The sequence below is a fragment of the Schistocerca cancellata genome, chromosome 5, assembly GCF_023864275.1.
Source record: "Schistocerca cancellata isolate TAMUIC-IGC-003103 chromosome 5, iqSchCanc2.1, whole genome shotgun sequence".
NCBI lineage: Eukaryota > Metazoa > Arthropoda > Insecta > Orthoptera > Acrididae > Schistocerca > Schistocerca cancellata.
The window spans coordinates 270,575,162-270,719,340 of record NC_064630.1 but is presented as its reverse complement, the minus strand read 5'-3'; the positions used below and the strand labels follow the sequence as shown (position 1 = coordinate 270,719,340).

The following is a 144,179-nucleotide window of genomic DNA, read 5'->3' as shown; positions in this document are numbered from 1 at the left end:
GAATGTGTTAGCCCAAGAATTACATTAAACAATTGTCTCCTAATACTTGCAGACACGAGAGGGTGCGGTCAGCTATGAGATATGTCATACCATATGAGAAAGTTGCCAAACGGTAACTGTTTTAACTTTGTCCCCATCGTTTGTCTCGTCCAGATCATCAGTAGTTCCCCATCTGCTTCCTGTGCCACAGCCAGCTGTGCTGGGCCCACATTTGCTGAGAGTGCATTGATTCTCTGGAGAAATAGTCCATGACTATGCTGTCCACTCCTCTCGTGATGAATATCGATTGTGAATTGTTCCAAAGCTCTAGATGGTGATACTGTTGAACAGAGTGCATGGTTTATTAAACGCCAGGGTAACAGGTTTATGATCTGTGAAAACAGATGCTTGACTACTTCATAGAATGCCAGAGGTTCCCGACTGCAGGCACTGCATTCCATCTGTGCCTCAGACAACTCTCGAGAGACAAAATCGATTGGCTACCATGATCTGTTTATCTTCCGCTGTATCACTGCCCCTATAGCAGCCCGATTGGCGTTGACAATCGTAGCTACTAGCGTCGAAGGTATGGGATGACCTAGCAGTACCGCTTCTCACAAGGATGACTTAACTTTGTGAAATGCAGCTAACATCTCTAGAGTTCACACAATAGCTCGCTGTCCCAGTGATTGCTGTCCAAAAACACTGCTGTGAGCGGTGTCTGTACCTCAGCGGCCTATGGTAGATGACGTCCATAAAAATTGACCGATCCCAACAACCGGCTCAACTATTTATGTGTTTCTGGATGTGATACTGCCTGCAATGAGCCTCCTTTAGATTTCTTTTTGTCATCAGTCTTCTGACTCGTTTGATGCGGCCCACCACGAATTCCTCTCCTGTGCTAACTTCTTAATCTCAGAGTAGCACTTGCAACCTACGTCCTCAATTATTTGCTGTATTTATTCCAATCTCTGCCTTCCTCTAAAGTTTTTGCCCTCTACAACTCCGTCGAGTACCATGGAAGTCATTCCCTCATGTCTTAACAGATGTCCTATCATCCTATCCCTTCTCCTTATCAGTGTTTTCCACATGCTCTTTTCCTCTCCGATTCTGCACAGAACCTCCTCATTCCTTACCTTACCAGTCCACCAAATTTTCGACATTCGTTTGTAGCACCACATTTCAAATGCTTCGATTCTCTTCTGTTCCGATTTTCATACAGTGCTTGTTTCGTAACCGCGCAATGCCGTACTCCGGACGTACGTTCTCAGAAATTTCTTCCTCAAATTAAGGCCAATATATTTATATTAGTAGACTTCTCTTGGCCAAGAACGCCCTTTTTCTACATTGCTAGTCTCTTTTTGATGTCCTTGCTCCGTCCGTCATTGGTTATTTGACTGCCTAGGTAGCAGTCTACTTCGTGACCATCAATCCTGATGTTAAGTTTCTCGCTGTTCTCATTTCTACTACATCTCATTACGTCGTCTTTCTTCAATTTACTCTCAATCCATACTCTGTACTCATTAGACTGTTCATTCCGTTCAGCAGATTATGTAATTCTTCTTCACTTTCACTCAAGATAGCAATGTCATCAGCGAATCGTATCATTGATATACTTCCACCTTCAATTTTAATTCCTCTCCTGAACCTTTCTTTTATTTCCATCATTGCTTCCTCAATGTACAGATTGAACAGTAGGGGCGAAAGGCCTTGTCTTGCACCCTTTTTAATTTGAGCACTTCGTTCTTGGTCGTCCACTCTTATTATCCTCACTTGGCTGTTGTACATATTGTATATGACCCATCTCTCCATGTAGCTTACCCCTATTTTTTCAGAATTTCGAACATCTTGCACCATTTTACATTGTCGAATGCTTTTTCCAGGTCCTCAAATCCTGTGAATGTGTCTTGATTTTTCCTTAGTCTTGCTTCCATTATTAACTGCAACGAAAGAATTGCATCTCTCGTGCCTTTACCTTTCGTAAAGCCAAACTGATCGCCATCTAGCGCATCCTCAGTTTTCTTTTCCATTCTTCTGTACGTTATTCTAGCAAGCAACTTGGATGCATGAGGTGTTAAGCTCATTGTGCGATAATTATCGCACTTGTCAGCTCTTGCTGTCTTCTGAATTGTGTGGATGATGCTTTTCTGAAAGTCAGATGGAATGTCGCCAGACTCATACATTCTACACACCAACGTGAATAGTCGTTTTGTTGCCACTTTCCCCAATGATTTTAGATTACAAGGGCTTAATTATTTCTAGTGTTATCCAATATCGTAAAAAATTCACTGTTTCAAATTGCAGGAAACATTTGTCTTTGTTTATCTGCAATCCACATTCAGTAAATCTTCCAAAAATCGTCAGTAAGTGGTTTTCGTTCTCAGAAGCAGAAGTAGAAAAAATCAACAGATCGTCCAGACATGCAAAACAGTAGTTCAGGGCATGTAGAGCCTCGTCAACAAACTGCTGCCATGTCTGTGCAGCATTCTTAAGACCAAACGGCATTTGCAGTTACTCAAATATCACAAAAGGTGTGATAACTGCAGTCTCTTTCACATCTTCTGGTGCTACCGGAAACTGATGTTATGCCTTCTGAAAACTGATAACGCTGAACACCTTGGAACCTGCTACTGTGGTCTTAAAATCGTGGAAGTGTAGAATTGGATAACGATTTGGTATTATACAGGCATCCAGGGCACAACAATCTCCATTTGGGCGCCATGACCCTTTTTCTTCCCTACCATATGGAGGGCTGATGCCCAAGGTCTGGCAGAACGTCTGATAACCCCCATGAACTCCTGAAATTCCTTCTTTGTGGCTGCATATTTATCAGTGGCTAACTGATGTGCTCTGTAAGCCACCAGCGGCCCTGACGTTGTAGGTATATGGTAGTAGTGGGGCTACAGGGGTGTCACCCCAAGTACTGTTATCCAAGATGGTGGCGATGATGTCATCCAAGATGGCGGCCATGACATCATCCAAGATGACGTATTTTGGCGGGAAGTTTGAATTTTGGGGGGAAGATAGGTCAATTGGGCTACCTCCACTAACCTAACACTAACCCTCCCTCCCCTACCCCAGAAAAATGGCAGGAAGCTCAGATTCCAACAGGATAATGCATCACACCTCTACTAAACTAAGAAAATCGCGTGAAGATAGGTCACTTGGGCTACCTCCACTAACCTAAATCACCCTACCACCACCTCCCCCAGAAAAATGGCGGGAAACTCAAATTCCAACAGGATAATGCATCACACCACCACTACCTCTACTAACCTACGAAAGTGGTGGGAAGATAGGTCACTTGGGATACCCCCACTAACCTAAGTCACCCAACCGCCACCTCCTGCTAGGGATTCGCAGGAAAAGTACTCTGTGCAGGGCTACTAGAGAGAGGAAGGAGTGTACTTCATTTATTTTGGAACAATTTATTTAGGGATGGAGTATATTTATTACACTGATACAAAACACACACTCTAACATGCTTGGGGTTTCGCCACACAGACTACAGAGATGCAGACCACTAAAACACTCTGCAAACATGCTCGCTAATCTTCAACTCTCCAAATCATGCACCAGTCTTTATTTAAACAATTTGAGCCACTACCGCCATCCAGTGTGTGTGCTCCCCATGAGGTCCGAACTTCAACTGACTTTGTAATGTCCCCTTAGAAAAATTATGAATGACTGTGCTGGTAAACTTCTACATTATTTGATTTTCAAACAGCTGAGCAAAACTCAGCGTACTCAAGCAGTTTTCTCTTCACTTATTCTGATCATCACTAGCTGACACACAATATTTTTAGCGCAACGCAATCTGACAAAAGAATGGCCCTGACTAACAATAACCTATACCTTTCATGAATCACTTACCTCACGAAAATCTTCATTACTCGAACTACTGCAATACAGCGAGCACCAATATTGCCAGCTAAATAAAAGATTCTAATTACTGAAGGCACTAACTACAGATAGCCATAGTTACCAAATGAAAGATTTTGATAGAGAACAAACAATGTCTTTACCTTAATAGTGTTCAAAAATCATCATTTATACATCTATCAATTCATGATATCCATCTTTAGAAATTTCCTTTTTCTGGCGCACACAAGTCCAGATCGTTCACTTATAACAACCTCTGAAAACTCTGGCATCTCTCTCTCCACATCCACCACTGCTGGCAGCTCACCTCCAACTGCCCAACACTACACACTGTTCACATCGAACTGCCCAACACTACACAAGTGAATATTCCAACAATGAGTCCAACCAGCCACAGAATGCACACAGCACAGTCAGTGATTTTCATACAGAGCGCTACGTGGTGTTACCAACATAAAAACCTAAACATCCTACTTACATAGCCCCCATGTTCCCCACAAAAAATTTTACAAACTGTTTTGGGCAGTGATCAATACGCATTTGCTAAAATTTTTTATATTAACTATAACAAATATATCAAATGCACACAATTATTGATACACTGTCGGCCAAAAGCAAAAATTGTCCTCAGAGTCCATAAAAACAGTCCTGATCATTCACCATAGCAGTAAAAAGTATGAGCAGTAAAAGAAAATGCACACGGAAATAGTGGATTTCCCTGTAGTCTTGAAGAAGTAGTGTTGTCCTTCTTACAGAAAGATAGTGCTAACTCTTGACATGCAGACAGGTAACGGGCCACAACAGAACAAACGCACAGCAGAGTCAGTCGAAATTTTGAAGGATATTGGTAGGCAGGTCATCACAGAGCAGACCCACAGTATTTCTTGTAGAGATAATGGTATTAGTGGGCCACCACAGGGGTAGACCCACTGTAGTCCTGGTAGAGATTATGGTATTTGTGGGCCACCAAAGGTGTGACCCACTGCAGTCCTTGTAGAGATAATGGTATTGGTGGGCCATCAAAGGTGCAGACTCATTGTAGTCCTTGTAGAGATGGCCAGCAGCCATCTTTTGCAATTGTGTGGGTGCACAGTCACCATCGAAGAGTCTTGTGGATAATATAGCAAGTCCATAAACCACCAATTGTGCACTCACAAACTTTTTGGAATGTCCTTAGAACCAGCAGTGCTGTTAACCAGTCCCTTGATGAATTATCAACACACGTGCGAGCACTAATAGTCCCCCTTCTTTTTAACTTCTCACATATACTATGACAAACAGAAACGTTTGCAGTAACCCTGCTGTTTACTTAATTTGAAGAACTGGTGTCTATACAAATTTATGACATGAGAATACAGGTATAAAGGTACAGAAAACATAATTAAAGAACATAATAATACAGATAACATTTGTAGCAATACAGGCTTTACAAAAAAATAGAAATAAGCATATACATCGGTGTTACAGGAATTATGACATAAGTAAATAAATGAGAATATTCAAACATTAATTTGACATATGATCATTACAGGAAAACATAACAGAGTAAATAATATCGAAACATTTTGCCAAAGTATTTGAGGATAACAGTATTCCTCATCACATTAAACGTTAGCTTCATATTAGAAAAATTCTACGACATAACTCTTATCAGATTAACACATCAAGACAGGAAGAACACAAATACACTAGGGTACACAAACACATAGCGGAATAACGCGAAAGGACAGGGTTTGTTTTAGGTGTAACATTTGGTACTGCAGTCCAACTCAAAACTTCATTCCATAGATCTTTCCTCTTATTTCAACATTTGTTCCTACAAAAAAATATCCTATCCAAGCATGCTTTCTGTATTTATATGTTCACATATTTCCTACCTCATTATTTATTTTCCATTATCTTACCTCATCATTGGTTTCCAAGAAAATTCTACCTAAACCTGTTGTCCCTAAACCCTACTTTTTTATTCATATCCTCTTTCAAAATAATTATTCTTCATTATACACCACTTTTATGGCCAACCATTTTTCTTATAGCTTCTCAATGCATTTCTTCCAGTTCATCACAACTCATTGCCTAATATAGCCTACCCCCTCTTATGCTAACTTAAATCTACTGAGCTCAGATGCATAAACTAAGGGATGAGGCAATGCAGCAGCACGAAACACTTAACACAAACAGCAGTAACAAAAAAATGCAAACTGGCAGAGCAAGCAGCAGTATATCTAAATCAACAAGGCGAATGCAACATTACAACTAATATGAGCCAATGTGTACCAGCAAGAAAAATAAATCAATAGTAAAACTGGCTTAACACAACATAATACAAAGTAAAATTCAGTAGAACTATGCATGGCAAACAGCAACAGCAAATGCAATAACTTATACCTAAACATGACACAGCTCAAACAGAAAAAATGTTACAGTAAAGACAGTAAATGTCTAATTCCTATGTCACATATTAACACTAGAGTGATGCATCTCAATAACTTACTCTACCAAACAAGTTACCACATCGTTGAAAAAATCATGAATGAATTTCCTGTGAAGAGAAATGTCTATTTGGGCTCCCCCCCTTTTTTTAAGGAAAGTAGATCATAAAATTATTATTTACTGCATCTGTAGACAGAAACTATATTTATATTAATACATCTATTAAATTTTATTTTAACCAATGCTGCAGTGCAGCTAGAAACTAGATATTAAACAAAATAGACAAATACACTCCTGGAAATTGAAATAAGAACACCGTGAATTAATTGTCCCAGGAAGGGGAAACTTTATTGACACATTCCTGGGGTCAGATACATCACATGATCACACTGACAGAACCACAGGCACATAGACACAGGCAACAGAGCATGCACAATGTCGGCACTAGTACAGTGTATATCCACCTTTCGCAGCAATGCAGGCTGCTATTCTCCCATGGAGACGATCGTAGAGATGCTGGATGTAGTCCTGTGGAACGGCTTGCCATGCCATTTCCACCTGGCGCCTCAGTTGGACCAGCGTTCGTGCTGGACGTGCAGACCGCGTGAGATGACGCTTCATCCAGTCCCAAACATGCTCAATGGGGGACAGATCCGGAGATCTTGCTGGCCAGGGTAGTTGACTTACACCTTCTAGAGCACGTTGGGTGGCACGGGATACATGCGGACGTGCATTGTCCTGTTGGAACAGCAAGTTCCCTTGCCGGTCTAAGAATGGTAGAACGATGGGTTCGATGACGGTTTGGATGTACCATGCACTATTCAGTGTCCCCTCGACGATCACCAGTGGTGTACGGCCAGTGTAGGAGATCGCTCCCCACACCATGATGCCGGGTGTTGGCCCTGTGTGCCTCAGTCGTATGCAGTCCTGATTGTGGCGCTCACCTGCACGGCGCCAAACACGCATACGACCATCATTGGCACCAAGACAGAAGCGACTCTCATCGCTGAAGACGACACGTCTCCATTCGTCCATCCAATCACGCCTGTCGCGACACCACTGGAGGCGGGCTGCACGATGTTGGGGCGTGAGCGGAAGACGGCCTAACGGTGTGCGGGACCGTAGCCCAGCTTCATGGAGACGGTTGCGAATGGTCCTCGCCGATACCCCAGGAGCAACAGTGTCCCTAATTTGCTGGGAAGTGGCGGTGCGGTCCCCTACGGCACTGCGTAGGATCCTACGGTCTTGGCGTGCATCCGTGCGTCGCTGCGGTCCGGTCCCAGGTCGACGGGCACGTGCACCTTCCGCCGACCACTGGCGACAACATCGATGTACTGTGGAGACCTCACGCCCCACGTGTTGAGCAATTCGGCGGTACGTCCACCCGGCCTCCCGCATGTCCACTATACGCCCTCGCTCAAAGTCCGTCAACTGCACATACGGTTCACGTCCACGCTGTCGCGGCATGCTACCAGTGTTAAAGACTGCGATGGAGCTCCATATGCCACGGCAAACTGGCTGACACTGACGGCGGCGGTGCACAAATGCTGCGCAGCTAGCGCCATTCGACGGCCAACACCGCGGTTCCTGGTGTGTCCGCTGTGCCATGCGTGTGATCATTGCTTGTACAGCCCTCTCGCAGTGTCCGGAGCAAGTATGGTGGGTCTGACACACCGGTGTCAATGTGTTCTTTTTTCCATTTCCAGGAGTGTATATACATAAAGCAAGGCATGAAACGTCATTCACTAGCCATATGGCACCTCCTAAGGCAGTAAAAAATCTCTCAACTAGAAAGACAACAGACGTAAAATATTTCTTGTCATTTCATTAGGCATTTCAGTACATATCAGAAATTATGAGCTCCAAAGTGTAATCATATCTCTTCAAGTATGAGTATGTCGTATTTGCGATGCTTTCTACAAAGTAATGTCAATAGCGAGGTTAATGGTCTCCTTTTCTTCCTTTGTGCCTCTGAAAGGCCTTCACTAATGGCTTTTTTTTTCAGGCGACTGCCATGCAGCTGTGTGCCCACAATGCACTATGTCAAGGTCACCTACCTTCCTTACTGACATATTTATGACAGCAGTTTCCGCTATAGTGACAGTCTCAAATATATCTAAAATTTCACAGGTTGAGAATGTACATTACAAATGTGTAGAAACAAAACCCCATAAACATAACAGTGTCAAAAAATTTCTGCCAGCATTGTGATACATTCATGCATGTACACACATTTCATAACTTTTAAAGTACGATTCCTGGTTGACAACATCTTTTTCACAAACCAGTGTCCCTAGCCTCTTTTCATTATTCATACACATATAAACACATAATCCCATTCCTCGTATAGCATCATCTTATTAATCATAAACATATCTCAACAGCATGATACACATCATCGTCACAATAATAACATCATAACACCGCAGTCAAATCTCAAAAACGTCGTAGCTTTCTTCAAAATAATAATTTCTAAACCTAAAAAAAATTCTCTGCTCATTTCAATAGTGTCATCTACCTCAATCATACTTCAAAAATCGTGATCCCATACCAAATACCTCATCAAAACTGTCACAGTATCACAATGGTTCCAAAAAAATATGAACAGTTCACAAAGTACAGAAAAAATACAATTTCGTAGGTGTGAATTCACTGATGTAGTAAAAAAAATGTTTGTCTCTCTTAAATAATCAGATAGCTGTGTAATTCTGTGTTAGAGAAATATGGTCCCTATGTGTAAAGTTATATAAGCAAATACCATATTAGCTAGGGCTCCTAGTGCTTGCTACATGCTTAGTACACAAAGTAGGCATGTACCCCCTGAGGATTAATGTCGGTATACCCTCTGGTGTTACAGATTACAGCAACAGAATGAAACGTCTCACCGAAAACCTTCTTTGTATCTTTGTAATTCAAAAATCTTTCTAAAAATGTTCCAAGTAAAAAAATTTAATCACTCAAATGCGTTTCCTGTAGCACTAAACTGTGTGTCTTGTCTTGCTGTAAGATAATTTCTGTCATTACTTGACGGTAAAAATGTGCCAAGTGTCGTAGTTATCGTCCTCCGTAAGCAAAGTTTTGTAGAAGTCAATGGACTTACCTTGTCATAAACAAAAGTGAATTGCTATGCGCATAGATATTGCAGTTATAATGCTTATTGCCATGATCAAGAAAGTATTATACTGTAACGTATTGTTGTGTAACGAAAAATGCCTATCTCATTGTAGCTATACCACAAAAGTTATTACTAAAACATGTTTTACTTTCAAGAATAATACAGAAAAACTGTGCAGATATAAAACAGATACAGCGCAAAAGCAACAATGTAAACTGTGTCACTCATTAGTAGCGTCGTGATATAATCGTGTAGCTGTCAAATAAACTAACCACTGTGTCATCTGTTATCTCTCAGACAGTGTAGTGTAACAACGTAAGACTTGTATAAATGATTTTCTTTTTACATATGACCATGTGCAGACTTCGTTACCTAAGTCAGTTACAAAACACTTCAAAATTATTTAAATTCTTTTTAAAGTTGTCTCTGAATGGTTCTTGAACGAAACTGTAATTAAAACATCATCATTTGAGTCGTATGCGCAGAATTACGTCACTCAGTACAGTTGGTTTGTGCAATTATTTTTTTTCATTTTAGATGTCGTTTGTTTCTTCTCAGAAATTATATTAATGCAAGTTATCTGCTTTAATAAATATTAAAACCACATTGAATAAACTTTTAAGACTCAAACTCGCGATGAACATTGTCAAAAATTAATAATCTTGTCAAATAAATCAGTAATACTTCTTCCTTAATATAATTCTTCATAAATAAATTCTCGGAACACGTATTTAAACCTTTGTAGTATACACTAGTTTATTATCTTCATATATACTACATATAGACGTGAACATGAGCCTTGACAATATAGGACTGAACATTTACAACATGATTAAACTTTCTATGACGTCATTGTTGTAGAAACATTACAAATTCTTATTTTTTCAGCTTTTAGAAGCATGATGCAACAACTCGGTTTCAGGGTCTTCTGTTGCTCTTTGGCTGTCGACCCGCGACATATAGTGGCCAGCAATTTTCTCTCTGGTCCCGGCAGTGAAGATGCGGTCTCCATTCGTTGCGCCGCCCTCTCTGTACATGAAACATAAAAATAAATACAAAATCTTAGATAATTCACAAATCTTAGAAATATTACAAAATATATAAACAAAACACTAAATTAAACTCATATTCACCTGCAAACTGGGCTGACACTGGTGGATGGGTGACGTTTCAATTTTGCGTCCCACTACATACCCCACCCACAAGCTCAGTTTGTTAGGTTTTAACCGGAAATAAAACTTCTTCTATATACAATATTTAACTGTTAGTATTATACATTTTTCTCGCATTTTCTGTAACCTAAAGTCCTTGCTCTTAGATAGATTCAATCCTTTTATAACGATATCGTTGTGACTATTTGTCATTTACTTTTAATTATGCTATTACAGTAATTCATAACTGAATATATGGAGATTACTCCTTTTCTTTTAATAGTTGCTAGTAAATAATAATTTAGTATGTTATTTAACATCGTTGCATTAGGACAATGCGTTCAGATTGTGATAGGTTAGTTTCAGTTTTATTCATTTACGAGAGTTATTCTTTGCAAAATATATATTACTAATAAGTTTCTCACAATAACTAATAGTACTATTTACTTTACATTGTTCTTTTCCATAATGCTTTATATATGCCTGAGGTCAAGACGAAATCAACCAAAACTTACTTTAGAACCTTGGCACGGCTTTCTTTACCTTCGGACACTTTGTTGGGTAATGGCAATTTATTTAGGAGAAACAAGCGAGAGACCCCCGTTTGGTGTAATCTATATTAACACTATTGCAAATCTCTATTAAAGGCACTCTACTATGTTCTCGTGAGCCATATAGCTCTGGACGCCCAAGGTCCCTAAAATTATTAACCATCCCCTTTGGTTCCTACTATCCAAGTAAATATAAAATATACAAAATTCCTTCTGACCTAATAACAAAAATTCCTTCCATAGAAATCCCTTTTTAGTTATCTTTCCCTTTTTGAAGTACTGGTAGACTATTGTAGAACATTTGTTTAAACTTCCTGTCATTTCTTTAAAATAACACATAACTATCACGAAAAACTTCACATTAATAAACTATGAACGCTCGTCCGTATGTAACATATACTAAATATTAACTTATTTAGGAATGAAGGGTTTAATTTGATCGACACTATATAATCCTTTAATTACACCTGGTGAAGGTTCCATAAGAAGTAACGCTTTGGGATGTACAATCTGATGAACAACATATGGACCTTCAAAGATTAAGAAGAATTTTCTACATTCCTTATTGATCTTCGAACTTTTAGGATAAGATCGTACTAATACAAGATCTCCTACCTGAAATGAGGGTTCTATAGCATGTTGATTATAACTTTTAATTCTCCGTTCAGCATTTTTAACAATCTGTTCGCAAATTTTGTCACTTGGAATGCATTGTTGGATCTCGTTTATTGGTGGCCAAGGTAGAGCAGCTAGTAAAGGCTCACCTATAATTCGTATGCCTAAAATTTCTATAGGTGATAATCCCGTTGTTAGATGAGGCAATTCATTTAATATCTTTTCGAATTCAGGCATTAGTTTGACCCACCGAGTATGTTAATATGCACAATAAGTTCTTCATAATGTCCCAATTCTTTCATGACCCTTTCTACTAAATTACTTTGAGGGTGATATTTCGAAATTATCGTTGTTGTGTAATTTCCGCATTTTAGAGTTATTACCCCAATTTTGTTGGCTCTCTTTATCTGTAGATTGACGTTTTATATAACAAAACTGGCTATGATTGTTGTTGTTAAATTTTCCTGGTTCTGAATTATTATTATTTGGAGAATTGTCATTGCTACCAAATCTAAATTTCTCGTCTTCCCGTTCTCTATCGAGTATATCTAACTGTTCTAAATATCCTAATAATTTGCAAGGTTGTGACCATTCCCTTTCTATCATTCTTTCCTTTACATAATATGGTAACCTACTAATTAGGACTCATATTAGATGACTTTCAATAATTGGTTCTTCAATTAATCTAGCACAGTTTAAATGCCATTCGAAATATTTCCTATAACCTCCCCACCGTTTAGAATAAGGAGAAGGGTCTAACAACTTTAAAATTGAGTGTTGTTGTTTTCCTCTTGACCAATAATTTTGTTTAAACTGCTTAACAAAATCATCCCAGTCCCTAAATTCAGTTCTATGCAGTACTGCCCATTCCGCAGCTTCTGCTTCTAAATGTCCTATTACAAATTGAATCCGTTTTTCATTACTCGATTTAGGAGATAATGAAGTTTCAAAAGCTTTTATAAAGATTATAGGGTAAAGTTCGTCTCCTGGTTTAAATACAGGAAATCGACTTGCTACATTTGAATTTGTCGTTATATCATCCCAACATTCTGCGAGAGACATAGTTGGATTTTGTTTAGATTGCAGAGACGGAGTTGCGTCGGATTTGCTTGCTGTGATTTCTTTATTTGTATTGTTGTCGCCCGAGCTAGCAAACACGATGCGACTGTTGTCTCTGATTACGTTATTACTTCTACTACTTGAAATGTTTTCATTATTATCTAATTCCGATAACCGTTTAGTAATTTCCTGTATTCACATTTTTGTACTGGATACACGGTTAGCTAATATCGATTCTTCACTGTGTTCACGATGTGAACGCTCTGTACCTTCGTCAATATTATTATCTTTGGAAGTCTCGAGGTTACTACATATTTCAGTAATTAAAAGTTTCATGTTTTCTATTTCAGTATGATCTTTTTCTACTCGATGAGTTAATGTCTCTAATTCTAAATTATCTATTGAAGAAATCTCTACAGGTTTGGTAGAAACCTCTTTAATAGATTCTAATAATTCTCTACAAACAGTTTCTGTTTGTATAGAAAATTCATCTCGTAACTTATCGTTATCTTTCTCTATTTCATTTACAACTAAGACATTGACATTATCTAGTCTCTTGGTTAAGTCAGTAATATCATTTCGCATGCGAGCTTTTTCCTCACACGATTCCCGGATATGTTCTTCTAACCTTTTACAATTATCAGCAATCTTATTACAAAGTCCTACTAGTTTTTCCTGCATTTCAACTTTAGAAGCCTCTATTTTATCACTTAATTCTCGACTGGTTTCATTAAGATGTTCGTGTAACCTGTCTGTAGCTTTTGTTAGCTCACTTAATTCTCGACTGTCTGTAGATTTTGATAGCTCCCCTTTAAGTTCCTCTTTTAATCTAGCTATAGATTCTTCATTAGATTGTTTTAATTCCTGTTTTAGTGCCTCCTTTAATGTAGCAGTAGATTCTTCGTTAGATTGTCTTAATTCAGCTAAAATATCCCCGTTAGATTGTTTTAATTTAGCGATCGCCTTAAAAAGGGATCTCATGCTCCTATCGGACACAGATTGCTCTTCGTCTGACATTTCACTTCCCGACATTATTGTAAGATATTAACTTGTTACACACGCAGACTTGTAATCAACAATCCTATTAAAAGCACACTCCCTAAGTACAACACTCCACTTCCAACTTAAAACAGACTCACTGGACACTAATATTGTAGTTTGTAGTTCTCGGTGATCAGTGAGCTGCTATGGGTTGCAGAAATAACAACCGTCGATGCAGCCGCTGAGATGCTGCGACCGCGCTTCCGCAACCGGCAGGACGCTGAGTCGAACACTGGAGACGTCACTGGCTGCAACCACGCCTGGTCGCAGCATAGACAGGCGAAGCCCTCAGCAACACCTCTAATACCAGCCGGAGGATCGCCCCCCCAGCTGACGTACGGGGGCCTGTTAGTTCAGGGAGAAAAAGGTTGTCGGAGTTTGCTGCGTTCAGCTGCTGCCCAACAGATGCGCCTTCTCGTGGAATAACTGCATGACCGTACTGCTTGGCTGCGCTCCGTCAGATGCCCACACCCGCGAAGTCGCTGCTGGCTGGTGAAGGCTCCATGAAGACTCGCGTTGACTTCCGAAGGACTCTTGATGTTTTAATTGTTTCGTACCTGTGTGCCTTAGTTGCACACAAGTCCTGTTTATAAGGTCGCCACGGTGTAGTGTAACGACGTAAGTTTTGTATAAATGATTTTCTTTTGACATATGACCATGTGCAGACTTCGTCACCTACGTCAGTTACAAAACACTTCAAAATTATTTAAATTCTTTTTAAAGTTGTCTCTGAATGGTTCTTGAACGAAACTGTAATTAAAACATCATCATTTGAGTCGTATGCGCAGAATTACGTCACCCAGTACAGTTGGTTTGCGCAATTTTTTTTTTTTTCATTTTAGATGTCGTTTGTTTCTTCTCAGAAATTATATTAATGCAAGTTATCTGCTTTAATAAATATTAAAGCCACATTGAATAAACTTTTAAGACTCAAACTCGCGATGAACGTTGTCAAAAATTAATAATCTTGTCAAATAAATCAGTAATACTTCTTCCTTAATATAATTCTTCATAAATAAATTCTCGGAACACGTATTTAAACCTTTGTAGTATACACTAGTTTATTATCTTCATATATACTACATATAGACGTGAACATGAGCCTTGACAATATAGGACTGAACATTTACAACATGATTAAACTTTCTATGACGTCATTGTTGTAGAAACATTACAAATTCTTATTATTTCAGTTTTTAGAAGCACGATGCAACAACTCGGTTTCAGGGTCTTCTGTTGCTCTTTGGCTGTCGACCCGCGACATATAGTGGCCAGCAATTTTCTCTCTGGTCCCGGCAGTGAAGATGCGGTCTCCATTCGTTGCGCCGCCCTCTCTGTACATGAAACATAAAAATAAATACAAAACCTTAGATAATTCACAAATCTTAGAAATATTACAAAATATATAAACAAAACACTAAATTAAACTTATATTCACATGCAAACTGGGCTGACACTGGTGGATGGGTGACACTTCAATTTCGCGTCCCACTACAACAGTACTTTAAATCCAGAATGTCTATTCAAGTAAACCGAAATGTTGCATTAAAATGTCATTAGCGGTATATGTTCTAAGTATGTAAGCCTTATAGTCGTTATGTAATCGTGAAACAAACAAGCAAGAATGTACACACAATAACACTGTGCCTTCTGTTCATTGTAACAATGCATTTGTAATTACTGTCTAAGTAAGTTCCCTAGGGTCTGGACTGGATAGTTAACTTCAAAACATTGTTGCGTGTTAACACTTCCTAGGTGTGACAAAAGCATACTAGTAACGTGAGGTGAAAAATTGTTTGTCAAAGACTAAGTTAAAAAGCAGATTATCTCTCAATAAACGGTTTTACATGTAAAATGTGGAGTAAACCTTTACTCTTCCTAGTACGCTGAGTGTCAACTTCAATCCAATTATCATGTGGTATACGTCGGATTCTGTAAGGTCCATCGTAAATCAGAAGAATTTGTGGCTCAAGTTTTTCTTCTTATGTGACAATGAATGAGCTTTAATGAGAACTTTCTGACCAATATATAGTTTCTTTGCATTTGCTTTACCATGCAGTTTTCTCCTTTTGTCTGCAGTAGAATTTTTGTTTTTAATAGCCAAATCAATTATTTCTTTGAGTCGAAGTTTACATGTATTCGGAAAAGATACAAGCTCTCTGATTCTGTTTGGTGGTTCTTCATTCTTCATTACAAGAATAGGTGGTAAAGCAGTGGAGGCATGAGGCATTTCATTCAGCAAACTTTGAAATAAATGTAAATATCTGTCCCAATACTGATGCTTTCTGTGACAATAAAGTCTGCAAAGCTTATTGATTTCTTTCATAGTCCGTTCAGATGGGTTACAATGTGGCGAGTACAATGAAATAAAAACAGGTTTGATTTTATGATTCCAAAGCATGCGTGACCAAACAGCAGATCTGAATTGCGGTCCGTTATCTGAAATGACTTTAGCAACGTATCCAACTTCAAGTAAGAAATTTTTAACAAAGGCGTTGGATACAGACCTTCCAGTGGCTTTACGTAACGGAGTGAAACAAACAAATTTTGCAGTAAGTTCAACAGCTACTAGAACGTACGAAAATCCATTCGATGTTCTGACACGGGGTCCCAAGAGATCAACACCAGCAAATTCATTTAATTTAGAAGGAATGAAAGGAAACAACGGAGCAGGATGTGAGATGGTAGATGGTTCAGATTTCTGACAAAGACTCTCCGAATTCTCTTTTCCATATTGTTAAAGTAACAAGTCGTCCAAAGAAAAGATAACATTTTCATGGACCAAAATGTGCGTATCTGAAATGAATGTACCAGATGAGCTTATTAACAAAATCGTCAGGAATGCAAAGTACCCATAGATTGTCAACAGTGCAACGTTTGAAGAGTATGTTGTTTCTAAACAGATAATAATGCCGAATCTCTTTGTGTGTGTCTTTTCATGCCATTTACTTTTGATGTCTTTGCAAATCGGATCTTTATCTTGTTCATGAGCAGTGTTCTTTAACGATGTGGTGATGAAGTTTTCAAAGGCGACTTTCTGAATGTAAAGAATACTGAATTTTTTTTCGAGGTTGCCTTCTGTGTTGCTTCTCACAAGCCCAGCCGGCAGTGCATCCGCAACAATGTTCTCCTCGACGGGAATGCAGACTGTTGTGAAGTGGAATCTTGCAGAAACAATGCCCAACGTTTTAACCTGTCATGATTTAATTTAGACATAAGAAATTGTAATGCACGATGATCACTGTATACTTTTAAGTGTTTACCAGAAAGAAAGAAACGGAATTTGTTAAATGCCCAAACGATAGCTAAAGCTTCTAATTCAGTACGGAATAATTTTTTTCAGATTTTGTTAGCAAGCGGCTAGCAAAAGCAATGTTTTTCTGAACAGTAGTGTCATTTTCTATGGCTTCTTGAAATAAATGGGCACCAAGACCGACTTTGAAGAATCTGTGCTAAGGCATAAATCTTGCGACAAATCTGGATGAGCTAGTATTGGGGCGTTAAGTAGCGCTTCTTTCAAAGAATTGAATTCCAACTGTGCCTGTTCGTCTCAGTTCCAAATAGTGTTTTTTTTCCAGTGAGAGAACAAAGTTTTGGTGCAACTAGAATTTACATATTCAGAAAACGACGGTAAAAATTTACGAGACCTAGAAAACTGCGGACTTGTTTTCTTGTGGATGGAACTGGAATGGCTCTGATTGCTTCTAACTTTTCAGGATCCGGCTGAATGCCTTCAGAAGAAATAATGCGTCCCAAAAACTTCACCTTTGTCCTACTGAATTCAGACTTCTCCAAGTTAACTAGAGTTGGGCAAACTGAAACACGTAACTGTTTCGAAACAAATGAAACTGTACAATGTAATGTTTCGATACGCTGTTTCGAAACAGTGAAACAGTTTGTGTTTTGTAATCTAATAAACCTACACATTTTATCATCTTGAATGTCTACTCTATAAGTATGTTCATATAAACACAAATGAGGTGCGAGAGCGCTAATCATATCGCAGAAAGCATGAAACTATCACTTAGGCGCTTGGCAGTTTCGTATTTCCTGCAGCAAATGCGCTGCTTTCGTGTCGTGTGACTTTCATACTTTTCAATTGGCTGAGGACGGCTATAGCTGAAGACAGAAGAACCACCACGAACGGAACTGGAGGTGGGAGCAAACTGCAGAAACAACGGATATGCTACTGGGATTCCCATATTCTGTTAGTATGGGTAATATACCCATCCTGCTAATTTCCATTCACACAAATGGAATCATTGTGGATAATAGGCACAGTGACTATAGACTCACAAATAACGCCAAATAATTCGAATAAATAACAAAATATGACAGAAAAAGTTTTGTCTTTCAAGGTGTTTCGAACCGTTACTATAAATTCACCATGCTTCCCAGCCCTTCCCGTTCACCATTACACTATCAGTGATACGTCAAACAGATTGCTTTCAATTATACCTACATCAAATTTATGTATATGTCTAATAACTGTCACTCTACGCCTTTTTTTATTCAAAATGTTGTAGGCTTACTTGCGTTTCTTAATATGATTACTGTACATGAACAGAGAAGCGTATGTTATAAAAAAGTGTAATTTAACTGAATGATTTTCACATATTTATTATTTTGAATGTGAATAGTATGCGTTGTTTTATTGTTTGGTTAGTGTTTATAAGGCAGATGTTACGCCATTTCGCAATAGGACAGTCAGCTAGAAACGAAGCTTTATTTTCGGATATCTTAAGCTTCATGCTATTGCTTGTCAAAAAGATTTCGACACTCTTGAAAGTGTTTCATGAAGTGTTATGTTGTGTTTCAGTACCTGTGCCGAGCCCGAATCTCGCCCAACACAAAGCGGAATGAAACATCACTGTTTCGATACAATTAGTCCGTTCCAAGCACAGGTGGACTGAAACAGCCTTATTTTGAAACAACGATACAGTTTCTGTGTCTGGTTCGAGATCGAATCTGGCCCGGTTGTCCGAGACAGGGGCGGAATGAAACACCACTGTTTCGAAACAGTGAACCACAGCCGTTCCGAAACACTGAAACAGTTCCACGTATCGATACACTGTATCGAAACATAGAAACAGTGGCCAAGTCTAAAGTTAACTGTAATTCCAGATTCTGCAAAAATACTTAACACATTGTTGAGGATGCGATTATGTTGTTCCCATGAGGCTTCTGCTATTAGAATATCGTCCACATAATAAGGTGATATGACGTTTTAAGAACACAGGTAATATGAAATTTAGCCCACAAATGAAAGCTGCCGAAGAAACATTCAAACCAAAAGGAAGTTTCCGAAACTGATAGCAAACGCTGAAACAAAGAAAATCTGTGTATTTTCTACATAATGGATGAAGTTCGATCTGACAAAAGCTGGATCTGAGATTAATAGAAGACAACACTTTTATACCATTAAAATTTTGAAGAAGTTCTTCCAACGTTTGCAATCTGTCTGTTTCAGGAATGATGATAGTATTGATTTGTCTCGAATCTAAGACAAGCCTGATCGATCCATTTTTCTTATCAACAACATGTAATGGATTGTTGTACGAGCTTACTACAGGCTCAATAACACCCTAGTCAAGCATAGATTGTATTTCTGTTCTAACACGGTCCCTATAATGTGCCAGAATTCCGTTTGGTCTAACACAAAATGTAGTGTGCTCTCGAACACGAAACTGGTATTGAAATCCCTTGATTGTTCCTGTTTTGTGAGTAAAAACTGTGGAATGTGCTTGTAAAATCTGAAAAAGGTCCTGCCTATCAGTGTCATTACAATTCTCAACTGTTTTAATTTTATTCTGAAATAAGTCATTAGTATCAAATACGTTGTCGATGTCATCCCTGTCAATACTTGCAGAGTGACTGTTAGTGTCAAGTTCCGTCGAAAATTCCGAACTGTTGTCTAATAAGAGGTAAGCCAATTAATTCCGTCGTCATGGTTTGAGAGCCAATCTACAAATTTCGAAGCTATTGACTTACCTTCTTTCTCTAAACTTATTTCAGAATCGTGAAAGTTCAAGATTGCTTTGTATTCCTTCAAAAAGTCTACTCCTAATATAATTTCTGTCGACAATAATGGAACAAGGGGAAAGTTAATAGTGAATTTGTGGTTTTGACAAAAGAATTCTAAGTTGGTTTGTTGCCATACATCTACACTTTTTCCAAAGATTGCACCTCGTAATTTAATCTTACATAATGGAAGTGCGGAGCCATCGTTCGATTTGTCGCAGTTGCTAAAAGCTGTTTCACTAATTACTGAAATGGGACTGCCAGAGTCTAGTACTGCCATAAATTTTACGTCATTTACTGTAATATCAGTTACAGAATATGCAATGTTGTTCTGTTTTAAAGTCTTGTTCCTGGAGAAAGATGTCCCTAATGTCTTCCATTTTTACGTAATTAATAGCCACAGCAGCTGTGTCGTCAGCTTCATAAGTACGTTTTGTGGCTGCCAATGGTGAGTCATTGTCTACTGTCTCTTTGTTGTCGCACGTCGTTATTGGGATTAGGAGACCTAACTTCTACAATTTCGACATGTCGAGAGGGCACTGCCCTGTTTGAATTCCGCCGGTTCTGATTAAATTCTGGTCTGTTTAGATTATATCGCCTGTCGTCATGTCGGTAGTTTCTGTAATTTCTTTCTTGTCGGTTACGTGGTGGAGAATTTCTCCCTGAGTCGTAAATGTGTGGTTGGCTGTTGCATATGAAATTGTTCTGTCTCCCTTGATAATAATAGTTCTGGTTCCCATATCGTCTATTTCTATGATTGTCTCTGTCATGGTCATTACTGTGGAGAGGTGATCTTTCCCTGTAATCATTACTACTCTGCCAATGGTTGTCATATGGGTGGTGTGTGTTTTGGTCACGATTTGCGTTGTAAGAATAGCCTTGTCCTGTGCAGTTATTACAGGGCTATTACAAATGATTGAAGCGATTTCATAAATTCACTGTAGCTCCATTCATTGAGATATGGTCACGACACACTACAGATACGTAGAAAAACTCATAAAGTTTTGTTCGGCTGAAGCCGCACTTCAGGTTTCTGCCACCAGAGCGCTCGAGAACACAGTGAGACAAAATGGCGACCGGAGCCGAGAAAGCGTATGTCGTGCTTGAAATGCACTCACATCAGTCAGTCATAACAGTGCAATGACACTTCAGGATGAAGTTCAACAAAGATCCACCAACTGCTAACTCCATTCGGCGATGGTATGCGAAGTTTAAAGCTTCTGGATGCCTCTGTAAGGGGCAATCAACAGGTCGGCCTGCAGTGAGCGAAGAAACGGTTGAACGCGTGCGGGCAAGTTTCACGCGTAGCCCGCGGAAGTCGACGAATAAAGCAAGTAGGGAGCTAAACGTACCACAGCCGACGGTTTGGAAAATCTTACGGAAAAGGCTAAAGCAGAAGCCTTACCGTTTACAATTGCTACAAGCCCTGACACCCGATGACAAAGTCAAACGCTTTGAATTTTTGGCGTGGTTGCAACAGCTCATGGAAGAGGATGCGTTCAGTGCGAATCTTGTTTTCAATGATGAAGCAACATTTTTTCTTAATGGTGAAGTGAATAGACACAGTGTGCGAATCTGGGCGGTAGAGAATACTCACGCATTCGTGCAGCAAATTCGCATTTCACCAAAAGTTAACGTATTTTGTGCAATCTCACGGTTTAAAGTTTATGGCCCCTTTTTCTTCTGCAAAAAAAACGTTACAGGACACGTGTATCTGGACATGCTGGAAAATTGGCTCATGCCACAACTGGAGACCGACAGCGCCGACTTCTCGTTCAACAGGATGGTGCTCCACCGCACTTCCATCATGATGTTCGGCATTTCTTAAACAGGAGATTGGAAAACCGATGGATCGGTCGTGGTGGAGATCATGATCAGCAATTCATGTCATGGCCTCCACGCTCTCCCGACTTAACCCCATGCGATTTCTTTCTGTGGGGTTATGTGAAAGATTCAGTGTTTAAACCTCCTCTGCCAAGAAACGTGCCAGAACTGCGAGCTCGCATCAACGATGCTTTCGAACTCATTGATGGGGACATGCTGCGCCGAGTGTGGGAGGAACTTGATTATCGGCGTGATGTCTGCCGAATCACTAAAGGGGCACATATCGAGCGTTTGTGAACGCCTAAAAAAACTTTTTGAGTTTTTGTATGTGTGTGCAAAGCATTGTGAAAATATCTCAAATAATAAAGTTATTGTAGAGCTGCGAAGTCGCTTCAATCATTTGTAATAACCCTGTATTTCTGTCATCGCGGAATTTTGATGGATGTGACCTGAAATTTTTGTGTTCCTGTTTTCGCGTCCGCGATTGTCAATGTCAATTTCCAATTCTTGTAACAGTCCCTGAATAGCTTCGATGTCGTCTTTGCAACGTTCTGCTAAAATAATATGTCGTAAATGTTCAGATAATTTGATTAAGCAAATGCGAATAAGTTCTGAGGGACTGTATGGGCTTGACAATTACTGATTCTTATGCAACATGTCTTCAAAATATTTAACAAGACTGGAAAATTCAGATTCTTCGAAATGTTTCATCATTATGATGCTATGTTTTAGCGATTTTGTGTAGCTTGAGACCAATATGCTGAGAGGAAGGCATGATAAAATTCTCCTTCACTGTGACAATCGAGAATGACCGATCGCATTCTTACAGCTGGTTCATTCTCAAGTAGCCACACATAAATTCTAATCTGTGCTCTATGACCAGTTGGGAGGAAAACAATGATTGAATTGATGAAGCCGTGTTTGTGGATGAATGTCGTTGCCGGGATTGTTAAATGTTTTGAATTTACGTGTAGTAATGAACAGCTTATAGCCAAAGTCATCATGACGGCGAGTCGCATACCTGTCATCGTTACGTCGTGTCGGCGGTTCCATCTCAAAATTCGGCGCACCTTGCCAATTTCTTTCATAATTTCCGAAATGCCCTGTGTTATTATTTTGTGGTTTTTCCGTATTTCTATGTCCCTCTTCCCGTACTGGAGCACGAGTGTCCTCTGAAATATGTAATTCTTGTATTACTTGGGCCAATTGGTCTTGTACTTCCCAGATTTCTCTTTTGTGTTGCGTATTAATTTGATTCTAATTTTGTGTGAATTTCCTAATTTGTTCGCACTCTTCTGTGTCAGTAAAGACTACCAGTCTTGTGTCATTCAGATTATCATCTACCTTCGTAGATAAATTATTTAGCTGATCCGAAAGTGCGACTACTTTCTCTGATAGTGAACTGATATCCTCCGTGTGTTTTTCTGAACCAAGTTTCAGAATATCTAGTGTGTCCTTTAAGTTTTCTTTTGTTTTTTCAAGTCGAATAACGGTAGATGCAACTGAGTCAATTGTAGCTTGCAAGGTGTCGTGATTTTCATGAACAGTTCTTTTATGGCTGCTTCGTGATTCTGTAATGCATTTTCATGCCGCGAAAAAATAGGTTGAAAATGCTCACAAATTTGTGTTTATACGTCATTACAGACTTTTTGACATTTCTATTTGATTTTAAGTAACTCAGCAGTTAAACCTTCACGTGTTTGTTGAAGTGTTTCTTTAATTTGTTTCTGATTTTGTTCCATTTGTTGCTGTGATTGTTTTTGATTTTGTTCCATTTGTTGGAATAATTGCAATAATAATGTATTAGTGTCTGGAACATGTTCCTTTGTGCCTATCGGGAGTGCATTTGCACCGGCAGCATTTGTAATTTGAAAAGCAGAAAATGTGTCTTGACTTAATTGAGAAAAAGGTGAGGACGCAAAACCTGAATCTACAGTATTCGCAAAATTTTGTCCTGTCATTTCGGATTCCTGAGGCGAATTGTTGCCGACCGATTAATCGACAATGCTTGCCTGTTCACTAATTATTCACTGTCTACACAATTATTTGCCGTCTGGTCCATTTCCCTATGCATAATTACCAAATTACTATTCTGAATATCTGTTAATTCATTAACCGGTGGCGCTAACACACTAGGTGTCTCACATGAAACTGCCCAACACTAAGCACTGTTCACATCAAACTGCCCAACACTACACAAGCGAATATTCCAACAATGAGTCCAACCAGCCACAGACTGCTCAAAGCACAGTCAGTGATTTTCATACAGGGCGCTACATGGCGTTACCAACATAAAAACCTAAACAGCCTACTTACAACTTAGTACACACTATCACCAGCAGAGGGCGCTGCTGTGACAGTAGTGGGGCAACAAGGACACGGCCCCAGTTCCAAGATGGCGGTTGTGACGTCACAGACACCCCCCTGTGACATCATCCAAGATGGCGGTCGTGACGTCATATACACAACGCAGTGACTTCAATGAAGATGGCGGATTTTGGTGGGAAGCTTGAATTTTGGTGAGAAAGTGTCACACCCCCTGCCCCAGAAAAAAGGCGCGAAGTTCAAATTCCAGCAGGATAATGCACCACACTACTCTTATCTCTACTATGCAAAGAAAATGGCGAGAAATAAGGATTTAACTTTATTATTTAACCAAATTCAAGCAGGTGTGTTCTCCACTGAGACTGAACTCCAACTGACTTAGTACACAGCGCCACCACCAGAGGGTGCTTTCATCTGTGACATAATCCAAGATGGCGAATTTTGGTGGGAAGATACGACACTTGGCCTACCTCCACTAACCTAACCCGTCCCCAAAAAAATTGCGCCAAGTTCAAATTCCGACAGGATAATTCGTCACGTCCCTGTCATCTCTACTAAGCATGGAAAATGGTGGGAAAAAGGTATTTGTCTTTATTATTTAACCAATTTCAAGCAGGTAAGAAAAGGGGTTCACTACACATTCAACTACCTAGTTTCAACTGCTTTTCAAGGTCCAGACCGCCACCTCTTCCTAGGAACCGGCGCCGAGTTTGAATTCTGGCTGTAAAGAAAGGTCACTTCTACTTTTGCTGCCAACCTAAGAATATTTTTGCAAACGAAGCTCACCACCACTAACCTAAGCCTCCAAGGCACAACCTCTTCCTAGGGCTTGCTGGTAAAAGGACTCAGCCTGCACTAGAGAGAGGAAGGAGTGTACTTTGTTTATTTGGTGGGGCAATTTATTTAGGGATGGAGTATATAATCACAGAACACACGCTTTGACATGATCCACAACATACAGACCTGCAAACTACTCGTACATAACTCATGTATAAGGCTCTACACACACACTTCCTAATTGTAAACCGTAAAAAATAGCGCACTGCACAGCCTATAGACATGTGAAGCATTCGTAAATAATGCAATGCATTCACGTCCAGATAGCCAAACAACTCGTAAATTATCAAAATAATAATCCATCTAAAACACCCTGCTTGCTGATAGTCAACTGTCGAAATCATACACCAGCCTTTATTCAAAGATTTAGAGGCAGCACGACCACCCAGTGTATTCACCACTGAGTCCAGAACCCAACTGTCTTAGTTCATATCGATGCCACTAGAGGACGCTGTAGTGATGTCAGGTGATGACGCAAGTACCGTAATCTAAGATGGCTGCAAACAGTGTGTTCTCCACAAGGTCTAGTACTCAGTACCACCAGCAGAGGACGCTGTCGTCCTTTTCGTTACGTAAACCAAGGTGGTGAGGGAAAACGGTGTGAAAACGATTCAGCCTGCTCTGGGCTGCTGGGGAGAGTAAGGATGGAGTGAACTCTATTTATTTTCAAACAACTTATTTAAGGATAGAGTATATCTATCACACTCACACAAAACATTCACCCTGATGTGCCTGGAGTCATGTTGCACAGCTCACAGACACGCAACCAACTCGTAATTTCAGTACACAATAGCAAACTGCTCCTAAATAATTCTTCACACTGATGTGTAGACACAGTAAGTACTCCAAAACTGTCCAAATAGCGCACAGCAGGGCCTACAGAGCCACTCACGAAATAAAGCGATCAACGCGAGCAAGCACAGCCCACCGCCCCCTGTCCAGTAGAATACACAGCCGGTAGCGATAAGTGACGCATCCGTCAGATGTCAAGCTGCGCATGGCCCCTGCTCAGCTTCCGCAAGCATGAGGTGGCGGCACCCCCATCTGTACATAACACAAGAGAAATTCCTATCCACTAGACACCGATGTTGACACGACCGCACATACAGTCAACGCAGCCATCAGCTGTCAAACCATGCACAGAGCCCACGCCAGGGTCCCGTGAAGCATGAAGTGGCGGCACCCCCATTCATAAATAACACCTGAGAAATTCCTATTCAAATATGTGTTCACCTACACACACGTGCTGACATGATCAGGCGGGTGCGCAACAGCGAGCTGCAGCCAAACGCAAGCCAAAATTGTATGTAGGCGCTCTTAATGATCAGGGGCTTATTTACAGAGCGCACACTCCAAGCAGAGCCACGGGCATTCGGCATTCCTCGCTACCCTCACTTTAACTGCGGTCCAGCGAAGATGCTGCAGAATTCCGTTCCACAATAGCAGAACCTGCTTTCTTCTTAGCAGTTCGAACAGACCATATGTCACCTTTGACTCACGCTTCACTGCTCGTATCTGCATACCATCGCAAACACATCTAGCAACGTTATCAATCTTACACTCAAGTCACATTGCTATCTAAAATAATAACCAAGTCTAACTCTACTAAATTCCATAGCCCCCCAGACTCGCTTTCTTGTTGTCCCAGCTTGTATGCGCCAAAATTCCTGCCGTAACAGAACCTGTTTAACAAAATATCGTCGAATCCAGTCTTCAAATGGCTCTGAACACTATGGGACTCAACATCTTAGGTCATAAGTCCCCTAGAACTTAGAACTACTTAAACCTAACTAACCTACGGACATCACACACGCCCATGCCCGAGGCAGGATTCGAACCTGCGACCGTAGCAGTCCCGCGGTTCCAGACTGCAGCGCCAGAACCGCACGGCCACCGCGGCCGGCGAATCCAGTCTTCCTCCCGGACATAACGCGATAGCCTTCCTGCTCACAACATACGCGAATGTTCTCACCGCTCTTATATCCCACCACAATCGAGCATTTTATTTCTGGGGCTTTCTGTCGTTATTTTGCGAAGATTGCTAAATTGCACTGACAGTTCCCTCAACCAATACACCCCCAACCTGTTCGTTCTTTCTACAGACGCTACACTCAGTGGTAATAAACTATTTTACACTGATCACCATTTTGCACCGACAACTAAACATCGCATAGTTGTCTACAGGTCATCAAATACATACGATACTCACAAGAATATTGGAGCGTCAAACCTATCTCCAACTAGGGAATATATCACCGAGTACTGTCTCGATCTAGTAAACATGCAATTCTTATCCCCAATCATACCAAATCATTCCCTTTACATCAATGAACCGAAGTCACTGTCTCAGAACAGATGTGAAAGACAGGCTCGTTTCCCCCCGGCACAAATGCCTTACTGTTTCCGGTTTCTTGCCCACATTTCTACAGACATCTCTAGACCCGTCGATTAAAAGAACAACCACATTTTCGCCATAATATTATACAATTTTCGCCGTACTTCTCGATATCAAGCACACAGCAGTAGCTTCCCGATCGCTAACGCAACGTAATACACAAGATATAGAGTGTAAATTACACTCCTGGAAATTGAAATAAGAACACCGTGAATTCATTGTCCCAGGAAGGGGAAACTTTATTGACACATTCCTGGGGTCAGATACATCACATGATCACACTGACAGAACCACAGGCACATAGACACAGGCAACAGAGCATGCACAATGTTGGCACTAGTACAGTGTATATCCACCTTTCGCAGCAATGCAGGCTGCTATTCTCCCATGGAGACGATCGTAGAGATGCTGGATGTAGTCCTGTGGAACGGCTTGCCATGCCATTTCCACCTGGCGCCTCAGTTGGACCAGCGTTCGTGCTGGACGTGCAGACCGCGTGAGACGACGCTTCATCCAGTCCCAAACATGCTCAATGGGGGACAGATCCGGAGATCTTGCTGGCCAGGGTAGTTGACTTACACCTTCTAGAGCACGTTGGGTGGCACGGGATACATGCGGACGTGCGTTGTCCTGTTGGAACAGCAGGTTCCCTTGCCGGTCTAGGAATGGTAGAACGATGGGTTCGATGACGGTTTGGATGTACCGTGCACTATTCAGTGTCCCCTCGACGATCACCAGTGGTGTACGGCCAGTGTAGGAGATCGCTCCCCACACCATGATGCCGGGTGTTGGCCCTGTGGGCCTCGGTCGTATGCAGTCCTGATTGTGGCGCTCACCTGCACGGCGCCAAACATGCATACGACCATCATTGGCACCAAGGCAGAAGCGACTCTCATCGCTGAAGACGACACGTCTCCATTCGTCCCTCCATTCACGCCTGTCGCGACACCACTGGAGGCGGACTGCACGATGTTGGGGCGTGAGCGGAAGACGGCCTAACGGTGTGCGGGACCGTAGCCCAGCTTCATGGAGACGGTTGCGAATGGTCCTCGCCGATACCCCAGGAGCAACAGTGTCCCTAATTTGCTGGGAAGTGGCGGTGCGGTCCCCTACGGCACTGCGTAGGATCCTACGGTCTTGGCGTGCATCCGTGCGTCGCTGCGGTCCGGTCCCATGTCGACGGGCACGTGCACCTTCCGCCGACCACTGGCGACAACATCGATGTACTGTGGAGACCTCACGCCCCACGTGTTGAGCAATTCGGCGGTACGTCCACCCGGCCTCCCGCATGCCCACTATACGCCCTCGCTCAAAGTCCGTCAACTGCATATACGGTTCACGTCCACGCTGTCGCGGCATGCTACCAGTGTTAAAGACTGCGATGGAGCTCCGTATGCCACGGCAAACTGGCTGACACTGACGGCGGCGGTGCACAAATGCTGCGCAGCTAGCGCCATTCGACGGCCAACACCGCGGTTCCTGGTGTGTCCGCTATGCCGTGCGTGTGATCATTGCTTGTACAGCACTCTCGCAGTGTCTGGAGCAAGTATGGTGGGTCTGACACACCGGTGTCAATGTGTTCTTTTTTCCATTTCCAGGAGTGTATTTCTCCACAAACACCAAACTTTAGCGAGGCGCAGCGTGCTCTAAACCATTGGCTAACTATTGAATCAAATAGAGTAAAATGATATTTGCACTCTCGAATAACGAAGTCGGTGATATAACAGGTTCCAGATGATCAATATTGTTTACAAACCAACTAGGGTCTTTCCCACGTCTAGAGAACAGGCAAACGTGTGCACAACACACCACAATCGATATTCCCTCAACTAAATAAAGCAGTCGACCGAACAATTTACGTGGGAGGGAATAACGCTCCACCGCAAACGACCATCATCTCAAAGTTGCACTTGACCACGAAAGCCTCCCAGCACATACTTTGTTTGCTATTGGGTCGTCTAGAAGATGGTAAAGTTAACTATGATACATTTCTACACTCCAACATGCCTCTGCATTCGGAAGACTGCTGCCATTAACATGGGAAACTGAATCAATACCACCACAGACTTTGCATACACGAACACATTCTAGAAAACCCCTCACATATTTCTTCTATCATTATACTTACAATTAAATCTTACGATCGAGGTCTCAACTGAATGGTATTCGGCAATGAGTGAAGTATCGGAAATACATTCGTTGACTGCTGTGGCTCTGCAAATACTTGCACCTTTCTTACCACTAGACATACTCTTCCCTTCGCTATCACAGTACTCCAAGTCAAATCCGTACCCTCCCCACAACAGCACATAGGCATTTCCTTTACACAAACACATATACTTTATAAACCTGATGCTCAAATGCGAACATATCACACACCCAGCACTAATACTATGAATAATATTACCTCCTCAATAACTTGATGCATTCGGCACCAAATAATACTGACCGAAACTGACAATGGGTGTACATGTCTCTTACGTTCTTCCTGCGAGTCATACCACCATGTCATAGATGTAATCGAGCACATGTTAAAGAAAAAATCCCGATCCCAACAACTACTGCATGTTACTCTCACAAGCGCTCTTCGTTCTACAGGTGCACCCAAGTATCCATGTTAAAACCTATAACCGCTTTACGAATCGAGGTATGACATTACCTCTGAATGAGGTGGTGTTTACTGGACAAATACAGTGACGGTGATCGTAGAAATGTGTGCATTAAGAACCAATGATACAACCTGGCGATAAACTGAATGAACTTTGAAAGTCACTGGGCTAAGGAACGTGATATGCAAGCGCTATTTGCGACTCCATCACACCGCACACAATTACATCATTCATTATTTTTTGCATCTCCTTCTGTCTCGAGACCATATCAAACATTCCGTGATATATCTGCTGAGTTATAGGCGATGACAGACAATAGTAGCAGATGATGTGCTGACTGAGGTCCTAAGAAGAAAAATATACACTAACTTCTAAGATCTCTAGCCTTACGCTATATATTAGTCAGTCAGTTGGAGTCCAGTCCCAGTGGAGAACACACCTGCTTGAAATTGGTTAAATAATAAAGACAAGTCCTTATTTCCGGCCATTTTCTTTGCTTAGTAGGGTGTTGTGGTGCATTATCCTGCTGGAATTCGGGGGGAGGGGGGCGTGGCACTTCCTGTCAAAATTCAAACTTCCCCCAAAATCCGCCATCTTGATTGACATTACAGAGTCCGTGACGTCACGACGGTCATCTTGGATGACGTCTCAGGGGGTGTCTGTGAATTTACGGCCGCCATCTTGGATGACGTCACAGGGTGTGTGTCTGTATTGTCACGACAACCATCCTGGATGACGTCACAGGCGGTGTGTCTGTGATATCACAGACTTGGACTTGGGTCCATGTCCTTGTTGCCCCACTACTTGTTACAACATCTGATGACGCGAGTACCATTATCCAAGATGGCGGCATACATTGTGTTCACCATGTAGTCTAGTACCCAGAGGGCGCTATCGTCGAAGATGGCGGCAAACAGTATGTTCACCATGTGGTTTGGTACACAGTACTGGCACCAGAGGATGCTGTCGTCTGTGACATCACCCAAGATGTTGGCAAGCATTGTGTTCACCACGTGGTCTAGGACATAGCCAGAGCACGCTCCCATAACATAATCCAAGATCGTCGCTCGCAGTACGTGAAAGACGCGTCACACTTCGCCCCACCTGTAGTCAAGCGCTAAGAGACAGATGTCTCAATGCCTCCTCTTTCCACACCATCCTAACATACCATGCCTGACGTGTATAGCCCTCCCGTGCATGTACTGACATTACAGCGTCTAGCGCGCACGCGCATACTGACGTCACAGAACGTGCTCTACAAGAAACTAATGGAACACGTCTAACGCGTAAAGCTCGCACGCGCATGTTGATGTCACAGACCATGCTCTAGAAATCTGCTCGTGATTCAACAGGGTACGCGTGACTCATCGCGTGTTCGTAGCTACGTACCGCCACAAGCGTATCTAACAACGTTCTCAAGTCACATCACTACGTAAAAAATAAGAACGAAGTCGAACTCTCTGAAATTCTACAGTGTCCCACAAATACTTTACGTTCGCTTTCTTGATGTCTCCATAGAAAATTTCGTGCCCTAACATAAACTGTTTATCAAAATAGCCCAGAATTTTATCTTTTCTGCTGTACACTATTCCTAAATAGTAAATAAAACATTAGCATTTCATCATCTCAAGACTTTCTAAATGAATTGCTTCAGTGTTTATAAAGTTGAAGTAAATCTAACAAACACTTGTCTTAATACCAGCAGGTTAGAATTACACGTATATGGCATTCACGTTAGAAAAAATCACTGAGCTCAGAGACTTTGAGCGAGATGCAATAAATCCCAGATCAAGAATATATCTAATTGCATCCTCCTCAGACGAGTTCGTAATATACTCGCATAATGACTTCAGATTCAAAGGCTAAATTCATACAGTGTGTATTTCAAACAGCATCTTCACTCGTAGTATGAATTATTTCGCTGTAAATTCATAAATTATCATAGGCTCAGCTCTTCTCGAGGTACTGGAAGCATCTGACTACTTCGGCTTTCAGTCACTAGGTTTACTAGTGAGTCCATCCCGGCCCCCCACATAATGATCAACACCCATTGGTTCACGCTGCGATCCTCGGGCATGGATGTGTGTGATGTCCTTAGGTTAGTTAGGTTTAAATAGTTCTAAGTTCTAGGGGACTGATGACCTCAGAAGTTAAGTCCCATAGTGCTCCTAGCCATGTGAACCATTTTCACGCTGAGATCACGTGATACTATGTCATCATATCTATAAAAGGAATCACTCTCCAGCACTCTTTCTCACTCGTCCTTTGTTCGTTTCTGCGTTCGTTCGTTAGTGTGTGTCTTTGTGTGGTCGCTATTTCGTTTACCAGTTCAAAGATGAAGAGAATTAACACCAACACCTCAGAGTCTACTGGCAAAAGACTCAGAGTTTAGGATATAGGATTGCCAAGTGAATAGATAATTTCTATTTTGAGTGTGAATTTTCGTGTTTATGTTAAATTCGCCTTATTAAATATATCTCCTTGTTATAGTGCAACTCGCGGGTTTTATCCTCAAGTGTGACGAGCGGGCTGTAGATAGCCGAGAACATCACTCACGCAAGTGTACAGAAAAAATATCCATGTATGTGATCTTTCAGTGTAACTAAGCATTCAAAATAAATAAAACTATATCTCATCCTGTTACAGGAACAGCTCTAGACGATCTCGATTTAATACACAGGCAGCTGGAGGCTGTTCATCTGTGGATGCAGGAGCAGTCTCCAGCAAATAATAATGAGATGGCCAGACAGCATACTTGTAAGTTAAAAAAAAAAGATTAACTTTCTCTATTAGTAGTGCTAGTAGTAGTAGCAGTATAGGAAGTTTTTCCTCTAACAAATCTATTTATGTATATCGTTTGTTCTAGACAATGGTCAACAAGATAAATCACTTCTATACGACAATGGCGATGATTTTTTTGAGGGGGCGGTGGAGTCACCTGACGAATTGTTTATGACCTGGAGCCAGAGCGAAAAAGGTAATTACTCACCCTCCTCATAACCATGTCTGATCATTACAATTCATTTTCTCCACCGCACCAGCAGCGGTAGACAATGTACACTACTGGCCATTAAAATTGCTACACCACGAAGATGACGTGCTACGGACGTGAAATTTAACCGGCACGAAGAAGATGCTGTGATATGCAAAGGATTAGCTTTTCAGAGCATTCACACAAGGTTGGCGCCGGTGGCGACACCTACAATATGCTGACATGAGGAAAGTTTCCAACCGATTTCTCATACACATCCAGCAGTTGACCGGCGTTGCCTGGTGAAACGTTGCTGTGATGCCTCATGTAAGGAGAAGAAATGCGTACCATCACGTTTCCGACTTTCATAAAGGTCGGATTGTAGCCTATCGCGATTGCGGTTTATCGTATCGCGACATTGCTGCTCGCGTTGGTCGAGATCCAATGACTGTTAGCAGAATATGAAATCGGTGGGTTCAGGAGGGTAAAACGGAACGCCGTGCTGGATCCCAACGGCCTCGTACCACTAGCAGTCGAGATGACAGGCATCTTATCTGCATGGCTGTAACAGATTGTGCAGCCACGTCTCGATCCCTGAGTCAACAGATGGGGACGTTTGCAAGACAACAACCATCTGCACGAACAGTTCGATGACGTTTGCAGCAGCATGGACTATCAGCTCGGAGACCATGGCTGCGGTTACCCTTGACGCTGCATCACAGACAGGAGCGCCTGCAATGGTGTACTCAACGACGAACCTGGGTGCATGAATGTCAAAACGTCATTTTTTCGGATGAATCCAGGTTGTGTTTACAGCATCATGATGGTCGCATCCGTGTTTGGCGACATCACGGTGAACACACATTGGAAGTGAGTATTCGTCATTGCCATACTCGCGTATCACCCGGCGTGATGGTATGGGGTGCCATTGGTTACACATCTCGGTCACCTCTTGTTCGCATTGATGGCACTTTGAACAATTAACGTTACATTTTAGATGTGTTACGACCCGTGGCTCTACCCTTCATTCGATTCCTGCAAAACCCTACATTTCAGCAGGATAATCCATGACTGCATGTAGCAGGTCCTGTACGGGCCTTTCTGGATTCAAAAAATGTTCGACTGCCGCCCTGACCAGCACATTCTCCAGATCTCTCACCAATTGAAAACGTCTGGTCAATGGTGGCCGAGCAACTGGCTCGACACAATACGCCAGTCACTACTCTTGATGAACTGTAGTACCTTGTTGAAGCTGCATGGGCAGCTGTACACGCCATCCAAGCTCTGTTTGACTCAATGCCCAGGCGTGTCAGGGCCGTTATTACGGCCAGAGGCGGTTGTTCTGGGTACTGATTTCTCAGGATCTATGCATCCAAATTGCATGAAAATGTAATCTCATGTGAGTCCTAGTATAATATTTTTGTCCACTGAATACCCGTTTATCATCTGCATTTCTTCTTGGTGCAGCAATTTTAATGGCCAGTAGTGTAGTTTACGACACCATTGTATGCAGAGTCTATGCTAGGCAACCAATGGTTCAGTCTGTCCAGTGCAAGATGTATGGCAGTGTCCAGCTCGTATAACTTCATAACTGAGGCATGTCTTAAATAAACACAGTTGTCAACCGATTTCACACATGAAACTTCCTGGCAGATTAAAACTGTGTGCCCGACCGAGATTCGAACTCGGGACCTTTGCCTTTCGCGGGCAAGTGCCCTACCAACTGAGCTACCGAAGCACGACTCACGCCTGGTCTCACAGCTTTACTTCTGCCAGTATCTCGTCTCCTACCTTCCAAACTTTACAGAAGCTCTCCTGCGAACCGAGTAGCTCAGTTGGTAGAGCACTTGCCCACGAAAGGCAAAGGTTCCGAGTTCGAGTCTCGGTCGGGCACACAGTTTTAATCTGCCAGGAAGTTTCATATCAGCGCACACTCCGCTGCAGAGTGAATATCTCATTCTGGATTTCACACATAATTCACAGTCATCATACACTGTTGTGATAGAAAGTATCACACCTGTAAGGCGAATGTCTGGTGGGGAACGAGTTGGATAATACTCTGTACTCATCTTCTGATTAATGTAGCGCATTCCAGTCGAACTCGGTAATTGGCACTTTAACACATCTGGATACATTTTCAATCTCCATTCTCACATGCAACCCCCAGACATGATGCGCTTCTATGACAATGCTCACACGTTTCGATCCACTGGGAGTTAAATTGTATGTGGTGGTGAAAAGCATAGCTGCACCCGACGCCTTAATATCCACAGTATCTGCACTCTGTGGTTGCACTATCACAGGGGTGTTCTGCTGGGATGGGTCATATTTTGGCGACCAGTACTGACCTCCATCTTGTTGTTTAACACCGCCAGCAACAGCATTCGATGTGTCGGGGACAGATCACGTGTCCTCAACACACAAATCGATGAGTGGGACGGACAACGGCAACTTCTTGTCCTGCTCTATCAAGTGGGCTATGTATGCTCCCGGATCCCACATGGCCGCTACTGGTTTAGATGCGCTGGATGCTGTTGTTGCAGGTCTCGACAAGATGGCAGTGGAGGTTACTACAGGTCCGGACATGGCAGCAGAGCTTGGCACGTTGGCGTTCAACCCTGTTGAACAATGACAAGGAAGCATTAGACATGGACCAAGATGTGAAAACATTGAATAATAATAATAATAATAATGCTAACAACAGAGATAGATGTGATATGGGATGCTTACTTTTCCGTTTAATTCTGTTCTGTTGATTGTGCTGGTGTGTGACTGCTGTTGACGCTTCATTGTTCTTCTGCTGCTGCTGCTGACTGACTGGACAAGACTGAGGTTCCAGAGCTGCTGAGCCTCGCCTATATCTCCTACAATGACGTCACCAGATACTACCATCCTACTGCCTGAAATCTAACATGTGACTACATTAAGGGCTCCTATTGGTTCTCGCCATTCCCTCCACCCCAGAACGTCATATTGGATTACGTCACAGAATGGACGACAGTGCTCTCTGGTGGTAGTATTGTGTTGTAGACCACTTGGGCCTCGCGGTGAACACACTGTTTCCCGCCATCTTGGGTAATGGTACTCGTGTCATCAGCTGACCTCATGTCCGTCATGTTGGATGATAGTGCCCTCTGCTGGTGGCAGTGTGTACAAGGTCAGTTGGAGTCCGGACCTCATGATGAAAACACTGGATGGCTGTACTGCATGAAATTGTCCAAATAAAGACTGGCGCATGCAAAATAATAACGTCTTATGACTAGCTCTGGTCGGGTCCTTTTCCCACGAATCCCTCTGAGGAGGTGACGGTCGGTGACTTAGGTTAGTAGAGGTAACCTTTCTTTCGCGCCTTTTTCTTAACTTAGTAGAGATACGCAAATTGACCTTTCTTTACCAGCAAAATTCAAACTTAGCGCCAGCTGCTAGGAAGAGGTGGCGGTCGGATGACTTCGGTTAGTGGAAGTAGCCCAAGTGACCTATCTTGTCACGATTTTCTAAGGTTAGTAGAGGTGTGATGCATTATTCTATTGGAATTTGAACTTTCCGCCATTTTTCGGGAGGCGCCAAATGCCGCCATCTTGGGTGATATCATGGCTGCCATCTTGGATGACGTCATCGCCACCATTATGGATGACGTCATCGTCGCCATCTTGGATAACGGAACTTGGGTGACAACCCTGTAGCCCCACTACATATGGTGAACAGTAGTATGCCATACCTGAACTTGCGTTGCGGTAGTCGGCGACACTGCAGAATTTCACGGTGTCCTCGAATGTTTATGCACCACTTTATTGTCCATCTGCAATGTAGCATCTCATATAGATACGGTGATATGATAATAGTGAAGGAAATCAGCTCTGCGAATTATTTCAGCAACATCAGCAAGCACAAAAGTCCAATTTAATTTTCATAAAAAACCCAGACTCACAGTTGCCCTTCGTAGCTGTATATAGGAATCTTGAATTCATTTGCTGCCAATAGCCATGATTGTATGGAAAAACGATTAATTGTTGCAGGCGGAAGGATGCCTACATCCCAATTTGTGTCAACTAAATAGATGAGTTCGTTGTACATGTCTGCAACGTTAATTCAGTGTGACATAAAGATACTGTAAAGTCGAAAATGCTTGCTAGTCCACCACAAGATAGATACACCGCCAATGCTAAGTTCCACGTGGTTATGGCTTAATGAAAAGCTATTATATCTTTCGACTGTGCACTAGAGCGACCAGCTGTGCCTCAGTCGGGTTGCTATATGCGTTTGGGTTAGCACATGGCTAACTACATTGGCATGCCAGTTGCCCAAAACGTGCATGGTGACAGAGCAGTTTCCTCTTTTGGCTACCATCAAATCTCGTTTGCTTCGTCTTACATGTTGTGTGCCTGTGGAAGTGTTTGGAATCGCACGGGTTTGCCATTGGAGCGCATCGTCGTATTGCAATTACCTGTTCCTCTAGCGGGCGTTATTGATCTTTATCCTCAACGTCTGCGTCTATACTCCCTACACCGTGTTGTCCAGTTTGTGAAACTCCTCTTGTGTCTCAGAGTGCCAGAGCGTGACAGAGTTGGTCTGTGATTAGTAGCTGTAAGTCGAATGAATAGGAACCGCCAGACCGCAAAATGTAACTGGCCCATCCAAACTTGCCTAAGTGTAACGTCAGAAACCTCAGTTGCAGAAAACTGCGATTGCAGGTGTTGCCAAAAGACCGGAACAGTCTTGTCTCCCATTGTCTCTCTTTGCGGCATTTGCTGAATGAGAATATTCGCCAGCTGGCGCATTCACTGGAGTACATAGGTGCGATGTGTGTATATTTCCTTTCTGGAAGTGTACTGACACTAAGTCTACTAGTAACAACGATGTTTTTCAGTAAAATGCCTCCACAGTGATGACGAATTGCATGGTGTGGTCCATGATTCCCTAGGCTTCTAAAGAAAACTCAAGAAATCGGAACCTGGCTGCTCAAGCGTGTACAACAGCGCAACGAATTTACTATGCGACTCAGAAGACACGCTGCAGCGCATTGGCGAGATGTCTGTGATTAGCTCGGACGTTAACCTTCTGCACCCGCTCCTAATATGCGTTCCACAAGCATAGAGCCCGCCTCATCAGGTGAACTGAAAGGATTCTTAACTGATTTATCTTCTGCCATAGCCAGAGTTATAACTTGTGCGTACTACACTCCACAATAGATTAAAAGCTTCTGTAACATAATATTCTTCATTTAACCCTCGAGCGGGCACGCTGCTTTTCATACCACTAGCGGGCGTGCGGCGCACTTTATATACATATAAAGAAAAGCTCTCTTTACGTTACAAAGGTAAACATGTACGAACAAAACTACAATTATATGTTATTTTAATTAAGTAACTGTAGAATCAGATTAGGAAATGAGACACTTAAAACAGTAAAGGAGTTTTGCTATTTGGGGAGCAAAATAACTGATGATGAGGATATAAAATGTAGACTGGCAATGACAAGGAAAGCGTTTCTGAAGAAGAGAAATTTGTTAACGTCGAGTATAGATTTAAGTGTCAGGAAGTCATTTCTGAAAGTATTTGTATGGAGTGTAGCCATGTATGGAAGTGAAACATGGACGGTAAATAGTTTAGACAAGAAGAGAATAGAAGCTTTCGAAATGTGGTGCTACAGAAGAATGGTGAAGATTAAATGGGTAGATCACATAACTATTGAGGAGGTATTGAATAGAATTGGGGAGAAGAGGAACTTGTGGCACAACTTGACTAGAAAAACGGATCGGTTGGTAGGACATGTTCTGAGACTTCGGGGGATCACCAATTTAGTATTGGAGGGCAGTGTGGAGGGTAAAAATCGTAGAGGGAGACCAAGAGATGAATCCACTAAGCAGATTCAGAAGGATGTAGGCTGCAGTAGGTACTGGGAGATGAAGAAGCTTGCACAGGATAGAGTAGCATGGAGAGCTGCATCAAACCAGTCTCAGGACTGAAGACCACAACAACAACAACAACAACAACAACTATAGAATAAATAATGTTATAAGAGCTAAATTACTATTTAGTTAATTAGTAACAAAATAAGACTTTCACTGTATCTCTCATTTTCAGCACGTGAATCTTATCCCACAGAAATTACCCACTAGAAGCATTAAACAGCGCAGTTGCATCAGATCCCTGCCAAATGCTTATTTGGTCATTAATCGTCAAATAGACAGCTGCTTCATTGTTGGATTGTCCTGCTAGCTCCAAATCTGAGTCGTTTTCTTGCACTGATAGTAAATTTTTTCTCACCTAGCTTGCTGCTTATTTTATATTACTACTGCTTACTTGCACATATGACAACGCTTACTTGCACATATGACAACACAACTTATTACTTTGTTAGCTGAAGCAATAATGAATGAACAGGTAGGGTCTCACAATTGTAAGACATTACTGGAACAGTATAAAAATTTTTATATGTTGTTGCTGCACTTTATACACGGGCACTCTCTCTCTCTCAAGGATTAATCAGTTCTGCAATTTTTATTTCTTAAAGAAATATTGAACTTCAAGGTCATTACATAAAATTACTAAGTTAAAAAACAACAGCATAAATCCTGTTTCTCGTCCATCACCTAGGTCCAGAGGTATTCTACTACACTCCTCACTTTCCTGTTGACGTCGCCACAATATCATTTCATGATACAGCAGGGGAATTTCACACCCATTACAAGGAATTCGAGGAAGAGGAATCTGCATTTTATAAATATATTAGAATACTGAAGCACCAATTTTTTTATTTGTTATGTCAAATTGTACCCAGAATTACTAAAAGAACCACAGTGTTATAAGCTACTCTCACATTCTGTGAAAAAAAGTTGCCTGTCCATTGCAGATTTTTGTGAATTAGGCATATGTCCCTTAACACCTTTCCCTTCAACATATATAGGTTTTCTTTACATTTTGTGTTTGACCTTCTTTGTACTGGCTTTAGGCAGTGAAACGACATAAATATTGACCACCAATGCGTGGAAAACTGTTTCACAAACAAACCACATAACTGCTTAACAGTATATAAGCCTGCCTCAACTACATACTTAAACAAGCAACTCTAATGTGTTCCTTGATGCATACTACGTAAAGAAAATCATTTTGCCACTGCTGTAGCATCTGAAGGTTTCAGTACATTTCTTTGTCAAACATTATGAATGCATGATAACATACAAATAAATTCCTCTTACTAATCAGCCTGATTCTACTCACAGTAGATCTTTCACTTCGACTTTGTAGCCATACTGCAATCCATTTCAGTGCAAAATATTAAATACCAGTATGTACAAAAATCCGCTTTATAAATGTAGTAGAGGGCATGTAATTTAGAGGTGCTATTATAAATCCATTTCTGGAGCAATGTAATTACAAAATACATGTGAGAAGGTTTAAGATGTTTAGGAATCATGCATTAGAAATTCTTCATTTGTTCCACAATGTTTCTTTCCTAAAAGAGTTTGACTACCTCCTACCAGCCATGTTGTACAGTTCAGACTGCTGCCTCACTGCTTCATTTAATCTTTCGTCATACATAATAAAATTATAAATTTTAGCAAAAGAAATAACAGAATGAAACAATTTACAACAAATAACAGACTTAAATTAACATCTGACATCAGTAAGAAAAAGCATGGCAAAACGAAGTTTGGAGGATGAGTGCACAGCTGTGTATCAGAGGAAATGAGCATGGAGGTCACATGAACAACAATGGATGATGACATCAGCCACTGGATGAACCTCGATGGTAGGTCAGGATATGACGTCATGTGTATGGTACATACATGTCCTAGAAATGTTCTTATATATAATAAAGGGTAAAATATGTAAAGAGCACTAATTTCTGTCTGTTACAAGCACAAAGGTACATTGTATGTTGTAGATTTAGAGTCATCATATTCTAAAATGTTTACTGTAATAGGATGTTAAAGTAGTTTACTATTTGATATTATGTAATAGGTAATTGTGAACTGTATAGATTGTTTTTTTTTTTTTGTTAGACCACTTTCAAGTGGTATTAATTTCAGTCTGTCACAAGCACAAGGGTGCATTATATATTCTAGTTTTAGAATCAACAGTTTCTAATATGTTCACTGTGATAGGATGTTTTTCTTATTCCATTTTTTTAACACTTTCATGTTTTGTATGATGTACGACAGGTACAATCAATAGCACAAGTGTGGGCTGTATATAGAAAAGGGATAAATGTTGATGTTGTATGTGTAGAAAACTGGGGTGTATGATTTTATGTTTTTTAGAACAAAGATTCTTTTATTACCAATGTATCTAATAGAACATACATGTAATCAATAAGTATTTAAATACTGTAAGAATATCCTTTTGTCTGTAATGTTGCGAGATGCTTGGAAGGGTCTGACTGATTGGGTGTCATAACGCTGAGGTGGCCACGCAGAACGCGCCTGTACCTACATAAAAATGCGGGATGCCAAGCTGACATCACCATGGGAGAGGCGACAGAGCCGCGGCGCTTCCCACTCCACTGTCGGTCGAGGTACACTCCACGCGCCCACTACAACAGGTCAACGGCCTGGGGCGACACGCACCTACCACTGGCTATTCATAAGTTGCGCCACCCTTACGACTGGAGACAGTATCTCGCGGAGGCAACAGTGGGTGGTTTTTCTGCTCAATGGATCCCGCAGTGGCGGCGCGACGGCAGAATGAACGACGCGCAGCAGAGTCCAGCTGGGATTTTTTAACAGCAGCTATTAACTAGTACTGGACCATGGAGCCGTAAAACAAGATGACTGCTCGTATGTCTCAATAAGTTGGAAAGTGACGGACTGGTGTTTCCACGTTGTGAGTGGTGGAAAAGATTTTGTCTTTAGCAGACAGGACGATTGTTTTGTTTTGTCTTGACCACTGAACGGTGGGATCCATAAACCTTTGGGAGTGACTTGTTAAGTGTGCTTTGTAAAATGCATGTGGGACGCTTGGTATACTTAAAGAGGACAGTTGTCATTTGGTGACTAATTATTGTCTGAACGCAAGAAACTGAAGTGGGACATTGACATTTGCATTTGTAGTAGGAGACATTTCTTTAATTGGTGCAGGATAAGTGCTGTTTGTTGGAACTTAAGACTTTTAATTACACTATGAACAGAAAGGACAGGACCGTGGGTAACAGTAGTTGTAGGGCCATTTCTGGATGGCCAGATTTGTGTGGATTGTAATCTGAGAGTGACTATGACATTTGTGTTTAATGTAAGGTACAGTTTACTGTTCAGTGCGTTTTCAAAATGCCGATTTGAGTGACCTAAAGACTTTCGTCCGAGTAACCATGGGAGAGCTTTGACACCGAGACAGTGTTTCTAGGAAAACTGTCACCAACTTTTTGACCCCAAGAAAATCAAAGAATGAAATGATTCCATGTGACTCGCAAATAGGGAATAATGTATCTGTATTTGTAATTGTGCAAATTTTTTTATATGTTTTATTCCTGAAGGGACAGCAAGTGTAATTGTATTTCATTACCGTATGTGTTTAGAATAGTTAGTGTGTTTTTTTCTGGGTTATCAAGTTCATGTAGCATGTTTATTAGAATATTTGGTACAAGGATGCTTTAATTATTAGCCAGTGGCGTAATACTAACGTAGCGGCTCTTGTTGCATTGGTCAGTAAGTTTGTCACAGGGGACAAGAGTTTGCATTGCACAACAAATATCAGAATTAACTGATGTATTTTGATGTCGTGGACAGTAATAATCTTGTTGGTGTTTGACTGAAGCCACTTATTTGCATTATCACAGTGGTGATATTTCACATTGAAGTGTAACAAAGGCTAGTCGAAATGCAAGTTCTTGTCGTCTAAATATGTAACAACAGAGAAATGAGCAGCACTATTTACTGCGTGTATTGATCAAAGTTGCTGGACTGACTAGCTCAGCAGCAGGTATCTGTACTGGTGGACAAAGATAAAGGTAAACTCACAGTCGAGTAATGGTGGCAATTGCTTAAGTGATGATAGTTAATGAGGTATGACATGATGTCTTAGATGAACTACATTACGTAACTAGTATGTAACTTATGGTATATTTCATTGTTCTTTTTTTATCAGTTTTATTTCTCTGTAGGTTTGACGTACATTTTAGAGTAATGGTATGGAGCCTGACATTCCACAGGTAACTAGTGTATGCAATTTTTTTCTTTTGTTGATTTTGTTTTGTATTTAGACATTGCTGTGTAAAGATTATTACATCGCAATTTATGCATGTCAGATTACTTGCTCTGTGTTTGGATGGTGAGCTATTTAAAATTTCATGGGAACAATTTGTATTTCTTTTTTTATTTGTTATAGAATTAGTGAAGATTGGATTACTCCTAAAAATAATGGAGATTCCGGTAAATAAGCAAATTTTTATCTCACCATTATTTTTTATTTGTATGATGTTATGTTTTATTTGTCATTTGGATTGTTGTAAATTTGTATGTGTATGTTACTCTGGATTGTGGAGAGTACAATAATTTAGTAAAGTAACAGCATTTGGTCGTCTATTTGAGGTCACCAGCGGCTAAGATCTCCACCTGGTTAATATGATGACTTGCTACGTTTGTTCGAATACAGCTTTCTTAAAAAAATGTTTGGAACTACCCTTGCATTGCAAGGATAGTACCGTGCCATTTTTTTCTGCATGGGTAGCTGGTGGTGAAAGGGTACAGTACCGCCCGACATTGAAAATAGGTACAACATTCTCCGTTATTCTTGTCAGAACAACATATTTTTTGTAATAATAACTCAATTTCACTTAATACACTGAAGCCAGATACAAGTGTAGGAAAGAATGACAATTTATTTAATTTAATTGATCACATGAGCACTCCCACAAAATAAATCCCTACACCCAATTTGGTGAGATCTGTGAAATGAATGAATGTATGGTCGTCTGCTAACCGCAGATAGTGAATGTGCAATATATGATCATCTTTGAGATGGTCCTTTGGTCACCTTTGGTGGAACCAAAGAGATGAAATTTACCTGAGCGTTGAGAGCCTGAAATGTGGCTGACCAATACGGTAGCAAGGTGCTCCCCCACTTCGGCAGAGGTGCGAGATGACCTGAAGAACGGCCATGTTTCAGAACTCTGGCGCTGGATCTTGTGTTGGTAAGACCTGTGTTAGGTGTGCTCCGTAAAGACAAAAGAGTGGAGAAAATGGTATGCATGTGAAATACTTAAGAGTAGTTTGGAATAACTATTTCTCTATTTCAGGAACTTTTGGGGGCAGAATTAAACGACAGGCAGGTAATATTAAGGGGGTCATAGTAATCTTCGGAAGTGACCAATGGTCACAGTGAAACCACAAGTATCAATAAGCTGAAATACTTGCTAGTGCTAGTACTAAGTTGAAATACTTCCGAGTGCTAAAGTTAAGCTGAATTACTGGCGTGTGTACTATAAGTTGGAAATATTTAAGAAATGGCGTGCAGGACTTGAAATTAGAGACAAGTACTTCCACGTGGTGAGTACTGTGTGAGACTCAATCTGTGTATGAGACAAAAGGATAAAGAGAAGTACTCGTCCATAGTATCAGTTAGGGACTGACGTGTGTGACGAATATGGTCTTAATACTGTATTACTTTGTGTGTTATGTTTCCATGTGACGCTGGATTCAAACTCTAATACTCTGAGAGAGAAGAAAGGTGAGTCAGCCGTCTATCCAGCAACGCCACTTGGCTTGCATTGCACAGGAAGACGTGCACATATCCTCCAGAGTTCGTAGTAGGAAAGAAAAGTTACGAAGTGGGGTAGTGTTGTGTGAAACTGGGATGAATACTAATTGAAGTGGGAAAGCTGAAAGTGAAGTGATTCTAACGTCGTGACTGTTCTTTGTGATGTATGTTGCCAGTGTGATGTATTTCATGTAATTTAAGTATGTGTGGTATGCATGGGAAAGTAGCAAGATAGGTTCAGAGGCAGTGGGTCATGCATGTTCCTTTTTGTTTCGCTCGGTCTGGAGGAAGTTTTCGTGATGATGGGTGTGAGAGTCGAAGTGTGAGATATAGCAAAAGATCCAGAAAGTGCTCTGTAGTGTTAAATAATTACGAGACCATAAGATAGAGAATCACCAATGTAAAGCCATGCGCACTGGGCGGAGTTTCTCATGTGTAATTGTTGTATAAAATGTAATGGTGTGTTTAATCTTTGCATCATAATGTAATTTATCGGAATAAAAAGGTTAGTGAAAAGAATAAGATTGGTGGCCTTGTTCTTCGAGTAGTGTGTAGTCATGATACCCAGAATTTATAATGTGTGCGCCATTCATTTTCAGTGTGATGGCCACGTGTTGGTCAAAGCTGTTTCGTAAGAAAGAAAATTTGGTATTGCCAGAGCGTAGTGAACAATCAGAGTCATGTAAATTACTAATAGTCAGATGTGCGTTATCTGTTTCCGTAGCGTAATATTCAAACAGGAGAATAATTTGTAGCTTAATTGTGGGTACAAGAGCTCATAATCAGTCATTGAGAAATATGAATAAATCCACTCGCTTGGCAGACCACTCATCTTGCAGGCCTGACTGATGCCACAGTACGAGCAAGGCATGTGGGTGCCTCTCAATCTACACTCCTGGAAACTGAAATAAGAACACCGTGAATTCATTGTCCCAGGAAGGGGAAACTTTATTGACACATTCCTGGGGTCAGATACATCACATGATCACACTGACAGAACCACAGGCACATAGACACAGGCTACAGAGCATGCACAATGTCGGCACTAGTACAGTGTATATCCACCTTTCGCAGCAATGCAGGCTGCTATTCTCCCATGGAGACGATCGTAGAGATGCTGGATGTAGTCCTGTGGAACGGCTTGCCATGCCATTTCCACCTGGCGCCTCAGTTGGACCAGCGTTCGTGCTGGACGTGCAGACCGCGTGAGACAACGCTTCATCCAGTCCCAAACATGCTCAATGGGGGACAGATCCGGAGATCTTGCTGGCCAGGGTAGTTGACTTACACCTTCTAGAGCACGTTGGGTGGCACGGGATACATGCGGACGTGCATTGTCCTGTTGGAACAGCAAGTTCCCTTGCCGGTCTAGGAATGGTAGAGCGATGGGTTCGATGACGGTTTGGATGTACCGTGCACTATTCAGTGTCCCCTCGATGATCACCAGTGGTGTACGGCCAGTGTAGGAGATCGCTCCCCACACCATGATGCCGGGTGTTGGCCCTGTGTGCCTCGGTCGTATGCAGTCCTGATTGTGGCGCTCACCTGCACGGCGCCAAACACGCATACGACCATCATTGGCACCAAGGCAGAAGCGACTCTCATCGCTGAAGACGACACGTCTCCATTCGTCCCTCCATTCACGCCTGTCGCGACACCACTGGAGGCGGGCTGCACGATGTTGGGGCGTGAGCGGAAGACGGCCTAACGGTGTGCGGGACCGTAGCCCAGCTTCATGGAGACGGTTGCGAATGGTCCTCGCCGATACCCCAGGAGCAACAGTGTCCCTAATTTGCTGGGAAGTGGCGGCGCGGTCCCCTACGGCACTGCGTAGGATCCTACAGTCTTGGCGTGCATCCGTGCGTCACTGCGGCCCGGTCCGGTCCCAGGTCGACGGACACGTGCATCTTCCGCCGACCACTGGCGACAGCATCGATGTACTGTGGAGACCTCACGCCCCACGTGTTGAGCAATTCGGCGGTACGTCCACCCGGCCTCCCGCATGCCCACTATACGCCCTCGCTCAAAGTCCGTCAACTGCACATACGGTTCACGTCCACGCTGTCGCGGCATGCTACCAGTGTTAAAGACTGCGATGGAGCTCCGTATGCCACGGCAAACTGGCTGACACTGACGGCGGCGGTGCACAAATGCTGCGCAGCTAGCGCCATTCGATGGCCAACACCGCGGTTCCTGGTGTGTCCGCTGTGCCGTGCGTGTGATCATTGCTTGTACAGCCCTCTCGCAGTGTCCGGAGCAAGTATGGTGGGTCTGACACACCGGTGTCAATGTGTTCTTTTTTCCATTTCCAGGAGTGTATATCTGTTTTACGATGCCAATGATTTGGGAACTTTCATATTGGCTACTTGATGAAGAGATTACAACCTGGATCTCTGCTTTGTGTTCCAGGAATGCAGAGGGTACCCAGTGCCTATATCCAGAGAGGTCACACCTAGCTTCCCAGACAGCCAGCACAGGCCAGTAATCCTTGATATTAGGCTCTCCATCCCAATAGCGAGATCTGTACCATGACCCAGTTGAAATTTCCGCAGGGATGATTGGCGGAGTTTTGTTGACCACCTAGATAAATATATCTGTTTTTTTATTTTTTTTTATTTTTATTTTTTTTTGCCAGAACCATAAATTGTCCTCGTTTCTTTGGGGCTGCTGCTAAGAAGTTTAGCGATCGTGGGTGCAGAAAGGAATATACACCACACTGGAATGAACATTGTGAACAATTTTATGAACAGCGATATTGAAGACGTCCTCCTCCATAGTCTTGACTCTGCTAGATGAGTGCAATGGTGTGAGATGGTAGAAAATGCAAACTTCAGACACTCAAGTAGAAAGAAATGGAGCCTTCTGCGTAAGCTTAGCGGAGCCTCCAATAAACCTGTGCAGAAACCTGGTATTTCAGGTAACCAAATCGCTAACCATATAGTTGAAACGTCTAGATCATCCCGTGACAAACAACATACCTCTAAAATAAAACAAGAACTCATCTCTCTAATAGCTCAGTGCCCAAACGAATCCAATTTCTCCCCACCATTTCCACTGACTGATTGGCTGAGGCCTTGAAAAAAACTAAACATGAGAAAGCACATGGATAATATAAATCCTGAATTTCTTATAAACATGGGTAATGGTGGGAAAAAATAGCTGATCCGCCTCTTCTCCAACATCCTAGACAGTGGATCATTGCCTAACGAGCTAAAGAGTACAAAAATACTAGCAATTTTGAAACCAGGTAAACCAACTGACCACCCTCAAAGTTACAGACCAATTTCCCTTTTGAGCTGCTCATCTATAACAGAATTAGCGGCTTCATTCTGGAATATGTCCCAGCTGAGCAAGTGGGTTTCTGGCCACATAGAAGTTGCTGCGACCAGGTACTGGTCCTAACTACTTTCATAGAGGCTGGTTTCGAAGAAAACGTAAAGACATCTGTCGCATTTGTGGAACTACTGTGGCATATGACACAGTGTGGAGAGTAGGGATGACATACAAATTACTAAAAGCAATCTGATGAAGAAAAACTGTAACTCTCGTCAAAACCATGGTAAAAAATAGATGTTTCAGTGTTTACTTGTGAAAATGTGAGCAAGGAGAAGAAATTAAGTAATGGTTACCATAGGGCTCTGTCTTAGCCTCCCTATTATTCGACCTACCTATCTCCAATCTCCCCAATACCAGGTCAACAAAATTCTGCTACGCAGACGATATTGCTCTTGCTTGTAGAACAAAGAATCTTGGACAAGCGGAGACAATTTTCACAGAAGATTTAGCCGTTAATGAGCGCCTGTTTTAGAAGGTGCAACTGAAAGCTAGTAGAAGTAAAACTGAAGTATGTACATTCCATTGGAGAAACAAACAATCTAATGCGGAGCTCAGAGCGAAACTTAACAGAAACACTCTTTGCGATAACAAGTATCCTAAGCACCTTGGTGTCATCGTTGACTGCACCCTTTCATATAGAAAACATCTTGAAAATACAGCTGCCAAGATAAAAACTCGTAACAATATTATTCCAAAATTGTGGAGTAAGGATTCGGATCCACAGAATAGATTTTGTCTTGTCAAAATAATCACCCTGGTCATGTGAACTCAGGATGCTGTAGATTTGTCATTGCCACCCTGGTCATATGATTTTGGGACGCCATGGGTTTGTCTGGAAACCGCCATGTACATTTAGAATGACTCTACATCGCCAGTACAAACATATTCTCTTTCTAGGTGCCATGGATTTGGTATAGACACATCGTAAACATCATAACTATTTTCATTTAGTACCTATAATAAACTGGCCCTTTATCTTTGAAGAGAAAAATGAAGAGGTAGTTTTGCTTCTTTGTGTCCAGGGTCACAGCCTACATGCACTCATTATTCGATATCTGGGACAGCCACAACTATCTTTGAGTCTTATACAGAACTGTATCGTATTGCTGGGCCTGTTGTGGAAAATTTTTACTGAGATAGCAATGCAAAACGGCTTAATGGCAACTCAGTGCCTTTGAAAGTGCCCCCAAAATACTGAATTTACCCCAAATTAGCTATTACATCACCCACTTTTTCATTATTTTTGTCCAGTTTTTGTATATTTATATATACTAGACTGGAGCACAATTTTGCTTACTAGTAACACTCTAACGCATTTATTTAGTGCATTTAATGTACATACTTGCACTACATTACAAACTAAAAATTCTGATCACTGGTTAAATGTGCTAGAAAGCCAAATGTATCCCAAATATTAAAAATCTAGATGGCACATTTCACTCTCTTCTCACTCCCTCCTCAACACACTGAAGATCGCATGAACTTACAATACTGCTGCCTCCATAACACTTACTTATGCTTCACAGTGCCATCCGTTGAGGTGTATATCATGATTTTGATAACATCTTATCTACTATTGTTTCATGCCTGTTAATCGGATGGTAAAGACAACAACTTGAAGATAATTCCAAAAAGGCAGCTGAATTTTTTTACTTTGATTACAACGTGTGTGTGTGTGTTTGCGTATGTGTGATTTTTGATCAAAGTTATTATGGTTCACATTCAGACAGTTGATTTCTTATTGACTTCCTTGCAAAACAGGACTTGGTGTGAGGATGGCAGTGTTGCGATAATAAATAAACGAAGTATTCTGTATTAGACTTGTACCGAAAATGTATTTCAGATAAATGCTGAAATTTTACTCAGTACAGCACATATTTTCCAGCGTAACATATTTCACAAACCCTGATTTCACATATATGTAACTTCCTGTTTACTTTCAGTTTCTCCCTCTCTCTCTCTCTCTCTCACACACACATACACACCTTTATTCTACAAAACATGTTATCCAACCAAGAGTGGAATATTTCACGAACATTTTGATTTTGTATAAAACACCAGTCTGTTTCAGTGTATTACATAGTACCCTATGGGAAGTAAATTTGTTTAAACTAACTAGCCTTAAATTAAGCGGGTGAGAGCTGTCAGAAATATATAAAAAGAAAAAAGTCTGTCTTCTACCAGCATTTTTTTTTTTTTTTTTTTTTTTTTTAGATTCACCACTGTCAAAGGAAAAGGCCATTTTTTGAGCTGTGGGTTTCTTGCCTCTTATGCACACAGATACCAAGAAATGTCTGAAGCAGGAGACCAAAAACTTTTCTCAACAATCCTACAAATTTTGCAGACATAATAATAGATTATAATATTTATTCAAAGTGCAACCAAAACAGCACAGTACGCTATCGGTACATAACGTATGCATACAACACCAACTTTTCTCCGTCCATGTATTTCTCTTTCCACCTGTAGCAAATACAATAATTGTCTATTGCTGTTCCGAACAAACGAATGGTGAAAACGCAACAAATACCTGTAATATTAGATGTTTCGACCTAAGTCGCAAGCACAAAAAAACCGCGTCTTCCTGAGATCACGTGACACTCGCAGAGTTAATGTTGTCCAGATGCGCAGATCTCAATGCTCACTCCAGAGATATTATTAATCTATGTCTGGACCCAAGGAGATTTCAATAATGAATATTCTAACCTCCTTGTCAAGACCGGCTTCAGTTTGAACTTTCATTTGTTCAGTGTTTATAAACAGCTGTGTCTGAAGTTTGTCAAGTTTTCGGTGTAACTTTCGCGCACCATTTTGCTACAACGCGTTGAAATAACGCTTGAAGTCATACTGCTGAATGAATCTGGCACAAAGGCTCATATACCTTCAGACGGACAGTAGACGTTCGATTGCATAAACTGTTTTATGCTATCATTTACAGACGACGGACATATTTGTGCCTCTTAAAACTGAGAAAGAATAAACAGTAAAGCAAACGAAGATTTTAGGAAATCATAGTGGATAAATATGAACAAGAAAGTTGCAGGTGTTTAAATGTACGTGTTAGTAGCAGTTACCGTATTATAGTCAGTATTTACGAAGTGCAAATGCAAAAGTAAAATTAATACTAACGCGAAAAATAATTTTAATAAGCTAGGCCTCGCGAATGCTTGATTTATTTGCAGCGTATATGCCGTAACGTTCAATTTTCTGCTATTTCAAGTCGCCTGGAGGTAATCCCCTAGGGGTTGCGGTTCTCCCTTACATTGCAGAACTCAGTCACTCTTTTGATTTAGCCCACTGGATACTTCAGCCCATTGTGTATCATTAGAAGCATTGTGTTGCACGTTTTAATATCACTTGTTATTAAATGTTCTTTAGTTACGCATTTTCAAATGTTTATTTCAGGTTCTTTTTATTATTTGTTGTTGGTGTGTTGGGCTGTTTATTAATAGACAACCATCAATAACCTGTTACATCATAAATAGGGTACTCTTTTTTTTTTTTTTTTCCTTAGCTAGCATGGGTGCATGCTGATGATGAAATTACTGTATCAACACAGTTGTTAAAATTTCTTTTTTAATATTTGTGACCTTGCAGTTATTAACTGTATGTGTAGTCTGTGCTGTCATAGGTTAAGCATGTGTAGAATCAGACAGAAATATGCCTTTCATATCATATTAATAGATTGTAGTACTCGGTGCTCCAAACAGCTTTCATAAAATTCTTAATTTAACTGTCAGGTGTCAGTTGCTTTTAATGTAAACATGGAGTCCACAGCCATCATGCCATTGCACTTTTAATTGTTGTTATAATTTGTTTTCTTAATTTCCAATTCCTTAGTTCATTTGTAAATGTTACAGAAATTTTAAACGACAGTAGAAACTGACCTGCATATATATCACTGGAAGTGTCATTGTAAAGTCTGTGTTCTATGCAAATAATATTTGTGTAATAAAAGTTTTTCGTCCTGTTGAGTAAAGTTCCTGGTCAACAAAACAAAGATCTAATAGTTGTATGTGCTGGAGCAAGTGTATTTTTGTAGGACATACATTAAGATAATCTTCTCAGTCTCCCTAATGCTACGCTCAGAAAAAGCGATTTTTCAATAAAGGAATCTTGTCTTTTTGTGTTGTACATACCATAAAGTGGTCTGCATTTGGGAACTGGAAATAATTTTGCTTCTAGCTGTAATCTTGACAAGCCATAATTACTGAGAGAACTATGTAAGGCATCCGGTGTTATTTTAGAATCCAGAACATCAAAGAATCATGTAAGGCATCAGGTGTACTTTTATAATTCAGAGCATCAAAGGATGTTTTTCCTCTTGTAACAAGTACTCTCTTAAGGAGTTTGTTATTTTCATTTGTTTGCCATTTACCTGAGTTAGTATGTCATTCTCAAAGCAGCTTTTTGAAAATTAGTTTTGGCAAATATTAATAATTACCAGTCTTCCAATCATTTAGACCTTGTAAATTACACAACACTCAAGACAGCAGTAGAATTTACAAATATTGACAACTTTAAATGTTAAAATATATTTAACACATTGACTGCTCAAAAATGGCTCTGAGCACTATGCGACTTAACTTCTGAGGCCATCAGTCACCTAGAACTTAGAACTAATTGAACCTAACTAACCTAAGGACGTCACACACATCCATGCCTGAGGCAGGATTCGAACCTGCGACCGTAGCGGTCGCTCGGTTCCAGACTGTAGCGCCTAGAACCGCACGGCCATTGACTGCCACAACGCCATTGGCAGGATAGCAGAGCCACCTGCTGTGGCTGCTGTTAGCCACACTACAGGCACCGTGTTAATTTAAAAGGATGTCTCTTCTATATGTTTGTATTTTATGAGTTCTGCTGTATGTACGAACTTAGTGGTTTGTAAAATTTTTTAAAGTGATAATCCATCCTTAATATACAGTTTATATTGTTTGATGTCTGTTAAGAAAACTCTGGAATTATTCGTATTCATAAAGGTCGTGAGTTGAGAAAAATGCTGTCTGTGATATTGGACAACTTATTTCATGAATTTGTTGTAATAGTAATGTTCTGCAAAACATATTCTAGAAAAGTGTTATTTCTTAAAAGTGGTAACAGCAGTGTACGTTTCATAGCCTGTGAAGAAGCAAACCTACATAACTAAATGAATCTTTGTGCTGTACTGGCACTTGAACAAAATATGTTTGTCTTATTTGGGCAGAGTCCTGTCCTACCTGTAGTGCACTTATGGTATACCATGGCTCTTCTGTTGCATGCTGCTGTTGGCAATTCATCATTGGTTGTAGCCAATTAGTTGATATTATATGGTATCCAATGAAAGTTTCTAGATCTTATAATCAGGGTTGTAACAAATATTATGCTGTGTTTTCCCGGATATGTCATGATTTCGGAAGTGGTTGTTAGGTGTAACCTAATGGCACAGCTTAAATTGCTGTGAGTGAAATCAGCAGCAATGACATTTATAGTCTTTGTTGCTACAAATATTTTTCTCATTTTTCTGAATGTGTCATAATTTACAAGGCTATGGCTAGGGTTGGACCTAACAGCTGAGCTTAAATTGCTTTGAGTGAAACAGAATACCAGCTGACTTCCTAACGAATCATAGGAAATTACAAGTGTGCATGGTTATTCAAATCTGACTCTTGATTTGTTGTGTTCACTCATCACATGAACCTTTATCTTCAGCAGCACCCTACAGAAATGCTGTGGTACATGGTAAGTGCATGTTTTCTGAGTCCTGCCATCGAAGCTATGCAAGTACACATCAGAGGTGAATGACAACTGTGCTTGCCATCACTACTCCCTATGGTTCCTAACTCATAGTCAGTCTTGTGTAATGAGGCCATCTTGCTTAAATACTTCATATTTTGGCAGTGTGTGGAAGAGTTAAGAGATGTGGTATCAAGTTGTACTCATGTATTTAATCAGTTATTTATGCACACAACACCAACTGTACCGAGCGAGGTGGCGCAGTGGTAAGACACTGGACTCGCAGTCGGAAGGACGACGGTTCAATCCCGCGTCCGGCCATCCTGATTTAGGTTTTCTGTGATTTCCCTAAAATCACTCCAGGCAAATGCCGGGATGGTTCCTAGGAAAGGGCACGGCCGACTTCCTTCCCCATCCTTCCCTAATCCGATGAGACCGATGACCACGCTGTCTGGTCTCCTTCCCCAAACCAACCAACCACCCAACTGTTCAAAGTAAATGACACCATCCACAACATCATCTGTTTTGATGGCACTGTAACCCAAGAATAAAAGAACAACATTTCTCCATGAAAGTAGAACTCATGTCTTTGTGATTCACCCTTTGTATGGGGAATTTTCAGTTGCAGAGCAGTAAGTGAAATGCTTGCCCGAGGGCACTTCCCACTGTATCAATTATTAGTGCTCCTTTTCATTCCATTCACTTACTAAGCATGAGGGAAACACTAATGTAAATGCTGTAATTAATCTAACATTATCCACATGCTTCCTATGGGAATGACATGTATAGAAGTTTGAAGTATAGGCCTAGATTCATCATTTAAGGTCATTCCTTGAACTTTGTTAGCAGGCTTTCTCAGGATAGTATACATCTATTTGGAAGTTTCTGACAGTTCACTTCTTTCAGCACCTTTGTGATGCTTTTCCATGCAGCAAACAAATCTGTGACAATTTTTGCTGCCCTTCTGTTTATACATTCAATATCTTGTGTTAGTCTTATTCTGTAAGGGTCCCACACGCTTGAAAAAATATTCTGAGATGGGTCCCACAATGTCTTGTGAGCATTTCTGTTTGTAGGCTGATTGCATTTCCCTAACGGTCTAACAGTGAACTAAATTCTGTCAGCTGCTTTACTTACAACTTAGTATATGTGTCCATTCTATTTCGTATACCTATAAATTGTTGTATCCAAACATTTGTGCGAGTTGACTAATTCCAGTAGTGAGTCATTAATACTGTAATCATAGGTACTACATTTATTTTTTTCTTTGTTTGTAGTGCACAAGTTTACATTTCTGAGTATGTAAAGCAAGTTGCCAGTGTTTCCACCTCTTTGAAACCTTACTAAGATCTGAATGGGTAATTGTGCAGCATTTTGAGACAATACTTCATTATGCATAGCTGTATCTTCTTTTTTAAAAAAAAAAAAAAAAAAAAAAAAAAAAAGACTGAGGTGGCTAGTAATATTGTCTGCAGGGTAATTAATGTAGAATATGAATAGCAAGGGTCCCAACACACTTCCCTGAGGCCCATCCAAAGTTATTTCTTTATCTGCCGATGACACACTTCCAAGATATCCTGCTGTGTTCTCCCTACCAAGAAATTTTCAGTCCAGTCACAAATACTTTTGGTAATAAGTGTAGGTGTTGTACCGATTCAAATGCTTCTCAGAAATCAAGAAATATTACATCTACGTGTCATCGTCACTCCCAATTTTCAAAATGTCATATGAGAAAAGTGAAAGTGAAGTTTCACATGGTCGATGTTTTCGGAAACCATGCTGGTTGGCATGGAGGTTGTCATTCTGTTTGAGGAACTTCATTGTGTTTGAGTTCAGAATATATTTTAAGATTCTACAACAAATATATGTGAAGGATACTCGTGACCTGTGCATTTTTCCAACTTGTGGGCAGTTTTTTTTTTTTTTTTTGTATGAGGCATCTACAATGATTAAATGAGGAAACAGAACATATCACATAAAACTCTTTCATACATGGAGACAGGTGAATAGGAAGAGGTGGACCAGTTTCCTGGCCTCTGTATTTTTTGGACCTACGTCCCATTAGATTTGTCCACACATGGACATTTGAAAGTTCTTGTATATCAAACCCTTGTAGAAGATTCAAAGAATCTTCATCTTGTGGAATGCCGCAGAACTGTGTGTCTATGCTCCAGGGTTGCGTCTGTATCTCCGGGATTCAATACAATGCTAGAATGATACACGTAACAGTGCTAAAGGAGGAAATAGTTCCAACATGGAAATAAAATGCATAAGAATGCATGTATGTACCACAGCCTTTTTTTGTCCGTGAGTTATGTCTCTTAGAAGTGTGGCTTTACCTTTGTATTATACCCTGCGTTAAACTACAGGTTTGTGAAATCTGTACAAAAGCACTATATACACTTCCCTTGATCTATATAGGTCAACAGCAGCTCGTGACACCAAAACACACATAGCTACAACAGTGCAATGGAATCGGTCACTTCCCTTCACCTATGCAGTTCACGATACCAACACACACACAGCTACGAGAACATATTGAAATCAGACACTTCCCATTACCTATAAAGCTCAAAAACAACTAATGATACCAATAAAATTTAAATCAAGTACTTCCCCAAAGATATGTAAATCAACCCTAACTGCCAATACCAAAACATCAACCACCAACACATGCAGTAAATACCACCAACCAAAGAACACAGAAATACCCCACCAACCATCATAACACAAGAAAAATACAACAAAAAAAAACGACTTCTTACCACAAAAGAGTTCTGGCTCTACTCATGAGGTCATACACCACAATCACACACAGCCACAACCTTAAAAAAAAAAAACTCCCAACCCACTCACAATCTACCAACCTCCCCCACTCCCAACCCAACCTCCACCCTCCCCCCAAAATCAAAGATCCATCAACAAAGAAAAACCAAAAAAATAAACAGATCTCAGTCACACACTACAACTCAAAATCAACTGCAACAAAACAGAACCTCCACAACATAATCATAAAACAACCACCATCCCCCACCCACCTACCTCCACAAACATTAACAACAACCCCCGCCTGAGCCACAGCACGCCCCCCCCCCCCCCCCCCCCCCCCGTCACAACACATCCTTAACCAACCACCTTCGGCCTATACATTTTACTAATAGTCCTTAAAAAAAAGTGAAAAATGCAATAGTCTCCAGGGGCGCTCTTCCGCCAACAATACTCATCTAAATCAGACTGAAGGTTAGAAGAACGCCTCTTCCCCCTCCCAATAAATGACTTAACCGCCCCCCCCCCAACCCCCTCTATTGTATTTGTACATGCCCCAGTCTCATATATCTTGAATTCTAAACTATGGTTAACAACTAAATGATCATACCCCCTCGGCCCAACCACCTATAAGATGAAAAAGCATTGGAAACTATTGTGCTACCCTCCTCTATAAATTCCTCAATAAATCCCACCAATTCCCTTTTCATGCGCCCCTCCAAAACCCTAAAAACACACTCTGAAAAACCACCCCCAGATACAACAGCCCCTCACACCCGTAAACCAACCAGAGACTTACCCCTCAACTTTCTCTTCCCAAACTGCGACTCGTCAACCTGCACAACCACCCCAGGCACACCCAACTTACCCCTGTACTTAATATATTCAGAAAAAACTTCCCTACAAAATTAAAACCAGTCATAAACTGTCCTCTCACTAACACCAGTCTCATGTGTACAAAAACTATGGGAGGATCCATAACAAAAATAATACGTCATCAACACTATCTCTCGCGTGCCCAACCTAGACCTGTCGAACCAGGTACTACGCCTTATGGAGGGCCATAAGTTGTCCTTACAGCACTGCCACATGTAGCAGTCTGTGATCCGAGTTGCCAGAACTCTGGTCAACCACATGTTCTGCCGGCACATGCTGCACTTCAGCCAACAGCCCTAATAATTGTAAGAATTTTATCAGGGACATATCATCCCCCATTTCTGCCCGCAAACGAGAAATATTATATTTTTCCATCCTATCCATACCTAACAAAAGCAGCCAGAAATTAAACTGAACGACTCATAACACAACATACAGCAAACAGCACTACAATAACATAGACGCAATAAAAACTTAATTCTTAACTCACTGAAACCAGTTTCTGTTGACGACCAGTCACAAACAACACCTGAACAGATCAAGCAACAACACCAAAATGAACCCAATACACCACATAACACGTTAACCACTGATTGCAACAAAATGACATCTATAAAAAGAACACACTCATAAACTAAACTCCGCACCTTCGTGACGTCACACACAACAACACCCTTATGTCACGGGTCAAAGCAGATGGATGGGATCGGACGCCTCCATTGACCCATGTATTTTGCATCACTGTGTTAAGTTATATTCATAACAATTCAGTTTAAAAAAATTGTAAGTTTCATCCTTGACTTACTACCAATATTTCAAGAGACTATTACTGTAACAGACATATTGTGATAGTAAAATAGTTCATGGGAGAAGGAATCTTAATAGGTATGGTAATTAATAAAATGTTAATAATAAAAAGTAACTAACCTGTGGGAATTGTGTAATTCAAATGCAAATAAGATTCACAGATATTGTGATATTATATGTATTCATTACTTCATTTGCTCTATATTAAATGTTTTGTCAGTTATGGCCACTAAGGAGGGTGGCGATTAAACCTAGAATTTTCAAGGAATCACATTTAATGTTGAAAATCAGGGAATTCTGTGTTTTTAACCTTGTACTGAAATTTAATTTTATTGACTTAAAAAGTCACAAATTTTAATCTTCATCATTAGCATACTGCCAAAAGGCAGGTTTTCACATTGTAGTTCTCCGGGCTATCCGGTCTTCTGCCATCCTCTTCAGGTCCACATAATTTCCTCTTCCTTTTATGTCGTCTATCATCTTGTATCTCCTCCTTCCTCTCTGTGTGACGGTCCTCCATGCGAGCCAACCGCAGGGACTCAGTCGTCCTTTGTCGGCTCCGCATTGGCCACTCCCGGCTAACACACAGTTATTTACTGCGCCGGGAGGACCCTCCTGTATGTCGCTGCGGGGCGGCTTTGACGGTGGCCCACATTCTGTTGGCCTGCCCCCTTTTAGCTGTGGTCAGGCAGACATTTGCGCTGCCTGATACGCTCCCTGCCGTTTTATCTGATGATCCTGTTATGGCTGCCTTAGTTTTACGTTTTATTAGGGCAGGGAGTTTTTATTCTTTAATCTGAGTGTTTGTTTTATTTTATTGTTTTGTGTTGATTCTGGCCTTTGGCCTATGATTTTAAATTGATCTTTTAATGTGTTTCTAAGTGGTTGGCTTTTCCTTTTTTATTTCTATGGTCGGCCAACCAGTCACACTCTGTGTGGTTTTAGTTCGTTTTGTCTTGTCTTTGTCTCAGTTTCTCTTGTTCTGTATCATCTGTGATCTATTCTGTTCCTCGTTTTTATTCTCTGTGGGTGTTCTTTGTATTTGGAAAAAGGGACCGATGACCGTAGCAGTCTGGTCCCTTTCATCCCCCAAACCAACCAACCAACCTTCCTCTCTGTCTTCTCCCACAAACCAGTCCTTCCAAAGCATCTGCTATCAAGCACTCCCTTCTCAATGAATGTCCCAACCAGTTCTTTCTCCTTTCTCTTATAATCTTCAGCAGACATCTTCTCTCACCAAACCTTTCCAATACTCTTTCATTACTCACTCTTTCCATCCAGCTTATCTTCACCACCCTCCTCCACATCCACATCTCAAATGCTTGTAACCTTTTTTCATCCTCTCGTCTCAGTATCCATGTTTCTGACCCATATCATCTCACACTCCAGACAAAATATTTGCCAAGCGTTTTCCTTAAACTTTTATCTAATTTGCCACTTAAGTCTTCTCTTTCTGTTGAATGCCTCCTTTGCTATGGCGGTTTGAGTTTTCACCTCCTGGTGACATCTCAAGTCTTCAGTTATTGTACTTCCAATATATTTAAATGCACTTACTTGGCTAATGGTAGCTTGTCCTATTTTAATATTGGACAGTCTGTGCCTTGTACTGATGACCATACTCTTTGGTTTTGCTGTGTTTATTTGCGTCCCATATTCCACACAAGCTCCATTCAGATTTTTCAGCATGTTATTCGCTGTCTGCTCACTTTCTGCCATTAATACCATATCATCAGCAAATCTTATACATTCTATTCTCTTTCCACCAATACATATTCCTCTTTTCCCATCTAAGCCTTTAGCAATAATCTCTTCAAGATATGCTTTAAACAACAGTGGGGAGAGGCAACAACCTTGTCTAACACCTCGTCCAATGCTGCTCCCTTCTGACATTCCATTTCCAATCCTTATCCTTACTTTCTGGCGAAAAAATAGATTCTGTATTAGGCATCTCTCTTTCCAATCTACTCCTTTCCTCTTCAAAATATCCATCAGCTTATTCCACTGAACTATGTCAAAATCCTTTTCTAAATCTATAAAAACAGCAAAGATTTCTCTACCTTTCTCCATATATCTTTCTCCTATAGTTCTTAACAGGCCAATAGCATCTCTTGTTCCTTTTCCTCTTCCAAATCCGAACTGCTCCTCTGCAATCCCTCTATCCAGCTTGCTTTATAGCCTTCTGTTCAACACTCTCAGCAACACCTTAGCTGCATGAGAAATTAGACTGATGGTCCTGTGCTCATCACATTTTTTAGTGTTTCTCATTTTCTCTACTGGTATAATAACTGGTGCAAGGAAGTCCTCAGGCCATTCCCCTTCATCATATATCTCATTACTGGGGTAGACTATCTCTTTTCTTGCCTTGCTTCCCAGATTCTTCAATAGTCCTGCTGGCAAATCATCAATTCCACATGCCTTCCTATTCTACATCTGCTTCAGTGCCTTTTCTACATCTGCTTCCAAGATGGTAAGGCCCTTTCCATCTTCCAGCACAAATTGCTCTGCTTCAACCTTAATTTCACTTTGTATTTCATCCCCCTTATACAGACATTCAATATATTCTTGCCATCTGTTCAAAACACCTGTGGTTCTTCTGCTAGAGTACTATCCATTCTTTCTATTTCTGTGTTATTCCTCTTTCTTTTACATTCAAAAACTATCTCACTAGCCAGTCTATACAATATTTCGTACTTTCCATCTTTCTCCATTTTCTCTGTTTCATCACATTTCTGTTTCATCCATTTTCCCCTTGCTTCCTCAGTTTCTCTTCTTAATTCATTATTCAGCTTCCTGTACGTCTTTTTTCCTTCTTCAGTTTCTACGTTTTTCCACTTTCTTCGTTCTTCCAACCTTTGCAACATGTTTTTTGTTATCCGTTCTTTCCTGGTACTTTGGGATACTCTAACTCCTAGTACTTCTTTGGCAGAATCCATGAGTCCTTCCCTCATTTTTATCCATTTGTCATTAACCTTTCATCAATACTACCTCTTTACCATTTTTTCATAAATCTGTTTTCCAAGTCTGATGCCTTTCCTAGCTCTTTGAGTCTTTCTGTGTTTAGTCTTTCTTTTGCTTTACCTCTCCAGACCTTTTTCAATTTCACTTGTATTTCTCCCACTACTAGGTTGTGGTCTGAATTTATATCTGCTCCTGGATAAGCTTCGGCATTCTTCAAGCAGTTCCTAAACCTTTTTTTATATCACGATGTAGTCCAAATGATATCTTTCCCATTCAGATTTGATATCCAGGTGTAACATTTCCTTTTGTGGTGTTCAAATAATGTGGAAACCACTGCTAATGAATTTTCTTTACAGAATCTAATTAGTCATTCACCTCTCTCATTTCTTATCCCTAATCCAAATTTTACTACTGTATCTCAGCCCCCCCCCCCCCCCCCCCCCCTTCGTCAGGAAGCTACAGCACCGTGTTAGCCTCTCCCCGTCCCACGAAAAACATTGCTACGCAAACTTGTGACTTACAGTTCAGTCCAATGTTGGCAAAGTCGCCTCGCCTTCAAGCTGACACTTCGTCTCCCGCTTCCTGGGCTGTAGATTCTGCTACCCGTTCTTCGCCCTCACCGGCAAAGATGGTTGCAATGCAGCCAGCGATCCATCAATTCAAAAAGGAATATTCCCAAGAAGATTTCTTGCGTACCCCGAGTTCGCGGCCATCTCGCTCTTCTGCCAATCGCCAAAAGCCAAAACAATCATCCAAATGCAAACAGTCTTCCCTCTCTCTGACTTGTTGGCCCTTTTCGACTCGTCGGTCCCTTTCAACTGACCGACACCGGGCAAGTTCCATCAATCCTGCTGAGTTGATGGACGAAGATCCTCCAACTGTGGATTCTAGTGGCCATCCTCCCTCGACGGCTCACCCTAAGCGGCTAATGAGGTGAGTGTTTCTTCTCCATTCTCTGGTGTTCCTAAATTTTATGACCCTTTTACAATGGAATATCTGTGGCCTTTGTTCTAATAGGGTGGATCTCCAGCTACTCCTGTGACCGCAATGTCCGCTTGTAGTCTGTCTCCAAGAAACCAAGCTACGTCCTCAAGACCATTTTGTTCTTTCCCATTTTACTTCGCCATGAATGGACCTTCCCCTTATGGCAGGGATTCCTGCTCATGGTGGGGTCATGGTGCTTCTACGAGATGATGTTTGTCATCGTCCTATCACCTTGCACACCCACCTGCAAGCAGTTTCTGCCCATATTTTCCTTCCCAAATTTACCTTTTACCTCTGCACCATCTATATCCCTTTGTCTTCCGCCGTCACTAGAGCGGACCTGATGCAGCTTATTGCTCAGCTTCCTACACCCTTTCTGCTCCTCAATGACACCAATACCCATCATCCTCTTTGGGGCTCACCTGTCGCCTGCCCGAGAGGTTCTCTTTTGGCGGATCTTCTTAATCATCTTAATCTCGTGTGCCTTTAACACCGGCAAAGCCACATTTCTCTCTGATTCCACCCACACTTATTCCCACTTAGACCTCTCAATCTGTTCTGTCCAGCTCACTTGTCTCAAGTGGTGTGCTCTTTCCGATACTTACCTGAGTGACCACTTCCCATGTGTGACTCACCTATACAATCGTACCCCGCCACAGCGGCTCGCTCATTGGAAATTCTCTCTTGCTGACTGAAGGCTATATTCATCCTTGACAGCCTTTGACGACCGACCGTTTCCCAGCTGCGATGATCAGGTCGAGCACCTTGTGGACGTTATTCTCTTGGCTGCTGATTCCTCTACCCCTCGTACTACTACTTCTCCCCGTCGGGTCCCGGTCCCTTGGTGGTGCGCAGTGCCGTCACACTATTAAGGAAAGCACGAAAGCATGCTGTGTTTCCTTCACCAGCTCATTCAACAGATTTACTCTGTCTTCTCTCGTTTGTGGTGGCCTGCACCGGATTTCTGGGACTACCACCCACTCCCCGATTTCTAGTCTGACTGTGACAGGAAATGTTATAGTCGACCCTGTTGATGTTTCCAATGCTTTGGGTTGGTACTTTGCATAGGTTTCAAGCTCCACCCACTACCATCCTACCTTCCTTCCTCGGAAACAGGTGGAGGAGGCTCGTGCAATCTCTTTTCTCTCTTTGAATCGAGAATGCTACAATACTCTTGTTACTATGAGGGAGCTCGAGCGTGCTCTCTCCTCATCCAGGTCTTCTGCTCCTGAGCCTGATACAATCTACATCCTCATACTGCAGAATCTTCCTCCTGTGGGAAAACGCTTTCTCTTCAATACCTACAACAGTATTTGGACTGTCGGTGTATTTCCCATGCTTTGGCGTGAAGCTTCTATTGTTCCCCTACCTAAGCCTGGTAAAGATACATCTCTTCCTTCCAGCTATCGTCCAGTTTCCCTTACCAGCAGTGTTTGTAAGGTGATGGAACACATGGTCAATGGTCGATTAGTGTGGTGGCTGGAGTCACATCATCTTCTCACTAATGTTCAGTGTGGGTTCTGAAAGCGCACCTTCGCAGTTGATCATCTCGTCATGCTGTCGACATTCATCATGAACAATTTTTTGCAGAAGCGACGAACAGTGGCTGTTTTCTTTGATTTGGAGAAAGCCTATGATACCTGTTGGTGGACAGGTATTCTACGTACTATGCACACATGGGGCCTCCGTGGTTGTCTTCCCACTTTCATCCGGGAATTTTTAACGGACCGAGTTTTCTGGATGCGCGTGGGTTCCTCCTTATACCACACATTTTCAGAGCAGAATGGGGTGCCTCAGGGCTCCGTACTGAGTGTCGTCCTCTTCGCCATAGCCATCAACCCCATTATGGACTGCTTTCCAGCTGGCATTTCTGGCTCTCTTTTCGTGGACGACTTTGCTATTTATTGCAGCTCCCAGCAGACGTGTCTCCTACAAAGCTGTCTTCAGCGTTGTCTGGACTGTCTCTATTTCATGAGTGTCACAAATGGTTTCCGCTTTTCTGTTATCAAATCCATTTACGTCGACTTCTGGCAGTACAAGGCGTTTCTTCCACTGTCCTTGCGACTGGGCCAAAATGCTCTCCCGTTCTTGGATGCAACAAAGTTCTTAGGGCCTACGTTTGATAGGAAACTCAGTTGGTCACTCCATGTGTCCTACCTGGCGGCACGCTGCACCTGGTCCCTCAGTGTCCTCCATGTATTCAGTGGTACCTCTTGGGTGGCTGACCAGACTGTCCTCCTCTACCTCTATCAATCTCTTATCTGCTCCAAGTTGGATTATGGATGCATTTTCTACTTCTGTGCACGTCCTTCTATCTTACGCCATCTAAATACAATACACAATTTGGGGATCCGTCTCGCCACTGGTGCCTTTCATACCAGCCCTGTTGAGAGTCTCTACGCATAAGCCGGTGAACTACCACTGTCATACTGGCACGACATTCTACGTAGTAGGTGTGCGTGTCGGCTTTCTTCCATGCCAGGCCACCCAACCTTTGACCCTTTTTTTGATGACATTCTTGACCGCCAGTATGAGATGTACGTTTCTTCTCTGCGGCCTCCCGGCATCCGCTTTTGTCACCTGCTTCATCAGCTGCAGGTCACACTTCTTGCTACTTTCTGAATGGGGGAGAGCCTTTCTCCACCTTGGCTTCAGACACAGGTTTGTGTTCATTTTGACCTCAGCTCATTCCTGAAGGATTCGATTCCCGAGCTGACCTATCGCTGCAAATTTCTCAAACTTTGCTCACAACTTGCCGATAGCATATTCTTCTACACTGATGGTTCGAAGTCCGCCCACGGTGTTGGCTGTGTTTTTGTCGTTGGGGCTGATAAGTTTTAATACTGGCTTCTCGACCAGTGCACAGTTTTTACAGCAGAACTTTTTGCCCTCCATCAGGCTGTTCACTACGTTCATAGGCACCAGCTCACTCGCTGTGTGATTTGCTCTGACTCCCTCAGTGCACTTCAGAGTCTAAATGATCCCGATCCAGTCCACCCCATCATTTGACGGATCCAGGACTGCCTCCATTTGTTCCCGGATGGGGGAGCCCAAGTGATGTTCATGTGGGTTCCTGGCCATGTTGGTTTGCCTGGGAATGATGCTGATGATACTGCAGCCATCTCGGTCGGCCCACCTCTTACTCTGTTCCCTCACAAGATATTTGTACTTTTCTCTATAAGTGTATCACATTACCATTGGTGCTCCCTTCATGGGAGCAAACTCAGAGAAGTGAAACCTCTCCCAGCCGTCTCACCGTGGGGAAGTAATGTTAGCTTGGTTGTGAATAGGGCACTGCCGCTTTAGTCACCGCCACTTGTTGAGTGGCGACCCTGCTCCCAGTTGTCCTTTCTGTAGCCAGCCATTAACAGTCAGACATTTCCTGATCCTCTGCCCCTATTTTAGCCACTTATGTCTCAGGGTCGGGCTGCTGTCCGCTTTGCCGGACATTGTAGCAGATGACGTGCGAGCTGTGGCTCACGTTTTAAGTTTTTTAAAAAACAGTAAAATGCCAAAAGAGATTTGATTTCTGCCTGGTGACTCCGGTTTCTTGTCGATGTCGTTTAGTTACTCTTCCGTAACGTCTTGATGTTTTAGATTTGTTTTTTTCTTCCATTTTGTATTGGACCTCATAATGGTTTTTTCCCCTCGCAGTCCCAGCATTCTCTGGTTCTTTACTGGGCACTTATGACCTTAGATGTTTTGCACCCTAAAACTCCACAAAAAAAAAGAACCTACTGTATCTTCATCTCTTTTTTTCACCCATTACTGCATTCCAGGCCCCCATGATGATAATGCAGCATTTCTGTTTTATTTCTCAATGAGTTCTTATATTTTCTCATTATATTCTTCCACTTCCCAATCTCTGTGCTGGCTGGTTGGCATATATACCTGTATTAACACCAAATCTTTTGAACTACCCTTCAGTCGTATCATCATCAGTCCTCCATCAATGTATTGTACCTTCATTACCTTATTTTTCAACTTTTGTCCTATCAAAAGCCCTACTCTATTTTCACCACTCTTGATTTCCCCTAAGTAAAAGAGCTTATAATCTCCACTTTCTTTCTCCCCATTCTTTCCCTATCTCATTTCACTCAAACCAAGGGCATCTAATCTGTTCCTTTTCATCTCCTGTTTTGCATTCTCTAGCTTTCCTGCTTGCAATAGTGTCTCACATTCCATGTTCCAATCCTTATCTTTGATTCCTTCATTGTCCCTTTCTTCCTTTCAAATATGGCTTCTCTGAATGTGTTCCCCTCCCGGAGATCCGAATGAGAGCAAGTTTTAACTCCAGAATCTTTCACATGGAGAGACATACCATGTACTGCTTGAGAATGTAATGTGATAGTTTCCCGTTAGTTTCCACATAGGCAATAGGGTGCCCAGCCTAAAATCAGGCACTCACTATGCTTTAGATGCTGGCTGTAAATGCCCCTCTGTGGTACAGTCACTACTTGTACTGTACCCAAAGAGAAAAGGTGCCTCTTCTGCCAGCTTCGTCGTTCCAAAAGACTCTTTCTCTGCTGCCACTGCTATTCAGGTCTTATACATGTAACAGCAAATGACAGGAAAAGGACATGTTGAAGACAGGTTTAGGATAGGAAAGGGGGAGCAATAGGCCGTTGTGGAACACACTATTCTGGCTCCTCCCCTTCAGCCTGTCCAGCTTGGGTAACCCTTCTGATAGCAAAGCTGCTGCCGGCATAGCCCTCCAGATCCAGAGCTCGCAAACCACCTCACCTGCACGGACAGTGCTATGTTAAGGCGGTGTCCCCTGAGAAGGAAAAATTTTAAAATGCTTAATATTTCAAAGTATATTATTATATAAAATTATATGTATTATTCCATTTAAATTATTGAAGTTTAAAAATTAAAAAAAAAAAAAAAACTTCTGTGAAACTATTGCTTGTTCTAGTGTACGCCAGCTGAGAGGAAAGAAAAGTCGTTATTGTGGTATTGTCCCCCCCCCCCCCCCCCCCCCCCCCCCCCGATCACCATTAATTTATAAGGAGCTTCTTATGACACCATTTTCCTCCCCATATTTGGTATTCTCAGGGAATTTTTTGATTTATTTTATTTTTATCAAGTTGGAGTAGCCCACTTCTCTAAGGGTTTTCTGCTTTTCACACTTTACACAAAATATCTTTTCCTTGCATTTTGATGAGCAAATTCATCAATGATATCATCAAAATTCAGTTTTTAAACCACACCATGTTCTACTGAGAACATGGCAAGAGAAGACAGGCATTCTTGCTGTTTGCTGCTCCTGAAATAATTCTTGATCAGCTTCAGATGTGAAAAGCTTCTTTCAGCTGAGGTGATGATCTCTGGCATGGTTGGCAAAATTATGTAGGCAATACAAATGTTGGGAAATGGGTTTACAATTTCATTTAAGTGTTCAATATTAGCACTAGAGTTTTCATATCCTTGGGCACCATTTCTCTGAACACTTCGATTTCTGTAAAAGTTGAGAAGCAACAATGTCTTATGAATATACACCATTTATTTTTGCATTTAACTCGTCCTCAAGTTTTTCTACAAAGCATTTTCAGTTCTTTACCCTATATGTGTCTGAAGCTTTCTGGAGAACACAAGAAGCTGGTTATCTCAGATTATGTAGTCAGTTGCCCAAACATTTCTTTCAAACTTTTCAATTCTGTATCAGCTACAGGGTAGTAAAAACTCAGTTTTGTATTTCTCCTCTGGAAATTGGGCCCTACAAACCATGTCCATAAAACCCTACAAACCATCCATAATCAAATTGCTTTATCTTCTTCTCAGTTCTCTTTTCTCGAAATTTTGGCTCAGTCAGTAAACTTTCAGGTATATTTTTTGCGCTTATCTGTGCATTAACAAAACCTTCTTCTTGGAAATTCTCAATAAACTTCACTAAACTTTTGAGGGATTTAGTTGCTACTTTTACATCCACATTTTCTGCTTGAAGTGCTGTACTTGCTGTGTTAATGATAAAGAGAAACTGACACCATATGACAACACCTACAATAAATTCGGAAGTTTTTTAATTTGTTCACAGAAAGCGAGTATGCTTCACTCTTTGTTTTCAGTTCAACAGTGCTATTGCTCATCTGAAGAAGGCCATCTTTTACATCCCTTGCCTAGTACCTCGTAGCTTTGACACTCTCCAACCTATTTGCCCCATTAGTACCTGAAAGTCTCTTCACTGTTAGGGTTGCACAGTAAGATCTCCCACCTCTAAGTGGCTACACCAAAAGCAATGTATATTCTTTGAATTATACTACTTTTGCTGTGCATGTAGTCAAACCTGATACCACAAGATTAAGACTCTGCAGAGCACATGACATATAAAATGCTCTTGGATCACACTTTAGGATTCAGGCTTGAACATCACTTTAGTGACCTTTCATATTTGCACCAGTATCATAACTTTGGCCTCAACAGTTGTGAATATTGAGCCTTAGTTGATCTAGTTTCAACAAAAGGGTTTCCTGTTGAAGTGACATTCAGAAAGTCGAGAAAGTGTTCTTCTGCAGTCTCTTCGTTTTAAGTTCACAAACCCAACAATCATTGTCATTTGTGTGTTGCGGCTTGTATCAGGAGTACAGTTAACTGATGACTAAAAAATATTTTCATAGATTTTTACCGACTTTAAATGTTCCTGTAAAACTGGGTCACATTCTCCTATCATGTCAGTCGAACCCTGAAAATTACCATTATTATCTTGATATAGTTTGTCACTGGTTCCTCTTAAGGCCATATCTGTTGTGGGTTGGCAGGAGAGCCAACACCGTGATATTAGAGGAAGCCGAAAGGCACGCGTTTTAGCTCACACAGGCTGGCGTGAGGTCTGGAACAGGTCAAGGAAATTAGACTTCAACAAAAAACGGACGTAGCTGGTGGAATACTTAACTTAAATCCATTAATGATGAGCGTCGCTTTTGATGGTACATGATTACAGTATCAATAGTAACTGGTAATGGCGCCTTGCTAGGTCGTAGCAAATGACATAGCTGAAGGCTATGCTAACTATCGTCTCGGCAAATGAGAGCGTATTTTGTCAGTGAACCATCGCTAGCAAAGTCAGTTGTACAACTGGGGCGAGTGCTAGGAAGTTTCTCTAGACCTGCCTTGTGGCGGCACTCGGTCTGCAATCACTGATAGTGGCGACACGCGGGTCCGACGTATACTAACGGACCGCGGCCGATTTAAAGGCTACCACCTAGCAAGTGTGGTGTCTCGCGGTGACACCACAATATCACACTGTGCCATCTCTCTGATGGTGAGTATAATTCTCTTTAGGACCAGACACCAGTGTTCTTTATGTTTTTCTAGTAGTTCAAGGTTAATTCAATCAATACGACTTTTTTCTTCCAGCTGTACCTCACATTCTGTTCATATTTTGTATATATTATGTGGCTAAATGATTGTCCATGCTCATGATGCCATTTTTCTTAATGAACCAATCACTCGACAGGTTGTATGGACAAAATCCGAAAAGTTTACAGCAATAACAAAATCATTGTCGGTAAATGTTGAATACACAAACCATTTTCCATCCCTTATTTCTCCATTGGGCAAAGTTCTTAAGTAAATATGAGTTGAAAATTTTCTTCTGTTTTCATATAAAGGACAATCAGAATTTACAATTTTAATAGCATCTTTCTGTACAGTTTCATCTATCATGGACGATGTTAACATGATTAGGTCAAGTACCTGGGTCCGGATTTGTGATTATTTCACAGCCTACTGGAATGTGGGATAGCAGGAGGTTTGCGTTCCAATACTTCATTTACATTTATATCTAAAGCACTAAGTGATGTGTGGCTTTTGCTAATGCCATCATCATTTCCAAACAAAATACAGTTTTATTCTTAATTAGTGAAGATATTGGTCAAAGAAACTTTTCGAAATTGCCTTTTGTGAGTTCAAAAATTGTTCATGTCCTTTAGAGTACCTGAATTATATATCCTAAACCTGTCCTTCACATAAGACATTTCCCTGTCAGCACTTTAAACTTCACAGCACAGGAAAAACACTATATCTTAACACAGAATGCACACACAATATACAAAATGGTGTGAACTGGAAACTTATACTTGAACTCATGCCAACGAACGAATTATTCTGTGACAGTCACCCGCTGATTGATGAATGTAATGCTTGATTGTTAACCACAACAGTGAGTTGCAAGAGCTTGGAGGGAAGCTGAGAGATAATGACTTGGATATATTTTAATTTACGAATGAGCAATAGCCATGTTAACAAAAGACATTACAATCTTGTATCCCTATCATAGTCCTTGGTTCCCTTGACTCCGATGCAGCAATAGTTTTCTGTGAAGTATACCAGTAGCTATGTAGTCATGTTACAGTGGGTACATAATTCAATTACATTGCATTCATATTAAAATTAAAAGTTGTTTCAGAAACACCTTACTTTATTTTTTTCAATTTATCTATAATACCAAAATTTCAGTTGATGTTTTAAAGTTCTCTTCTGATTCCTTGCCCATGGCCCTTAGAAGCGTGGGACCCTTGTGGCTGCACAGGTTACACATGCCTAAGGCTGGTCCTGTATGTGCTGTAGCAAACCATAATATCAGTCCAAGGTGACAATTAACTTCACTCCTTGCACTCTGAGAAAATTTGGAATTCATGTAACAAATTCAGCAATAGTTGTATCGTTTGTTACATGAGGACTAGGGAGCAGCTATTTGTAATGTTTTTGAGTGGTTGCTACCAGCCATTAAGAGAAGTTCTGTTGCCAAACAGTTGAGGTTCGGTGCAGTTCTTGATTTATCTCACTTGTTTTTGGACAAATAATAATTTGTAAGGTTCCATCTAACATTTTTCTCACCCTTCGCACCAAACAGTATAGTATAATGGTTGAGACGTTGGAGAGACGTTCGAGAGACATTGGATTCATATTCAACATGAGTGCGTTTCAAATTGCTTTAACGATGCTAAGACATTAAACCCTATTTTCCACTTTTCATCCCACTCTTCCGCCAGAATGCCATAACACCATTACCATTTGAACATTTTCAGCCATGCTATTGCTCTGAGGATAGCAAAATAATGGTTACTTCAGTGTTAACCATTTGCCCTTCTGTAAAAACTCTATAGCAGAATTGTTTTTGGGTTAATTATGAGACATATGTGCAAAAATAAAGTACCAATGAAATTCTTTTGTGACTAAATCCCCGTTTCATTGTTCTTGAAACCAAGAATGAAATGTGAATGTTTTCCAGCCCTATGCATTTGGAGCTAATGGCAAAGACCAGTGTTGAATGTCAGTACTTTATCCCCCTGCCATCCTACACCCAATTCAGTAATGGCTCAAAATGTGGAATTCATTTTTGCTGCAGCGTGCAGTGCTGAAGAATACAACTGCCTGTTCTCCATGTGGAAGTTGGAAGTTGGATTCTGCATTGCCTGCAGCTCTCATAAGTCACCTGCCACAATAGGATCCATTATAGTATGTTGCAGCACCTCACAGGGCAAAACAAACAAATCCTCCTTGCCCTTTTAACCTCATTTGGGAGTCAGGACACTTTCCTGATTCATGATGTGAAGCAATTTTCATTTCACTTTTAAAACCTAGGAAGAACTGTACATACCTGTGCAGTTACCATAGTGTGCCCTCATTAGCAGCATGGTTAAGACTTTGGGAAGGGTGCTCACCTGCTGCCTTGCCTGAATGTTAGACTCTGGGCAACTCCTTAGTTGTTTTCAGTGTTCCACCTTTGATAACCTGGCCCTCCTGGAAGGCTCTCCAGTGCTGACATTGCTTAACAGGTATATTTTTTGACATCTAAAATTTCTGTCATACTACTGGGAGAAATATTATCATTGTGGGGAATACCATGAATGGGGGTTTTCAAGGATGTCTTCCCATCTTTATGTGGTCCTCCCTCTCAGCAAGCTAAATTAGGTATTGAGTTGGTGACAACCTCTCTGATAACATTGAGCAGGAGAACAGTGTGCCTCAAGGTATTGTTCTAAGTGTGACTGTCTTTTTCACAGCTATTAACAGTATCATGTTGGTAGTTAACATCTTGTCCAGTGTTCTCTGTTTGCCGATGACTTCTCTGGCTTTTGTTACTCCTCAAGTCTTGCAACAACAACTTGTCAGTTGCAAGTGGATATTCAGTGGTTGGAGGAATGGACAGAGAAGAGGGATTTTAATTTATCTGCTGAGCGGTCTATGTATGTTCTTTCTAACCATTCTCATTTTGTTTTAAACTTTCCTGAGTTGAGGTGGAGGGACACCCCTCTTAATTTTAAAGACACAGTGAGGTTTGTGGGCTTCATATTTACTTCTAAATTTGCAAGGTTGTCTCACCTTCTAGACCTGAAAAGACAGTCCCTAAAAGGCACCCATTGAAAATGTCTTTGCTGCATTTCATGAGGAGCAGGCCGAACTTGTCTGCTCCAGGTGTACAGGGTGTTCATGCAATCTTGATGTGGTTATGGGTGTATGGGTCTGCACAACCATCTTATTTAAAAATGCTGGACTAGGTGTGCCATGCAGCAATTCACTGGCCCATGAAGTATTTAGAACAAATCCTGTACGAAGTCTTGAGGCTAGTGATCTGCCGCTTCACATCAAGCAATGACTCCCCATGGTGTGACAAGCCTTTAAAATGATGGATATGCAAAATACACAAAATACATGTGCATACCATACAGTTGCTCAGCCACCATTGGAAAGACTTTTTCATAAATACAACAAGCAATGAATTCATGCAAAGGATTGCATTTTAGAGATGTATGTGGCTGATTTTTAAGTTTTACACCAATGAGAAAATGTCCACCTTGGCCCTTACAGAAACTCAGAATTATTTTAGACTTGACAAAATATAAGGGTTGCAATTTTACATTTCAGTATCTGCTTTTAACATTTTAGTAGGCATCACAGTTTTAAAGCTGTGTACACTGATGGACCTAAACAAAGGGAATCCTCTGCCTGTTCAGTAGTGTTCCCCAACCTGGTCTACAGGATTCACCTCTCCCGTGAATATATAGTAATTACTGCAGTGCTCTGTGCGATCCTGGAAGCATTGCGGCAGATGAGGTGTCTTCAAAGCAAACAGTTTCTCATTTGCTCCAGTTCCCATAGTACAGTACCATTATTGCAGCACTTATAGCCAGTAGAGAAAATGGTTCAGGTAATACATTATCAACTGCACATCCTATAGCACTGTGGGAAGTGTGTGTCATTCTGCTGGGTACCAGGGCATGTGGGAATTTGGGTAAATGAACAAATAGACAAAGCTGCCCAGGAGGTCTGCAGGGAACATGACATGAAACAGTGTGGTATTCCGCTGCACATTGTCACTTCACTGGTGAGTTTGCAATGTATGCAACTCTGGGAGGAGCAGTGGCTGAAGGGAGGGACAGTAAGCTGTGGATGACGAAGCCAGCTATCAGGCTGTGATGTTCCTCATGCCAGTCACTCTGTTGGTATGAAGTGGCTCTAACCTGCCTAAGGATTGGGTACTGTACTATAACACGTGGTTTCCTCCTCTGTTGGCCACATTATAAATGAGTACCTTTTATTTTGTGATAAAGCAAATTTAGCTGGGGTTCTGCCCTATAATTCAGCTGATAACGAGGTGAGTGTGGTCAAACTTTCAAAATTTTGTGTAGTGTCTGGACTCCATCCTAAGCTTTTAGGCTTTTCTGCGCCCACATCACTATATTATTATCATCATCATCTCAACCATTAATGAAAACAGTTACTAAAAATTAAGTATTATCTGTTTGTAGATTAAAATAAATTGACTGTAGTAATGTAGATATTAACATTTTGTTACTCGCTAATAATAAAGGTGGTGTAGTTTCATAAATACTTCCTAAAGCCTGCATTGTGTTAGCAATTTAGTTTGCCATAGCAAATAGTAATAATAATATTGTTTTCTGAATATACTAAGATTAAGTCCTAGTTATCATTATTTCTATTATTTTTCAATAATAGCAAAAATATACAGGGTGGTCCATTGATAGTGAAAAGCGCTATGGTTGGCCCACTAAATGGCGCTGCCATAGAGCAAACGGATATCAACTGCGTTTTTTTAAAATAGGAACTCCCCTTTTTTATTACTTATTCGTGTAGTATGTAAAGAAATATGAATGTTTTAGTTGGACCACTTTTTTCGCTTTGTGATGGATGGCGCTGTAATAGTCACAAACGTATAAGTACGTGGTATCACGTAACATTCCGCCAGTGTGAACAGTATTTGCTTAGTGAGACATTACCCATGTTAAAATGCACTGTTTACCAATTGCGGAAAAGGTCGATATGGTGTTGATGTATGGCTATTGTGATCAAAATGCTCAAGGGGCGTGTGCTATGTATGCTGCCCGGTATCGTGGATGACATCATCCAAGTGTACGGACCGTTTGCTGGATAGTTACGTTATTTAAGGAAACAGGAAGTGTTCAGCCACATGTGAAACATCAACCACGACCTGCAACAAATGATGGTGCCCAAGTAGGTGTTTCAGCTGCTGTCGCGGCTAATCCGCACATCAGTAGCAGACAAATTGCGTGAGAATCAGGAATCTCAAAAACGTTGGTGTTGAGAATGCTACATCAGCATCGATTGCACCCATACCGTATTTCTATGCACAAGGAACTTCATGGCGTCGAATTTGAATGTCGTGTTCAGCTCTGTCACTGGGCACAAGAGAAATTACGAGCCAATGACAAATTTTTTGCACGCATTCTATTAAGCAATGAAGCGTCATTCACCAATAGCGGTAACATAAACCGGCGTAATATGCACTATTGGGCAACGGAGAACCCACAATGGCTGCGACAAGTGGAATATCAACGACCATGGCAGGTTAATGTATGGTGCGGCATTATGGGAGGAAGGATAATTGGTCCCCATTTTATCAATAGCAATGTATGCTGATTTCCTACATAATGTTCTACCAATGTTACTACAAGATGTTTCACTGCATGACAGAATGGCGATGTACTTCCAACATGATGGATGTGCGGCACATAGCTCATGTGCGGTTGAAGTGGTATTGAATAGCATGTTTCATGACAGGTGGATTGGTCGTTGAAGCACCATACTGTGGCCCACACGTTCACCGGATCTGACGTCCCCGGATTTCTTTCTGTGGGGAAAGTTGAAGGATATTTGCTATCGTGATCCACCGACAGCGCCTGACAACATGCGTCAGCGCATTGTGAATGCATGTGCAAACATTACGGAAGGTGATCTACTCGCTGTTGAGAGGAATGTCATTACATGTATTGCCAAATGCAATGAGGCTGACGGACATCATTTTGAGCATTTATTGCATTAATGTGGTATTTACAGCTAATCACGCTGTAACAGCTTGCGTTATCAGAAATGATAAGTTCACAAAGGTACATGGATCACATTGGAACAACTGAAATAAAATGTTCAAACATACGTACATTCTGTATTTTAATTTAAAAAACCTACGTGTTACCAACTGTTCATCTAAAATTGTGAGCCATATGTTTGTGACTATTACAGCGCCATCTATCACAAAACGAAAAAAGTGGTCCAACTAAAACATTCATATTTCTTTATGTACTACATTAATATGTAATAAAAAATGGGGGTTCCTATTTTAACAAAAAATGCAGTTCTATCTGCATGGCCTATGGCAGCGTCATCTAGCAGGCCAACCATAGCACCATCTGGTTTCCCCCTTCAAGGTAGAAGAGTTTTGTTCTGTGTAGTTTTTTCATTTGACACTTATTTTGTGAGATATTTGGCCCAGTCACTATCAATGGACCACCCTGTATATAAACTTGGATGGAAAGAATTTCAAAGTAAATTATTAGTTTAAATGCTCTTCATAAGTAGAGTGTATCTACTGTATTATGGCTAAACTAATTTATTCTTAAGTATTTATTCAAAACAATAAGCCAGTAATGGGAACAAGAAGTATACACAATTTTGAGTTAGTATTAATTATTTATCCAAAATTAATTTTTCTTCAAATCTTTAGAAGATCATCATGTCACAAGGAGCTGCAGTCTCTTAGTTGTCCTCTCACACAGAATATCATACCAGTGTGATCAGTTAAGATGAGCACTTTACAGATCCTGTGACTGCATTCAGATATTGTGCAGTCCTCCAGACACAAGTAGAATGTGATTTATCATAAGTTAATTATGCTCCTTTCGCTATACAGGGTGTTCATTTTAACTAAATACATTGAAATATCTAAAAAACTACGCATTTGATAAAAAAAAAATTATAATTCCAATTTGTTTGTCTTGGACATCCAGTTTTACCACGCTTGAGCCCCCACCTCATCCTGTGCGTGGGTAATGGGGGAAACTCTGAAATCTTCAGTGTTAACTCCCATTTTTTATTGCGGATTACTATTCTGTAGCTAAATCTACATCCATTTTGTCTGAAGCGTTTTCTTCGTTTTGCCACAGGTGGCTCTGTAATCCAAGGAACAGAAATGGGTACACAGTTGTTTACGACCTCCTACTCAATGGCTCTTGAATATCCAGTCACACATGGGTTCCCACCTCCATGCTGCGAGGGTAGCACAGGCCAGTATTTCGTAACTTCTAATTGGAAAACCCGTTCACAACACTGTATTCCTCCAACATATTTAACAGGGACTACTGAGTGCACCACTGTGTCCGTGGCTCAAGGCAAATGCTACTCCACTTTTCCAATTAGTGTAAGTGTTAAAATATAGTGAAGCCAATTTCAGTACACTTAGTGATGCACTTTTCAAATGACCATGCACAGGACAGAAGCATATCTGTGTGAATGTCAGCACAGGCATTTTTCATGCAGTCGACCATGTCTTCACGACCTGTTGGCACTTGCTGGTACAGCTTATCTTTTAAATACTTCCACAAAAAGGAATCCGGCAGAGTCAGATGTGTAAACCTAGTGGGTCAAATAATAGCGCCACCTCTGCCAATTCACCAACCAGTGTAAACACAGTCTAAGACTTCCATGCTTCAATTGCATAATGTCCTGGGCAATCATCATGCTGAAACCACATATGTTGTCAAATGTTCAGGTCAAATCCTGAAGTAGTACTGGTGGTTCCTGTTCAAAAAATATTTGATATTTGTGTCCATTCAACGTGCCATTGATAAAATACAGACCAATGATTTTATTCCCCATGATGCCGCACCATGTGTTGACCAATGAAGGACATTGGTGGTCAACTTGCCATAACCAGTGGGGATTGTTTACACTCCAGTAATGCATGTTATGCTGGTTAACACTGCCATAGTTTGTGAATGTAGACTCATCAGAAAATAGTACCTCAGCAAAGAACATGGGGATCATTTACATTTGCTTACATGCCCATTCACAAAACTACCGAGTTATGGAAATCGGCGCCATGAAGTCCTTAGTGCAGTGAGATGTGGTATGGATGGTACTTATGATGATGCAGTGTTGAGACAATACTACCTACAGACATACTGGAATTGTGGTGTTATTGCCAGGTACATATTCATGGGTTGTGGTGCACTGTTAATAGTGCAACTGTTTCATTAGCTTCTCCTGTAACATGTTCGCTTTGTTCCCTTTCGCCAATCTGTTTGCTACCATTAGACATAAAGGTGTTCGCAACGAATGAGAGCAAGCTTTCTCTGGAAATCGCGCCACATACATTTCTCCTACCTTCTCCATAAATCAGGAGCATTTCAATTTTTTCTTCTGTGGTTGCAACATTCATCATCCACTTGCACGTCCGTCCTCCAAATAAACAAGGCAAAAAACATTGTGCAAGTATTGTAGTGTTTTGAGCCACATTCTGCATGATGCGTGAGTTTTGGTCGCAGTTTACAGATTGTTATGAAATATAGTTCACTACATGGCCATGGTGGCACGTTGAGTAGTCCCCTGTTCAATATGTCAGAGCAATACAATGTTGCGAATGGGGGTTTCCAGTTACAAATTATGAAGTACTGACCTGCCCTTTCCTTGTAGCATGGAGGTGGGGTCCCTCATGCCTGCACTTGTTCACCTTTCCTCCTGCCTTGGGGAGTCATTTGTCATATGCAGTGACTCCCTGAGTGGATTGCAAGCACTCGACCAGTGTTTCTCTCGGGACCCTTTGGTGTGGTATTCAAGATGCTGTTTCTGCTCTTGCCAAGTGTGGTCGTTCAGCGACATTTGTGTGGACCCCTGGCCACATCGGCATTCCAGGAAACGAACGTGTCGATCGGTTGGCCAAGCAGGCCACCACTTCGCCACCCCTGGAGCTTGGTCTCATGGAAAGAGACCTCCAGTCAGCCCTACATCGCAAGGTCCACGATGTCTGGAGCTCTGAATGGTGTGTCTTGAACACGGCAAATACGCTCCGCATGGTCAAGTCATCCACGGCCGTGTGAAACTCGTTCTTGAGGGGCATGCGTAGGGACTCAGTTGTTCTCTGCCGTCTTCGAATTGGACATACGGGGTTGACCCACAGCTGTCTCCTTCGTTGTGAGAACCCGCCCAAGTGTCGCTGTGATGCAGGGCTGACAGTGGTCCATCTTCTGATGGACTGCCCCCTTTTAGCCCCCTTGTGTCAGTCCTTTAATTTACCAGCTGCACTTCCTTTAATTCTCGGTGACGATGCCTCTATAGCTGACTCAGTTTTACGTTTTATCCATGCAGCTGGGTTTTATCACTCTAGTGTGGGTGCTCTTGCATAATTTCTCAGGCTACACCCACTCCAGCAACTTTTAATTGTGACGTGGATACCAAAATAGTGTCTTTTATGGTAACAAGTTGTGTTAGTACCTCTATCAACGCTTTCCAGCTGGAGGTTCTTCGTTTGTAGTTGAGGGGTTGACCTTTTACCTGATCCATCAACCACTGTAGTCTGTTTTACTCTAGTCAACTATTTGCTCTGCTCCTTTTAAGTGTCCTCTATTTGGTGTTACTGCAGTGTTCATTTTAGCTCTGTACCCCTTGGTGTTCCCTCCCTCTGGGTGCAGAGGTTACGCTTTTACTGTATGGGCCTTTTACAGGTATGATTGTTTTTAACTGGGGACTGATGACCTTGATGTTTAGCCCCCATCAAACCCCAAAACCAACCAACCCACATGCCATTGGATATTCATGGGCCATTGAGTAGCATTTTGTAAATTACAATTGTGGACCTCTTTCCATTTCTCCAATTACTGTGCCATCTGTGGTGAAACAAAGAAAATGCTTCAGACAAAACTTATGTAGATTTTGCCATAGAATTGTAATCTGCAATAAAAAATGGGATTTCCCATTGAAGATTTCAAAGTTGGCCCCCACAACCCACGCACAGGGTGGGGTGGCGGATCGAGTGTGGTATCTTGGATGTCCCCACCCTGAGACAAACAAATTGGAATTATAACTTGTTTCCATCCATATTTCAGTGTCTTCAGTTAAAATGAACACCCTGTACATTTACATGAGAATTAATCCACTCTGGCAGACATCTTTCCACACCACACAAACTCTTCCCACCACCTACCCACATACACTTATGGTACTGTAATAAAAGTAAATGACATAACTTGAATGGATGTACATCTCATAACTGAAATCTATGGTACAAAATTCTGTTGCACAGTACACTAGGTACAATCACACTAATTGCCATATAGTATTATGTGAATCTGACATCAAGCGCATATGTATTTTCAAACAATGTGACACATATGAGTTGGTTCTTTTTTTATCAGACTCCCATCTGTTTGCTGTCTGTGTTGCCTTTGCAATGTAGACTTCACTTCAAGCATATATAGGAAATGAAGAACCCTTTCCTCCTGTGGCTGTCACCACTTTCCTCTTGTTTTGTATTTATCTTCCACTCATAACAGCACTTTGCTGACATTCATTAGACTATTTCAATCCAAGTAAAAGTGAACTGAAACATAGGACTGAATCTGAGCCTTGATGTGTATGGTACTATAGCATATAAAAAAGTGCTGTTATACTTTATTTCAGTTCACATAACTGCACTTGTGTATCAATAACTGACATATTATACAGGATTATTATTTACCTATAAAGTACACCTTTTTAAATGACTCAGGAAAAAAGTATACATTGACATAGATACTGGTAAGTGAAACTCTGTCTCATTCGTGAACCATATTGTCCAATGCCAACTTTTTATTGACCCTGATCGTACTGGAATCATTCACACTATACCACATGTTTTTCCAAATTACTTTATTCAGTTCCTGCACCATAGTATAATGGCAGATATGCACTCCTTAGTTATTTGTTGCTCGCTGCTGGTATGTTAACTATATCCCACATGTCTCTTGTGTAGAGCTTTGTAATAGATTATGTTGCACATCACCTGATGTGGAAAGGTGATTATTGCATTGTCATAGGATTGATGTTTCCATTGTTTTGATGCATCATGTTGTGGATGACATGCTTGGTGAGAGAGGAGGCACATTGTGAACACTATTTGCTTCAGCTCATGCTTTGGTATTGCTTTATGTAATCCATATGTCAATAAGTAAATATTTTAATTCCATCTTGCAACTTAATTTTTCTTTGTATCATATTTATTTTCTTTCTCTATTTCTCTTGGAAGTTGAACTGAATGTTTCTTATACTTGATGCATCATGATTGATGATTTGAGGGCAATGACTTCATTGAAACATTTATGGGAGATTTTTGTGAATAAGCACTTTTCACTACCATCCCTCACACTAAAGTTGTTTACAAAATTAGATACTCTACAATAAAAGACGACATATTATTAACTGTAACATATTTGTAAACAGTCATATCTAGTGTTGCTGACTAACAATGTGTGATAATCCAAAAGTAAAAACAAATGACACCGATTTTAGACACACATGAAGCACATATCGCTTTGGAGGATTGTAAATTTTACATGTTACAACATTAACGAAAAGTGAATCCCCAGTTTAAAGACTTCTTTAAAGTTTTCTTATGTTGAAGAAAGATATGACTGCATTTCAGGCACTATCAGTTACCTACATTACAAAATGAGTGCCACAAATTGTATCTGACAATGGCATTGTTTGTTTTGGCAAAGGAATGGTGTAACACACCTGACCACTGCTCCTTTTCATGTTTCATCAAACTGTAGAGCACTGGGGTTTGCATAACCATAAAGACATTAACTGGACAAAATGAGGATGGTTAACTCCTGAGGAAACCAAGACATGCTTCCTTATTTCCTACTGATCCAATTCTCTACACAGCCACAGCCCAGCCAATATCCTGCACAGGCTCACACACAATATCCTTTCCTTTCCAATCTCCTGCAGCTGCCCCAGCAGACATAGTTCTCACAGCCATGTCCTTACAGTAGTAAGGTCTATCTAGTCTGGGTTCACACTTGCAAGAGGGTGGATTTGAGGGGTCATCTCTGGTCATAAATGGTGCCAAATGTTTGGAGCCGATGTCAGACAAGAGCACCTCATGAGACATAATCTTACATCCCCAACATGAATTCTTCAGTGAACTAGTAACCACCCTATGACACTACTACTGTTTACTATACCTCTACACTAGTGTTAACTATATCTTTAAGCTAGCCTAGGTCCAGACCACTGTCTTCCAGATGTCATCATAGTACCTGCTGAAGCTTGTCACCTCCAAGCCTTTGGATACAACATCCTACAGTGCCATAGGTCCACCACCCTAAGACTAAAGGCAATAATGACCTATTGGGAGTGTACGGAGATTGAACCACTGATCCCAGTTGTAGAAGTCCCCTTCCAGCTGCGGGAACAAGCCCTGGAGGCCCTGCCCACACCAGCAATTGTTATCAAGTTGTTGGCAGGGATGCCTGCCTCCCCTGACTCCCTGTGTTGCCAGTCCCAATCCCACACCAGGCACCATCACAATCCATGGGCTGGTTAAAAGATGGAGATCTATAAATCCCACCACTTCTGTGATATGGAGACAGACTGGGAGACTGATAGAGTTGCAACAATATTAATTGTATGGTGTGTAGTCCCACCTTTAGCAACCACTGCTCTGGGGATTGCAGCAAATGGCTGTTAAAGCCCTCAACAGGAAGTAATTACTGGTTTAAGCAGGTGGATTGGGAGTTCGTGTCTCATTACTGAACCTCTGTGCACTGATTTTAAAATGCAACTTTTTAACTTACGTTCTAGATGTGGATTTTAACTTGGAACTTGGATTGTGTATTACAGTTTAAGATGTTCCTGGCTTTATTCATTGTTACTGATGTGAGTTCACATTACTCGCAGTTTGAATTTTTGCTCTCTACTGCCTCTTTGGCCATTGACTTTGCTTTCCACACACTATGTGATTCACAGTAGTGACCTACCTAGACCATGATAGGCTATATGCACAACATATATAGCTCATGTTTCAAGAGCACAATAATTGAATCCAATTCTCATCTCTGCTTTAGTTCCCATTTAATCAACATATCTTGACAGTAATTTTAGTACTAAATAGGGAAAAGCAAACCATATGGCATTTTGACTTTAGAATTTTGTGGCAATATTATGAAAAGGATAGTTGCTACTCACCATATAGCGGAGATGCTGGGTCGCAGGTAGGCAGAACAAAAAAACTGTCAAAGCTTTATTTGCACTTTAGTGAGGGTTGACACGTTGTTGAATGAATCACTCCCAGAAGTGTATATGTGTAGATAAATCAGCTGCTGACAGCACCTGCACACATGGTGTGGATACTGTATGTTCTCGTGTAGCATTTTCCAGAGATTCATGTGGTCAACATTACTTGTTGCAGCTAATTGTCTTAGGGTTGTCATCAACTGCACAGAGAATCTCCTTCTTCAGGTGAGCTGTCCTCATCCTTCTAGGCCTCCCCTAATCACAAGGGATAGGCTTAAATGGTCCCATAATCCTTGAAAGGATGATCAGTTGCTTCAGTCATCGTCCTGTTACTGCTCTATTGTTCTGGAAAGCTCTCCTGATACAAACAGTGAGCGCCACAGCCACTACCATCTGCTAATCCATACAGCAAATTGGCATCTGCCAACCCTGCATGTGAGTACACTTCCATTGCACAATACTGGAAACCAAGATTGTGATAACACTAAACAGTTGAAGCTATGTTGTTGATTCCATTTGCACAGTTAAGTTAGTCATATGTCAACACAAGCAGTGACTTAGTCACATGTCAACAAGACCTTCATTCAATTGGAGCAACCAACATTGATGGTAGAGCTAAGAATTAGAACTCACTGTACATTCTAACCAAATGTAACCAGGATGTTATTTTGAACATTTCATATAAGAAAGTGTTTCATGTAATGCTGATTTGTTTGTGTGTTTCCCATGATTGATGTGATTATGAAGAGAAGTAGTAAATGAGCTGTAACACGGAAATAAAGTATTCCTGGACCCATGTCCCTATAACACATTTTATTCCTCTATGTGTGAGGAATGTTTCCTGAAAGTTTGGCGATATCTTTTTGTTACAGCTTGTATAGTTTTAATTAAAAGTAGTTTCAGCCATCCCATAAAATACCTGGTAGTGTCAATATGCAAGGATATGTACAGGCTGCATCAAACCAGTAAACAGGTGGATCTCTCTCTCTCTCTCTCTCTCTCTCTCTCTCTCTCTCTCTCTCTCTCTCTCTCACACACACACACACACACACACACACACACACACACAAACAAACAATCTAATAGGTTGTTACATATTGAACAGGAATACCAGTGGACTTTGAGCATTTAAATCTTGTTTTAGCCTGAGGAACGTTCAAGAGAAAAGGATAAAAGTCTTAGTAAGCAATCACTGAAGTAAAGAACTGTAATCTTTAAAGCAGCAGATTTGCATTTGAGGGAGTGGGATTCAGATTACCTTGATTTTCTATGATTTCTGTAAATAAGTCAAGGCAAAATAATGCTTTGAAGGGGAAACAGCTGGTATCAACTCCCCATCTTGCCACATGAAGTATGTACTCCATCTCCTTTGACCTCATGATTGATAGTGCATTAATCCATACTGTAAAAAATATTTTTTCGTATTTAGCTTTCAGCAATTTTTCAGAGAGTACGTGGTCAAAAGTAACACAACACAGTTGACAGCTTTTGTTGATTCATAAAATTTATAGTGCACAATATTAACATTTCATTTCTCATTTGCAGTGTAAAAAAATGTGTGTAAAAATAATCATACAAAAATTACAAGCAATTTATAAATCTGTGACTCTGTTTGCGTGTTGCCACTCATAAATTTTATTTTTCATTACAAGCAGTTCTCAAAAAAAAAAAAGAGCAATATGCATTTATTGTAATACAAATTGTCTGTTCATATATTTTTCTTTAACTGTGATGCTCTCATGTGATATTCTCAGATTGTACGAAATGAATTTCCATTAAACAGACTGTGAAATAACTCTTGAACTTGATGATTATGTTATTTTATTCAAAATTGAACATTAAACAGGTATTGGCACTAAATACACTGTGAAAGTTTAATAAAGGAGAAAAACAGAAAATAAAAACAGAGGAAGCTGATACACAGTTGTAACTAATGAATTCCAGTCACTTGAATATATATAATACATTTTGTATAAAGAATGAAATGTATTACTGAAAACATTTTCCCTGTAAATGTAACTTAGAAATTTGAAATGTAGAATTGCAGTTGACCCACAAAGACAATTAAAATATAGTCTTTTGAAATTCCTATGTTACTGTATAACATCTGTAATCTGATCAGCCAGCTGGGTCACTTTTCCATCAAGTGCTTTTCTTGACTGTCGGAAAAGAGTCCCACACTTCAGGAAAATCTTGAGCTCAGTTTTCAGTTTATGTTATCCTTTGTACAGAGCTATCTTGTATCATGCCTATATTTCCTTGCATCGGTCCTCTCTTTGTACATAACGATATCAAATGTGATAATGAAAAATCTTTTGTGTAATGTAAATAATGGAAGAAGTAAATGTAATAATTCACAGTATAACTGAGACATTGGGTTTTAATAGGTACAAAAACTAGACTGATGGGTGTTAATAGGTACAAAAACTAGACTGAAGAATCACTGTTGTTGATATACAATAAGGTGATGAAAGTCATAGGATAGTGATATGCACATATACAGATGGTGGTAGTATTATGTACACAAGGTGTAAAAGGGCAGAGCTGTCATTTGCACTTACGTGATTCATGTGGAAAGGTTTCCGGTGTGATTATGGCTGTCAGTGGGAATCAACAGGTTTTTAACACAGAATGGTAGTTGGAGCTAGATACGTAGGCCATTCCATTTTGGAAACCATTAGGGAATTCACTATTCCAAGGCCCACAGTATCAAGAGTGCGCCGAGAATACCAAATTTCTGGCATTGTCTCTTACCATGGACAACTGAGAGCAATGGTGTTTGCATAGAGCTGTCATTGTTAATAGCCAAGCAACACTTCATGAAATAACTGCAGAAATCAATGTTTGACATACGATGAATGTATCCATTGGGCCAATGCAGTGAAATTTTGCGTTAATGGGCAATGACAGGAGGCGACCGATGCGAGTGCCTTTGCTAACAGCACATCACCTGCAGCACCTCTCTTGGGCTTGTGGCCATATTTGTTGGACCCTAGATGACTGGAAAGCCATGGCCTGGTCATCTGAGTACCATTTTCAGATGGTAAGAGGTGATGGTAGGATTTGAGTTTGGTACAGACCCCACAAAACAGTGGACCCAGGTTGTCAACAAGGCATTGTGCAAGCTGGTGGTGTCTCAATGATGGTGTAGGCTTCATTTACATGGAACGGGCTAGGTCCTCTGGTCAAAATGAACCTATCATTGACTGGAAATGGCTATTTTTAGCAACCTGGAGAGGGTGACATTGCACCATATCACCATGCCACAATTGTTCAGGATTTGTTTGAAGAACATTCTGGACAAGTCGAGTGAATGATTTGCCCACTCTTCTCTCCGGATATGAATCCCATCGAACATTTTTGGGACATAATTGAGAGATCAATTTCTATGCAAAATCCTGCACCAGCTACACTTTTGCAATTATGGATGGCTATAGAGGCATTATGGCTCAATATTTCTGCAGAGAACTTCCAGCGACTTGTTGAGTCCATGCCATGTTGAATTTCTGCACTACACCAAGCAGAGGAGGTCCGACATCATATTAGGAGGTATCCTATGACTTTTCTCTCCTCAGTGTATTCATTGAGAGAGATTAAGCAATATTTTGATATTTGAAATCTGCCATTAATTTGGTGTCTCAGCTGAACATTTATTTTTTGGTATGACTATTTTCAATTCTGTGCTGCATTCTATGTAGGCATGACAACCAACAAGCTGTCTGACTGCATGAATGGCCACTGTCAAACTGTGGCCAAGAAACAAGTGGACCACCCTGTTGCTGAACACACTGCCAAACATGATATCCTTCATTTCAATGACTGCTTCACAGCCTGTATCATATGGATCCTTCCCACAACATCAGCGCCTCTGAATTGCGCAGGTGGGAACTTTCCCTGCAATGCATCCTACGTTCCCATAACCCTCCTGGCCTCAACCTTCGTTAGTTGCTGTCCTCACCCATCCAGCCCCTTCCCTGCTCCCATTCCAGCACTACATAGCCATCATTCCATCACCACACCCAATCTTTTTTATTTATTTTTATATATTTTTTTAAATTTATGTCTCTATTTCTCTCCTTTTCTGCTACTCCCCCCCCCCCTTCCCCACCTCTCCCCTGCCTGGCACACAACCTGCAGCACTTCACTGTCTGCCATCCCCACCATACTATCCCACCCCCTCTCCACTCCAGCCTCCTCCTTTCCCACACCCAATTGCCACTACCATCATGCACTGGTGCTGCTGCTTGCAGTGTGGTCTCAGTTGCCTGAGACTGCAGTCGTGTGTGTGTGTGTGTGTGTGTGTGTGTGTGTGTGTGTGTGTCGACAAAGGCCATTGGCTGAAAGCTTTAAGTGTGAAAATCTTTTTCTGCTTATCTGCAAATCAGCATCTCCGCTATGTGGTGAGTGGCAACTTTCCTTCTCAGAATATTGTTTCAGTTAAAATTGATCATATTCAGATCTGTGTAGTTGCACAAAAAACCCATCACATCCATATAGAATTACACATAATCCATACTCAGAAGGTGATCAAAAATAGTCCCATCAAAAATATAGATGTAGAAGTGAGACAACAAAATAAAAATTAATTTTTTTAAGACTGAAAATGTTGCTAAGTTTATGCATGATGCTCTTTCTTGTAGCTATCCAAACATTAATGACATTTTGCTACTGACATATGTTACTAGATAAGATTTGAACTTCCTACTATGAGCACTAATTATTATAACATGTGAAATGTAAGATCTTTTGTGGTTTACCTCTCAGTAGCAAATGCATACTTCAGTGTTCACTGACTGACACAGTGGGTGAACATGTAGCCATACATCTGGAATGTGAATTAGTTACAGGCCTAAAGTAAGCTTGTTTGCAATTCAAGGGGTAGAGTGAACCAGATAGTAGAAGTGTGTTGGCACAAACTTCCCACTAGAATGTCATGTCTGGGGCATCGATCAGGCCTTCATTGATTCAGGATTACACAACTTGGGGAACACAACCTAGGTGGATAGTTGGTTTCCTTCAACTATGTGTGATATAAAACAATTCTTAGCCAGGCAGGCATTAACATTTCAAATAGCATGAGACTTCCCTTCCAAAATATGAACATCTACTCCACTTAAAGAATCTGAGAGGTCAACCGTTCAAATGAAATCTGTCTTACAAGAGCGTCACAATTAAAGCCAAAGAAATAGTAGAAGTTGTGTAATGATTACTTCAGTTGTAGATTGAAAGAAAAATAATACCTGCACCTGTGAGTTTTCTCGCCATTATTTGTTCATATTGTTAAAGATCTGATTTCACCATCCTTATTTCTCAACAAAAAGTAGACATTGGTGCTCCATACAGAAATACATGTGATCATAAGTGCCCCTATGGAACTGCATTTGAGAAAATTTATAGTGTGTCTTTCCAGTAGATTCTAACCAAGATGACTGCAAATTTCTCTCTGCTTACCACAGTTCCCCAGCAAATAGATATTTTATTTTATATCCCGACTAAATGTTTGTTACTTTGGTCTCAGGTGCAGAAACAACAAAATGGAAATTCAAAATCAATAGAAAAAGAGAAGCTGTAATAAAATGATAATTTCCTCACTTAATACAATATATATCTTTCATGATACCAGTATAAGGGAGATTGATATTTATCTGATATCTCCTCCTCTGAACATGGCAGGAGCCCCATTTAGCTGGAAAGAAAAAAGAATGGAGGAAGTCTGCCGTGGAATATGTACAAGCTATCCTCTGCTCGTTTCTCACTTCACATGGATCCTCTTGCCTCACTGAGCTACCTGCCTGTACATAGCACAAACCCTAGATAGTTCCATGAAAATCTTTGTCCATAACAAATACACTAACCACAAATAGAACCTATTTGTAAGAGGCTGTTATTTGCTCCGCATAAAAAATCGTATCCCTACAACCCTTGTGCGTGTGGCTTCTGCAGCTGCAAAGGAGTGCCAGAGTCGTCCATATGTGCTGATAACCTTCCAAAGCCTCTACAGAAATAGTCTTCTTACCAGCTAGTTCATAGATAGATATCTTTTTCATAACAAAACCAAATATCACTGTTAACGAGTATTCTGCTCCTCTTTTACTACCCAATGCTCCTCAGCATAAAACTCAACAATTTCCTAGAGCTTCAACTTTCTCTCATATCTCGAGGTGAGAGACATCCCCCAAATCCTGCTCCCCCTCTTTGCAGCAGTATCCCATTGTGTGATCCTGTGTAATGTCCTAGTCCATTCCTTGGCGAATACTGTTATCAACCTCACAACCTGTGGAACTTTCTTCTGTGAATGACCCAAAGGGACCACATATGACAGTGGACATTTGATATACTATTTATGTTGTAACCACTTTGCAACATTCTTTGTAGGTGTAATAAGTTAACAGCTGAACATGTGTGCCACCAAACTGTAGCAGACTGCAAGCTTGAAGACATTGTTACTGATCATGTTGCATGCTGCAACACTAATCGCCTCAGCAGTTGTATGTTGTTCCATCCTGAAATTTCCATTATCCCACACTAAAATAATTTTAGGTGGAATTTTTGTGGAGCACTTCAGCAATTGTAATTGACATAGTTATTTAATTTTTAAATGCAGACTAAATAGAACAGTTTTCCAGTAAACATTACTCTTTTCAAGTTAATAATTAAATGATTTTCAGGTATTTTGATAATTGTAGTACCCAAAAAATCTGTATGCATACTTATTACTAACTCCAACCATTGAGCAAGGAATCAACTGTCTAGTAAGGAATCACACGTTACATGTGTGCTATTAGACTGTTTCTGGTGCTCAGGTATTCTACCAGCAGATGAAGGAAGAACTCTCCTGATTAAGTTACTACACAGTGGGGGGTATTTTTCCTCTTTTCACTGCTGTTTTCAATTATGAGTTGTCCAATTTGCATGTACTGTGTACCGTTTACCTATTGTTGTTGATCAGGTTTGAAAATTGACATCTGGCCTTAGATTGTGCTTCTTTTATCGGCCTGTGAGTGTAGAGTTAGGTTTAGCATTCTATGACATTCAGTGACAACTGGATGTTGTGAACTGTCAGTCACCATTGATGGTGTTTTGCCAGAACTCATGTATGCATTAATTGATTTCACTGCCTGTTCTCGACAGAACATGGTAAAAATCACAACACAAAAAGTAGTGCCGCTGTGGCCGAGCGGTTCTAGGCGCTTCAGTCCGGAACCGCGCTGCTGCTATGATCGAAGATTCAAATCCTGCCTCGGGTATGGATGTGTGTGATGTCCTTAGGATAGTTAGGTTTAAGTAGTTCTAAGTCTAGGGGACTGATGACCTCAGATGTTAAGCCCATAGTGCTTAGAGCCATTTGAACCATTTTTGATCAAAAAGCAGTTATCTTGTTTTGCGGATCACCAAGATAAATATTTTTTTAAATATTTTTATATGCACTGCTTGTCATTAAAATTGCAGCACCAGAAAGGACAACAAATAACAAAATTTTACTGATTGTGCGTATACAGTGCAGGAGCTTATTAGGAAGAATACGTGATGAAATGTGTCAGTGATTTGGCGGTGTACAAGGTGCAAAATTTAATAGATGGAGGCTCTGAGCAGCCTAGGCACTAAGTCAAATTAAGTTTGGATGACAGGTACAAGTACATCATTCTGTGATGCTTCAAGTCTTGTCAGAGTTCATTAATTGTAGGTTCTGGTGAGTGATAGCATCCCATTCTCTCAGAACCCATGACAAGATGTTTTTAGTAGGTGAGAGATCTGGAGATATGTTGGCCAGAAAAAATAAACACACTCTGTATCAAAGTGATCAGGATAACACAGGATATGTGCAATCTTGTTTTCTTGTTGAAAGGTAAGGCACAGACACCAGCCTTACCATATCAGAAATGTCTTGACTGCTGTTCAGATTAACGGCTGTATGAACTGGAGATGATTGTGTTGTCTGCCCAATGGCACTCCATACTGTCATGCCAAGTGTTGGGGCCACGTGACTGACGAGTGCCATCTGGCAATGCTTGTTCTCTTCTGAGCCTCAACACAAGCACATGTCCATTGTAATGCTGTATGCAGAAATGGGACCTGTCTAGAAAGATGATATGGTGCCACACCTGTTTTCATTGTTGTCATTGGATGTACCACTGCTGGTGGGACTCTGTCTGCTGTTGCATCAAAGGAATCTGCACTTGTCCTCACTGTGCTGTCGTTTTCTGACACAAGGTACATGATGTGGCTGTATGAGCCTGCATGGCCAGGTGAAAAATGTCTTGTCCTCTCAGGTGCCAGTCATGCATGACGACTGAGATCTTGGCAGCGAGTATAGCCTTTCTGAATCCATCAATTCCATTTTCATACTACAGCCTTGGGATCGCAGCTAATGTGAGCAGCAGTATTGTGGGCCCATATACTACAGTCTTGGTAGGCCATGATCGTTCCATGGTGAAATTTCCACTTGTGCTAGGTGTTTCTCCTTCTTACACATGGCATACCATAATTTTCTCACAGACAATCCACATTCAACCACAATTTCTAAATGAGAAATGTGCTGTGTACTCTTTCCTTGTGCTTTTACTCCTGTGTACTTTGTGTGTTTGTGCTGAAATGCTAGTCATTTTATATCCTAGCATGTGTGTCAGTTTGACATTTGTTGCATGCCATTTTCAAGTTGTCGCAATTTTAATGGCCAGTAGTGTATGTTTATCTATGCTTCCACTACCTTGAAAACTGCAATGCTTAATGCATCAAACACACTGTTTAACCTTCAGTACGGTTGCTAAAACTACATTCTAGCAGAGAGTTAAAGATCTAACTCTACGCAGAGTATTTGCTGTGATGATGTAAGTGACAAGTTAGACTTGAAACAGTGTTTAGAAGGAAAGAAGCAGCATATTACAAGTTTTTTTTAGTTTGTTAATGGGAGATGTTTAGATGCTGTAAGAGGTAATACAGTGCACACAAAGATAGGCACTCAGATTCAAATCTATGTCCAACACACTGTTTTAAATTGTCATAGATAATTGTATTCCAGGTAATCTGCCTTCATTGGAAGCCTGAGATGTTTCCCATCATGTCAGCTTTATCTTTCTAATTAAAAGATACTGAGCTAGTTAGCACAGTCATTAGCACTCTGCACTCGCATGCCGGCAGCAGCGGTTAAAATTCGCATCTGACCATCCAAATTTAGGTTTTCCATGATTTCCCTTAAACACTCCAGGCAATTGTCAGGATGCTCCCTTTGAAAGGACATGGCCACTTTCCTTCCTCATCCTTGAAATATTTCAAGCTTGTGCGCCATCTGTAATGACCTAGTTGTTGATGGGGCATTAAACATTATATTATTTTTCAATTAATTGGACAGATATGTAATACTTAAAGATGGCTTGGTGTTGCCAGGAGAAACAGTGACCTGCTTTTATATATTATTGTGGTGACCAATTTTGTATGAATTGTGCCATCTTCACATCTAAAATGTCGAGAAGATGACAGTTATCATTTTCTTTCATATTATTCTAAAAATTTTTGTGAAAGTTTGAAAATACTTTATTACATCAAGGAGATGGAGTTGTTATTTTGATTTGTAAAGGGGTGGAGCCTTTTTTGTTACGTCATGTAGCACCACCACCACCCCCCTGCTGGTGCGGTCTGCTTTTGCTATGCTATAAATTTTCTAAAAGTTTGAAGAACCAATATTAAGTGAGGAATCTAGAAATATGCTGTATCCTCCTGAGTATCACTCCTATAGAAAATGCGAAGAAAATATTTGACTTGATCGCCATGAGCACAGAGGCATTTAAGCAATCATTCTTCCTGCACACCATATACACGTGGAAGAGAAAAAACCCTAATGTGACGCAGTGGGAGGTACCCTCTGCCATGCACATCACCGTAGTTTGCAGAGTATGCATGCAGATTTAGAATACTAAGACAGCTCTGAAAATGTTTCAAAACAACTGTCTCTGTCTATGAGGGAAAGTATTTGTTGAATGTGTCCAGATGTAATTAAATGTTTTATATGTGAACTGTTGGCATTGTGTTTGAATCATGTGTAAACTTGGCATTTTATTTACATTCTTATTTAATGCTAATGCTATTCTGCATTTCTCTGAATAGAACATTGTGCACATCAGAAGTGCAGACAGTACGAAGTAGAGGTTGAGGAAGAAAGTATAGTACCTGCTGCGAGAATCAGATCCGTTAAAGTTGTGTGCTGCTATTTTGATGAATTCCGAAGTGACTTCTTCATGTTCGTATCTCAACTCCATAGGCAAAATGCAGAAAGCAAATGGAAGTTCCACCATTTGGGTAAGTCAACAAAAGTTTCTTCTGTGGTATACAATGTTTCTGGAAAAAATTTTTAAATTATGATTTTATACGATATTATGAACCTATGTTTGAAGCCTCTAAAATTTTATTTAACATGTTCAGATGGAAAACGTGGGACATATTATTTGTTTTTTTGTAATTATAGTGTGTGTGTGTGTGTGTGTGTGTGTGTGTGTGTGTGTAGTTAATTCAAATTTTGCCAATACAACTACCGATAGTGCAGTAAGAGTTATATTATTTTCCCCTTGGCAGTACACAAGTTATCATCATTAGTGTTCTGCCTAACTGCAGGTTTTCATACAGTAGTTCCCCCATGCTCTCCGGTCTTCTAACATCCTCTTCAGGTCCATGTAATTTCTGCTTCCCTTTACGTTGTTTGTCAACATGTAGCTCCTCCTTCCTCTCAGTCGCCTCCCATAAACTAGACCTTCAAAGCATCTGATAGCAAGCACTCCCATCTCAACGAATGTCCCATCAAGTTCTTCCTTTTTCTTATAACCCGCAGCAGTCTTCTCCACTCACCAAGACTTGCCAACACTTTTTGAACTCACCCTTTCCATCCACCTTATCCTATCCATTTTCCTCTACATCCACATCTCAAATACGTCTAGTTTTTTTCATCTTCTTGTCTCAGTGTCCATGTTTCTGCCCCATAGAGTGTCACACTTCAGAAAAAACACTTGCCTAGTTTTTTCCTCAGATCTTTATCTATTTTGCCACAAAATATTTATTTTATTTCTATTTTTTTATTTGTTACAAGGTAATAATGATTAATTTTTTAATTACAGTAGTCATTGTGACCACATGACTAACACAACCAAAGTACATATTAGTATAAACTGGCATACTGTATCGCTTCTACATATGATAGCACTAGTTATTAAGTGAGACTACATGATCAACATAAAGTAAATAATAGAGATCTTTCCACCAAAATCCTCAGCTCCACAGAAGTTTCAGTCCTGTGTAAAGGCCTCACCTTTAGCCCTACACCCAAATTTAACCATCCTGGATTTGTCAAAGACCTACTCTCCTTCTTTCAATCCCTACAATGGAAGCATTTCTTTGCCACCGATCCCTCCTATCAAAACCACCCTAATTCCAACACTGAACCCTGCCTCTTCCAGTTCATACTGCCATCCAACTGTGATCCTCCCTTATCCCACTAAACCATCTTCTGGTCAAATTCTAGGAATTCCTTACCATCAACTTAGCCTCACCATCCTTCCACAGGTCCCATCCTCAGAACACCAACCTTTCAGGAGAAGAAAGAACAGCCATACACAATGTCAAAACAAACCCTGACGTAATGATCATACCTGCTGACAAAGGTTCTAACACTGTTGTTATGAATTGCAGTCACTACCTGGCAGAAGGCCAATGCCAGTTATGAGTCCTCCACCTATGAACTCTGCCAGGGTGATCACATCCCAGAAGTCCAACACAGCTCCAATCTCTGCTTAAAGTCTTATGCCATTCCCAGAACATCTCCCCTGAATCCTTTTCTCTTCTCACCCCTATGACACCCCGCTCACCCACCTTTTACGTGCCCCCAATATCCACAAACCCAACAATCCTGGACGCCCCATTGTGGCTGGTTGTTGTGCTCCCACTGAAAGAATTTCAGCCCTCATTGACCATCACCTCCAACCTATTGCCCATAATCTAGCCTCCCACATCAAAGACACCAACCACTTCTTTCATCGACCACACCCCTTTACCTCCTGGATCCCTACTTGTCAATGTTGGCGCCACCTTCCTTTACACTCACATCCTTCATGACTGGTCTTACAACTATTGAACACTTCCTTTCCCAACATCCAAACCCTCTACCTCATTCCTCATACACCTTACTAACTTTACCGTAACCCACAAGTACTTCTCATTTGAAGGGTAGGTATGTAAACAAATCCACGGCACAGCTGTGAGCACCTGCATGGCACCCTCCTATGCTAACTTTCTTATGGGCCATGTAGAGGAGACTTTCCAAGCCTCCCAAAACACCAAACCCCCTTATCTGGTTCAGGTTCATTGATGATATCGTGATGATCTGGACTCAGTGCCAAGATGCTCTACTTTTGTTCCTTCGCAACATCAACACCTTCTCCCCTATTTGCTTCACATGGTCCTCCTCAAACCAGCGTGCCACCTTCCTAGGTGTTGACCACTTCCATTCTGATGGCTCCGTCTGCACCTCTGTCCACATTAAATCCACCAACCACCAACAGTACCTACATTTTGACAGCTGTCATCCCTTTCACACAAAAAAATGCCCTCCATACAGCATAGCCACCAAGGGATGGTGCATCTGCAGTGACAAAAACTCCCTTGTCCAGTATGCTGAGGATCTCATTAAGGCTTTCACAGACAGGCACTAGCCCCAAGACTTAGTCTGCAAATAGATCTCCAATGCCATTTCCCCTCATACCCCCCAATCCTCCCACAACCCCCAAGAACCAGCCACAAAGGATTGTCCCCAACCACATCCTTCACCAGGCCTTTGATTAACTATCATAGTTTGCTGAAATGAGGAACATCCTAACCAAGATATTTCCCATCCCTCCTAAAGCAGTGTTCCTTTGCCCACCCAACTTTTACAACATCCTAGTCCATCCTTATGCCACTCTCAATCCCAACCTCTTGACACAAGGATCATATCCCTCTGGAAGACCCAAGTGCAAAACCTGCCCAATCCACCCACAGCACTTCCTATTTCAGTCCTGTCACAGGTTTATTATACCCCATCAGGGGATGGGCCACCTGTGAAAGCAGCCATGTCATTTACCAGCTCTTCTGCATTCATTGCACAGCTTTTTATGTTGGTATGACTATCAACCAGGTGTTCACAAGGATGAACAGCCACTGCCAAACTGTGGCCAAGAACAAAGTAGACTACCCTATGGCACAACATGCAGCTGAACATCACATACTTGATTTCCATGGCTGCTTCTCTACCTGTGCCATCTGGATCCTTCCTCCATCAACAACTTTTCTGAACTGCACAGATGGGAGTGATCCTTACAACACAATCTCCACTCCCATAATTATCCTGGTCTCAACCTGTGGTAACACACTGTCCTAATGCCCTCCATCCAACAGTTTCCACCCCATCTGTCCTATTATCTCCTCCCCATTCTCATCTCCCACCCTTGTTATTTCCAGCCCTCTGCCAATGTTTCTGCCCACCTTTCCCCACTCGTCTGTTTCTTTGCTCCTTTTTTCCCCACCTCCCTGCCCCACAACCTCCTGACATTGCACCTTTTGGCAGTCTAGTCCCTCCACACTCCACTAGGCAGCATTCGTCTCTCTCCCCACCCATACACTACTATCCCTTCCCCTTCCCTACCACCTCCAGATTGCTACTTGCATCCCACATGGTAGTTGCATTCTGGCCCGAGATGCTGGAGGTGGTGGTCATGTATGCATGAGGTGTGCTTGTTTTTATGTGTGAATGGTGTGTATCTCTTTTACTGATGAAGGCTGCGGCCAAAAACTATGTGAGTGCCTTTTAAGTGTGCGTTTCTGCAACTTGTGTTTTCTTTGTGGTAAGTAGCAATCTGTCTTTTCCTACATTGTCAAAGTAAATTATAGTATGAAGTGAAATAATACACAATTAACAGTATTTGGTAAATGAGGTTTACTTACTATGATGATCCAGAAACGCAGGAACAGAATAGAAGCAGTGGTCAAGCAAGAACTGTTCTAACATTGCCTTATATGTTGGTTGGTTGCTTTGTTTAAAGTGGGGGAAGGGACCGAATTGCTAGGTCATTGGTCCCTTGTTCCTATTAAAATAATTCCGCAAGAGAAAGAATAAAAAAAGTGCCTTAAATGTATTTAATGTTGGTATGCATTTTAAGTAAGAAAGCATGTAGTTATACACCGACAGAAAAAAATAAATAAATTAATTTAGATTACTGAAATTTTGGGAATTCAATTGTCTAGGTAACATATTTACATGTTGTTGTTGTTGTTGTGGTCTTCAGTCCTGAGACTGGTTTGATGCAGCTCCTCTTGCTTCTCTATCCTGTGCAAGCTTCTTCATCTCCCAGTACCTACTGCAGCCTACATCCTTCTGAATCTGCTTAGTGTATTCATCTCTTGGTCTCCCTCTACGATTTTTACCCTCCACGCTGCCCTCCGATACTAAATTGGTGATCCCTTGATGCCTCAGAACATGTCCTACCAACCGATCCCTTCTTCTGGTCAAGTTGTGCCACAAACTTCTCTTCTCCCCAATCCCATTCAATACTTCCTCATTAGTTATGTGATCTACCCATCTAATCTTCAGCATTCTTCTGTAGCACCACATTTCGAAAGCTTCTATTCTCTTCTTGTCTAAACTATTTATCGTCCATGTTTCACTTCCATACATGGCTACACTCCATACAAATACTTTCAGAAATGACTTCCTGACACTTAAATCTATACTCGATGTTAACAAATTTCTCTTCTTCAGAAACGCTTTCCTTGCCATTGCCAGTCTACATTTTATATCCTCTCTACTTCGACCATCATCAGTTATTTTGCTCCCCAAATAGCAAAACTCCTTTACTACTTTAAGTGTCTCATTTCCTAATCTAATTCCCTCAGCATCACCCGACTTAATTCGACTACATTTCATTATCTTCTTTTTGATTTTGTTGACATTCCGTTCAACTGCTCTTCCAGGTCCTTTGCTGTGTCTGACAGAATTACAATGTCATCGGCGAACCTCAAAGTTTTTATTTCTTCTCCATGGATTTTAATACCTACTCCGAATTTTTCTTTTGTTTCCTTTACTGCTTGCTCAATATACAGATTGAATAACATCGGGGAGAGGCTACAACCCTGTCTTACTCCATTCCCAACCACTGCTTTCCTTTCATGTCCCTCGACTCTTATAACTGCCATCTGGTTTCTGTACAAATTGTAAATAGCCTTTCACTCCCTGTACTTTACCCCTGCCACCTTTAGAATTTGAAAGAGAGTATTCCAGTCAACATTGTCGAAAGCTTTCTCTATGTCTACAAATGCTAGAAACGTAGGTTTACCTTTCCTTAATCTTTCTTCTAAGATAAGTCGTAAGGTCAGTATTGCCTCACGTGATCCAGTGTTTCTATGGAATCCAAACTGATCTTCCCCGAGGTCGGCTCCCACTAGTTTTTCTATTCGTCTGTAAAGAATTTGAGTTAGTGTTTTGCAGCTGTGTCTTATTAAACTGATTGTTCGGTAATTTTCACATCTGTCAACACCTGCTTTCTTTGGGATTGGAAATATTATATTCTTCTTGAAGTGTGAGGGTATTTTGCCTGTTTCATTCATCTTGCTCACCAGATGGTAGAGTTTTGACAGGACTGGCTCTCCCAAGGCCGTCAGTAGTTCCAATGGAATGTTGTCTACTCCGGGGGCCTCGTTCCGACTCAGGTCTTTCAGTGCTCTGTCAAACTCTTCACGCAGTATCATATCTCCCATTTCATCTTCATCTACATCGTCTCCCATTTCCATAATATTCTCCTCAAGTACATCGCCCTTGTATAGACCCTCTATATACTCCTTCCACCTTTCTGCTTTGCCTTCTTTGCTTCACTACTTCATCCCTCAAAGCTACCCATTCTTCTTCTACTGTATTTCTTTCCCCCATTCCTGTCAATTGTTCCCTTATGCTCTCCCTGAAACTCTGTACAACCTCTGGTTCTTTCAGTTTATCTGGGTCTCATCTCCTTAAATTCCCACCTTTTTGCAGTTTCTTCAGTTTTAATCTACAGGTCATAACCAATAGATTGTGGTCAGAGTCCACATCTGCCCCTGGAAATGTCTTACAATTTAAAACCTGGTTCCTAAATCTCTGTCTTACCATTATATAATCTATCTGATACCTTTTAGTGTCTCCAGGGTTCTTCCATGTATACAGCCTTCTATCATGATTCTTAAACCAAGTGTTAGCTATGATTATGTTGTGCTCTGTGCAAAATTCTACCAGGCGGCTTCCTCTTTCATTTCTTATCCCCAATCCATATTCACCTACTACGTTTCCTTCTCTCCCTTTTCCTACACTCGTCCGCCGCTCGTGGTCTCGCGGTAGCGTTCTCGCTTCCCGAGCACGGGGTCCCGGGTTCGATTCCCGGCGGGGTCAGGGATTTTCACCTGCCTCGAGATGACTGGGTGTTTGTGTTGTCCTCATCATTTCATCATCATCCCGGAAAGTGGCGAAATTGGATTGAGCAAAGATTGGGTAATTGTACGGGCGCTGATAACCACGCAGTTGAGCGCCCCACAAACCAAACATCATCATCATCATCATCATTTTCCTACACTCGAATTCCAGTCACCCATGACTATTAAATTTTCGTCTCCCTTCACTATCTGAATAATTTCTTTTATTTCATCATACATTTCTTCAATTTCTTCGTCATCTGCAGAGCTAGTTGGCATATAAACTTGCACTACTGTGTAGGTGTGGGCTTTGTATCTATGTTGGCGACAACAATGTGTTCGCTGTGCTGTTTGTAGTAGCTTACCCGCATTCCTATTTTCCTATTCATTATTAAACCTACTCCTGCATTACCCCTATTTGATTTTGTGTTTATAACCCTGTAGTCACCTGACCAGAAGTTTTGTTCCTCCTGCCACCGAACTTCACTAATTCCCACTATATCTAACTTTAACCTATCCATTTCCCTTTTTAAATTTTCTAACCTACCTGCCCGATTAAGGGATCGGACATTCCACGCTCCGATCCGTAGAACACCAGTTTTCTTTCTCATGATAACGACATCCTCTTGAGTAGTCCCCGCCCGGAGATGCGAATGGGGGACTATTTTACCTCCGGAATATTTTACCCAAGAGGACGCCATCATCATTTAATCATACAGTAAAGCTGCATGCCCTCGAGAAAAATTACGGCTGTAGTTTCCCCTTGCTTTTAGCCGGTCGCAGTACCAGCACAGCAAGGCCGTTTTGGTTATTGTTACAAGGCCAGATCAGTCAATCATCCAGACTGTTGCCCCTGCAACTACTGAAGAGGCTGCTGCCCCTCTTCAGGAACCACACATTTGTCTGGCCTCTCAACAGATACCCCTCCGTTGTGGTTGTACCTACGGTACGGCTATCTGTATCGCTGAGGCACGCAAGCCTCCCCACCAACGGCAAGGTCCATGGTTCATGGGGGGTAATATTTACATATTTAAGTGATTAACATTACAAGATCACGGGTTAATGTAAGTGTGAGATAAGCCATTGCAAATACGAAATGCTGGTACAGCAATAACCAGTGTAACTGCCAGAATTTTGAATGCAAGCGTGTAAACATCCATGCATTGTGTTATACAGGTACCAGATGTCAGTTTGTGGGATGAAGTTCCATGCCTGTTGCACTTGGATGGCCAATACAGGGACAGTTAATTCTGTTTGTGGATGATGCTGGAGTTGTCTGATGATGTCCTATATGTGCTTGAATTGTGCAGAGCTTGTTGGGTTACAACAGTGGTATGTGCGCGAGTGTTATCTTGTTTTGAAATCACCCCCTGGAATACAGCTACCAAATGGCAGCACAACAGATTGAAGCACCAGATAGACGTACAGATTTGCAGTCAGGGTACATGGGATAACTACGAGAGTGATCCTGCTGCCATACAAAATCACACTTCAGACCATAACCCCAGGTGTAAATCCAGTTTGTCTAGCACATAGATAGGTTGGTTGCAGAGCGTCAACTGACTTCTTTCTAACCAACTCATGGCCATCACTGGCACCAAGACAGAACCAGCTTTCATCAAAAAATACAACAGACTTCCACTCTGCCTTCCAATGAGCTCTTGCTTGGCATGCTACAGGATGTCTGGCTCAGAACTGTTCTTGAATTAATCGATTTGTTACAGCTCGTTGTGTAACTGTTGCACAAATTGCTGCTCAAATTGCTGCTGCAGATGCAGTATGATGTGCCAGAATCATACACCAAACACAATGGTCGTCCCTCTTGGTAGTGTCACGTAGCTGTCCAAAGCCTGGTCTTATTGTGCTCATACATTCTTGTGACCACCACTGCCAGCAGTCATTTACAGTGGCTGTATTCCTGCCAGGTCTTTCTGCAGAATGAACATCCAGCTTCTCATAGCCCTATTACATGACCTCAATCAAACTCAGTGAGGTGTTGATAATGGTGTCTTTGTCACCTTAAAGGCTTCATGACTAACATCAACGCAACACATCCGGCCTCAGAGGTAACTAACGCTCATGGCTATTACACGTTATATTTAATGCAAATCTTAATTGCATCCTCATAGTGGCACTACTAATGCTACTCTTATGTGACTGGCACGAACTGTAAGTAGACATCAGCTTTTGGATGTAGAAACATGCCTACCAACTTTTGTTTGTCGCACAACTCCTTCTTAGTATTGCAGTTTTTTTCCCATCAATGTATAACATGACTCCAGTATGATAAATGGTTCTCTCGCAAAAATTTGTATTTACTGAGTTTATGTGCAGGTTCAGCTTCTGTCTAATTTCATACACCAGTATATCATAGCTATTGAACATTGGAAAATCCAGGATGGAATAATGACAGTATTATGAAAAGGCTAGAGTACTACTCGCCATATAGAGGAGATGTTGACTTGCAGACAGGCACAACAAAAAGACTACTTAACACAGTAGCTTTCAAATGAAAGATCTTCTTCTAAAGCAGGTAACACACACCAGGGGTTCCCAACAAAATTTTCTCGAGGATCCCCCTCATCGAGCATGATTGGTACCTTGTCGTATCACAATATCTAGTACCTAAAAAAGTCAAATTAAGAGTCTTTTTATACATTTTCTATTTTTGTACTCAGAAAAAAAACATTGACATATTCATTATTGAAAAAATATTGAGCGGCCAAAACAAAAAAATCTATTATCATACGAAATATATTTAATATATTTTTTATTCTAATAGCATCTTGCGGACCCCTATGGCATAATTCGCGGACCCCAGGGGGTCTGCGGACCACCGTTTGGGAACCACTGACACACACACATTCACACAAGCACGACTCACTTACACGACCGTAGTTATTTTTGAGTGTGTATTCTTTTTTAAGATGCTCCCTTTTGTAAAAATTAGTATTTCATGAATATACAAATTAGATAATGGCAGTATTTTCAGCTTTTTAAAAAACAGATCTACAGTGATCCCTGTATTTGGCTTTCTGTACCAGTCTGATATCTTCTCCTGTATTTTAATTTTTTTTTAAATTGTAGAATTTACCAAGAAATTTATTTTGTACATTAGTAGTAACTGCATACTGCAATGATACATTGTCACCACCAGTGAGTAGCTTTGTATTTTGAGTGAGAATCCTAAGTGTGTGTGTAAGTGTATTCAGTTTTTTGTGTAGTCCTCAACAATCAAGCCTTTCCCTCTCAGCCGGTCCAGTAAGTCTCCCCTGACTTGAGGTTGTGGGTGACTTTTCCTAACTCTGCCCGTGTTCCTAAGGATCACCAGTCCTTTTCCTTTGCCCTCTTCCTTTGCCTTCATCCCTTCTACCAGAAGAAAGAGCCACAGGCTCCGAAAGCTTGCAAACTTTAACACCTTTATATGTGTGTTTTCCTGCTGCCACTTGGTGAATAGATTTTTCTATCTATACAAAATTACATTATATTTTCAAAAATGGACAGTTTTCTTTTTTAGATTGTGAAGGTGCAGCTCCCACTTTAAATCCTCCTGAATATATATGTCACTTATCATCTGCGGCTGTTAGTGTTTCATTTAAAAAGGCAAAAATTACTGACTGGGTTGAGTTTACAGCTCTAAACCCATGTCATGAGTCACTTTATCAATCATTCTTTATTTAAGAAGGCTGTTAATCTTCTAAGGATGATTTTTTCCATAGTTTTGCTGAAGGCTGACAAAACTGAAACTGGCCTATATTTAACAATTTCTCATTTGGTACCCTTCTTTTGGAATTTTTAGACTATTTGGAAATACACCACTCTCTCTCAAGTGATGAATTTACCATGCCTGCTGTTGGATCCTCAATAAATGTTGCTCTTGCTTTGTGGATAGTATCTGGTATATCATGAGCACCCACAGAATATTTATTTATAATTTTTGACAATTCCTCAGGTGTCACTGAACACACAAATAATGTATTCTACACCCCAATGGGTGATTGGTTGGTGTCCACATATGTCAACTGATGTAAGTTTGAGGGATTAGTAGGTATTACTGGATGCAGTTCTGCTTTGGTGGAGATGGTTACGTGTTTCACCTTTCGACAAATGGTACAAATTCTCAACAGCATGTATACTGCGTTTTAAGGTTGGGGAAGTAATAGTAACCAGCAATTTTCCGTGTACATTTTTGTATGCGGAAGTGCCCCATGTATTCTGGGTGTACCATATTACACTTTGTAATGAATTGGAAGCGATACAAACACACCAAGTATTCCCGTCAGTTTCCTTACAATAGAAAAGGATGTCATCTTCAATCTTAAAATATTGGGCTAGCTCATTACCCAGATTTCCTGCAAGTTCTGAAAGATTTCTTTCCATTTTTCTGCTTGCTGCAGTTGGCTCATATTTTGACACATGTATGCATATTGTACCGTATTTACTCGAATCTAAGCCGCACTTTTTTTCCGGTTTTCGTAATCCAAAAAACCATCTGCGGCTTAGAATCGAGAGCAAAGGAAGCGGAAGTTATGAAAAATGTTGGTACGTGCCGCCACAACTAACTTCTGCCGTCGAATATATGTAGCGCTACGCAGGCATGCTTTGTAGGCACAAAGATAATATTGGCGCCAAAACCTCTGCGTCAGTAAATAAATTAAAAAAAAAAGTGGAAGACGAGCTTTTTTTCTCCGCCGCGAGTTTCGACCACTGCATTTTCATACATAATCCAACGAAGTAAATACAAATTCCGTATTGTTCATCTTCGAATGTAGCACAATTTCAGTGTACTACAAAAATCTGACTGGCAAGACTGTTTGGGATGTTTGTCAATATGGCCAACTCTACGTTCTGAATTTTTTCCTATCTGTGAGAAGAGATGGTTGCTAATAGGAAACTGATGAAATTTTAATCACATACAGTATTCTCTTCACCATAAGAATAATACGAATATAAACATTTTGCCATGTATTCTTTCGTGTTTGCTTCTATCTCATTTAAATCCTGTCTGCCAAATAAACTACGAAACTAGAGCGAGACAACAGCAAACGCGGAAGAATATACGTATTGTGTCATGTTTATATTCGTATTATTCTTATGCCTAATAGTGATACAGTCAGAAACGAATCACGGCAAGTGACTAGATTTTTAAATCTAAGATGACTTTAATTTCTGTGCAGAATTTGATGTAATAAAGAAGCGGCCGCAAAGATTTTCAAACGGAGAAAAATTTTCGCCTAACTCTCGTTCAGAACATGTTCTATCATACGCAGTCTATTATTTGATTCTTGTTGATCATTATCAAAGAAAGCAGCAGTGTAAGTAACAACAAATAGCAGTCTCTTGCCATTGTTTCGCTAGTGAGACGATTCCTCTCTTTTTTTTTTTTTTTTTTTTTTTTAATTGTACGCGGCGGTAGCGCGCACAAAAGCAAGCCATGTCGCGAGCCGCGACAGGCCGTAAACACGCACTATCAGAATGCGACAAACAATGCATGACACAATGCAGTAATGCATTTTCAGCTTAGAGTGACGCAAACACCTATAACAAAGAAAACGACACTTATCAGATCAAAGCAAAATAAGCAATTGACTCAAACCAGACGAAGCACGTGAAAAAGGAAGGGTACCCGTATAAATACGGACGGAGCGCCTGACGCATAGCAATGGCTACGTGGTAAAGCTTAACTGCTAAGCTTACGACTCGAACTCAACTACTGTAGCTGTATCGTCATTCATTCGACCTAAATTGTGTCTCATATTACAATGGACCAACTTTGTTTCGATTTGGAGGTGCGGCTTAAAACTTTTCTCTCCCCTTGAATTTCGAGTCTCAAATTTCAGGTGTGGCTTAGATTCGGGAATTTTTTTTTTTTTCCTTTATTTCGAGTCTCATTTTTCAGGTGCGGCTTAGATTCGAGTGCGGCTTAGATTCGAGTAAATACGGTAGTCTGTATCACTGATCGTTGTTATCAGCAGCACTTTATATTAGCATTTTTCCCCTGTTTTTCTTTTCCAACAGTTCCCTAAATTTCAGGAGCCTCTGTGACAGTTGTGGTAACTCACCTGTTACCACATTGTCACTATTGTTTATGTGGTTTATTTCCAGGTCATAATCCTGCAAGACTAATGCCCATCAAGCTAGTCCTGCATGTAACAATTTACAAAATAGTAAGAAGCTGAGCAATTGGTGGTCATGAAAGACTTTTATGTGTTTGCCATATACATAATAGCGGAACTTCTTCAGTGCCCACACGATTACCGAGACTTCGATCTCTGTTGTAGAGTATGACCTCTTGCACTGTGAGAGTATGCAGCTATCAAAACCTATTACTTGTATATCATTTCCATCTTGCATTTTGTCTGTTTGAAACAGACAAGCTCCCAAGCCACAAAAGGAGACATCAGTCACTAGACAAAAGTCTTGGGTCATATCTGAACGTTTTGGTATATTTGAATGTGTAGAGTGGAAATCAATAACGGGCTGTGTGTCAAAAAAAATTTTTTTTTTTTGGCTAGACTCAAGAAACTGTACTAAGTGCCATTGCCAACAACCTGGAAAGGGGGATAATTGCTATGATCATTTCTAATAGTGTGTATAAGGCCTGTCAGATGCCATTAGCTGTATGTGCCGGTCCCCAGGAGAGGCTAAAGTGGGATAACTGCCGCAAAGCTTTGGCATTGTTTGAGAGTATTGTCTGTGACAGTACTCTGCAGCCACACACTGTCAGTTTGTTTTGTTTGTTAAACTCACGAAAGTACTTTGTGAAAACGATGAATCTACACAGTGATACATGCAGGAAGAGCAAGAAGGAAGAATCATTTCGGATGAAAGAAAGCTTTTAAGAAGTGAAGGAAAATCTTATGTGAACAGTAAAAGCTTTTTGGTAGAAGGAAAAACTGAGCCTGCAGAAGAAGTGTGTATTATTTGTTCATTACCAACATGTTATGTTATTATGTAATATTTGGTGGTTTTGCGGAATTTTTACAAAGGAATTAGTTATCAGGTTACTAGTTTTTGTGATGACTAAATAAAAATGTATCCTGTCTTACTTCAATTCAGCTGCAAGTGCAAACATTAGTGTGCTTGTGTCCCATATAAACAAAGAAAAGTTCTCTTAAAAGCCCTCAAAGACCATGTGAAACAAAACGCCTATTTGACGGGTTTGATGATCATTAAAAGTGTGAAAAGATGATGTCATGGTCAGTATGAAGACACTAATGGCAGCAAGCTACAGTTTGTTACTCATTACCAGATGGAAAGGTCTGTAAGAACACTTTTATGCATGTTTTCACAATAAAAAATGCAGAATCGAAACTCTTGTCAGCAAAGAAGAAAGGTGAAATAGTGTTCACAGAAAAGTGGGGTAATAAAGCACAAAGAAATAAGTTGACAGAAGCAGATGAGAAGCTTATTTTGGAGACTGTCAACTTATTTCTAAGGAATGAGAGTCATTATGGAAGAAGAAATAATAACAAGGAGTATTTGAGCCAAGATTTGAATGTCAGCAGGCTTTACCGTGCCTTTAAGGATAGATATTCAGACTCCAAAATTACATGTAAGTTTTATTATAAATTCTTTAAAAATCATTTCCCGCAAATTTCATTCCATCGACTACTTGCTCTAAATGTGACTTTCTATCAGTCGAGCTGTCGGCAAAACTGGGCAACAGAAAAGCAAAAACTGCTTTAGAAATACACCACAAAAAAAGCTGAGAAAGCAAGAGAAGCAGTGGAAGAAGATACTATATCTTCTCAGCTCTCTAATAATGTTGTGACTGTGTGTTCGATACATTTTGAACTAGTGTTATCTTCGCCTTCTCTAAACCACAGTCAGATGTATTATTCACGTCAGCTCTCATGCTACAATTTGCGTGTGCATGTTGGCGACAACAATAAGGGGTTAATGTTTTTGTGGCATGAGGGTATGAGTGGCAGAGGCAGCAATGAAATTGCTTCATGCCTCCTTAAAGCACATAGGAGACCAGAGTGTTGTAGGAAATGGAGGCTTACCATCTGCTCTCATAACTGCATTGAACAGAACAAGAATAAAATTATGCTTTTTCTTTGGATCTATCTGACTGTTTTAGGAAAGTATGATGAGACAAATCATAAATTTTTGGTCTCCGGCCATTCATTTATATCATGGACAGAGATTTCCCCACATTGAAAAATGTAAGAGACGAGAAGGCTGTCAAGTACCTAAGGACCTTGTAAAACTTACAGAGAATGCGACACATGCATTTGTGGTTACTATCCTCCAGCCTGAAGACTTTTTTTGATTAAAAAAAAAAACAGCCAATACATATGTTAATGCAACTAAAATAAATGTTTCAAAATGTTGTTAGATTCAAGTGAAAAATAGTGTTCCTGGCATCATGAAGACGAGAACAGTGTTCACCGAACTTGAAGAATGGAGCACCTACCATATTTTCAAGAAAGGGGTTACCACTGATATAATAAAGAACTTCATTTTCCCGTCACAACAATGAAAATAAAAAGGATCTGCAACAGATGCTACGATATCTGAAAGTAGATAATAGAACATTTTTCAAACAGTTGATAAATTAAAATTGCTTTTACTCTGTAAAATTAAATATATTATTAAAAAGAGTTTAATCATAGGGTAGTGTATCTGTAAAATATTTATTATTAAAAGAACTGATAAATGCTTGAGATTTCTTTCATTGGCACATACCTCGTTTTTGCTGATAACTGTATGGCATTTATTATGTTCGGAATATCGGAATAATATATTTATTTTCATTGACAAAATGAAGGGAACTTAAACATTTTTTCAATAATTGTATCACTCTCACTGTACACAACAAATAAAAAATATTGTTCAGATTTTTCCATTAAAATATTTTTGTCAAAAAAAAAAAAAAAAAAAAAAAAAAAAAGACTGAGTAACTCAGAATCAGTGTTTTGGCACTTAGCCCATTATTGATTTCCACTTTACATTGTATTAAAGCATTTTTGATACTATTGAATGCATGTTGGCATTCTGCCATCCTGATCCACATGTGTTTTTATGTAAAAGTTTCCGTAGCTACTTGTTATTCAACAGTTGATCATCCGCAAACCAGCAAAAAAATATACCTGCCCGATGAAAGCTTTTAATTGTTTCCTTTTTATGGGTGGCAGAAATTCACAAATTGCATTTAGCTTTTTCAGGTCAGGAACTATTCCTTTGTTTGATATATCCCAAAAATTTTACTTAGGTCCTAAAAAACTTTGACTTTGTTGGATTAGATGTCACGGTAGTACTGGTGAATTTTGTGAAAAGTTCCTATATTACTTTTATATGATCTTCGCATGTAGCCATAGCAATTAGTAAATCTTCTACATATCTTCTTCTTCTTATCCACTAACTCTGTCCCGTACCTGGATTTGTTACTCTGACTTACACACATCTTATTTTCTTTTCTTTTGCTGTAATATTTAATGTTCCTTTGTGCTTAGGTTGTCTTTATTGCTGCCAAGAATACTCCATTTTTCCATTAGGGCCTATCTTTAGTTGGCATGGAAAAGAAAGCGGACAATAATTATCGTGACATACATCAGTTATTTAATACATATATCATCTGATTAAAGACGCAAAATGTTTGGGTGGCAATTATATTACCACTCCCTTCTTTAATTCAGTGTGTCAATAATTTTCTGCATGGGTTTTTCCACATTCACATGACCAGCTTGTTTCATATGCTGGTAACAATGAAATGGTAAAAACAGATTAAATGAGTTCTTTGTGGAAGTTTGTTTCCCAATACATAACTGCCCCCAGCATATACCGCACAAGCAGCTTGTTAAAAAATCGTATCGATATTGCCCAGAACAAAACAATTCTGTGGAGGGAGATGATCGACCACCTATTTAACTGTATTGTGGCAATGTTCATAATGACAATTCTTGTCCTGACCTGATTTTAATGGTGAACTGATTTTAATTATTTCAATTAAAAATTAATTTCACTTTTAATGAAAGATGTTGTCTCACTGTTATTGAGCAAAGACGATATTACTGATCCAGGCTAGAGCTTTGAACTTTTATTCTCATTTAAATTCATATTGTAATCAGTCTGACTTTAATATTATGACTTTCAATATTATGCAAAACTGATTGAAACTATTTCCTACACTTATCTTGTCAGGTGAAGTTTAACATAGTTAAACATGGTGGCTGCCCTTGTGCCATTATGACAAACGAAAAGTAGATGGCTAAAAGAATCTCCCTTCTAGATTCTTATATTATTATTTTCTTAATTATTTCTTGTGTGTGTGAGGGGGGGAGGTAAGGGGAGATGAAATGAAGGAACACACAATTACTTTTAATATGTTTAATGTTAAAAAGACACTTACATTCATAAACCTCTACAAGAAAGTACATCTGTAGCTTTCTGCTTCCATAAGAAAAGTAAAAGCATTCTTAACATCAGACACACACTTAATTATGAAGAACTTTCTAGAATACGGCTTCTTTGGACTATTACAACACATAATTACATTTAATTACACAATATTAACTAAATTTCAACTTTTTTCTCTTTCTGCAGTTTCACATTTATTTACAGCTGTGGGTAATCAATGTTTTAGATTAACACACACCTTTTATTTCTCTTTTTTCTTACATTTTGTCCATCCATTGCACATTTGACAGAATTTTGATGGTACAATAGACTTAAAATTGCCACGTATTCTAAGTGATCTGTTTGACTTCTGAACTACTGCTGTGAGCGTGGCCCACTGGCTAGATGATGTTGCAGGTGTTGCAAACTACCTAACTTGATCACACACAGTGGAAGGCACCACATGTGACTACAAAACTTAGGCCTTTACTGTCTGTCTTAAGGATGTGTGGCCATGGAAACCTGATGTACGACCTGATGTAAAGTTGCTTATTTTGCACACATAACATATCAAGTTCTGTGAATAGTATCACAGTTGAAACTAGATTCACTTGGTCTTGAAATTGGGAAGCAAAAAGCACAAAAGTATTTCAGCCAAAAACGTTATTTGTCATCCAAAAGTTGACTACTAACAAGGTTAGTTGCCAAGCTTAATTTTGATACTTAGCTTGGACTATAATCTGACTCTGCAATGGAATCAACTGTCCATTGTACCTCACCACTTGGCTCTGAGGGTACCACAGCTATGGGGAGCTGATGCACCAGTATGTGTCCACATTAATCGCACACACACCTGCACATTTGTCCAACAAGAAATCTGCCTTTGCTTCATTAATGTCCAGCAACAATATGTGCTTCTGCAACCTGTCTACTGCCAATATTGGCACTGGAAAAGTATCATTTGATGCTGCTGCTGCTGCTGCTGCTGCTGCCACTCACAAGCAAAGGCAGACACTTGTTAGATGCCCCAGTTTGTGGCACGTAAAACAGTGATGTAATGGAAGGGACAGTAATGCTATTGATACATTGGGTCTTTATATGGACATGACTTTATTGCACAAACTTTTCTAGGACTCTTTCACAACAAGGGAGAAACTTTTATGAGCATCCTTTCACATTGGGACACATGATGGCACATAAAGTGCTTCTGTTTGTGCACGTCTCCCAACGATGATGGACTACCAGATGAATGGGTGTTTGGTAAATCAGGTGATGACATTAATTGGATGTCGTCATTTGATCGTAGCACACAGTGGCAACTACTATGTCTCTTATCAGGAATGAGACATATAACAATATCATGGATTAATTATTCCACATGCAATGAGCAATACTGATTACAGAAAAATCACACCTGTGTGCTAAGCCTTGCAAGTCAGCAGCCCACACCAGGTATGTTTTCACTTGTATGAGGGTGGTTTGAAAAGCTCTTGGAATGGAATAGAAAAAAAAGTACTTATGTTACTGAAACTTTTTTTATTTTTCAATGTAGTCTCCTTGTAGATTAATGCACTTGGTCCAACGATGTTCCAGTACCTTGAACTCATCTCAAAAATGAGTTTCCTTCAGGCCTGCAAATTAGTTGTCAACTCATGCTATCAGTTCTTCGTTTGAAGTGTCTTTGTCCACCAAGAAAAATTTTCAGTTTTGGGAAGAGATGGAAGTCAGAGGGAGCAATATCAGGTGAATAAGGCGGGTGTGGCAACAGTTCATACCTTAGCCTTAGTTCGTGTAATTTTGCCATGGCGATGGCACATGTGTGCAGGTGCGCAGTGTCTTGATGGAAGATGACTTTCTTCCTTGCTAAACCTGGCCTTTTTTCGCGTATCTTTTGTTGCAATTTGTACAGGCAGGTAGCATACTATTCTCCAGTAATTTTTCGCCCTGTGGGGGGAGAATCTAGAAACAGAATCCCCTTCCCATCCCAAAACACTGATGCCATGACCTTTCCTGCTGAAGGAATTGTCTTTGCTTTCTTTGGTGGCAGAGAATCAACATGTTTCCACTGCTTTGACTGTTGTTTTGTCTCTGGGGTATAGTAGAGCCCCCAAGTTTCATCTGTGGTCACAAACCAGCGCAAAAAATCTTCCTCCTTTCTCCTAAAATTGACCAAACATTGTTCTGGTGTGTCCATTCTCATACATTTTTGATTCAGCATTGAGAGTCGTGCCACCCATCTTGCAGATGATTTTTTCATTTCTAATTCTTTACTTAAAACATGATATACCCTTTCAGGTGATATCTGGCAAGCTTGAGCAATTTCACGCACTTTCAATCGGTGATCCTCCATGACCATTTTGTGCACTTTTGCAGTGATTTCTGGAGTAGTGACACATCTTGGCTGACCACTGCGCAGATCATCATCTAAGCTCTCCCAACCAAATTTAAATCCATATGTCCACTTGGCAACAGTTGAATATGAAGGAGCAGAGTTCCCCAGCGTATTATGGAAATGGGCATGAATATCCTTTGCTTTCATACCTTTCTTTACAAAATACTTAATCACTGCTTGAATCTCGATTTTTTTCCATCTTTGCAAATCACTATGTGGCAACAACAACAGAGCCACGTCACCCCCACACCTCTCTTCCAAGAGCACTGATGTGGCACGTGTTTACAGGCAACAGTTCACTGAATATCACACAAACAACTCATTGCGCTAGCACTGATCTCTCATAGTGATTCCGAGAACCTTTCGAACCACCCCTCATATGTTTTCATATGTTGCTTAGCACATTGATTAAATTTGAGTCTACTTGCAACTAAGTGGGTTTGGTGGTGATAATGGTTGGTAAACCACGAACATCATAAAAGCTCAAACTACTGGGGTCCAAGAGTGGGCATAGGTTTTGCACAGCCTGTACAGTTTGTTACTAGAAGACAGTAAGAGTGCATTTTGATGTTCTGGATCAGTTATTTGACATGCCCTGCAGTGAAGAGCAACATATTGTAACTACACGTCCCAGCTCTTGTTTGCCTTGCTGAAGCAAGTGAATGGCAGAAGGAGAAGCAATGATGCTGCAGCTGCAGAATGTTATTGGTTTTACTGTAGGTGTAACAGCAATTTCTGATGCTGCTGTTGGAATTTCCACTGTTTTCTTGCTGTTGCTGCAGGTGTTTGCACCAGCATCTTAGGATCTCAGCCTCCTAGCTTCACAGTGGATAGTTTCACGATGAAAAAAATCCTCGTTGCCACTTTTTTCCTACTGTGCATATGTAAAACACAGTATGTGATCACTTGCACTGGCGGTGACGCAGAGACCGGTCGAACAAACAAGCGATTCCTTTAGTCAGTGCTGGTGGAGTTAAGGGAGTGAATAGCTAGCCAGAAGCAAAGTGCAGATCATAATAAAGATCATTGTAAGCATGCACAAACAGTCCAGGGAGCAATCTGAATCAAAAATATAAACTCAGTCAAAGTCAATCACACTACTAATCAATGGCACCTACTAAAGGCATTAGCGATATAGTGAGACTAAGGAAATGCAGGACGATAGTATGTACTAGTATTCTTACATCAGTGGATCTGCCCATGCGACATGCCTGCACCTCTGTAGGTGCCATCTGCAGAAGTGAGCTGCAGCCCTGTTATGAAGCCCAAGTATTTCTGACCTTTCCTCCATATTGATATCTGGGCTGGGTGGAAAATCTGAATCACTGCTGGATACTGAAACTGTGGTTCAGCAGCCACTTGAAAAACAGATATCAATGAGCCACCTGTGGGTCGGAGAAGTCACCATGGAAAAATGTTCTCTGTGTAATCCCCCAAGTTTCTTTCTTTGGCCCATTGCCTCTCTAGTTTTATTCAGCGATACTCAGTCTTCTAACCACTTCTGATATGCTGATAGTAGCCATTTGTACATAAATGTGAGCTCTAAGAACAGTCCTCTTGCCAAGTGCAATATAAATAATGACTTTTTTTAGTATCTCAGTGAATACAAAACCTTGTTTGTAAAACTACACCGTAAGAAGTCACAGATCATCCTCATATCTTACCGAAAGTTAATCAGTGGAAGTTTTTATGAATCAATCCCTCCAGTACTTTTCAGATGCAATTACTGTTTCAAAAAACTTTAAAGGACCTTGACATAAACTGTAAAAGACCTTGACATAAACTGTAAAAGACTTTGACATAAACTGTAAAAGACCTTGACATAATCTTGGATGAGCATCTAAATTAGGAAGAACAAACTGTTGCAGCTTGCGTAAATGCAATTCAAAAGTTAGAAAAATATTCCCACCTCAAACTAAACATAAACTAGTTCAGTGTGTAGTTTGCCAAACCTTTAATACTGTGATGTAGTTCAGCATGACACAAATAGTAAAAACTCAAAATGACTGAAGCTAGTATTGAACACATAAGTAAAATATGCATGCAACATAAGGGTGTTTGCTCACACCAGTCCTTCCTGTACTCACTTAGGTTGGATTTGACCAGACAGGAAGCATGATCTTCTCTTGTTCTATTTACTTCATTATTGTGCTATAGATTTAGTCTCCACAAGATGATGGTAAAAAGCAACTAAGGTTGGATGACTCGCATTTCTTCTACCTCTTGAGTACATTTTGATATTACTATTCACATAACAGTATGTAAACATCATGTCTGCTAGACAAAGAAATGAATATCCTGCCATCCTGTGTCTGGTAATTAACTACTACCATAAATTAGAAATGTTCAAGACAGATTAACTTAAGATGTTGGATGTAAACATTTCTCCATAGCAAAATATTATCATTGAAAATGCAAGATCGTATCAGCAGACTAATATGTATTGATAGTAGGTGATAGGAGAGAAGTCAGTTTCACTGTTGAAATCATTTTCCAAAATATTTGAGAAGTTGATGTATTCTAGAATAGCATCTCACCTTAGCAATAATAATATCCCCAGCAAATCCCACTTTGGGTTTCAGAAGAGTTGCTCTACTGAGAATGCTGTTTACATGTTCACTCAACAAATTTTGCAAGCATTAAACAACAAAATAGTGCCAGTTGGTATTTTCGTGACCTGTCTAAGGCACCAGTGTATCAGTAGATTGATCTGTGTTGATAATAGGTGATAGGACTGTGTGACTCACATTATTCTCTTAGATAAATTGAAGTTTTGTGGGTTTGATGGTATAGCCAACCATTGGATAATGTCATATCTAACCAAAAGAATCAGAAAGTTGTCCTTAGTAGTTCAACCAATATAGTCTGTAGATGTAGTTCTGCATGGGGAGCTATCACATATAAGGTTCCTCAAGGCTCTATCTTATGTACATTATTGTTCTTCATTTATGTAAATAATCTTCTGTCTAATACACAACAAGCATTCTGTCTAATATACAACAAGCAGAATTAGTTATTTTTTGCAGGTCGTGATAGTATTGTAATCAATCCAAGCATACATATAGAAGCAAAAGAAATAGTAAACAATGTTCTTAAAAATTGCATTGACTGCTTTTCTGTGAATGGTCTCTCTCTCTCTCTCTCTCTCTCTCTCTCTCTCTCTCTCTCAGTTTTTAAAAAGACGCATCATATTCAGTTCTGCACATCAATGGGTACTACACCAATGATAAGCTTAACACATGGTGAGGAAATAAGAAATTCTTAGGCGTCGATACTGATGACAATTTAAACAGGAAAAAGCACATTTTGGAACTCATAAAACAACATAGTTAAGCCACATTTTCACTTAGATTCATTGCAGATCTTGTGGGGGAGAGAAGTCAGTAAGCTGAACAATGGAAAATCTGGGTAGGAAGATCAACAATACAATGAAAAAGATAGAATGCTACTCACTGTAAAGATGACACATTGAGTTGCAGACAGGCACAACAAAAAGACTGTTACACACTTAGCTTTTGGCCAAAGCTTTCACCAGAAAAGGACACACACACACACACACACACACACACACACACACACACACACACACACACACACACACACACACACAGATATATTAAAAACAAAGATTCCGTGACTTACCAAACGGGAAAGCGCTGGTATATAGGCACAATAAAAAAACACACAAACACACACACAAAATTTCGAGCTTTCGCAACCCACGGTTGCTTCGTCAGGAAAGAGGGAAGGAGAGGGAAAGATGAAAGGATGTGGGTTTTAAGGGAGAGGGTAAGGAGTCATTCCAATCCCGGGAGCGGAAAGACTTACCTTAGGGGGAAAAAAGGACAGGTATACACTCGCACACACACCCATATCCAACCGCACATACACAGACACAAGCAGACATTTGTAAAGGCAAAGAGTTTCGGCAGAGATGTCAGTCGAGGCAGAAATACAGAGGAAAAGATGTTGTTGAAAGACAGGTGAGGTATGAGCGGCGGCAACTTGAAATTAGCGGAGGTTGAGGCCTGGCGGATAACGAGAAGAGAGGATATACTGAAGGGCAAGTTCCCATCTCTGGAGTTCTGACAGGTTGGTATTAGTGGGAAGTATCCAGATAACCCGGACGGTGTAACACTGTTCCAAGATGTGCTGGCTGTGCACCAAGGCATGTTTAGCCACAGGGTGATCCTCATTACCAACAAACACTGTCTGCCTGTGTCCATTCATGTGAATGGACAGTTTGTTGCTGGTCATTCCCACATAGAAAGCTTCACAGTGTAGGCAGGTCAGTTGGTAAATCACGTGGGTGCTTTCACACGTGGCTCTGCCTTTGATTGTGTACACCTTCTGGGTTACAGGACTGGAGTAGGTGGTGGTGGGAGGGTGCATGGGACAGGTTTTACACCGGGGGCGGTTACAAGGGTAGGAACCAGAGGGTAGGGAAGGTGGTTTGGGGATTTCATAGGGATGAACTAAGAGGTTACCAAGGTTAGGTGGACGGCGGAAAGACACTCTTGGTGGAGTGGGGAGGATTTCATGAAGGATGGATCTCATTTCAGGGCAGGATTTGAGGAAGTGCTGGAGAGCCACATTCAGTGTCTGATCCAGTCCCGGAAAGTATCCTGTCACAAGTGGGGCCCTTTTGTGGTTCTTCTGTGGGAGGTTCTGGGCTTGAGGGGATGAGGAAGTGGCTCTGGTTATTTGCTTCTGTAACAGGTCGGGAGGGTAGTTGCGGGATGCGAAAGCTGTTTTCAGATTGTTGGTGTAATGGTTCAGGGATTCCGTACTGGAGCAGATTTGTTTGCCACGAAGACCTAGGCTGTATGGAAGAGACCGTTTGATGTGGAAAGGGTGGCAGCTGTCATAATGGAGGTATTGTTGCTTGTTGGTGGGTTTGATGTGGACGGACGTGTGAAGCTGACCATTGGACAGATGGAGGTTAACGTCAAGGAATGTGGCATGGGATTTGGAGTAGGATCAGGTGAATTTAAGGGAGAGGGTAAGGAGTCATTCCAATCCCGGTGAATCTGATGGAACCAAAGGAGTTGAGGTTGGAGAGGAAATTCTGGAGTTCTTCTTCACTGTGAGTCCAGATCATGAAAATGTCATCAATAAATCTGTTCCAAACTTTGGGTTGGCAGGCCTGGGTAACCAAGAAGGCTTCCTCTAAGCGACCCATGAATAGGTTGGCGTACGAGGGGGCCATCCTGGTACCCATGGCTGTTCCCTTTAATTGTTGGTATGTCTGGCCTTCGAAAGTGAAGAAGTTGTGGGTCAGGATGGGTAAGGTTATGAGGAAAGAGGTTTTAGGTAGGGTGGCAGGTGATCGGCGTGAAAGGAAGTGCTCCATCACAGCGAGGCCCTGGACGTGCGGAATATTTGTGTATAAGGAAGTTGCATCAGTGGTTACAAGGATGGTTTCCGGGGGTAACAGACTGGGTAAGGATTCCAGGCGTTCGAGAAAGTGGTTGGTGTCTTTGATGAAGGATGGGAGACTGCATGTAATGGGTTGAAGGTGTTGATCTACGTAGGCAGAGATACATTCTGTGGGGGCTTGGTAACCAGCTACAATGGGACGGCCGGGATGATTGGGTTTGTGAATTTTAGGAAGAAGGGAGAAGGTAGGGGTGCGGGGTGTTGGTGGGGTCAGGAGGTTGATGGAGTCAGGTGAAAGGTTTTGTAGGGGGGCTAAGGTTCTGAGGATTCCTTGAAGCTCCGCCTGGACATCAGGAATGGGATTACCTTGGCAAACTTTGTAAGTAGTGTTGTCTGAAAGCTGACGCAGTCCCTCAGCCACATACTCCCGACGATCAAGTACCACAGTCGTGGAACCCCTGTCCGCCGGAAGAATGACGATGGATCGGTCAGCCTTCAGATCACGGATAGCCTGGGCTTCAGCAGTGGTGATCTTGGGAGTAGGATTAAGGTTTTTTAATCAAGCACGCCTCGTGCACACATGACTGCCATCTCCAGCTCATGCCACGTTTTCTGCTAGCCAAGAAGCCACTGCTTTCAAGTAGTGTATACATTACCTATTTAAAGGCTTCCTACAAAGACTTGGAGGACAGTGTTCATAGGTTCCATTAAAACATTCCAGTATTGTTGTTGTCTAATTTCTTGGAAAATCAGTGCAATTCTGTGCCAGGGTGGTGAGCTTACTGCATTGCAGCAGTTATTTCTATTTTATAAGTTAGCAAGACCACTGCCCCATACTGAAGATGTGTGCAGTCCCCCAATATGGCTAGAACAAATGCACAATGTCTGAATATGTATATTAGATATGTTATTTTATATTATTATTTTCTTACTATACAAATTACTTTTGTTGTGGGCATATAAGGAGATGTAGACGCATGCCTCTCTCCCCTAGAGCGTTAAGTATCGCTACACTTCCCTTTAGTCCAACAGAAAACCAGTATTTGTGTCTCACTGCCAATACTATCCATGCTTTCATTCATCAATATCTATTTTTGTTTTCTTTCTTCCATTCCCACTGTTTACTTCCCCAATATTTCTCACTCCAAACCAGGCCAATCAGTTTATTTTCGACATCGGACTCTGTCCGTACTGGTGCCATGCTTTTCTGTCAGTGTGTCATAACTTACATCTTAAAGAAACAAAATGAGGAAATTACTTAACACAATAAAAATAATGTTAGCACACTACAAATTCATTATTATTATTATTATTATTATTATTATTATTATTACTACTGTTTATAACTCTCATTCTGCATATTGAAATGTCAACTCATAAAGGATGCCTGATTAGATGTAAGAGTTGGTCTGAAGGCTCTAATCTTTCCAAGCCAAATAAATGTGTAAGTAAATACAAATACAGCCATTGTTTAAGTTGTTCATGTACATGTAACAGCAGATGTTGTAGTGTGTCATATTGGGATAGGTTTGACTGTGGATTTTTGATGCCTTTCACCATATAGTGGAGATGATGAATTGCATATGGACACAACAAAAAGACTGTCAAACAAAGCTTTTGACTAAATAGGCCTTCATCAAAATAGATAACACACACACACACACACACACACACACACACACACACACGCACACACACACACAACCACAGTCACAGTGTTTGGCTGCCAAGGCCAGACTGTGAGCAGCAATACATGATGGAAGGAGCAACTGGATGGTGGATGTAAGGAGGAAGCTGGTCTGGTGCAAGGAGGGGAGGGATAGCTGGGTAAGGGTGGGGGATGTTAAAGTGCTGCTTGTGCAAGCATACAGGGATGGGGGGGGGGGGGCAGCTAGGTGCAGTCGGGAGTCAGACATGGGGAAGGGGATGGGAGGGGAAAGAGGGGGGGTGGGGGAAGGAGAGAAGTAAAAAGACTGTTGGTGGATTGGTGGAACACAGGACTGTGTAGTGCTGGAATGGGAACAGGAAAGGAGCTAGGTGGGTTCTGAAGTGCAAGGATTGCCTGGCAGAAGGACTTCACCAACTTCGAGATTCATTCACTTACAAACCCTGTCCATTCCAGAAATCCACCAGGATCTCCAGTCCCTCCTCAAATCCCTTGGCCCATCCCAGAACCTCTCCATAGAGTCCATCTTTGTCCTAATCCCTACCACTCCCCGCACTCCTACATTCTGCATGCTACCTAAGGTCCATAAACGCAACCACCCAGGATGCCCCATTGTGGCTAGTTACTGTGCCTCCACTGAGAGAATCTCTGCTGGTGTAGGCAAACACCGTCAGTCTATTAACTGCAACCCACCCTCCTATATAAAAGATATCAACCATTTCCAGCACTGACACTCCACAGTTCGCACTCCTTTACCACATGGTACTCTGCTCGTGACTATTGATGCCGCCTCCCTTTACACTAACATACCTAATTCCCATGGCCTTGCCACTATTGAACACTATGTTTCCCTATGCCCAATGGATTCTCAACCTAAAACCTCCTTCCTAGTCACCATGACCAACTATATCCTCACCTACAATTAATTCTCCTTTGAAGGCATCACCTACAAAAAAATGCAGGGTTTGGCAATGGGCACCTGCATGGCACCATCCTATGCCGACCTATTCACTGCCCATCTAGAGGAATCCTTTCTAATCACCCAGAATCCCAAATCCCTCACCTGGTTCAGATTCACTGATGACATCTTTGTGATGTGGATCAAGGGTGAGGACATCCTATCTACATTCCACCAGCATCTCAACACCTTCTCCCCCATTTGCTTCAACAGGTCCTCCTCAACCCAACAAGTCACCTTTTGCAAGGCTGAACTCCATCTCAAACGTGGCTACATCAGTACCTCCATCCGTATCAAACCTACCAACCACCAGACCAACAATACCTCTACTTCAACAGCTGCCCTCCATTCCATACCAAGATGTCCCTTCCTTACAGCCTAGCCACCCATGGCAGTTGCATTTGTACTGTCAAGCAGTCCATCTCGAAACGTGCTGAAGGTCTCACTGAAGCCTTCACAGACTGTAATTATTCCCCCAACCTTGTACAAAAACAAATATCCCATGCCTTATCTTTCCAGTCTCCCACCACCTTCCAAAGTCTCACCATGTGGCACAGAAGAGCATTCCCCTTGTAACCCAGTACCACCCAAGACTGAAGCAACTGAATTACATTCTCCACCAGGGTTTTGACTACCTCTCGTTGTGCCCTGAAATGAGAAATGTCCTGCCCACTATGCTTCCCACCCATCCAACAGTGGTATCCTGCCATCCACCGAACCTATGCAATATAATTGTTCATCCCTGTGCAACCTCTGCTCCCAACCCTTACTTGATGGCTCATATCCCTGGAATAGACCTAGATGCAAGACCTGTCCCATACATCCTCACTCCACCACCTATTCCAGTCTGGTCACAAACATCACCTATTCTACCTGTGAAACCAGTCATGTGATTTACAAGCTAAGCTGAACTACCTAGCTGCATTCTATGTGGGCATGACAACCGACAAGCTGTCTGTATGCATGAAAGACCATGAACAAACTGTGGCCAAGAAACAGTTGGAACACCAAGTTGCTGAGCAAGTTGCCCAACATGACGTGCTTCATCTCTGTGACTGCTTCACAGTCTGTGCATGCACACAGGTGCTTTTTATCTTTCCTGATGGATGTCTCTTTGGCTGATTGGCTGAAAGCTTTGCTTGACATATACCACATAATGTGCAACTTGAACAATTATTATGTGTTGAAAGCAAATTTGTAGAATTTCCTTTCCATCAATACCGTTTTCATTATGTTACCTTATGCAGTAATTTTTACGCCTTGAAATTAAAAAAAAAAAAAAAAAAAAAAACTTTGTTTTACATGGTAAAAATGACTTTATAGATAATCTTAATTTAACTTCAGCTGAGCAGATAATGCAGTTATCTGTGATGGTATATTAACTATTAAGAATAAAAAGAAGTGAGAGGCTAGCACTTTTTGCATGTGCAGGAACACCTTGATCAAGTGTCAACTTTGAGCAAAGAATATATGATGTGTACTATAATATTACACGGATTAAATAAATAAATAAATAAATGGTAACTATGGTTAGACAAAGAGAAATATGAACTTTTCTACTTCAGAAACTAGAAAAAAATTAGTAAATATTTGTTTTGTAATTAATGAGATACCACTGGAATCAGTCACACCATAAAAATATCATGGAAGGAAAGTATGTTGGGATGTGTGATGAAACAGTCCACATAGTTTCAGATGTAGCAAAAAAAAACCTGGCTCATTGTTATAGTAGTCAGCAACTGCAGTTCTTCTACAAAAGAGCTAACGTCTTCAGTATTTTCAGAGCTTGGGCCTTTACTGAATGTTGCATCTATGGGAGTCATATTTACTTTGATTAACAGGAGGTATATATCCAATTTTATAAGCAACATCACAAATGGTGTAATATTTTTTGATCTCTTGGAGAGTGGTACAGAAATTTCAAAATCTAGAACTGGCAGATACATGAAGATATCTTGGATAATTGTGTAGCATCATTAGTGAGGTATAGCATCCATAGAAATAGCAAAAGTACGAATAACAGCTGCCAGAGGTGCATTAGTGGAAGTGACACAATTTATTATTTTTTCAACCTTTTTTTACATTAAGTGATAAATGAAGGAAAAAGCTGTTTTGAAAAATTTCACTATAATAGTACAAAAACTATAGGCCATCCCGTTTTTGGGCCATAGGCAAAAATAGCTATCAAAATGTACAGTATTACTGTCACTGCAGAAAACTATTAGAAACATTGTGAACAAAATCAAAACACTGTTTGTAATATTATTGAATGTCTATTCAGTATGAAATGGAACAGAACACTTGTCACATACACCAACATTTCACCTATTTGACATTTTTGTCATTTTTTTCATGCAGTGTGACATTTCTTCTTTGTCTTACTTGGTGTAATGAAGTGGTTTCCTGGATCTATTTTACATCTGTGCTCACCTGTCCTCGTATCAGTTTGCTTCCTTGTGGTCCTCTACTTTTTGGTGTTGATCTTGTTTGCTTTGAAAGATACATCATCGCTATTCTCTTTTAGCATCAAAAAGTGAGAGTTCCTCTTTAGGATTAGTAGCTTGATATGCGCACCATGTGTTTACCATTTAAGTATCAATCATCTAGGTGAATGATGACCACCTACACTTCTTTGATCTTATCCTCGTCCTACAAAGTGATATCTGCTTGTCCAGTAGATCACTGTCTGTTCCCACTACATACTCTCAAGGGGAATCTTGTGATAACCATTCAGAAATAGATTGCCAATAAAGGATTTTAGCTCCTCTTTGGTTAGAAGAAAATTTATGTTATTCTGTCAACAAGCATAGATTTTGCTTTGTCCTATAACAACAGTAGTTCCACAGAAGAAAATCCTCAAACTGTCTTATTTGCTAGACATTCTGCAACATAATTTTCATTGCTCTTATCTGGTTCATTAGCGTTTGTGTATGTTGGTTCACATGTATACAACTTACATGTATACAACTTTTTGTGACAATGCATCACTTTCTACTCCGTGTGGCAATGCTTCTGTTTACTTAGCTTATGGAGCTAAATCAGTGACATTAGCTTCATGCTGCCTGGTTATAATTTCTAAAGTAGCTCCTGTGTCTTGTACTATATAATTGTTGTTCAGTGTATTTTCTTCAATTCCTTCTTTATCTGTTATTTTCTTCATGTTGGGTGGAATAATCGCCATTTGTATGTCATCAGCTTCATCTTCACAACTTTGTAGCTCTCCAGCTGTGTTAGAACTTCAACTGTAAGTACACACAGCATGTTTTTATCCAATTGGAATTGTAAAATTTGAAAGGAAATATTTAACTCTACTATCTAACCCAGGCCAAAATCTCGTACAATGTTACGAAAGCAAATCACAATAATGTAAATAGTATTTTTTATTTGTAACTCTTGTATACGGTAATAGACACCTCTACAAAAGGAGCAATAATGCAACATGCCATTGTTCCATTATTGGAATGTATAAAATAAATTGATATTGCACTTACTTGAACATCCGTATGTTCATAATAAACACACCAATACAACTAATCCACAGTTAATTGTTGTGCAGAAACTACCAGCAGGCATAAAGTGCAGCCAAGTGTGCAATAGAAACAAGACAGATTAATTCCTTTTCTAAAATAAGCTAATTAGAGAAAAAATTATTTCTTTTCGATTTGCAGGCATGATAGCAGTCAGTTCAACCTTAAGGTACAACACTCAAAGCTAAAAGTTTTGTTGCTTGTGTAGAAATAAATAAAATATTTGTTTCCCAATGGGTTAAGGAAAACTTATAAGGAAGATGTCTCCTGGTAGTTGAAAGATAGGCCAATGGTGTTAGATTTTTGCTGTCTCTGGTATTCCAGAGTGTTGTGATGTTTTAGGTTTCCTTGGAGTGATTGATTAATACTGTGCTTCCAGGTTTTTTTGCCAAGTTGTTGTTTCCATATTATGTGCAAAAGTTGAGAGAATTTCCATTTGACAGAATATCAGTTTGGGCTATGAAAAACAAAAGAGCACCAAAGGGTGTAGTGAGTGTCAGGAATTGATCTCACCTATAAATAATGGCTTGAGACCAACAAAAGTTCAAAGTCTGATTGGGGTCTAGGTGGTGAGTACACATTACAACAAAAGTCAGAGCAGCTGAATGTGATAGCTAGGTTGGTCACCAAAATGTTCTGCATAAAATGGAAACAACAACTTGACAGAATACCTGGAGGAACACTGTTATTCTACAGGGTGTATACGACCCGGGACAAACGGGAGATCCGGGAAAAACCCAGGAATTTTTTCATCCGGGAGAAAACCAGGAAAATCCCAGGAATTGTTTAGAATTCCAGGTATATTTCATTGTTTTAGCTTTCAGTTAAATTTCTGTGATTTTGACTGGTAAGAACCAATGCTCAAACAAAGGATATTACTGTATCCTACTACTGCAGAATAATACTGCAGCAACAAAATATGAATGAAAAAAAAAGAAGAAGAAGAAAACTTAAGTTGCAAAGTAAATGCGCCATATACAACAACAAAACACAGTGTTCATACAAGCATCTGCCAACAGCAAAGTGTGTCAAAGGCTTTAGGAAGACTATGCAATGCTTCAAAACAACAAATTGCTTCCGATGAGCGTGACGTGTTACAACTGTTTAAATTAGATTCGTTTGAGCAGTTGCACGGTGGGGGGGAGCTCTAGCGCATGCGCAGTTCAGTCTCGTATGAGTAGTACCTTCTTTCACTTCTGGTTATGGAAGTATGGCTGGGCGCCACTACTTAATATTGCACCGGTTCGAAAATTTAGTAAATCTGGCGCTGATGCCAGAGCAGTCTGAGTTGTGGTGGGGAGATGGGTCGTATCCACGTGAACTGTGTTTAAGTTCAGTCATTTTGTTGTTTTCCTTTCGTTTATTGTTCTCACGTTAAATGATAACAAACGAACTTTTGCGGCCGGGAGTTATCAAATGAATTAAAATACGTTCGCATGATTACGGAAGGCTAAAACATGTTATTAGTTTTAGATTTTATCTCCACCTTCCTGACAGTCAAGCATTAATCGCCTTGCAGAACAATGAAATTATTTTTGTCGGTTTGCTAAAGAGGTTTGGCTTTCATTAATCTTTTCTGCTTTATTTGAAACGAAGTTATTAAAAATTTTGCTGGCACATTTGTGTGATGTATCTTGAAGTGTAACACGCGCAAAAAAGATCAACATGGTATTTGGAAGCTTAGCGTCTCTTCCAGCTTATTAATCTTCGAGACCAATATTATATGTGAATGCTATATATATTAATTTAAACCATTAACTTTTCTTATTTGTGTGTTCGCGCTGTTTAAGAGTGATCTTGCTATTGGCTGACTACACCACATGTCCTATGCTGTCATCATCTGGCGAGATCACGTGACATGAGCTATGACTGCCTTACAAAAGTGCATTGCAACCTCGATTTCAATGCTTCGGAAAGTGACATGCGGTATATGGTGGAATTCAAATTTATACCTTTGTATTACGGAAATATGCGGCATACATATTGGTGCATATCAAAGGTCTTTCAAAACGTGTTTTACCCCTCTGAGTTTAGTTTTCTAAAGTGGCAGGAAATTCTACGTCGGTATATAAAACCATAAACATTCAAAGAATTGATGACTTCTACAGTGCCGAGGAAGAGTATACTGTCACTTAACACGGAAAACGTGTATTTTTAACCGGGAAATCCGGGAAAAATCCGGGAATTTTTTTTCCTTGTCCACATATACACCCTGTTCAGTAATTTCCTTGTATTTTTCATGTAAATATATTCAGAGAGACTCCTTCAGTGTGCCTGAAATGGAAGTAAGCTTTCGGAACTCTTCTATGCTGAGTCAAGCAGACACAGAAGATGATCTCCAGTATAGCGTGAAAGACTGACAGCTCCAGCAGTATGTGGTGTTGCAAAATGATATCCTGTGTCTCATTTGGAGTCCAAGTTCTTTGCTGCCATCAGTCAAAGTGTAATGCAGAATGATGTCCTTTTCATTGATTCTCACTGCTTTATTTGTAATACATTATTAGTTCAGTGGATAATTAGTCAATACCTGTAGCCAGTAAAGGTGAGTGCAGGCCAAATGTCTACTGATTAAATACTTATGTAGCATGGAGAAAAAAAAAAAGTTTCGCTGTTTCTCAGTTCAGCTAGGGAAAAATTTTCTCTTGCAAGAATTTAAGTTTTGGGGGATGTCCTGAAGCATTTTGTTGCGTAGATGTCCTTTGCTAACAACAGATTCTTCCACCAAAGTGACTTACTGAGATTATGGAAATGACAAGAAAATACATTTTTAAGAGATATTTTTATATGTATCACCAAAAAGCTGATACAGAACTATTTTGCTGCAAATAATGTCTACAATTTTCTCTCATCACATCATCATCATTGTTGTCGTCATCATGCAGACCTGGACAAACACACACAAAATGTATGAAATATTAGGACTTATTACTGGACATGTTACAACATGTCATATAATTTATAATAGTCTAACTAACTTTATGTTCTGATATGTTCTATATTAAAATTGTATGTAATTTAAATAACAAAATAGTTTCATGTTGAAAATACTTGTGTGTACACATGACAGCACAAGTGGCAGTAGCTGAAATTTTGAATTGCCATCATTGTTACGCTGCATATTTCACATTATAGAATGTACAATACTGATCATAAAATACAGGGCACATGTAATGGTGAGTGTAAGTGAGGTACTTGTGCCGTATGGGCACTGCACAAAATACATGCACTATAAAAGCACAGAAGGATGTCTGTTTGCTCTGTGTCATTCCTAGATTTCAAATAGGTCACGAGATGGAGTCGAGAGAAGAACACCAGTAAGAAATAATGTATTCAAATACCACAGCACTTAGTATAGTGACTTCGTAGGTTGATGACGTAGTTTACAGACTGAAAAGCAAATGCATGACTGTGGTATTCAGAATAAATACAACTTGTAGCATTTAACATTTGCTTTACTGTGTTAATATGTTTAATTTATAGAAAATACTAAATTAACAGAAGGGACAGTTCATAGTCCTTAATATGAACTCTTCAGGCCTTAAAAAGGGCACAGCATGTGGTTTCTTTACTACCTAATGTTCTGTAGAAAGTACTTCCACTTCTTTGATCAATAGCTGTCTGCATCCTGCAAGGAAGGGAGTCTGTGAGGTGAGTAATAAATCACTCATTTTCTGCCTTCTCTTCGCAGGTACCTATGGCAACATGCAGTAGGTGTCATAGTGGGTTTTTTGGGCGAGGTCACTGGCTTTCTCGTTAGGTCTGTTTCATACCCACGCATACATTTTCAATGCAGTTGAAGTCTAGAGCAGAAGAGGACCATTTGTGAAAAGAGAGATAATTCTTGTCTGCAAACCTCTCCTGCACCACAAATGACATGTGCATTGGAGATTGATCCTGCTGTAAACAGATTAATCTCTCAGTTGTTGCACTGATGGGACGATACAGTTACCCATAATATGAGTGCAAACGGCAGCACCAAGTCAGCTATGTAGCCTATAAAGCATACCAAGTCTGCAGGAATACATCCAGTCCCAAACTGCCCCCCCCCCCCCCCCCCACACACACACACCACATTCTTTCAAGGTGGAAATGGACACCACAGCCTGTGCACTCGTACTGGATCATCATTTGCTGTGGAGAATAGATTCATTGGAAAATATTACATTATGTTGAATGTGGTAGATACTCTCATCACCAAATGCTAACCAGTAGAGATAACGACAACACAGAGATTCCCATGACAGCCACCCATTTGCTTTGGACTCCAGCCTTCCAAAGCCATTGCCAAACCATGGCAACTGACCATTGAAATGCTCTAGCGAGTTTCAGCTGCACTTAATTTAAAAAGGATTTTGCTGTGATCTGCCTGGAAGTTTGTTATCGTACGTTTGTGTCAATACACATCAACTTTCACTTCACACATGCCTACATTGTTTTATACATAATTGCACAGTGCGCTCAGGAAAAACCGTATCCTGCGTCAGCCACCAGTGCCATCACATTCCCTTCCTCCACAAGAGTAATTATGTGGTTTTGGACAGCCTGTTGATGTTGAGGCACTGCACGTGAATAAAGTGACAGGACTCAGTGAAGTCGTTCAGATATCTGATCTTTAATCATTTAATGTCATTGGCTGTCAGGTCAGCAGAATACTGCTGCCAGAGGTGGGCTAGTGTCTAATGTGATAAATTACTGCTTAATGATGATCCTCTTCAGCTATTAAGTTCATTGAATGAATATAAGCATTTTTCTATCATAAATTATTTTTGTGTTGCATTGGAATCATTCCTCTTACTTGTTTTTACAGGGTTTGGTAGTTTATGAAACCAAAATAAATCACTGATGTTTTTTTCTGTAAGAGCAATATTCATTTTAAGTGGACATCTGCTGCACAGCCCCATAATTTAATCCCATAGTTAAGGAAAGCATAAATCGTTGAATAGTATACTGTTTTCAATGTTTGGCTAGGAACTATCTTTGCAGACTGGCTTAGGAGATATAAACCATTACTGACTTCTCCACATAAAAAATTAATATAGTTTATCCGTCACAAATTTTCATCATTGTACACACCAAGATATTTAATCTAGCAGTTTCTGTTGCCGAAATGGTACACACATTAATTGCTTTGGTGTGGTGAGAACTATGTATTTTAAATGCCAGTAATTGAGATCTGGTGTCATTTACCATGAGGTCCAGATCGTTGAAGTATTTTGTTAATTCTGTCACACCACTAATAGCAAAATATTGTAGCTCCTTACATTCTCTACCCTAGAACAAAATTGAAGTGTCGTTTACATAGCTTATCATATGAAAGTTAATGCATTGTGCAATGTCAATAGACAGGTTGGTTCAAAAATACTTGTAAAAACTTTGAGGGCCAGTTCCTTACACGAAAACAAGAAAAAATGTCACATAAACATATATCCAAAAATCCTTCATTTTTGATTCATTTATGAAAGTTGACAATTGAGGTAAAACCCAACAACTTCAATTATCTATGCACCCATCTGACTCATTGTATCCTACATATCCTTGTGTTGACAGGGAGATTTGTTTACGTTTGTCATTCATCCTGTACATTGTGTACATGTAATACAGTTAGTGATTTAACTGAAAGTGCTCCAGTCAGCAAGGTAAGACATTTATTTTGTGAGCAGGCAGCCATGATTTTTTATGTATGGCCATGTGAATAGATATAGACAAGAGCGTCAACTCATCCAACCTTTCGTGCCTTATCATTGTGTTGCCAAGGCAGGATATGCAGCATCATAGACGATGTATCGAGGAAGACCACATGATGCTCATGTGCATGACTAAGAACAGCACACTCTGTGGGCTGTCAAAGAAGAGCCAGATATCAGCAAAAGACAAGTGGCCCTGGTGTGTGGTACATCTCAGTTCAGCATGGAGAATACTTCACAAGCAGCTCATGTACCTGTATCATTTTCAACATATGCAGGTCTGTACATCTGCCAATCACCCACTATGGGAGAACTTTTGCTGATGGTTTGTTGAACAGGCTGCCAATCCGTTCTCTGTCTCTGTTGTTTACAAATGAGGCAACACTTGGAAGAGATGGAATAACAAATTTCCGCAACCGATACGTATGTGCTGATCTCTGTCTTCATGCGGCAGTAGAGGCTAGACATCAACATCAGTTTCGTGTGTTCATGTCTGGGGGGGGGGGGGGGGGGGGGGGCACATGTACTCCCAGCATGTCCTACTGGTGCTGTCTGCAGGGCTTTTATTCAGAACACGGTCCAGGACCTACTTGAAGATGTACCACTGCAAATAAAAAGAAACATTTGGTTTATGCATGGTGGAGCTCCAGAACATTTCAGTCTCAATTTGCATGATGCACTGCCTGGGAGCTATTATGGCAGATGTATTGCTAGAGGAGGGCCAGTTTCATGGCCTGCACATTCCCCTGACTTCGATTCTTTAGATTATTATTACTATGGGCTCTTTAAACAATTGCTCTATGCCGTAAAGTACCTGGCTTCAGAAACTCTTCATCGACATGTTGTGGAAGCCTGTGAAACCATTCGAAACCATCAGCGAATATATGAAAGAAAGTGATAGTCTTTTATTTGATGAGTGCATGTGTGTCTAGAAGCAAGAAGAGGAGATTTTGAGCATTTATTGTGAGTTTATGTGCTGATGAGCACCAATCAGCTGAATTGCAAACTTTCATTAATAACTCAAAATAGAAGAATTTTTGGACATCTGTTTATATGAACTTTTTTCGTGTAAAGTAATTTTCCTCAAAATTTTTAAAAGTATTTTTGAAACACCCTGTATATAAGGAAGCAAAAGGGACTAAGATTTGAGCCCTGAGGTACACCATATATTACTGTTTCACTGATGGATTGAGAACTTATAATTGTATCATCTAATTTGAGGTTAATGTAATGTTTTTCTTGTGATTCGACAGATATGTGGCTAGAAGATGCATGGATGGATTCCCAATACAATATGTCTTCAGTTTTTATAAAGTAATCTATGGTAAGCATTTGTCAGGTCTAAAAATACACCTGCAGTGTGCCCCTTCCGGTCCAACAGACAGTACACTTCATGGAAGAATTGAGTAACTGCTAAATTTCTTCATTTGTGACCATATTGTCCATAGTTGCTTTACAATTACTGAGTGTGTTTTAATTCTGTTTTTGCAACTACAAGAAATTGCATGTTTTTGTCACCAAATGTGTTTCTGGATTACACCGACAGGGTTACCAAATGTTTCACTACAGGAAAGAGCAATAAAGATGGAAACGGCATACCAGCTATGCCGAAATGTATACAATAAAAGTCGATCTCCATCAATACCAAGCTCAGGCACTACAATGCGGTAATAAAACCAGAAAGTTTGTATGCGATTGAATGCATCCCACTGAACAGAAAACGTCTGTTGGAGAAATTGGAAATAAAGGAGAGAAAAATACTGAGAAAGATCTTAGGACCTAAAAAGGATGGACAAGAATATAAATTGCGATCCAATAAAGAGTTATACGAGAAAATTGAAAAACTGACAACATCCTTTAAAAAGAGAAGACTGAGTTTCTATGGGCATGTCAAAAGAATGGCACCAGAAAGAACGGCAAAGAAAATCCTGGAATACATGGAAAGCAGAAAGACACAAATTAACTGGCTGAAAGAAGTAAAAGAAGACATTGCAGAAATGAACATTATACCAGAGACAGTTTACAACAGAATGGAATATAGGAATGCCATCAACAAAATACAGGGATTCAAAGACCGAACGCAATCAAAGAAGACGGGAACAACCTGGTCGCAAGAACGTAAAGAAGCCCACTCAGAAAAAATGAAGAAGTACTGGGAAGAACGCAAGAAAAAGCACAAGAAATGACTGATGCTTAGCGTAGTCCAAAGTTGACTGTAACGAATAATAATAATAATAAAACATAATTAGTGGTGGTATTTCATGCCTGGTTTTTCACCCAAATCAGGAAACTTTGTATTCCTGCCCACTGATTAGGTTTTATTTCAATAAAATGAAACACATTTGTTAACAAAAACATACATTTTCTTGTGGTTTGAAAGGAGGACTTAAAATATCCTCAATAAATGAATGATTGCTGTAGCTATGCTTTGCTCTTTTTATAAACCCATGCTGAGTATCTACAAGCAGGCTGTTTTTTGTGAAAATGGCTCTAAGTTGAGACAGGTTGATGCTTTCAAATATCTTACTAAAGGCAGGAATTAATGATATTAGACTATTGTTGGTAATGTCTTCCTTATTTCATTTTGTACACATTGGTTTCACATCACTCATTTTCAAACAGTTAGATACATGTTTTCTCCAAGGCTACGCACGCTAGGTAAGCAGTTTGGAGGTTCATATTAAGCACACGTATCTTGCGTACTATCTGCACATTTGATTTCATAAATTCAAACTTGGCACACTGAATGAAGTGACATGGGTTCTTGCCCTGTGCATCCATAATATGGGTGGATGCAAACAATGAAAAATCCAGGATAGACTACTACACACCATATAGTGTAGATGTTAAGTCACAGATAGGTACATCAAAAAGATAACTGAACATGTGAGCTTTTGGCTGAAAGGCCATCTTCTAAAATAGACAAACCCCCCCCCCCCCCCCCCCCCACACACACACACACACAAGCACAACTCCACACACGACCACCATCCCTGGCCACTGAGGCCGGACTGCAAGCAACTTCACATCCTGCCTAAATGTTTCTGTACTCAGTATGCATCCAGTGGTGGTAGAATGGGATCTGTCTCTCTTCTGCTTTGATTTCTGTGACATATTGAAACGTGCGTTGCAGTCGAAATCCCACCACTTGTGAGGTGCGTTCTGTGATTAGGTTTTTGTTGACAGAAAACTGCAAACCAATTGCAGTTTATCACGAACTTTGTGATGTGTATGAAAAAGGAAGAATGAGTGAAAGGCGAGTGAGGCAATGGTGCATTGATTTTAAATATGGCCATACCAGTGTTCACAATGAGGACTGCAGTGGTAGGCCTAGTCTTGTGACGGACAAACTGGTGATGAAAATTCATGACATTATTTGTGAAAATGGTTGTTTTACAATTACAAAACTTTTGCATCATTTTCCCGAAATTTAACAGAGTTTAGTGTGTTTGATTTGATTTGATTTATTTCGTGTTCCATAGCTCCAACTGTGTTGGATACACAAGGACGTGGAATGAGTCAGGTTTTTACAAATACAATCTGATAATCTTATAGCATATACAGAAATTTGAGCACATAATTATATAAAAATTTATACAGTAAATTCTTTGGGCAGCAATACAGAAAAAGAAAATACATATTTCCTTAGAATCATTAAAACACTACAGAAAACAGATATGGAGCACACACAGTTACAGAGCTCAGGTTAAATAAAATTCATAGTGGCATTATGTCAACTTGTATTATATAGTATTATTATAGTGTGAAATTGCAACAGAGAAGATTGGTTACTGCAAATTTTGTACTGGGTGATTCTCAAAACCCTAACTGAAGACCACAAAAAAACACAGACTGGTTGAGGCACTGACCTTGAAGATTACGTGTAAAGTAGTAACAGAGTTATCAATTGTATTGTGACTGAGGACAAGACTTGGGTGAAGCATGTCACTTGCGAAATGAAAAGGCAGTTAAGGGAATGGGGGGACACAAATTCTCCCGTGAAACCCAGGAAGTGTTTGCAAACACTGTCGGCAAGAAAGATCATGGCTACTGTGTTTTGGTACTCCAACATAGTGATTCTCATTGATTTCCTTGAACGTACCACATCAATTAACTCGGAGAGGTATTGTCAAACACTGAGAAAGTTAAGGCAGGTGACAAGAAACAAGCATCAGAGAAAACTTAGTGCAAAAGTTTTGTTTTCTTCATGACAGTGCACATCCACACATGGCCAGTCATACCTCGTACAGTGTTTTGGATGGGAGTTGTTTGATCATCCACCATACAGCCTGGATTTGGTGCTGAGCAACTACCACCTCTTCCTAACAATGAAGACATGGCTCGCTATACAACACTTTGATACTGACACTGAACTGGATGCCAGTATAACCAGTGTTTGCAGTCACAGGCAGCAGATTTCTGCAGAGATGAGAATGAAAAACTTATGCCGCAGTATGATAAGTGTCTCAAGTTGAATGGCTATTATGTAGCTACATAGCTTAAGAGTGTACCTTTAAAATGAATGTAATAAAATTTGGTTTTTCCATATTTTTAATTTATTACTTCAAAATGTATGTTACTTTCTGGATAGCCCCCATAGTCTAGAAGAAGGCCTTTTGGCCAAAAGATAATATGTTTAGCAGTCATTTTGTTGTGACTGTCTGTGACTCAACATCTCCACAATATGGTGAGCAGCAGTCTACCCTTTTCATAATGTTGTCATTATAATATGGGTGGGTTGGTCAATTGAAGGAGTGAAATAGTTATTAAAAATATTAGTTATAATATACAGTGGAAAATAAACCCTCATTAAATAATTCAAATATGTTTTATTAGGTATAACTTCTTCAAGAATATTCAGAAGATTGTGTTTGTTAATTGAGAGCTATGCCTATTTATGAATATCTTTGCAGAAAAGGAAACTAGCAAATGTTAATGTTGTTTCCCAATATGTGAAGTACTGTCAACATATCATTGCTACTGAAATTCTTAAATATAAAGTGAAAAAACTTTTCTAGATTTCATCATAGATACAGGTAGTGATACAATCAAAGTGTACTGTTTGGAGTTCAAAACAAGATGTGTATCATCTTTTGACATCTGTGGGAAAGAAGTTGAAATTCCATGAGACTTTTAATGATTGAAAAAACTGTTCCTTAAAACTTGTACAAATGTACAGAATGTCCAAGCTAGGAGACAGGGCAACATGGTAGGATGTGAATTTTAGGATGATAAGAAGGGGGCATCATTGATGAGCAGTTTATTGCAAAAAGCAGTACAGAGGCCCTACATAGAGGGAGACATAATGGAAAACTGCAGTCTCTCGAGATTTGTGCCAAAACATCAGCACTGGTGGTGCAGCATGTGTCCCCGCTTCTCTGCTCTGGCCTCAGTGAAAGGATAGAAAATATTGAGACTGTTACAATAGTTAGTAGTAATACTCTGGCCTCAGTGAAAGGATAGGAAAGATGGAGACTGTTACAATAGTTAGTAATAATTATATGTTGTTGTTGTTGTTGTTGTGGTCTTCAGTCCTGAGACTGGTTTGATGCAGCTCTCCATGCTACTCTATCCTGTGCAAGCTTCTTCATCTCCCAGTATCTACTTAAACCTACATCCTTCTGAATCTGCTTAGTGTATTCATCTCTTGGTCTCCCTCTACGATTTTTACCCTCCACACTGCCCTCCAATGCTAAATTTGTGATCCCTTGATGCCTCAAAACATGTCCTACCAACCGATCCCTTCTTCTAGTCAAGTTGTGCCACAAACTTCTCTTCTCCCCAATCCTATTCAATACCTCCTCATTAGTTACGTGATCTACCCACCTTATCTTCAGCATTCTTCTGTAGCACCACATTTCGAAAGCTTCTATTCTCTTCTTGTCCAAACTAGTTATCGTCCATGTTTCACTTCCATACATGGCTACACTCCATACAAATACTTTCAGAAACAACTTCCTGACACTTAAATCTATACTCGATGTTAACAAATTCCTCTTCTTGAGAAACACTTTCCTTGCCATTGCCAGTCTACATTTTATATCCTCTCTACTTCGACCATCATCGGTTATTTTACTCCCTAAATAGCAAAACTCCTTTACTACTTTAAGTGTCTCATTTCCTAATCGAATTCCCTCAGCATCACCCGACTTAATTTGACTACATTCCATTATCCTCGTTTTGCTTTTGTTGATGTTCATCTTATATCCTCCTTTCAAGACACTGTCCATTCCGTTCAACTGCTCTTCCAAGTCCTTTGCTGTCTCTGACAGAATTACAATGTCATCGGCAAACCTTGTCCAAATTTGAAATTTGATGATGTATCGGTGATTCGTGTGCATCATGAGGCTTTGCTTTTGACGAAGCTTGAGTTTCTACAAAGTATCGGTTTTAATCCTGTTTAAAGTCAGACTGAAAAGGTCTGAGGCAAGTTAGTCAGTGCACACCTGTAAGTTCCATGTCAGGAATTGATAGGCTGAATGTGGAATGGTAATTGGAGCTAGATGCATGGGACATTCCTTATCTGAAATTGTTAGGGAAGTCAAAATCCACAGTGTCAAGAGTGAGCCGAGAGTATCAAATTTCAGACATTACCTCTTACCATGGACAATGCATTGGCCAACAGCCTTCACTTAATGACCAAGGGCAGTGGCGTTTGCTTAGAGTTGTCAGTGCTAACAGAAAACCAACACTGAGTGAAATAACTGCAAAAACCAATGTGGAACATACAATGAATGTGGCTGTTAGGACATTGTGGTGACATTTATCATTAATGGGCTGTGGCAGCCAACAACTGATGTGAGCACCTTTGCTAACAGCAAGACATCACCTGCAGTGCCTCTTCTGGGCTCGTGTCCATATCGGTTGGACCGTAGACGACTGGAAACTATGGCCTGGTCAGGTTAGTCCCAATTTAAGTTGGTAAGAGCTGATGATAGGGTTCAAGAATGGCAAAGACCCCACGAAGCCCGGGATCCAAGTTGTTAACAAGCCACTGTGCAAGCTGGTGGTGGCTCCATAATGGTATGGACTGTGCTTACCTAAAATGGACTGGGCCTTCTGGTCCAAATGAACTGATTGTTGACTGGGTGTTGTGTGATGTCCTTAGGTTAGTTAGGTTTAAGTAGTTCTAAGTTCTAGGGGACTGATGACCATAGATGTTAAGTCCCATAGTGCTCAGAGCCATTTGAACTGATTGTTGACTGGAAATGGTTATGTTCAGCTTACCGTATTTGGAGCCATTTGCAGTCATTCATGGACTTCATGTTCCCAAACAATGAAGGAATTTGTGTGTGTTCTGTAACAATGATGGAATTTTTATGGATGACAGTGCACCATGTCACTGGGCTCCAATTATTCATGATTAGCATGAAGAACATTCTGGACATTCCTAGCGAATGCTTTGAGCAGTCATATCTCCTTACCCAAATCCCATTGAACATTTGTGGGACATAGTTGAGAGGCTAATTCATGCACAAATCTTGCATGGGCAACACTTTCACAATTGTGGATGGCTATAGAAGCAGCATGGCTCAATATTTATGCAGGGGATTTCCAACAACTTGTTGAGTCCACGCCACATCATGTTGCTGTGGTACGCCAGGCAAAAGGAGGTCCGACACAATCCCATGATTTTTGTCAGCTCTGTATATTTTATAAAGAATGGTTAAAAGTGCACAATAGTTAAAATATTCAAAGGGTTTACTTGCAGTGCCAGAGAATAAGAAGGGCAGAAATCTTTTCTGGCGAAATAATAAGGTGAGAGGTGAGGGGTTTTTTTTCTTTTTCTTTTTTTTTTTTTTTTAGGATGCAAATTCTGTCAATTTTGTCCTAGTGAGATTGATTGTGTTTATATCATAATGTAATAATTAAGAAAAGTATTGATTATTATTATTTGTTGTTGTGGTCTTCAGTCCTGAGACTGGTTTGATGCAGCTCTCTGTGCTACTCTATCCTGTGCAAGCTTCTTCATCTCCCAGTACTTACTGCAGCCTACATCCTTCTGAATCTGCTTAGTGTATTCATCTCTTGGTCTCCCTCTACGATTTTTACCCTCCATCCTGCCCTACAATGCTAAATTGGTGATCCCTTGATGCCTCATAACATGTCCTACCAACCGGTCCCTTCTTGTCAAGTTGTGCCACAAACTCCTCTTCTCCCCAATTCTATTCAATAGCTCCTCATTAGTTATGTGATCTACCCATCCAATCTTCAGCATTCTTCTGTAGCACCACATTTCAAAAGCTTCTATTCTCTTCTTGCCTAAACTATTTATCATCCATGTTTCACTTCTATACATGGCCACACTCTATACAAATACTTTCAGAAACAATTCCCTGACACTTAAATCTATACTCGATGTTAACAAATTTCTCTTCTTCAGAAACACTTTCCTTGCCATTGCCAGTCTACATTTTATATCCTCTCTACTTCGACCATCATCCGTTATTTTGCTCCCCAAATAGCAAAACTCCTTTACTACTTTAAGTGTCTCATTTCCTAATCTGATTCCCTCAGCATCACCCACTTTAATTCGACTACATTCGATTATCCTTGTTTTGCTTTTGTTGATGTTCATCTTATATCCTCCCTTCAAGACACTGTCCATTCCGTTCAACTGCTCTTCCAAGTCCTTTCCTGTCTCTGACAGAATTACAATGCCATCGGCGAACCTCAAAGTTTTTATTTCTTCTCCATGGATTTTAATACCTACTCCAAATTTTTCTTTTGTTTCCTTTAATGCTTGCTCAATATACAGATTGAATAATATCGGGGAGAGGCTTCAACCCTGTCTTACTCCCTTCCCAACCACTGCTTCCCTTTCATGTCCCTCGACTCTTGTAACTGCCATCTGGTTTCTGAACAAATTGTAAAGAGCCTTTTGCTCCCTGTATTTTACCCCTGCCACCTTTAGAATTTGAAAGAGAGTATTCCAGTCAACATTGTCAAAAGCTTTCTCTAAGTCTACAAATGCTAGAAACGTAGGTTTGCCTTTCCTTAATCTTTCTTCTAAGATAAGTCATAACGTCAGTATTGCCTCACATGGTCCAACATTTCTATGGAATCCAAACTGATCTTCCCCGAGGTCGGCTTCTACCAGTTTTTCCATTCGTCTGTAAAAAATTCGAGTTAGTATTTTTCAGCCGTGGCTTATTAACCTGATAGTTCGGTAATTTTCACATCTGTCAACACCTGCTTTCTTTGGGATTGGAATTATTATATTCTTTTTGAAGTTTGAGGGTATTTCGCCTGTCTCATACATCTTGCTCACCAGATGGTAGAGTTTTGTCAGGACTGGCTCTTCCAAGGCTGTCAGTAGTTCTAATGGAATGTTGTCTACTCCCGGAGCCTTGTTTCGACTCACGTCTTTCAGTGCTCTGTCAAACTCTTCACGCAGAATCATATCTCCCATTTCATCATCATCTACATCCTCTTCCATTTCCATAATAGTGTCCTCAAGTACATCGCCCTTGTATAGACGCTCTTTGTACTCTTTCCACCTTTCTGCTTTCCCTTCTTTGCTTAGAACTGGGTTTCCATCTGAGCTCTTGATATTCATACAAGTGGCTCTCTTTTCTCCAAAGGTCTCTCTAATTTTCCTGTTTGGCAGTATCTATCTTAAACCTAGTGAGATAAGCCTCTACATCCTTACATTTGTCCTCTAGCCATCCCTGCTTAGCCATTTTGCACTTCCTGTCGATCTCATTTTTGAGACGTTTGTTTTCCTTTTCGCCTGCTTCATTTAATGCGTTTTTATATTTTCTCCTTTCATCAATTAAATTCAGTATTTCTTCTGTTACTCAAGAATTTCTACTAGACCTCATCTTTTTACCTAATTGATCCTCTGCTGCCTTCACTACTTCATCCCTCAAAGCTACCCATTCTTCCTGTACTGTATTTCTTTCCCCCATTCCTGTCAATTGTTCCCTTATGCTCTCCCTTAAACTCTGTACAACCTCTGGTTCTTTCAGTTTATCCAGGTCCCATCTCCTTAAATTCCCACCTTTTTGCAGTTTCTTCAGCTTTAATCTACAGTTCATAACCAATAGATTGTGGTCAGAGTCCACATCTGCCCCTGGAAATGTCTTACAATTTAAGACCTGGTTCCTAAATCTCTGTCTTACCATTATATAATCTATCTGATACCTTATAGTATCTCCAGGATTCTTCCATGTATACAACCTTCTTTTATGATTCTTGAACCAAGTGTTAGCTATGATTAAGTTATTCTCTGTGCAAAATTCTACCAGACAGCTTCCTCTTTCATTTCTTACCCCCAATCCATATTCATCTAGTATGTTTCCTTCTCTCCCTTTTCCTACTCTCAAATTCCAGTCACCCATGACTATTAAATTTTCGTCTCCCTTCACTACCTGAATAATTTCTTTTATCTCATCACACATTTCATCAATTTCTTCATCATCTGCAGAGCTAGTTGGCATATAAACTTGTACTACTGTAGTAGGCGTGGGTGTCGTGTCTATCTTGGCCACAATAATGCGTTCACTATACTGTTTGTAGTAGCTTACCCGCACTCCTGTTTTTTTATTCATTATTAAACCTACTCCTGCATTACCCCTATTTGATTTTGTTTTTATAACCCTGTATTCACCTGACCAAAAGCCTTGTTCCTCCTGCCACCAAACTTCACTAATTACCACTATATCTAACTGTAACCTATCCATTTCCCTTTTTAAATTTTATAACCTACCTGCCCGATTAAGGGATCTGACATTCCACGCTCTGACCCGTAGAATGCCAGTTTTCTTTCTTCTGATAACGACGTCCTCCTGAGTAGTCCTCACTCAGAGATCTGAATGGGGAACTATTTTACCTCCGGAATATTTTATCCAAGAGGACGCCATCATCATTTAATCATACAGTAAAGCTGCATGCCCTCGGGAAAAATTACGGCTGTAGTTTCCCCTTGCTTTCAGCTGTTCGCAGTACCAGCGCAGCAAGGCCGTTTTGGTTAGTGTTACAAGGCCAGATCAGTCAATCATCCAGACTGTTGCCCCTGCAACTACTGAAAAGGCTGCTGCCCCTCTTCAGGAACTACACATTTCTCTGGCCTCTCAACAAATACCCCTCCTTTGTGGTTGCACCTACGGCAAGTTCCATGGTTCATAGGGGGAAGAGATTATTATTACTTAGTATATAATGGCTATACTGAGTCACAGATGGACAAAACAAAAAGACTGTAAAACACATAAATTTTGACCAAAAAGGCGTTCATTAGAATTAGACAACATACATACATACACGCAAATGCAACTTTCACACTCACATGACCACTGTCTCTACCGAGGCCAGACTGCAAGTAGCAGTGCAAGATGGGAGAAGCAATCTGGGTGGTGGGGATAAGGAGGAGGCTTGGGATGGGGAGGGGGAGAGATGGTGGGTGGGCATGGTTTACACTAAAGTGCTGCTTGTGGGAGCATACAGGGATGAGGTGAAGACAGATATGGCAGCTAGATGCAGTTTGTAGGTTAGACAGAGGGCACGTGGAGGTAGAAAGGGCCAGAAGTAAAAAGGCAGTGGGTGTGTTGGTGGAATAGAGGGATATGTGGGTAAAGGACAATGACTAATGAAGGCTGAGGCCAGGAAGCTACGGGAATGTAGGATTTATTGCGGGGAGAGTTCCCACTTGGACTATTCAGAAAAGCTCATATTGATGGGAAGAATCCAGATGGCACAGGCTTTGCAGCAGTCATAGAAACGAATAATGTTATGTCAGGCAACATGCTCGGCAGCTTGGTGTTGTTCCAGCTGTTTCTTGGCCACAGTTTGTCAGTGGCCATTCATGCAGATGGACAGTTTGTTGGCTGTAGTGCCCACATAGAATGCAGCATGGTGGTTGCAGCTTAGCTTGTAAATCACATGACTGGTTTCACAGGTAGCTGTGCCTTTGATAGAATAGGTGATGTTTGTGACCGGACTGGAGTAGGTGGTGGAGGGAGAATGTATGGGACAGGTCTTGCATCTAGGTCTATTACAGGGGTATGAGCCATGAGGTAAGGGATTGGGAGCAGTGGTTGCATAGGGATGGACAGGTATATTGTGTAGGTTCATTGGACGGTGGAATACCACTGTTGGAGGGGTGGGAAGGATAGTGGACAGGACATTTCTCATTTCAGCGCACGACGAGAGGTAGTCAAAATCCTGGCAGAGAATTTAATTCAGTTGCTCCGGTCCTGGGGGTACTGAGTTACGAGGGGAATGCTCCTCTGTGCCAGACGGTAAGACTTTGGAAGGTGGTGGGAGACTGGAAAGATAAGGCACGAGGGATTTGACTGTGTACAATGTTGGGAGGATAATTATGGTCTGTGAAGGCTGTAGTGAGATACTCGGTATGTTTCAAGAATGACTGCTTGACAGTACAGATGCTACTGCCATGGGTGGCTAGGCTGTAAGGAAGGGACTTCTTGGTATGGAATGGGTGGCAGCTGTTGAAGTGGAGATATTGCTGGTCTGGTGGTTGGTAGGTTTGATGTGGATGGAGGTACTGATGTAGCCATCTTTGAGGAGGAGTTCAACCTTTAGAAAGATGACTTGTTGGCGAGAGGAGGACCAGGTGAAGCAAATGGGGGAGAAGGTGTTGAGGTTCTGGAGGAATGTAGATAGGGTATCTTGACCCTTGATCCAGATCACAAAGGTGTCATCATTGAATCTGAACCAGGTGAGGGGATTTGGGATTCTGGGTGGTCAGAAAGGATCCCTGTAGACGGCCGTTGAATAGGTTGGCATAGAATGGTGTCATGTGGGAGCCCGTTGTCATACTCTGGATTTGTTTGCAGGTGATTCCTTCAAAGGAGAACTAATTGTGGGTGAGGATATAATTAGTCATGACAACCAGGAAGAAGTTCATAGGTTTGGAATCCATTGGGTGTTGGGGAACGGAGTGTTCAATAGTGGCAAGGCTGTGGGTGTTAGGGATATTAGTGTCAAGGTGGTGGCATCAGTAGGGATTATTAAGGCACCATGTCATAAAGGAACAGGTACTATAGTAGGTTGCAGGTAATAGGCTGATGTTGTTGGTCTATGAGAGAAGAGCTTCTCTCAGTGGGGGCACAGTAACCGACACACGCGGACGTCATGGGTGGTTGGTTTTATGGACTTTAGGAAGCATATGTAAGGTAGCAGTACAGGAAGAGATAGGGGTGAGGAGAGAGATGGACTCTGGGAAGAGTTCTGGGATGGGTCTAAGGATCTGAGGAGAGACTGGAGATCCTGCTGGATTTCTAGAATGAGGCTATTGTGACAGGGTTTGTAGGTGGATGAATCTGACAGCTGGCAAGAGTCCTTCTGCCAGGTAATCCTTGTGGTTCAAAACGACAGTTATGGGACCTCTGTCAGCAGGTAGGATTGTAATGTTGGGATCAGCTTTTAGAGGATGAATTGTGGTTCTTTCAGGGATATAAGGTTAGTTTATACTCGTATGTTGAGTGATTTGGAGAATGATGGTGAGGCAAGGCTCAAGATTAAGAAAGTCTGGAAAATTGACAGGGGCTGATTATGTGGCAGTGGATGTGGATCACAGTTGGATGGGAGAGTGAAGAGTCAGGCAGGATTCAACATTGATATTTGGGTGAGTCTGATTGGTAGGGTTGGTGATGAAAAAGGGTTTTTCTGCTATAGGGACTGAGAGAAGGAGAGAGAGTCTTTAACAAGTCATACAGGATTAAACCTTGGAGTGGGGCAAAAGGTGAGGCATTTGGAATTTTTTGCACTATTTCTACTGTATTTGCATATTTTTATGCATTTCTATCCTCTATCATGGTTCCTTCCTTCTTCCATCTGCATTAATACAGAAAAGTTTCCTTATCCCTAGGCAGAACACTGGCCCACATACTGTTCCTGTGTTGTTGCTTAACCCATGGGGCCCATGGAATCCCCCCAAATGGTCTTACCATCCAATTACCCATCTCTGGCTGCAACCCCTCCTCCCACAATGACCACAATCTGTTCAGATTCTACCAGTCCGTAACCCTCACCAAAATAGTCCTGCAAAACCATGTCAATCAGGCCCAAACCTCCTTGTAGTACCCCCTCTCCATCCATAAAATTCTCCTGTTATGCAATCCCAAATTCCTAGATCCCATATAACACACTGAAACACTTGCCCACCAACAACCTCAAAAAACTCCCCAACCCATTCACTTCCTACTCCTGCCTTTGACTGTTCCTATCCACCACCTCTATAACAAGCTCCAAACCTCCCCCTCCCCCTTCCCCTCATAGCTGACAAACTCTGCCTCTCAGATCTACTGCATTTACCACATCCCCAAAACCTACATTCCGCTATCATACACAATCCAGACATTAAACAAACCCAAAACACAGTTGTGGATGTTTCCTTTAAGAGCCCAGTCGCACTCCTAGATTCAATCATGCAGGACTTGTGTAAGACCTTCCCTCCTTCTCCTGGTCCCTATAGTGGAAATATTGTTTTGCCACCAAAACTACCAATGAGACTCAACCAAAGACCAATGTTGAACCCTGCCTGACCCAGTTCACTCCTCCATCCAACTGTGATCCAACCACACTGCCCCCTAATCACTCCCAGTTAACTTTGCAGAATTTCTTAACGTCAAAGCTTGCCTCATCATCATTCACCAAATCCTTCAAAAGGCAAGCTAACCTTATGTACATAGAGCGAACTGCAATCCACCACATAAAAACTTGATCTTGAACTTGCTATCATACCTGCTAACAAAGGCCCCACCATTGTTGTTTTGAACTGCAAGTATTATCCAGCGGCAGGACTCAACCAGCTGTTAGATTCATTCACCTACAAACCTTGCCACAGTGATCCCATTCCAGAAATCTAGTAGGCTCTCCAGTCTCTCCTCAAATCCGTAGGCCCCATCACACAACCTTTTCCTGGAGCCCATCTCTCCCTTCAAACCTACCACTTCCTACATTCCTATCTTCTGCATGCTTCCTGGAGTGAATAAACCGAACCCCATGGGACATCCCATTGTGTCCAGTTACTGTACCCTTACTTAGAGAATCTGTGCTGTCCTAGACCAACACCTTCAGCTTGTTACACGCAATCTACCCTCCTATATAAAAGATACCAACCATTTCCTCCACCGACTCTCCACAGTTCCTGTTCCTTTACCACATGGTGTGATATTCATCACTATTGATGCCAACTCCCTATACTCTAACACCCCTAATGCCCATGGCCTCTCCACTGTTGAACACTGCACTTCCTACAGCCTCTTTCCTAGTTGCCCTGACTAATTACGTCCTCAACCACAGTTAGTTCTTTTTGAAAGCATCACCTACAATCAAATATG

The 144,179-nt window shown here is 40.7% G+C and overlaps 1 long non-coding RNA gene across 2 annotated transcripts; it reads left to right on the top strand.

The window, feature by feature from the left end:
• The first annotated feature begins 50,504 nt into the window (after positions 1-50,504).
• LOC126188264 (uncharacterized) lies at positions 50,505-133,228 on the top strand. Of its 2 annotated transcripts, none has more exons than XR_007537846.1 (3): positions 50,505-50,890; positions 92,577-92,768; positions 133,089-133,228. It is a non-coding gene; the product is annotated as an uncharacterized LOC126188264 (long non-coding RNA). The 2 variants fall into 2 exon arrangements; XR_007537845.1 differs by lacking the exon at positions 133,089-133,228 and adding an exon at positions 130,128-130,354.
• Positions 133,229-144,179: the final 10,951 nt, after the last annotated feature.